The sequence below is a fragment of the Nuphar pumila genome, chromosome 17, assembly GCF_984573655.1.
Source record: "Nuphar pumila chromosome 17, dmNupPumi1.hap1.1, whole genome shotgun sequence".
Taxonomy (NCBI): Eukaryota; Viridiplantae; Streptophyta; class Magnoliopsida; order Nymphaeales; family Nymphaeaceae; genus Nuphar; species Nuphar pumila.
Genome location: NC_143265.1, coordinates 12840896 through 12985074, shown reverse-complemented (window position 1 = coordinate 12985074; position 144179 = coordinate 12840896). Strand labels below are relative to the sequence as shown.

General features: G+C 36.5%; 3 protein-coding genes across 5 annotated transcripts in view; 1 reads left to right on the top strand and 2 right to left on the bottom strand.

Moving 5' to 3' along the window:
- The window catches only part of LOC149811668 (trans-Golgi network-localized SYP41-interacting protein 1-like), a 10754-nt gene extending 7398 nt beyond the window's left edge, over positions 1-3356 (bottom strand). The window contains exons 1-3 of one of the 2 annotated variants that reach the window (XM_089993828.1): positions 3221-3356; positions 2205-3010; positions 1-2108 (exon numbers count right to left, since the gene is read on the bottom strand). The exon at positions 1-2108 is cut by the window's left edge and continues 1072 nt beyond it. In XM_089993828.1, the coding sequence (XP_089849954.1) occupies positions 1-2108; positions 2205-2966 (2870 nt within the window). In that variant the 5' untranslated portion in view covers positions 2967-3010; positions 3221-3356. Of the gene's footprint in view, positions 2109-2204 lie in introns of both variants that reach the window. The other variant, XM_089993829.1, reaches the window with a different exon arrangement.
- Positions 3357-48119: 44763 nt separating this feature from the next.
- LOC149811667 (OVARIAN TUMOR DOMAIN-containing deubiquitinating enzyme 1-like) lies at positions 48120-114007 on the bottom strand. Of its 2 annotated transcripts, none has more exons than XM_089992790.1 (10): positions 113889-114007; positions 112532-112728; positions 107329-107394; positions 78435-78518; positions 78174-78296; positions 77956-78008; positions 77501-77550; positions 77327-77427; positions 48653-48916; positions 48120-48367 (listed from the first exon to the last, which is right to left on the bottom strand). In XM_089992790.1, the coding sequence occupies exons 2-9, from the start codon at positions 112694-112696 to the stop codon at positions 48671-48673; spliced, it is 888 nt and encodes a 295-aa protein (XP_089848916.1). In that variant the 5' UTR covers positions 112697-112728; positions 113889-114007; the 3' UTR covers positions 48120-48367; positions 48653-48670. The 2 variants fall into 2 exon arrangements, with proteins under 2 accessions (XP_089848916.1, XP_089848917.1); XM_089992791.1 differs by having other exon boundaries at positions 112532-112714.
- Positions 114008-133320: 19313 nt separating this feature from the next.
- LOC149811666 (uncharacterized) overlaps positions 133321-144179 on the top strand; it is a 12048-nt gene continuing 1189 nt past the window's right edge. The window contains exons 1-4 of the mRNA XM_089993917.1: positions 133321-133788; positions 135314-135399; positions 135731-136036; positions 137917-138000. Of these exons, the coding sequence (XP_089850043.1) occupies positions 133333-133788; positions 135314-135399; positions 135731-136036; positions 137917-138000 (932 nt within the window). The 5' untranslated portion in view covers positions 133321-133332. The remainder of the gene's footprint in view (positions 133789-135313; positions 135400-135730; positions 136037-137916; positions 138001-144179) is intronic.

Sequence of the window (144179 nt, the reverse complement as noted above, 5' to 3'; positions counted from 1 at the left end):
ATACGTTCCTCTTCTTTTGAAGACATTTCCACCAACAGCTTTTTGCATTCTTCAAGCTCTTGGATTTTATCACCAGCCATATCAATTTCTTTCTGCAGCACGTCTCTCTCAATTCTCAGAGCTGCCACCTCTTCTGCCAGTTTCTGAGCCTCGTTCATTAGATCGGTAATCTCTGACAAATGTTGTTTTTCTTTTGAAAATGCTTCATCGAACATCTTTTTGCATCCATCCAGCTCTTGATCCTTGGCATCTAATGAGCTTTTCAATCTCTGCAGTTCCTCACTCACATTAGAAGAGTCACGGATTTTATCTGTAATCTTCCCAAAGCATCTTTCAAGTATGCCTGAATCCGGCAACTGCTCAGGGAGCTCTTCATGATTCATCGTCTCACCAGCAACCTCAAGCAATCTTCTGATCAGTTCATCTTTCTCAGACGACATCAAATCAGTTTTTTCAATAATTACCTTATGCTTAGACATAAGGCTGTTAAATTCCTCCTGAAGATAATCCTTCGTATTCTTTTCTGCCAGAAGGTTCGCATGGAGGTCATCAACCTCCTTTTGAACTTCCGACAACTCGGACTTGTATCTTTCCACAGCTGACTGGCTTTCACTCATTTTATTTTGCAACTGCAGAGTCTCCTCCCTAGCCTGCAACAGTGATTTCCCCAGCCACTCCACATGAGACACAAATTCCATCGATGATACAGATTGGGGCAAGTCGAAGTACGATAAGGTGCCCTTCAGTTTCTCAAAAATGTTGTCCTTTTCCAACAAGAGATCCTCCAAAACACCTTTCTGGTTGGCAAGCCATTGTAACTTTACTGTGATATCCTCAGATTGAACGTCCTCAGCTATAACGACATGAGACAAGATCTCTTCGGTTTTCTGAAGGAATGAAGTCTTCAGTGACAATGATTGCTGAAGCGAGTTCACTAAATCCTGACTTCTGGACAGCTCTTTTTCCATCATAGCAGCATTCTCCTTGTGCGCAGCTTCTGCCATCTCTAGTACATCAGATTTCTCTCGAATTTGAGACAAGAATTTCTCCAGTTCATTTGATTTCTCCATTAACGACTGCTTTAGCGAATCGCGCTGTTGAACCAAGGATTTGCCTTTAGTCACTGCCATACTGAGCTTTTCTTTTATAGACTGATACTTCTTTTCCGACTGCTCAAGGTCTGCCCCAGCTTTCATCCTTTCTGCATTCAAGGCTTCTAGGTCCTCTTTAGCTTTGTCCAACTGCTCAAGCAGTTTCCTATTTTCTTCTTCAAGCACAGCTCTCTGTGCAATCACCTCATTCAGCTCAGATTCTTTTCCTCTGAACTTCAGCAGTTGTTTGTGAGCTAGATCAACGATTACACTGGCATCTTCCTCGTCCGGCATTGTGGTCTCGGGATCAATTTCAATCAAGCATCTTCCAAGATCCTCAACTAGGTGAAGTAGCTGTTCATGCTTTTGGATAAGTGTCATGGCATCTTTCTGGACAAGAGCCACTCTCTCTTCAACAGAAGTAACCGATTCATATTCGCTATGAGTTATTTTCACGAGAGAATCTAACAACCCATGGCAGAAGGTATCAAGATACGATTCCCAGTCGATGCGAGCGTCGGCTACAGCTCTTGCTGAAGCTTCTTGCTCAGCCAAGTTTTGCTGCATGGAACCCATGTAAGAGATGGCAACATCATGTGCTATCGATTCTTGGATTACTTGTTCCCTAAGCCCTTCGCGCTCCTTCTCGAGCTCAAGATTAGAATCCACTGCTTCGCTTTGTTTCCTGTATAACTCATTCCATTTTCCATTGAGATCTTCGATCTCTTGGTCCTTTGTAAACAGAACAGCATGAAGCTCCCGAATCGTGCCATCGGATTGCAATCTTTCGCTCAAAGCATTCTTCGTGTGCGAAATAAACTTTGAACAATCTTCAAACATCAGGTGCACAGGCGTGTCGGAGATGGAAGCCGCTGGTAATCCGTCCCTTTCTTCTGCTTCGCGAAGCCGATTCACCAGTCCATCGTTGTCCTCGTGAAGCCCAAGTTGCTGCTCGCTTAGCATTCCCAGCTGGTGATGAAGATCTGAAAGTTCTTTGAAGAATCTTTCCCTTTCTTCCTGAACTCAAAATTCAGCATAGCTAATTATCGGGACCAATAAAAAAGAAATGTCGAAAATGAAAAACCCTTTGACATGGTACAGAAGATAACTCACCTGCCACGATGGGGAGCAAGCAATGTTCAAGGAGGCCTTGCATTCTTCAAGCTCGTTCCTCATCTGCTCTCTCTCGGCCATCGTCCTCTCGAGCTCGTCCCGCACTCTAACCAATTGATCCCTCATATCCTGCACCTGCTGCTCCATCTCCATCCCAAACGCCACATCTTTAGTGTTGCCACTAGAATCCTCACCCTGATAAAGGCTGTCATCGATCGACTGAACCTCGCCACGATCGACAACCACAATCGATTCCTCGAGGCGTTCGTTCCTCACTTCAACAGGAACCCACTGATCCGTTGCATCGACGAAGGCTTCTTCCTTGCTAGCATCATCCGCCAGTCCCCCATCAACAACCGGAGGAGCACCACTGGCATCATCCACACCAGAATTTTGCAATGATCCAATCATTACCTTCTCGCCGCCATCGACTTCTTCTCCGCTACCCGAACCAAACTCCGATTGTGCAACGCCCGAATCGCCCGTCGATCCCGAATCAACGCCATGACTAGATCCATCCCCAACACCACCCGAAACCCGATCTTCAATCTCACCATCGTCCTCCCGCCTGGCGCCAACACCGGCACTAGAAGCAGCAGCAGATGGAAGCGAATCCGCGACCTCTACGACGACGCCTCGATCCGAATCGCCGCCGCCCGCCGCGCCACATTGGGCATCAGGGCCTTCGTTCGAATCAGCAACATCCTTCGCCTCGCCGGTTTGTTCTTCGTCACGGGGCGCACCATCTTCCCCGTCGGACATATCTGCGCAACACCTCTCGTTCTCCTTCTACTCCTCCATTTCGCCTTCCATTCCGAACAGCAAAAAAGTGCACCAATTGAATTCAGTAGCAGAAGCAAAGATGGTCGTATCTCGTTCCATTCAATCCGATCATGAGAATTGCCCGTTTCATTGATCAATTCAGACGAAGAACAAGCCAAGATCAAAGGAAGCACAATTCAGATATCCAAAAGGAAACGATGGCAATACGTGAGTGTGGTCAATTGTAAACATACCTTGATCCTTCCCTCTCTCTCTCTATCAACTACTCAAGCGAGGAATTTGTGAACTCTGGATGGATGGGCTGCGGATTGCTTGCCTTATTGGGCAACCACAACAACAACCAGCACGTAAGAGAGGTGCATTCCCATCGAGGGTCGTTGGTGCGAACTACTGAGAGCAAGCCTTCTATTCGTTTGGGGTCAATGGGTACCGGTGCGTTTTGTAAAGTGGTCATAAATATCGTCCATATTTTGAAAATGCTACCATTTTAATGCGATATTTTCGCTAGTTGTTATTTTGCAGTTAAAACTGCAATATTTTCAAAATACCATTTCTTGTGAAAATGCTGTGATTTTAGAGCTACATTAAAGTTGAAAATGAATTTTCCAACTGTTTTTTACACACAAATATTTTTGGAAAAACGCAAGATTTTAAAAATATTCGGAGATTCTCATGAGAAAATATTTGTGAGTACACTAAACGGTTCGGATCGGATGTAATCAAATACCATATTCAACTAATCGGTTGTTAATCAGTTGTTGGCTAAACGGATTCGAATTTGGATTCAGATTTGAATGGTGAAAGCCTTGTACCAGATTGGGTTTTTTAGATGTAAATAGATTTGGATATTTGTCGGATTTGGTTGCACAAAATCAAAACCATATCCGCATCTGGTTATTATCGAACATGGTTTTGGCTTACCGAATGCAACTAAACAGAATCAAATTCGGTCTGATATCGGATAAAATCCGATTCATGTATATCCTTATGTACACTCCTTTGCTTGCAACTCGGCAGCCTAAGGGTGCAAATATGAGTTGGATCATCTTGATCCAAATTAGAACCAGAATTTTGTACATAAGATCTGGATCTTGGTCTGAATAAGATTCAACGGTGTGGGGTTAAATATGGGACAGAATACTGGATCCAATTAAAGAAAAACAAAACAAGCTTTTTACATGTAAATATGAATCAAGACATCAAATATCTTAAAATTTTATATTAAAAAATAAAGTGTCTGATCCGAAGCACTGGTCTAACCAAACCCCATCTATTTGCCGCCTTACTTGCAACTAGGCATCGACCATAGTTACCAAAATGTGAAATGGATACGGGAAAGCATAGTGACAAATATCGCAAGATTTATTAAAACGGTAATTTCTCGTGATATTTTCAAAATATTATGAGATTTATGAAAAAAACATAAATACCGTGATTTAAACATGATATTTACCATGAACAACAGTGTGTTTTTATTTTTAAATAAGTTTTATTAATATTTTCTTATAAAAAATATTTTTAAAATTTTTAAAATTTAATTTTTTTATTTCTGAGGTTTTGCCAAAAATGTGATATTTATGAAAATTTTCAAATTCTCACAAGTGTTTAAAAAATGATATTTTTTGCCGTTTTTAACTTTTGTCACTAGGATGGTAAGCGATGCATGAAGCGGAAGCAGAGAAGAGAAAAAATAAATGCAAAAGAAACTAGTGAGAAGTGAAGAGAAGGAAGCGAGGGGGGAAGCTAAAGATAAATAAATAATAACATGAAAACCAAAAAAAAACAAGGAAGAAGCGAGGAGGAAGCGAATAAGATTAATCAGCTGTACTGCTGACTTTGGTGATGGAAGGTGGGAACCTAAGTGTCCATAATTCACACCAATTGTAGAAACTGTTAGGGAAAATTATAAAATTTAAAGTATTGTCAGAAAAAACAGGAAAGAAGACCCCATCAATGGTAAGTTAAGGTATACATTGCTGTGGAACAAAATAAAAGATGCATGGGATAGTTGTTTACTGCTGGTTTTATTTTTGTTTGTTGCCCAAATTAAACAAGATTGTAGGAATAGTTTATGCACTAGTACATGAACTGCGGGGCTAGTACATAAAAAATGCCTTTCTATATGGCACACCCCCACGCAGTTAAAATTGCTCAACTGCGCTTAGCTCACCAAGAAGCCTTCTGGTTTGTCCTTGCATAGGGATGGCAGTGGACCAGGGGAAAGCAGGGGCCTGCCCCGCCTCGCCCCATTTGAACCGGGGATGAAGGCTACGAAACAGGGATGAAGGCGGGGACGAAGGTTAAAATTCATCCCCATTCGGGGATGAAGGTGGGGATGGACTTACACTTTTCCCCGCCCCGCCCCGTCTCTGCCATGATCCCTGCCTAGCCTCGCCCCGCCCTATCCCCAGTCCTTTTAAAGGATGGCAATAGACTACGGAGAAACGGGGCCCCGCCTCGTCCTTGTTTGAACCGGGGATGGAGGACATGAAACGGGGATGAACGCAGGGGTGGAGGTTAAAATACATCCCCGTAAGGGGATGGAGGTTTTAATCTTGAGACGGGGCGGGGGTGGAGACCCTGTCCCCGGCCCCGGTCCATTGCCATCCCTAATGCAGCTCTCAACGTTCTACAGCTTGAATGACTTAAGCAGGCCCACCTAACCAAGTGTTTGAAGCCTTTGTGAGAAATTATTGAAAACTTTGTCAGCTGAATTTGAGAATTTGACAGGAAGCCTTCACGTTGATGGTTAGCCATGTATGTATATTTTGATGGGTAAACATGCACAGCATCAAAAGTGGTGGTGAACTCTGCAATAGTACATCCTTCTAATCACTTTGTGGCAAAATCAGTCCCTTGTTCAAGTAGAAAGTTGCATTCAACTCATATTTGGATCACAGATCTCTCCTATACACCAAATTTTAGGAACCATGACCTGCATCTTTCAACAATGCCTGCAAGGGCTTCACCTTCTTGGCTAGGGGCGAGAATGACAGTTTAGAATCCACAGGGGACGTGCCCTACCACAGTGTCGAAGCTGGGTGTACATCTCAGTCACCAGGAAAGAACTCTTAAGGGTTTTACCCCATCTTGTCAGAATCGGTTTTCGGGGAATCTGCCGATTCCGATTCCCGATTCTGAACTGAATCCGCCAATTTTCAACTCAGATGACACGTGTCACAAAAATACTAAAATAACATTAAATGTTTTTTAAACTATTTTTAAAAATTATTTAAAAATAAGCTGAATAAGCTTTGTTTTGTATTGATTTTGAGCCGATACGATACGAGTAGGTCGATTCACAACAATACTTACAACATTGGTTTTACCAACGGAAGGCTTGCCAATGTCCGGTAGGTGATCTGTGGCCTTAGCTTAACCTCAAATTGAAAACAAGAATTAAAAAAAAAAAAAAGGAAAAAAGAAGTCCTACTGTACATACATCTGCTCACGACTGCAATGCCAGGAAATCCAATATCTTCCTATCCGAATGATTGGGTACATGACAGAAATTAGAAGTGTCATCTTCCAATCTTGTCTGCGATATTATAGCTAGTTCTGGTGATAAATCTCGGGGCTAAAAAATGTAAATATATATAAAAATAACAAAAATAAGTTATAAAATATTATGTTTAGACAATAAAAATGCATATATAATAAATAAAATAAGTAAAATGTAAAAGAAAGAAGAAAAACATATTTAATTAAGATATAGAAAATAAATAAAACAGTGAAAATAATAGATAATATTGTGATATAATTCAATTAGCGATATTTTCAAAATATCATGATATTTTGTCTTTAATATTGTTTGCTGAAAATACAGTCGTAATATCGTGATATTTTGAAAATATCACCGATATATGTGACTGTGGTTAGAAATTATCTTAAAACAAAAGGAAACTACAATTTCTAAATAAAGTGGTCTGTCTACAGCCTTAATTAGCTTGTCTACAGAAAGGATAAATCAGCAATGCATTATCTCAACAAATGACCATTAAAAATTATATACATTAAGATCATTATCCAAATAAAAATAAGAGCAAGAAACAAGCAACTCTAACAAATAGCAACAGTAGAAACAAGAGGGCATGTCAAATACAAAACCACAGTTAGGTTTATGAAAGAAGCACATGGTGCTTGTTGGAATGAAAAAGAAAAGGCCTTGCATACCCAAAAGGATCACTTACAACCAGGAAAGCCACATTCATTTCAGAAGCCAAAATGATTTGCTTCTCATATAGTTCTTCCTATAAAGCCAAAAAAAAAAATCACTTCAAATAAATCCTTCTACCCTAACATAAACTAGCAAATATGGTATACAACAACCAAAAAGTCACTTGAGTCCTGAGGTTAAAAAAAGTCAACAGTGAATTATTTTCTTGGTCCGGCACCTATAGTAAAAAGAGATAAATTTAGTGAAAAAACTCTGATAGCAACGGTCCAATATGCTTCAACGGTTGGTAGTTTGCAATACGCACAGACCTACACCCGACTAGATATCACATTTGTTGTGAGAATGCTCAGTCTAATCCAGGCATTGCGCACTGAAAGACAATAAAGAATGTCATGCACTATTTGCAAGGAATGAAGGATTATATGTTGACCTACAGAAAGGTTGGCCACCTAGAGGTCATTGAAGACTCTGATTCAGACTTTAGAAGATGTCTTAATAGTAGAAAGTTCAATACTAGATACATCTTTCTACTGACTAGTGGTATCGTTTTATGGAGAAGCGAAAAGCAGTCTATAATTGATGCTCATACCATGAAGGTGGAATTCATTGCATTATGCAAGACTTTATTTCAGGTTATTTGGATAAAAAACTTTATTATGGGTCTTGGGATTATGGAATCTATTGAGAGACTAGTAAAGATCTTTTATAATAATGAAGTTATTGTGTCATTCGCGAATAACAATAAGAGGTCAACCTCGTGTCAACACATAGAGTTAAAGTACTTTGTTGTTAAATAAAGTACTGAGAATCATTTAGTGTGTATTGATACAATCGGTACGAATGAAATGACTGTAGATCCTCTTACTAAAGGGCTAGCACTGAAATGATATTTTCAACATGTAAAAGGGATGGGTTTGTTTGATTCCTTCTAATGTATCATAATACATTATGGTTATATGTGATCACATTTGTGAAGCTAAATTAATTATCTACAGCTTTATGTATTGTTGATTTTGTATAAAGGATTTCTCATTTGAATAGAAAGAATAACACAATAATAATATTAAATGAACAATAGAATGGGTTAGAGACCAACCTATTCATAAAAACAATATTAACATGCTAAAGAACTGAAAATGAATTATATTGTAGTGCATGAAAATATGACATTTCATAAAGAGATGTTCATCTCTATGACTCGTATGATTCATTCTCCTGATACAGGATAGCATATAAACCACATAAAAATTGAATCGAGATAACAGTAAAATCTTGATAAAGCGATTTTCCATGTCAATGGGTCAAGTGGGACAATGTTAAAATATGAATCGTATTCAACCAGATGTAACCCAGTTTTACATGGGTACATCATGGGATAGCATAACTCATGGGAATTATAAGGCAGTTATTGCAACTTCCCATGCAGGGTCACCACTGATTATGGTAACCTCCCACTACAACCTTTTATTAGAAGTGTATAAAGAGGCATAGTCGCTTGATGAGTGCAACCAAGGTATTCTCTTTATCTCATTTGGGTTCAGGGTCCTACTCACCATTGACTTGACAGTTTGGGTTCATCGTAAGCATTGATATATTGAGGAGAACGTTGTGCACCTACACCAATGCTCTTTTCATCCATGGCATCTACCGATAAGTGTTTTTTGCTTTTAACATCTTGATTCCTATTTTAAAAATACCAACAGATGAGGCTTATCCTCACTCATCATGAGGGACCAAATAAGAGTGATAAAGAGAGTGGGAGGAGAGTCACTAGAGCATCACCGTCGGGAGGGGCCACCATTGGTAGGTAACGCCACTCACTTGTCCTCTTCCTTTTTCTTGTTTTAGGAGTGCGGCAGCCATGGCTACTGGCATTGTTGCAGAGTGAGTGAGAGAGAGAGAGAGGGGAAGCTCACAACCTCTATCGACGACTTTTGTTGGAATGGTGAAGGTCAAGGAAGGGAACGTGCTCTTTCGCCTTAACCACCACCTCTCTTGAGTCAACAAACCGACTCGGTCTGGCCCAGACTGAGTCATGTCTGTCAGGGCATAGATGAGATGGTTTGGGTGAGACCCAAACCAATCGAGAAGAGAAAAAAAGGGGTCTTGATCGATCAAACCGGTCTGAATTGAACCAAACTTATCTGATCTCATCGAACCGGTCTGGGTGTGAACCCAGATATGGTAATACAGAGCGTCCAGATATTAGCGAGGAGCAGAAGACCCTCGACCCCATGTCAAAATTGCTCATTTTGGGTCCATTTTGGGTTGAGGGGTATTTTGGTCACTTTATGAATTTAATTTTTTGAGAATTTTGCTTAATTCATCTCAAAAAATATATTTTGTCTTGTGGTTCTATTTTTATGATCTTTTAAATTACCCTTGTATTTATTTATTTATTTTTAGGTGTTGGATTCTACGGATCCAGATAGTTTTGGTATCCTGTAGGATTTATTTTGTAGCACTAGAGGTTGTAAGAGGTAATATGGGTAGAATTTTGAATTTTGTTTCAGCAATGGATCTGGGTCAAGGTTTGTTTGGGGTCTTAGTGTAAAGATCCAATCCATCCAAAAAAGAAAGCACCTCATTGGTGCAAATGGAGGAGGCTCCTCGTTGGGCCAAAGTGTGGTGGATCTCTTTTCCAAGAGAGGCATTCCTGAGGTGGATCTTATTGGGCCTTGTGGAGGTGGACTTGAAACCTTCAAGGTGGCTAATAGGAAAGCACCTCCCTCTTTAACCCTAAAAAAACAAAGAAATTAAAAATTTAGCTTTTCATTGGCCACCAAAGAGATGGCCTCCCACATGGCCAATAAGAGTCATTGCAACATTTCTTCCTTTAAAAGAACTCAGAAAAAAAGTAAATGGGGCTTTTTATTATTCTTGAATTTTTTTTTTAGAAAATAACGAGAAGAAAAAATGGAGATGATGGAAAGATTAAAAAAAAAGTAGGTTTGGGAAGAAGGAGAACCCAAAGAAAATCATGAACCTGCAAATTTTTTAAGAACTTGTGGATCTTGGTGAGCTTGAGAAGCTCGTGGTGGACATGTTATGAATAAATTGGAAACGTCCAAGTTGAGATACCTAGGACGTCCCTATTGTGGTATGAATCCACCCATTATTGATCACGGTTCCCCTTCATTGTTGTACCTTTCTGCTAAACCTAAAGTCATTGTGTTGTTGTCGATGGTCTGATCGTGAGCTTGAGTGAACTTGGAGCTCCATGGAGTTCACAGGGCCACCAACTTGTGGCTGGCTAACTTCCAGATACACTCTCTTCGACTGTTCTCATGATTTTCACTATTGCATGCTTAAATAAATTTGTGAAACTTGAAATCGTTGTCGTGAAATTTCTGTTTTACTAAACTTGTTAGCATATTCTGAATCAACATCCTTGTTTGAGTTTAAGTTTGTGAAACAATATTTTCTTGAGCCAGCCATAGTGTTCAAGTATAACGTGCACTGGGAATAGATTTAAGGTATTGATGCTTTCTGTTAGGAGGAACTAAAATGAATCCTTGTTAACTTAATGTCATTTTTTGTTTTAGCTATTGCCCGCAAAATTCGTCACTGCATCTGTTGGAAAGTTTTTATTTTAGTTCTTTGGCCTCTCTATTGTTTAGAAAATAGTGTAAAACTGAATCATGTTTTCTTTTATTGAATGTGCAACTGATCTAGCATGCTAGGGACTGATTAGAGCATCTGAACTTCACTTGAGTATTTGTTAAAATTGGAACCATTAAATACTGATATAAATGCACACATTTGATGCCCTAAACAATGTCCCAATTTGAGCAATTTCATGTGTTTGTTGTTGTATTACATGAGCTGAAATTGTTGTAACGCTTAGTCAAAACTGGACTGCCTCTTGGCCTGGTCATTTACCGCTAAATTATTTTGCTCTAATTTATTGTTTTTGAGCATTGTTGTAATAATGAGCGACTGATCAAAATTTTGAGCATGGAATTTGTGTATGTATGCAAGTAATATTTGTTTTCGCTATTGTCCCCGTGGTACAACCTTATTGAACACTATTTTTCTTGAAGGGTTGGTGTTGGATGGCCAATGCTGGAACAAGTCCAGTGTCAACCTGTCCAGACCCATCAGTCGACACGTTGAACTACGGGTCTCCAATATGTTTTCTTTCCTTAAATTTTAATTCCAAACTGAAAAAGGTGCTAGACTTACCTATATTTTTTCTTTGTGAAACACCTAGCTTCAGTCTCGATAGTGGCTATTTATTGTCATTGCATTCTTTGTGGCTGCATTCGCATTAGTGTGAGTGGCGACATTGTTCATCATTGAGAACCAGTTACATGGTTCGTACTAATATATATAGGCATGAAATAAATAAATTAATATATAAATACCTCATCCATAGTTTGAACTTAGCGTAGGTATGTAGTTTCTTATTTTCTAAAATCTAAAAAATATAAGACTTCAAAAAAAGTTTTCAAAATTTATTTTCTCATTTTGGTTTAATCACTTTTGCATCGTAGACATGGCATGTGCTTGTATGCACGAGAATACTTTAGTTTGGTTGTGTCTCCATCATTTTGGTATCAGAGCCTCGTATTTGGATTTTTTTTCCAGATCCTAGAATATCCTTGGGTTCATTTTCGCCATGTCTGGGTGATTGAGTTATTGTGGTCGAGGTGTGCCTAACCTCAAAAACGAAAACTGAAACCTTAGGTATGAGAATCATGACTTGCAAAATCGAGTCGTGGAATTGAACCTGAAAATTTGTGACACCTTGATAAAAAAGGGAGCATCGATCCAAGCATGGTGTGTATGGATCTTAAGGATCTTATAGTCGGTATGACTTCAATCGTAAGTCAATTCTGTATCTACATTCATATCCTGGTTGAATTTTGGATCCGCTTAGAAGATCCAAATGAGAGTCTAGCTTTCTATATTCGAAGTCAAGTTATGTGAATCCTTCGCATAAGGGAGCGAGACAGGGTACTCATTTGACCTTCTCATCTTTTAGTCTAGGGTTAGGTTTGATGATGCCTCGTATGCAAGTTATGTGGTTGAACAAAACATCAATTTTTATGACTTGAAACCTCAAAAAATTGAAGAGGTCATAGGAAAAAATGAAAATGTAAAAATTGGTTCAAATCTCAAGGATGAGTTTCAGTGCAAAGAGGTCGATCCTACATTTAAAATTTTTGCGAAGGAACCCGTAGAGGAACCTTTTTATGAATTCTTTGGTGATCCAATATTCGACAAGGTCAATGAGGAAGATGAAGAGGAACCCTCACCTAAATTTGAGAATGTTCCTATGCGTGAAATCATTGGCAAACCTATCTTCGATGAAGATAAGGTGTTCGAAGAGTTGTCCCAAATTTCTTCGCTTTCTGAAATAGAATATCATAAAGAACTTTCTCGTGTCAATTTTGACAACTTTATGTTCGTTGAGGATCATGAAGATTGTCTATCCTTATGCGAGGACAAACTGACCTTTGACAATCTAATATTAGACAATGTCGATGAGGAAGACCAAGAAGATTTCCTACCTATTTTTGAGGAGATCTTATTAGTTGATGCGGTTTGCAAGGAACCTATGCACGAAGTTGAGGATCCATCTATCTTTTATGATTGTGAGGATATGGAGGATCACCAAGAAAATCATTTTGTCGAGTATTAGGAGTTGTGAAAGAAATTTTTTATGTTGAGCCTTTAGAGCGTACAATTATCCATTTTGTTCCTAAATGTGAGTTGAAAATATTAGATATTTTGGGTGTGAAAGTCCCATTTTTTTTTTGGTTTCATTAGGACTTAGTTGCTCTAGGACATACATTGAGCGTTTAATTTGAAACTAAGAAAATTGCATATAGTTTTTTTGAATTATTAATCCTTGGAATGTGTTTCAATTCTAGTTTTGAAAAAAAAAATGCATCTTTTAGAGAACTTAGAAAGAAATCCATCTTGTGTGTAAAATTCTAAATAGAAAAATTTTACATGTTGATGTTCAAAATTTTTCTGAAATTGTGATTGCTTTGCTTGAAGAAAAATTTGTTAAGTACTCTGTTTTAGATGCATTTTTAACTAAAGACAACTTGTAGAACATGTAAATTTTGAATTTTGTGAAGCTTTACATTGGAGAAATCTGGTAATCTCCCAACTTGATAACCTTATTTTTCTGAATATGCACTAGCCTTACTGTTTTATATCTCTTGACATTATAAGTTGCAAACATATTTATTCTCGTGCATATCTAATTTTGTTTCCATTGCATAGTTCATATCTTATTTCTGAAGACAAATTATGCATTGAGTTTATTTTAAATTTTTGTAGGGATTATGGAGCTTTGCTTGAGAAGAACAAGGTTTCAAGGATGAAACCTTTCGACCCATGAGGGGATGATGTAGAGTATTCAGATATTTGCAAAGAGCAGAAGATCCGTGACCCCATGTCAAAATTGCCCATTTCTTGTCTATTTAGGTTGAGGGGTATTTTGATCACTTTATGTATTTAATTTTCAGAGAATTTTGCTTAATTCATCTCATAAAATATATTTTGTCTTGTGGTTCTATTTTTGTGATCTTTGAAATTATCCTTGTATTTTTTATTTTATTTTATTTTATTTTATTTATTTATTTATTTATTAGGTGTTGGATTCTACGGATCTGGATAGTTTTGGCGTCCTGTAGAATTTATTTTGTGGCACTAGAGGGTGTAAGGGGTAATATGGGTAAAATTTTGAATTTTGTTTCATCAATTGATATGGGTCAAGATTCGTTTGGGGTCTTAGTGTAGAGATCCAATCCATTTAAAAAAGAAAGCACCTCATTGATGCAAATAGAGGATGCTCTTCATTGGGCCAAGGTGTGGTGGGTCTCTTACCCAAGAGAGGCCTTCCTGAGGTTGCTCCTATTGGGCCTTGTGGAGGTGGACTTGAAACCTCCAAGGTGGCTAATAGGAGGGCACCTCCCTCTTTGACCCTAAAAAAACAAAGAAATTCAAAATTTGGCTTATTGACCGCCAAGGAGGTGGCCTCCCACATGGCCTATGAGAGCCATTGCAGTCTTTCCTCCTTTAAAAGTACTCAAAAAAATGTGAAGGGGGGCCATTTGTTATTTTTGAAAAAAAAAACATTCTGGAAAAGAATGAGAAGAAAAAATGAAGAGGATGGAAAGATTGAAAAAAAAAGAGTTTGGGAAGAAAGAGAACCCAAAGAAAATCGTAAACTTGCAATTTTTTTGAGAACTTGTGGATCTTGGTGAGCTTGAGAAGCTCGTGGTGAACATGTTGTGAACAAATTGGAAACGTCCAAGCTGAGATACCTGGGACGTCTCTGTTGTGGTTTGAATCCACCCATTGTTGATCATGGTTCCCCTTCATTGTTGTCTTTGTTGTACCTTGTTGTTGAACCTAAAGTCATTGCGTTGTTGTCGATGGTTTGATCATGAACTTGAGTGAACTTGGAGCTCCATGGAGTTCACAGGGCCACCAACTTGTGGCTGGCTAACTTCTAGATACACTCTCTTCGATTGTTCTCATGATTTTCACTGTTGCATGCTTAAATAAATTTGTGAAACTTGAAATCGTTGTCATGAAATTTCTGTTTTACTAAACTTGTTAGCATATTCTGAATCAACATCCTTGTTTGAGTTTAAGTTTGTGAAACAATATTTTCTTGAGCCATCCATAATGTTCAAGTATAACGTGTGTTGGGATTAGATTTATGGTATTGACGCTTTCTATTAGGAGGAACTGAAACAAATCCTTATTAGCTTAACGTCATTTTCGGTTTTAACTATTGTTCGCAAAATCCGTCACTGCATCTATTGGAAAGTTTTGATTTTAGTTCTTTGGCCTCTATATTGTTTAGAAAATAGTGTAAAATTGAATCATGTTTTCTTTTGTTGAATGCGCAACTAATCTAGCACGCTAGGGACTGATTAGAGCATCCAAACTTCGCTTGAGTATTTGCTAAATCAGACCCATTAAATGCTTGTGCAAATGCACGCATTTGATGCCTTAAATAACGTCCCAATTTGAGCAATTTTGTGTGTTTGTTGTTGTATTACATGAGCTGAAATTATTGTAACGCTTAGTTAGGACAAGACTCCCTCTTGGCCTGGTCATTTACGACTGAATTGTTTTGATCTAATTTGCTCTTTGTGATCGTTGTTGTAATAATGAGTGGCTTATCAGAATTTCAAGTGTGAAATTTGTGTATGTGTGCAAGTAATATCTGATAATTGATCATTGTTGTTCCCATGGTACATCCTTATCGAACGTTGTCCTTCTTGGAGGGTTGGTGTTGGATGGCCTATGCTAGAACCAGTCTAGTGTCAACATGTCCAGACCAATCAGTCGACACACTAAACTACGAGTCTCCAATCTATTTTTTTCCCTAAATTTTAATTCCAGATTGTGAAGGGTGCTAGATTGGCTTGTATTTTCTGTTTGTGAAACACCTAGCATCAATCCCGATAGTGGTTGTTTGTTGTCATTGCATTCCTTGTGGCTGCATTTGCATTAGCTTGAGTGGCGACATTGTTCGTCATTAAGAACCAATTACATGGTTTATTCTGATATATATAGGCATGAAATAAACAAATAAATAAATATATAAATATATATATATATACATCATCCATAATTTGAACTTAGCATAGGTAGTTTCTTATTTTCTAAAATCTAAAAAAAAGACTTCAAAAATAGTTTTCAAAATTATTTTCTCATTTTGGTTTAATCGCTTTCGCATCGTGCACGTGGTGTGTACTCGTGTTCACGAGACCAACTCTAGTTTAGTTGTGTCTCCATCATCGGGTCAGGTCTGACTAAGACCTACTCGATCCGCATCAGTCCAGATCGAGTCTGATCAATGAGTCTCGAACTTGACTCGGTCGACCAAACTGGTTCTGAGCGAACCAGACCGAGTCATTCGAGTCGGGTCTAATAGGGTCTCAGTTTCCTATTTAAGTCTGGATTGAACTGAACCAGTTTGGGTTTGGATCTAGTTCGATTCAGTTGATCTGGACCGATCGAAGTTGAACTAGATCCAGATAGAACTGGGTTTGGATTTGGATAGATCAATCTTTGATCCATATCAGAACTGAATCTGGATCTAATCTATCCCTGACTGAGACAAAACTGAACCCACTTCAAACAGTTTGGGTATGGTCCAGTTACACCAAATTAGATATGGATGCACACATGTTAGTAAGCATATCCATTATGAATTCCAGAGAGTTCAATTGAGTTTGAACCCAAACGCAGTTGAGTTTGGACTAGATTTAGTAAACCTAGTATTCTAAACTCAGATCGAACATGGTTGACCTGGGCTGAGTCAGGTCAAATCATAAAGAGTTGAAATAACCAAATTACCCTTGTGTGTAACTTAATATCCAATTAAGTAAAATGGGCATAACTTCACACCCCAAACTCAAAATTGAGTGAGGTTTAGTGCGTTGGATTCGTATCACAGAGAAAAATCTGCTTGTTTTATGATTCTGACCAAACCAAAGCATAGAAATTGAGGTTTGACATAACACTGCGGGAAGGGTATTTTGATAATATATAAATAATGTTTGTTTATTAATATAAACATGCTTGTGTAGTGATCAGTCTCTATTATTAGAAACACGTGAGACCCGACTACGACTAGAGTGCAATGTTCGTATTCGAGATAAGAGATGTTATAAGTAACTTTAGTTGTGAATAAATCATGTTTGTGTTGCATGTTATCATTATCTCTCGTAAGTCAGCATGTTTTAAAATGTGCTTAATTACCTAGCATATATTTTTTTAGTGTGAGCATGATACACATAGAATGACCTTACATAAGTTAGTTGTAGTGAGAAGAATGTATGCTTGTGCCGGTTGTGCTATGACATGCATGCTAGAAAGAAAGAATGTCTTTTGACAACATATCTATATTATGCTCTTAGATGCATTATGATGAGATTTGTGATTAGCCTTTGAGTCTCTTGAGTTTAGATATATATATATATATATATATATATATATATATATATATATATATATATATATATATATTTAAAATTAAATTAAGATTAGCATACTTAACTCCTTAAATCTCGAAAGTGGCAACCTGTGTAAAGGGCTACCTAATTCACAACTGGAGTGAAACCACCATAAAGAGTGAGCCGTCAGTAATTTAATAATGTGGAGATACTATCTTGTTGCATGCTTAGTATGATAAAAGTGTGAATCCTAAAAAGATTTTGAAATTAAGAATGAGATATGTTGTGATGATTTCACGATGGCACTCGTGAGAGAATGAGTGAAACCCGAGATTGAGAATATGGTTCATGATAATAAACTTAAGATATGACCCAAGGTTTTAAATTCATATAATATTTGAGACTATGTACAATCATAGATGGTAGAAAGTCATTTATGGATAGGAGGTAGTATGAACCATGCCGAGCCTGAGCCTAACCTCGACTTCCTAGCCAGCTATCAGTGGGGTCTCTTTTTTATTTTCATTGCAGTGCATGATGATCTGGAGATCATTGAGAGCATATGGTTAATAGTATGACCAATAATGTAGAATTGAGGTGTTTTATATGGGTTGCTACACCCAGAGATGACTATGACCAGTATAGTCAACCTAGCATTATAGTTAGCTATGAGTGAGTGTTAGTTGATGAGATTTAGAGAGTTAAGAGAAAATTTTAAAAGATGCAAAACTTGTATGGTGTGTCAAAAACTAAACTTGAACTAGGGCTTATAGTCCACTACAGTTATAAGTTAGAGTATTTTATTGCTTATAAATATTCTTTACTGAGTTGTAGACTCACTTCCTTAATAATTATAACTATAAGTTTTAGGTACACTAGCAGAGGTAAGCTATTTCGATCAAGCATGAGAGACTACTGTTAGTTTCTTTGTCATTGAATATTTGTATAATATTTATTTCTTTTTATTATGAATGATGAACCTTGGTAAAGAATTTGAGTTTATTAAAAAAAAAATAGCCATGCTTCCTCTGTGTGAATTCTGTATGTTTTTTCTTTGAAAAGTAATATCAACCTAACCCGAATACTAGAAATCCCAGATTGCGATGTATTAAAAAAGGTGCAATGGGCGTGACATTAAGCTTCCATACCATTAATGGGTTCCACCGATTCACAAGCAAGGATATGCCCGCCAACTTGCACGGGGCTGCCTTCATGAGAAAAAGCTTGTGTCAAGGAGTAAAATTTAACCCTTTGATATGAGGCCACAACGGCACCAACCCCTCAGAAAATGAAATCATACTCCATACATTTTTGTCGGTCCCTTCTTGCAAAGTCAACTATCATCGCCCATTGCCAGGTTTTAACCATGCCTCCATAGCTAGCTTTCGAAACGATGATCTTATTCAGCTCCTTGATGACCTTCACATTAGGAATATCAGTATTAACCATACCTGGTTTCTCCTCGGTCCTTACAACTTTCATCCCAAGTATGTTGGGATGAGCTGATTGATCCTCCCTTCCCATTGAGTTCTGGCCCCCATGAGGATCAACTGTATCCGGATGACCTCCATTGAAGGCCCCTTCACCCTCACGAGTCTCTGTTTCCTCTTAATTGCTTTCACAGTTTCATTACTATATATATATGAGAGAGAGAGAAGGGGTAGCTGCCTAACACCCCAGGAGCCTACACAAAATGCACTAGATCCAACGACCAGCAAAAAGGTATTTAAAACCCCATTTCACCCTGGTTCACACTCTCTCTCTCCCCTTGCTTTCCCTCTCTCTCTCTTTCTACTTCCCTGCAACCCTCGTCGGAGGCCTCACCACTGCCAGAGCGCCAGAGCTCTATCTTCTCTCTCTCTCATGTGAGGCTCGCCAAACAACGAAAACCACTCTGATATAGTCAATGCACTGGTATGTATTAGTTTTGATAGATTTGCGTCGATGTTTATAATGAGCTTTCAGGAGCTATATTTCTATTAATACATGCATAAACTTGTGCATCTTTTCAAGAGTTAACAGGGAGAAGGATTTGATGATGTTTGTTGGTTTTATGGGTCATATATGAAAGATTTGATGGTTCTATTGTCTTGGGTTCTTGACATCACTCATGCTTTTATCATGGGGCCATACTTTTTTAAATGTATAATTTGTTTCTAAAAGCTATAAAATTAGATCATTTATAAAAACTCTTTTTGGGGTGTCTTTTTGAAACTTTTATTAAAGATTAGTGGTTTTATTTTTTCAGCCTAAATTTGTGCTTCATTAATGGAAAATGAATAATCAGTTCTTTAATGTGTTTTTTCTGTTGGGAAGAAGGTTCAAATTTGTTGTTGCATTAGTAACATAAAATCTGTAGGCCAGTTTTGTTGCAGTCTGGCTGCTTTCGTTGGAAGCTATCCCATCTTAGTTGTAACGCAGCAGTGTTTTTCGTAAATATACTAATTTGATCACTTTTGATACAGCAGGCTCTAGGCTTATGGTCTTTTGTTAGCTAAATCCTAATCACTTGTGGAGATGCTTTATGTAATACTGATGCAGTAGGAATAGAACTGGCGGTGTATGCAGTGGCATAATGGGATGCTTGGATGTATGGTTCTCAATGCATGGTGTAACGTGGTTGATGACAATGAGGTGTGCTATAGCCAAGCCACTTTAGAGTCTGCCACTTATAGACAATGCCTTTCTGTATGAGAAACTCTAATTTTGTGCCAGTGTAAAGGGATATACATACCATATCATGTGTGTCGCCTGCGTTGTATGTATCAGTTGTTAAAGTTGTCTCTAACTGAACAATGGTTCTCTAGTACTATTTTAACTTCTATGTGTTGTCTTAGTTTCTCTAGTATTGTTTTAACTTCCATCATGTGTGGATTCAATGAATGTTGCAGCCAATTCAAATGCACCCCAAGCAAGTCAGCAAAAGAAATGGAAGAAAGCATCAGTTTAGTTGATCGTAGTGCCAACATCTACAATTCCAACAGCAAGCCAAGAGTAGCAAACCAGCTAAGTGCTAAAACAAGATGCATTTGTGGGTGCAGAAGAGATTGACATTCTCCTAAAACAAACACGAGCAATGCGCCTGTTTCCTAATGAAGTGACAAGAAAGATCAAACTTTGTGGCCATATGTAAATGCTAACTGGGGGGAAGACATCTTTTTAGGGTTTATTAAAGCAGATTCACACCACCTTTTGCATTTGGAAACCAAGTTCCTTATTCTTTCTTAATTTGGTTCTAGCATGCTATTAATAGCTAATACTTATGCATTTTTCTCTCAAAAATACTTGTACACATTGGCAACACCCATCAATCTACAATGTTGCAGGATCCTTTAGAATAGGAAATGTCCCTACATAAACTTGTATGAAGGCCTTTATATTCAATGTATAATTAACACCCTCAGTGGCATGTCTGGTTCCACTAATGGGTGTATAAAGCAGCTATTGTTGGAGTAAGATAACTTGATAAGTGAAAATTCTGCTAGTGTTGGATTTGGGTTCAAATTACACAGGGTCATGTCTCCAATTGGTTATTAGCATAAGACAAAGGAAGAAAATAAAAAGTTTGGTTGAAAACCTTAAGGATATAAGATTTCTAAGAGAAGCCAAGGACATCCTTAGTTCTATCATGATGGATCTCAATTCCAAAAACATATGTGACCTCACCCATGTCCTTCATGTCAAAATGAGAAGAAAGAAAATCTTTTGTCTCATGTAGTATGCTCAAATCATTAGTTGCAAAACGAATATCAGCAACATATAAAACCATAATTATGAACTTACTCCCACTACCCTTAAGGTATATGCACTGATCAACAATGTTTTCAGTGAATCCAAAGTTTAAAATTACATGGTTGAACTTTTTATACTATAGGTGAGAGGCTTGTTTAAGTCCATAAATTGATTTCTTCAATTTGAGAACTAAATGATTTGAATCATCTACACTAAAACCAAGAGATTGTTGCATATATACCTCCTCTTCCAGATCCCTATTTAAGAAAATAATTTTTACATCTATTTGATGTAGCTTTAAATCAAAATGAGCTACAAAGGTCATGATTATCCTCAATGATTCTTTAAAGGCATAGTGTGTCACAAGTCATTCACTAGCAACATAATCTGGAATGACTAATACAGTTTCTTATGGGACTAAATGAAAGCTATAGTGCCATAAAGAGTCAACTGCTATTAATGACATCATTGCCAAACATATCAAAAGCCTTTGCATTGGTAGTGCAAGAATAAAGTCAAGGTGACCTTAGGGTCACGACTAACCAAGAATCAATGGCAGATATTGCAAATGGATCCAATACCCAGACCAATATGGATCTAAGCAAGAATCGACAAAATCACATCCATCCAAAATGTGATCATTGTAGAAATTAATTGGGCCATGTAAAGGCAAAATACTTTTATCTTCATAGGTTTCCTAATCGATATAGTGGACCTTTCAGTGCCCGTCAATGGAATCAAGCTATCGCTAACTTTGTATCTTCTGAAAGCAACAAACCTTGCCCTGTTCAAATCTCTCGATGAATTACCCAGAAACAACTCGATCAAATAGTTGTTGCGATAAATTTAGGTAATTCTAAACCAGCACTTGTGGTCAATCTAATAGTTTATCTCAATACGTCTTTCATTGGTTCCATATCATCCAAAAATTGGATCATAGACACTGGTGCAACAAACCACATTACAAATTCCTTATCAACCTTAATCCTTCCAGCACCCACCGTCTTTCCTCCCATTGGATTACCAAACGGATCTTCTACTCATGCGACTCACGTGGGTAGTGTCTGATTGGCACAAAACTTACTTCTTTCAAGCATTCTTTTTGTTCCAGACTTCAAATTTAATCTCATCTTTGTGAGTAAATTAATTTGTGATATGAAATGTGATATTTTTTTTATGATAATCATTGTGTTTTTCAGGACCATCTCTTGAAGAAGAAGATTGGTGTGGGTAAGTGACATGGTGGACTCTATGTGTTTGAGATCAGTGACAACTTTTCTTTGAGTAGTTCATCTTTTAACTCTAATATTTGGCACTTGAGACTTGGACATCTTTCCAATTCCATATTGCAAACTCTTATAGATTTTAAGAAATTACATGGTTGTATTCCCCACAATCATTGCAATATTTGTCATATGGCTAAGCAAACCTGCCTTCCTTTTCCTAGCGGGTCGATTTATTCGTCAAAGCCTTCTTAACTTATCCATTGCAATATATGGGGCGGATACCAAGCTACCTCTTTATCCGAAGCACAATATTTTTTTTACCATAGTGGATGACTATTCTAGAACCACATGCATTCATCTTATGCGGCATAAATCAAAAACCATAGTCGAGATAAAAAAAAATCGCTAGTTGAAAATCAATTCAATAACAAAATTACTGGTTTCAAATCTGACAATGGAAATGAGTTTTTTTCAAGTGACATGTAAAGGCTTTCTTAGGAAAGAGTGGTTGACCGTGTTGCGACCCTTTAACAAAACAAAATGGTTGAACGCAAGCATAGAGACTTACTCAATGTTGCGAGAATTTTGAGATTTCAAGCCTCTTTGCCCTTTAAAGTTTGGGGAGAATGCATCCTTATAGCTGCGTATATCATTAATCTCATTTCCTCCAAACTTTTAATAGGCACAACACCATATGAGTTACTATATGAGAAGAATCATGTTTATGATCACTTTTGTGCTTTTAGATGTCTGTTATGCTCATAACATACATCATTCTCATAAATTTGATAATCGAGCATGCAAAGGAGTTTTCATAGGATGTCCATATGGTCAAGTCGGTTATCGCGTGTATGATCTTGAAGCAAAGAAAAATTTTGTTAGTCGAGATTTAAAATTTTATGAAAATGTGTTTTTTTTTTCAATATCGTAACACCCTGGATAAAGTAGAAGGATGAGTTCTACCCATATCTATATTCGAGCATCAACCTTATGATAATCAAGAACTCATTGGTGTTCAATGCAATGAGATCAATAATTCTAGTCCTCATAATCCAAATCATAAACCTTACAACCATGGAATCCTTGAACCTCCTCAAGTTCATATCCGAAGATCTAAAAGAGTTCGTCAACCATTACAGCATCTCAAAGACTATAGTGGTTACACGGTTGCCTCCATAGTACAATCAACTGACATGAGAAAAAAGGTTCACAGGATGGATCATGAACTATCCCAAGTCCTAGGTTATGAACATTTTTCAAAACAACATCATTTTTTTCTAAGTGTCATTTCCCAACATTCAAAACCCAAAACTTTCTCTTATGCTATGAAGCAACAATGTTGGCATAAACTTCAGAGATTAGGGCATTGAAAGAAAACCATACTTGGTCAATAGTGGACCTACCTATAGATAAACATCCCATTGGTTGCATCAAACATCACTCTGTTGGATCCACTAAAAGGTATAAAGCTCACCTCATAACAAAGGGCTACACTCAGATTGAAGGGATTGATTATAACGAGACATTAGCTCTAGTTGCAAAATTAGTAATTGTATGTTTCTTAATAGCCATTGCAGCAATAAAGAATTGGCATTGATGTCAACAACACATTCATTCATGGAGACTTGGATGAAGAGGTGTATATGGACTTACTACCAAAGTTTTTTGTTCAGGAGGAGCGTAAAGTTTGTAAGTTGCACAAGTCATAATACGGTCTTAAAAAATCTTCTAGAAATTGGTTTGTCAAGTTGTTCACTCATTTCCTTCAAGAAGAATTCTCACAATCTAAAGCTGATTATTCATCTTTTTAGAAGCTACTCATGGGATACACATTTTTGTTCTCATTTACGTGGACAACATTATCATTACAGGAGATGACATTACGTACATCGAGCAACTCAAGTCCCATATCAATCAATAATTCTGATTAAAGGATCTTGGATGACTCAGATATTTCTTTCGAATTGAAATTGCAAGATCCAAAAATGGTATTTTCTTATCCCAACAAAAATATGCACTTGATATTTTACAGGATATAGGCTACCTTCGGGTCAAGCCAAGACAGTCCCATGGAACCACATATCAAACTCAATAATGAAGATGGAGCATTGTTGGAGGATCCAGGATCATATCGGCTTCTCGTAGGTCGCCTATTGTATTTGATCATAACCTGACCCTACATCATTTTCGCGGTCAACATTCTCAACCAGTTTAGTAGCAATCTATGATGGCCTCGTATGGATGTTGCCATGCGAGTCCTTGATTATATTAAGAGTTCTTCAAGTCAAGAAATTTGGATGTCATCTATCAGCAAGATCCAAGTTGTTGGTTACTGTGATTCAAATTGGGCTTCTTGCTCAATGAGTCGTAGATCCACATCCAGGTATTGCATCATGATTGGGGACAACCCTGCTTTTTGGAAAACAAAAAAACAATCTATAGTGTCCCGATCATCGGCCAAAGCCGATTATCGATCCATGACTCTAGCATGTTGTGAACTCACATGGATCAAATATCTATAGCTAGATTTTAGAATTGATCATTCTTAACCCATGACATTGTATTGTGACAACCAAACAGAACTTCATATTGCTGCCAATCTAGGCTATCACGAGCGTACTAAGCATATCGAGATTGACTATCATTTCATGCAAGAGAAAATTCAAAGCTATCAATTCAAACACAATTTATTCCTATGCATTCTCAATATGCAGATCTTTTCACCAAGATGCTTGGCACCGAGCACTTTTCTCGTCTCAAGACCAAGTTGGGTATGCTCCAACTTGAGGAGTAAAAGACGTAAAAACGTGTACATAATCAAGGGATATGCTGACGATTTGGTTTGATCAAAAAATCAAGGTATCCGCTGAATACCAACGAAATGGGAGCTGTATCTTTGACAACGGTGCAAACTAACGAAAAATATCAAATGAGTCTTAGACAACAGTGCAAATAAAAAAAAAATGAGATCAGCGACTTTCACGTTTTTTTTCTTCTGCTAATTAGTGTTTGTAATATAAATATGCATCTTCTTTCCTTCTTAGATGATTAATAAAATAATAGAGAACAAGATCTCTATTCTCCACGTTCTCGTTTTCTTTCATGGAAGGTGACTTTTCAAGTTTCAGGAATGAACAGATCAAAGGTTTCTTGGTCTGTCCTTTTCTTCTTCGTTGCTTCATCAAAGTTTGTGTGTGGTTGTTTGATAAATAGGAAGGGAAAGCTGACCATACCACACACATCCATCAGCGATTGTGGGAATGAATGCAAGAAGGCATTAACCTCACGAGGTTATATGGTTCCTTGGTCGATGCAGTCCTTGAGAGTCCTGGTAAGGGCCAGTAGGTTTGCTGGTTAATAAGCTTGTCTTCCTCCTTGTTATTAGGATTCCAAGACCTGAGCCGAGCAGATAAATGTTGAAGAGATGCTGAGTTGCTGTTTCTGCGGTTCAAGTGGTTGATTCCCCATGTTAGATGATAGGATCCCTTTCATGTCTTACCACCTGTCCTTTCCTTGAACTTTGCTTCCATGGCCTGCGATTCTACACGTACTTCACACAAATCTCTGAACCATATGGCAGCAGATTGACTTTTGCAAATGCACCTGGCTTTCATTAATTTTCTTCATCAACAAGCTTGAACGTCTCCTCTCCATACCCTTATACTATAATAAATTTCTTTAATATCAAGAAAATTGGACATAAATTTTACTCCAAACTATGTGAAGCCACATTGATCATCAAAAAACGAATGGAAATGATGACACTGCAAATGCGCCTAGCTTCAATTTTCATCAATCAGCTTGGATATGTCTCCTCCCCATACCTTTATCCTATCTTCGGCAATTGAAGCCTGCAAAAGTGAAGCAATCCAACAGACATGGTGTCAATCGTGTACTTCAAGATAGGGCTGCGAATGAGTAAGATATAATTGGATATCCTATCCAAATTTGACACATTATTTCCATATTTGGATCCTTACAATAAGAACCAAACGTGCAATATTATGATCAAATTCAGATTTGCTGCATACGCATTTCTTTTGGACTCGGATGGAATTTGGATCAGTATTTTTGGTCGGATGTAATTCGGACCTGGATGAAAATCCAATCTGATTTCATTTTTTTAATGTAAAAGCTTTGTTTAATTAGATTTTACTAAATCCAATATTACCACATATTTTTGGATCCTGATTCAACCATACTATATATATATATATGTGTGTGTGTGTGTGTGTGTGTGTTCACAATATCGGTCTCGTCTATATCTACCAAGACAATTTCTCGCACTAATATAGGTTTACTTGATAAATCTTGAGAAAAGCAAAATCTAACCATCGATCATGTTTAGCATATTCAAATATGATGTTTTATATCATTTTTAAACCACCCTTATTTTCATGAATAGTGAGCCACTGTCTCAAAAAATAGAATCTGTGTACCACCATACGGTATCATTGTACAAAACCACCATATATTTTCCCATGTATATACATATTGGAAAAGTGGTAAAAGCTGTAAACCTTCATTATTTACTTCTCAAGAGAGGTTGCGCAAATAGCTTATGCATCGTTTCAGAAGAACAGCATAGTCTGTCATCCAACTTAATAAAAAACTGAAGCAACAGCCTAATTCTTTTCAAACAGGAAACAAATTCGGGTAATATTAATACATTAGGCACTCTAATTCGATGGGGATATGACACAATTAAATCAAAATGCACGTGCATGATAAATTAAAATTGTGGATGAGAGAGAGAGAGAGAGAGTACAATGACACCGATATCTAATTTATATCCCATGAGCAAACCAAGTGGAATGCCAAAGATGTAATAGCATCCGACATTGACATAAGCCACAGCAGCTTGCCAACCTGCTCCAATTGCCACACCTGTTGAAGCAGTATAGATGAAAATTTTGATAAATACTCTAATGATGATGATGGTGATGAGACAGAGCATTTGTCATCTTAAAATTTAACTAATTAAAGGAAGAAAATTATTTAATATTTAAGAAAATTATCGAAGTACGTTAATTAAAAGTTTCAAATATATCTAAAATGATGTTGGGATGACAAAAGATCTCACAAGTGTATCCATTTTCTTCTTGAATAAAAAGTGCCCTTTCTTGTCATTGTTGGTGAGTACCTAAATGCTGAAAATAGGCCTGCCATCCTTACCAACAAGTTTTTTTTATAACATATTATCAACAATATTTTTTTTGGAAAGAAAAATATTCATTAGATTAGATAAACAAGTTTATTAGTTTGCTGAAGTTCAAGGGTTCAGGAGGCTTAGCATGAATTAAAAGCACACATTTTTCTTGGTTAAGAAGCAGATCATATAGATCTGTGAAGGTATACAGGACCGGATTATTAGTGACGAAAGTCACAAAACTTTTGTACTCAAGAGGAAGATCATTTAGAGTTATTTAAAACAATTCTTTATCTTCTATGATATGATTGGCGGCAGCAAGAGAGTTGGCTAAAAACTTTATGCAGTCTACATAGGACAGTATATCCATACTCTCTTTCTTAATAAAAGTCAGATATTTCTTCAGAAGCATGAGTCTCAAAGGAGATTGAGATCCATGTGCTTTTTTCAGAACAGGCCAAGCTTCACGGGTCGCTTTTATTCTCAGTATTTGACTGAGAACAACTTCAGAAATAATAGCTTTGATCTAGCTGAGAGTCAACTGATCAAAGAGAATACAAATAGGATAATTCGGATTCTCTATCTTACCTGTTAAGACAAGGAAGTTGTACACGATAATTCAAGTATGATATTTTGATAATGAACAACTGAAACAACTGGATTTCAGTTATGGCAATAAAGAAAGAAGAAAAGAATTGAAGAAGTTTACAAGTTCTATATTAAAGAATTGATTAAAGAATTGATTAAAGATTTCGTGCAAGTGTAAATCTCTTTAAATTCTTAGATTCTTGTAAGAGCCTTACTTTGATTACATATCTCACTTGCATTACACCTAAAAAAACTTAGAAAAACTTTTCTGAAAAGAACTCTTTGCAAAAATCATTTTAGAAAGCCCTTTACTTATATTTTTAGTTTTATCAGTCGACCAATAGTCTTATCAATCAATCGATTTTCTCGCACCTTTTTCAAAGCCAAATATTTATTTTCTTATCAGTCGACTAATCTACTCTTAGTCGACCTACCTGAATGTTTGATTTCTGAAAATTTTAACAAAAGTCGACTAAAATCTTTTTTCAGTCTATTGATGATTTTCATCAGTTGACTAACTTTTCTTTAGTCGACTAATTTTCAAAATCCTGAATTCAAATCTTTTCAGCTAGATACAATAGTCGATTGATTTAACAATCAATCTGCTAATATTTGATATCAGTCGACTGATAATTTTTTTAGTCGACTAATATAGTCATCTTTTTTAACTTTTCACAAGTTGTGTTCTTTCATTTTTCAAACGTTTTGACTGTTCAAAACTGTCAGTTTGACACCCCTTCGTACCACCGTCTGAAATTCTTCAGCTATAAATAAGAGTGAGATCTACACTCAAAATCAATGAATTGAAACATCGAATTCTGTATTTTTCACTCCTATTCTTTCAAACATTCATTTTCTCACTCACTAAGTCTTTTCACTCAAGTTCTTTACTCTAATTTCTTTTGTGAATCAGTGAAATCGTGAGTTGAGTATTTTTGAAGCCTTAGAAGCCTCTGCAAACCTATTTCATTTCCTTTGCATTCATAAAAAAGGCTCATAGGTTGATTATAAGTTGTTTATTTTAATTTTTTATAAAAGGACAGAGTCTCCTTGGTTTAAAAGAGAAGTTTGCTTTCAGCAGGGTTGTTCTTGAAAGTGAGACCGATTTTGGTCTGTTTGATCTTGTGGTGACACAAGTTTGATAATGGAATTCTCAAGCGGCTTTTGCTTGGGGACTGGATGTAGGTCTGTAGGATCAAACCATAATAAAATCTTTGTGTTTTTTGTTTGTGATTGCTTTACAAAATTCAAAATCTTTCAAATTCCAAAGACAAAGTTTAAAAGCACTATTCACCCCTCCCCCCTCTAGTGTTGGTTGCATCGATCCTACAGTACTTTTATTTTGTATCAGAGCAAGGTTTGCTATCTTTTGATTTTACCATCATCTAGAATGGCAACAACATCGTCTTCTCAGCACAAAGAAGGATGCTTCTCAGTTCGTCCTCCTCTCTTTGACAGAATAAACTATGGATATTGAAAAGTAAGAATGACAATATTCCTACAATCCATGGATCTTGAAATTTGAAGGGTTATTTCTGAAAAGTATCAAGCATCATCAACAGATTTCACCATATGTACCGATAATGCAAAAAAAAATGCTTCACTCAACGCCAAGGCTATGAATGCTCTATATTGTGTCATTGACAAGGTAGAGTTCAATTGAATATCTCAATGTTCCTCTGCAAAAGAAATTTGGCATACTCTTCTTATGACTCATGAAGGTACGTCAAAGGTCAAGAAATCTAAAATTACTTTTTTAATTCATAAATTTAAATTATTTAAAATGAAGCAAAATAAGTCAATTTTTGAAATGATAACAAGAATGACTGACATTAGAAATACACTCAAATCCCTTGAGAAAGATTATTCACAAGTGGATTTGGTTAGAAAAGTCTTGAGGTGTTTAACTCCAGAATGGGAGAAAAAGACCACAGCAATAGAAGCCAATAATTTGAACACCATTTCTCTTGAAGACTTGGTTGGTAATTTGATGGCATATGAAGTTCAACTTCAAGATAGACAAGAAGAAGAACCAAAGAAGAAATCTCTTGCATTCAAGGTCACTTCAGATTCTAAAGATTCTGATGAGAATAAAGATATTGCCCTTATCACTAGACAATTCAAAAGATTCATCAAAAAGGAGAGATTTCAAAGAAAGGTGAAGAAAACTGAACCATCAAATTTTGATGAAATTAAGTGTTTCAACTGCAAAAAGGCTAAACATATCAAAAGATATTGTTCTCTTCTTAAAGTCAAGCCTAAGTACCAATTCAAGAAGAAAAAGGCATTTCAAGCAAATTAGGATGAAAGTGACACTTCTTCCGATGAAGAATCAAATGAAAAAGTTGCCAACATGTGCTTTGTAGCACAAGAAGAATCGATAAGTTAATTTGATTATGATGAGTTATTAGAAGCTTTTAATGAATTATATGTTAAATTTAAGAGTCTAAGTTCTAAAAATAAAGAGTTGAAAATAGAAAATTTGACTCTTGACTCTAAGAACAAAGTGTTACTTCAAGAGATGGAAGATCTCAAGAAGGAAAACTTTTCTCAAGCATCTAAGATAAAAGAAATTGGCATTAGAATCAATGCTTTACAAGAAGAGATATCTAGTTTGAAAGAAAAATTAAATGATCTTCAATCTATAATGACTAAGTTCACTAATGGTCAAGAAAATCTAGAAAAAAATCTTGGTTCTCAAAGATGCTTGGTTAACAAAACTGGATTGGGATATAGTTTCTTTGATACTCAAAATAGACCAAACTAGGTGGTAAAGAATCATCAAAGTCAAAACTCAAAATCATTGGTTCAAAGAACTAAGTTTTCTAGTCATGCATATCATAGTAGAAACATACCTCATCATGGTACTTTCAATGCATATAAGTCTAGACATGTTTATCCATTTTATCTCATGCTTCTTTCTACAATTCTAGAAACGCTAAAACATTTTATAATAGAAAGAGTGATTATTTTCAAAGAAAACCAATATCCAAATGGATTTGGGTTTCTAAGACTAACTCTTATAGATCCGAAAATAAAAAAGGGCCAAATGTTTTGTCTTCCAATTTTGTTGTAGGTACACAAAATAAGGAGCAACGGGATCTTGGACAGCGGTTGTTCCAAACATATGACTAGAAGGCCGGAGTTATTTTTCATCCTTCAAAGTAAGGATGGAAGAACCGTCACCTTTGGTGACAATAGAAAGGAAAAAGTAATCGGTATTGGTAATATTGGTAATCCAAAATTTTCCTTGATAGAAAATATTTTTTTAGTACATGGATTAATGCATAATTTATTATCTATTAGTCAATTATGTGACAAAGGTTTTCTTGTTTCTTTTCAACATAATTTATGTTTGATTTCTGATTCATGTTCTAAAAAGATCATCTTTAAAGGAAAGAGAAGGAACAATGTGTATGAACTTTATCTTGATGAGTTACTCACCCTAAATGAAAAATGTTTTATTGTTTCGAATAAAATTCAATGGTTATGACACAAGCAACTTAGACATGTTAACTTCAAATTAATTTCTAAGTTATCCAAGAATGATCTTGTTAGAGGCCTACCTAGAATATCATATAAAACAAAACACTTATATGATGCTTGTCAAATGGGTAAACAAATCAAGAGTTCTTTCAAAGCAAAAGATATAATTTCAACAAAGCGTCCTCTCAAACTTTTACATTTAGATTTTTTTGGATTGTCAAGAATTCAAAGTTTGAATGGTAGTAAATATGCTTTTGTCTTAGTAGATGATTATTCTCGTTTTACTTGGGTGATTTTTCTGAAAAAACAAAAATGATGCTTTTCTAAATTTTCTAAACTCTATAAAAGAATTAGAAATGAAAAATCTACCTCTATTATTATTATTCGTAGTGATCATGGAGAAAAATTTGAAAATGAATCTTTTCTAAAGTTCTGTAATTTATATGGAATATCTCACAACTTTGCTTTTCTAGAGCGGCTCCCCAAAATAGAGTTGTTGAAAGAAAGAATAGAACATTAAAAGAATATGCTAGAACTATGCTTCAAGATCAAAATTTACCAAAATACTTTGGGGCTGAAGTAGTAAATACAACATGTTATATTTTAAACCGTGTTCTTATTTGACTATTTTTACGTAAAACCTGTTTTGAATTGTATTATGATCGTATACAATAGATAATCTTGACAAGTTTGATTCAAAATCAGACGAAGCAATATTTCTTGGATATTCTTCTAGAAGCAAAGTTTACCGTGTTTTTAATAAAAAAACTTCTTACATTGAAGAGTCTTTACATATTGTATTTGATGAGAATTGTGAGCAGGTTGTACTTCTAAGTGAAGGAGAAGAAGTCATACCTCAAGGAGAACCTTTGATAAAAAGCACTTTACAAGAAAACATTTCTCAAAACCTTCCACCCGTTTGGAAAAAACTTTGTAATCATCTACATGAGCAGCTTATTGGAGAAATAAAGAATGGTGTCCAAAATAGAAGCCAGTTGGAAGAATATATTATAAATATTGCTTTCATATCAAAATTAGAACCAAAGAATATCAATGAAGCTTGTGATGATAAATTTTGGCTTTTGGCCATGTCTGAAGAACTTAACCAGTTCACTTAAAATGATGTATGGATCTAGTTGATAGACCAAAGGATCATCCGGTAATTGGAATAAGATGGCTCTTCTGAAACAAGTTGGATGAGAACGGCGAAGTCATTCGAAACAAAGCAAGGCTAGTAGCACAAGGCTATAACCAAGAGGAAGGCATAGATTTTGATGAAACATTTGCTCAAGTGGCTTAATTGGAGTCAATTTGAATGATGCTTGCCTTTGCTAGCTACAGAAATTTTAAGTTATACCAAATTGATGTTAAGAGTGCATTTTTGAATGAATACATCAATGAAGAAGTTTATATAGAACAACCTCCAGGCTTTGAAGATGGAAAATATTCAGAAAGAGTCTACAAATTAAAAAGAGCTTTGCACAGACTCAAATAAGTACCAAGAGCATGGTAAGAGAGACTACAAAGTTTTCTAAAACTATCTGGTTTTTCCATCAGTCGGATAGACTCAACTCTATTTATTAAAAATCTAAATTCAGATATTTTTATTGTGCAAATTTATGTTGATGATATAATATTTGGTTCTACTAATGATTCTCTTTGCAAAGATTTTGCTAAAGCTATGTAGGAAGAGTTTGAAATGAGCTTAATGGGCGAACCAAACTACTTCCTTGGACCTCAAATAAAGCAAACTAAAGAAGGAATCTTCATCAACCAAGCTAAGTATACAAAAGAACTTCTTAAAAGATTTGGCATGGACTCTTCTAAATCAAGAAGAAATTCTATGAGCATAACTACCTCTCTTGACAAAGATAAAAATGGTAAAATTGTAGATACTAAGCTCTACAGAGGTATGATAGGATCTTTATTGTATTTAACTGCTTATCGACTTGATATAATGTTTAGTGTATGTATGTGTGCTAGATTTCAAGCTAATCCAAAGAAATCATACTTAATTGTTGTAAAACAAATTCTTCGATACTTAAAAGATACTTCAGACTTTGAATTGTTTTACCCGAAGTCATCTTCCTTCGATTTAGTTTCATATAGTGATGCATATTTTGCTGGAAGCAAATCTGATCGCAAGAGTACTAGTGGAACTTGTCACTTCTTAGGATATTCTTTGGTCTCTTGGTTTAGTAAAAAGCAAAATTCGATATCACTCTCAACAACTGAAGCAAAATATATAGCAGCTAGTTTAACATATACACAAGTACTATAGATGAAGCAAACCTTAAGAGATTTTGGTTTGAATTACTCCACAACAACTATTTATTGTGATAACACTAGTGCTATAAATCTTTCAAAAAATCATGTTCAACACTCACTAACTAAGCATATTGAAGTGAGACATCATTTTTTACGAGATCATATTTTAAAATGTGATATTTCTTTGAATTTTATACCCACAAATGCACAACATGCCAACATTTTTACTAAACCACTCAAAAATAAAGATTTTATGAGAATTAGAAGAGAACTTAGTATTTGCTCATTATTAGACTTATAATGTTTGTTTGTTTTAATTTTTGTTTTACTTGAAAATTTTTAAGAATAACATTTTTCTTGAACTTTGATTGCTATGATAACATTTTTGGTTTGTAATATTTTTGAACTTGTATCTGCATATATTTTTTTGATACTATGACTCCACCTACTCCTTTTGATCATGACAAAGGGGGAGAACAATATGTATATAAACAATGTGTGATATGTAGAACAATATGCATGCGTGATATATGTTATTTGATATGCTAACTTTTTATGTTTTGACAACATATTGATAGGGGGAGTAAATTATTTTATATGTTTATCAATGATCTATTTGTGACTACTTTGGCATCATAAAAAAGGGCGAGATTGTCAAGACAAGGAAGTTGTACACAATAATTCAAGTACGATATTTTGATGATGAACAACTGGATTTCAGCTATAGCAATAAAGAAAGAATAAAAAATTTGAAGAAGTTTATAAGTTCTACATTGAAGAATTGATTGAAGATTTCGTGTAGGGGTAAATCTCTTTAAATTCTTAGATTCTTATAAGAGCCTTACTTTGATTGCATATCTCACTTGCATTACACCTAAAAATACTTAGGAAAAGTTTTCTAAAGCTAACTCTTTGCAAAAATCATTTTAGAAAGCCCTTTACCAATATTTTTAGTTTTATCAGTCGACCAATTTTCTTGCACCTTTTTCAAAGCCAAATGTTTATTTCCTGATCAGTCGACTAATCTACTCTTAGTCGATCGACCCGAATGTCTGATTTCTAAAAATTTTAACAGAAGTCGACTGAAAGCTTTTTCAGACTACTGATGATTTTCATCAGTCGACTAATTTTTCTTTAGTCGACTAATTTTCAAAATCCTGAATTCAAATCTTTTCAGCTAGACACAATAGTTGACTGATTTAACAATCAATCTGCTAATATTTGATATCAGTCGACTGATAACTTTTTAGTCAACTAATATAGCCATTTTTCTAAACTTTTCACAAAAGTTCTTTCATTTTTCAAATATTTTGACTGCTCAAAACTATCAGTTTGACACCCCTTCGTACCATCAACGTCTGAAATTCTTCAACTATAAATAAGAGTGAGATCTACAATCAAAATAAATGAATTGAAACATCGAATTCTATGTTTTTCACTCTTATTCTTTCAAGCATTTGTTTTCTCACTCACTAAGTCTTTTCACTCAAGTTCTTTACTCTAATTTCTTTTGTGAGTTAGTGAAATCTGTTTTGACAATGAAGCCATACATGATACTTCAAGTACAAGGTTTTGATGATGAGCAAGTGAATCAACTGCATTTCAGCTAAGGCAATGAAGAAATATGACAAGAATTGAAGAATTTGATGAAGAATTGTTGAAGACTACTGTGCAAATGTTAAATTCATTAAAAGTCTTAGATTCTTGTAAGAGCCTTACTTAAAGTGCATATTTAGGTTGCATTTCACCTAAAAAATCTTTAGAAAAACTTTTCTAAAAGAACCCTTCATGAAAATCTTTTTAGAAAACTCTTTTTTTAATTTTTTGTGTTTATTAGTCGACCAATAGACTCACCAGTCGACTAATCATTTCACGCCAAATTTTCTAAACAAAATGTCATTTTTGTCAAATTAGTCGACCGAAGGTTTTATTAGTCGACTGGACAGAATGTCTGTTTTCTGAAAATTTAGTAGCAGTCGACTAATGACTTTATCAATCGACTGAACAGAACATGTATTTTCAGAAAAAAATCAGCAACAGTCGACTGAAAGGTTTTTCAGTCTACTGATGATATTATCAGTCAACTAATTTTTCTCTAGTCGACTAAGTTTCAAAATTTTAGATTTTCAAACGGCTCGATAAACAGATCAGTCGACCGACGATAACTGTCAGTCTACTAATAGCTAATTATTAGTCGACTAACTACTGTTCCGGTGGACTAATTTTGCCATTTTTCCTGAAACTTTAAAAGGCGTGTCTTTTCATTTTTCAAACGTTTTGATCATTCAAAATGGACGATTTTGACACTCTTTCATACCCTCAACGTATGAAAACTTTCAACTATAAATATGAGTGCATTTTACACTCAAAAGCACTGCAATTCAATCAATTTGAATCAATTACTCTTTGCTTTTCACTCATATTCATTTTCTCACTCACGTGATATTTTTCACTTCAGTTTTTCACTCAAATCCCTTTGAAAGATAGTGAATTCGTGAGTAGAGTATTCCAACAACTTCAAAAGCCAATTGCATCTTATTTGCATTCATAAGAAGAGCTCGTAGGTTGTATTGTAAGTTGTTACTTGTTTCAATTTTCTGTAAAAAGAAGGACTCCTTGGTTTAAAGGAGTTGTTAGCTTTCAGTAGGTGTGTTATTGAAAGTGGGACCGAATTTGGTCTGTATGATCTTGTAGTTACACAAGGTTGATAGTGGAAATCTCAAGCGGGTTTTTCTTGGGGACTGGATGTAGGTCGGGAAAGACCAAACCATGATAAATTATTGTGTTCTTTATGTGTGATTGCTTTGCAGAATTCAAAATCTTTCAAATTTCAAAGACGAAGTTTAAAAGCACTATTCACCCCCCCCCCTCCCCTCTAGTGTTGGTTGCATTGATCCTACAGTACTTTCATTACCTCCATTTGTCACGGTAATAAAGGGATCTGATAGAGGAGAGGAGTCATCAACAAACTTGAGGAGATCCTCGCTAATCATAACTTATTCAAGTTGATATCTCCATAATAAATAGTTCTTTCAATTTAGTTTTATCGAGGTAAGGCTAGAGATAGCATTCCACTAAGTCATAAAAGAGGAAAAGGATGATGAAGAGGCCATTGACAACTAGTTGGAGCTTAAAGGCTCTGATACCATGAAAGAACTTCAAAGAGGGTGAAAAAGCTCACATTTTGACTCTCTTATCCACTGAAAGGCCAAGCATTATATTTATAATCATAAAAAAGTTTTACAGCATAACAGAGTTTGAGTTTTACAAGGTTTGTAATACATTATTCTAGAACACCTATGAATTATTGTTTTTGATCATTCTACAAAAAATGATAACTCTTATTCTATAAAAAATGATAATGTCGGTTTCATGAGACTCCTGATTAAATAGCTGCATTTGAGTTATCTTGAACACCTTTTAATGTTTTAAGACTCAGAATTCGTGCAAGCTTTATCCTTATCAAATTGTGTTGAAGCCAATATTTACCCGAACCAGCTTCATACTCGACTTGAACGACGCATGAATTAAACTGACCCAAACTTGAACCTGTTTTGTACCCAAACTTCTTTATAATGTTTCTTTCATCTATAAATTCAGGAATGCTTTAGAAAAAACATTTTTAGAAGGCTTTCAATTTGCAAGTGCTTGTAGTACATATTGTTAATAATTAATCTTTTCAAAGAATAATATTCAGGCCCAATAAAAATGGGTTCATATAAACTTGACCTATCTTATGCTTGAATTTGAATCAATATGGGCTCCGTTCAAGCTTGTGTTTTAAACCTAATCAAAATGAGTCCTTTGACCTTTGTTTAGGGAAAAAAGAAATAAACAAAGATGAGAGAAATCACCTATCCATTTGGGGGAGATGGGATCAGGTCAGAGTGAACTCTGATGGTATTACTGTCAGAGCTCCTTTAGATGTCGTTGATCTCAACATGAACGACATCCAAACCTTTATGAATGAGATGCCCATCACTTGGATGGGTCCTACTTTTTCTTGATGTGTTCATGTTTCGGATGAACAACATCTGAATTGTTTAAAATGAACGGTTCACATTAAGCCTTATTCACTGATGGGTGTCACTAACTTTTAAGATAAATGGCATCAAAGGCGGGTTTGACGATGTTGTCATCAGATGTGCCTCTGACCTGATCCTCTCTCCAGTTGAAGAGTCATAGAAACAGACGGTCCCATTGATTGGGCTTCATATTTTTCCTAAGTTTGTTCTATATGAAAACGTGAACCATTTTTATATTTAGTTTTCACGTGGGAAAGTGGACCAGCTATGTCTCCACAGGCAACAACACTTTCATATGAAAAAATTAAAATGTGTTAAAAAAAATATGTGGGCCTATATATGTTGAACCACACATTGTAAGATTGTCTTAGGTTCAGGCCTAGTTTATGTGATCTAATCCTGATGAGCCCTATGGTATCTCATATGGTATGGAACACTATGTGGAGAAATCTGCCCTGTCTACAATTGTATAATGGGTTGAATTGGAGACAGACTCCTAATTGGATACATATTGGGTTATAATCCCCAAACCTTATATAATGACCCTCCCTCTTCAGGCTCCCCATTATCAGAAAGAGAATTCAATCCCTCTCTCATTAGGTTTTAGAAAAAGGAAAATGGCCAAATATACCTATCAATGATCAACTGGAGTGCTTATGAATTCAGGTACGCTTCTGTATTAAGTTCTATTTCAGTTTTGATTTCAACGAGTTAACGAGAACATGTATTTGATCCTTCTCTTTTAGTTTTTGGTGGATTTTTAATCCAATAATTGGTATTAGAGCTTTCTTGTTCCCATTGAATCGTTAATATATATTTTCTTTTGCCATTATATGTTCTTTGTTGAGTCATCGCAATCCCATCGGATTTGATCTTTTTTTCTTTTTCGACTATCGGCATTAGGGGCTAATAAAAAAAATTTGTTTGTTGCAGCAGACAATGTCGTTAGAGGACTGATGGGACCGACGTTCGGTGACTTGTTGGACTCCGTCTGGCCCTCTTGCCAATTCGATAAGGCATAGAGCCCCCCAACCCCCATCATCTTTTTCGTCAGGGCGCTGGCAGAGGAGGGTCGATCAGCCCTCCTTGCATCGTTCAGTTGTGCCCAGACAAAGGGATGGTTAATTTGGCCTTCCCACTCTGGATCCAGACGATGGAGGGGGCCGATCGGCCCCCTTTCGGTTTCGATTATGGTTATAGCAAGGCTCGTTCGGCCCTTCTATCTTTCAGGCATCCTGGCCGAGGGTGTCGGCAAGTCTTTCGACTGCTCACCCATATCGGACGTTGGATGGCGTTCGATGACAGTGGCTGGAGCTTTAGGTTTACCCCAGCCATTGGTGGGTGACCAGATCAGTTTTTGGAACCCAGCAGGTGAGGCATTAGGTTTGCCCCACTCGTCGATCAGTGATCCGGCGCTGGATGGTTTGGGGTCGGTGACCATCCAGTGGGACATCCATCCTTCACCATTATGATTTCAGCCATCTGGACAACGGAAGGTCGATTTCATCCATTTGGGCAGCGCACGGCCGATTCTAGCCATCTGGGCAACGTAAGATCAATTCCAGCCATCTTGGCTGCAAAAGGCCAAATTCGGCCATCTCGACAGTGCAAGGCCAATTTTGGCCATTTGGGCAGCGCACAATTGATTCCAACTGTCTGGGTGGTGCAAGGCTGATCCGGCCCTCTGGGTAGTGCTAGGCCAGAACTGCATAAAGAACCGAATTGGTTCAGTCTTTGTTAGGTCAAGGGGATTGAACTGGTCTGGTTAAAAGTCTGACCCGTGCTGGGTCGCATTGACCCAACCCACGAGTTAGGCCTGGTTCATCCTGAGCCGATGGCCAACGCCATTTGAATATTATATGTTTGGGTATGACCCGTGCCTGGTCAAACCTGTTGTGACCCTTGCATATGCTTTGCAATAAAAAAATTTAATTTTGAAAATTTATTAAGGGTTGTATTATTCAAGGCTTTGGATGTGTATCATGGATCACTATCATGGGTCGATCTTAAGTTACTTTTCGGCTCATGTGCTTTATCGTGCTTGCTTTAATTCTTGTATATGCATCTCTTGACATATTTGAACGTTGGTATTATTCTTAACTTTGGGTCCAATATTCTAAATTGAATTGATTGAAATAATATGTTGCCAAAGTAACCTATGTTGCATAGATCAATTTAATTTAGAATATTGTGATGGCTATATGTTTGTGGTTCATGTGAATAGTGATCGGCCCAAAAGAAGATCACTATTTGGCGGAACCCAAATATATACTTTCAATAATAAATATGGGAGAATTATTCAGTTTTCTATGTGAATAACGAGTCGGTCCAAATAAATGCTCATTGTTTGACAGGACTAATCATCCATGTTTTGATTACTGTATTGAGAGTACCACTTACAAGTTGACACTTTTATCCAAAGATTAAGTGTTAATGTCGTGTTGGGTATCTTATAATGGGGTTCACCATTGTTTAAATATATTGTTTTATGTTATTGCATATGAAAATGTGTTAATTGTAAGCTTATTTGTTATTTATTCAGTTAATACCTTTGCTTCTACGATATCTGCAAACATTAATTTCATCCCTATTTTAAGCGGTTCTAATTTCAATAATTTTAAAGAAAATGTTATGATTATACTTGGATGTATAGATTTGGATCTTGCACTATGAGAAGATCAATCATCTGCTCTTACGGATAGGAGTTTGGTTGATGATAAAAAGAACTCCAAGCGGTGGGATCGATCTAATCGCATGAGTCTTATGATCATGAAACGTGCAATTTCTAAATCCTTATCCTTCAGAGGCACCATGTCTGAAGAGGTGAATGCCAAACATTTTCTTAAAAAAAATTGAAAAATGTTTTATGAAAAACGAAAAGGTTGAGACAAGTATTTTTTCTTTGAGTCTTGTCTCAATGAGGTATAAGGGGAAAGAAAATATTATAGAGTACATTATAAAGATGTCCCATCTTGCTTCAAAACTCAAGGCACTAAAGTTAGAGTTGTTTGAGGATTTACTCATGCACTTGGTTTTGACATCTCTTCCTACACAGTAGAGTCAATTTAAGGTCGCCAGAAAAAAAAGTGAGTTCATTTCTCACTGTGTACAAGAAGATGATAGAATGAAGCAAGAGAGGACAGAAAGTGTTTATTTGACAGTAACCTCTAAAGATAGGTTTAAGAAAAAGAAAAAGGCTAAGGAGGTTGTAGTTGACCCTCAATCACACAAGAAATGAAAAAAATATAAGGACCCAAAGTCTAGTTGTTTCTTTTGCAAAGGGAAGGGTCACATGAAGAAAGATTGTACCAAGTATCATGTCTGGCGTGAAAAAAAATATATGCTCCTTACTTTAGTTTGTTTTAAAGTTAATTTGACTTCTATGGCCGAACACACTTGGTGGATGGATTCTGGTGCTACCACTCATATAAATGTATCTATGCAGGTTTGCTTAAGTTGTCCGTCGCAAAATTGATGTTGAAAGATTCATCTATGTAGGCGATGGCAAAATAGTTGAGGTCGAGGCAATAGGGACATTTAGGTTGTTGTTAAAGATTTAAAATTATTTGAATTTTAAAGAAACGTTTATTGTATTATATTTTAGGCAAAATTTAGTTTTTATTTTTATTTTGGACAAATATAATTATTCTTGTTTATTTGAAAATAATAAATCTAAATTATTTCTTGATTCAAATCTTATTGAGATTGGTTCTTTATCTGTGGTCTATAACCTTTATTTGTTTGATATTATTGCATCATTCAATGAAACCTTGCATTTAAGTTCTCGTGATACAAAACAAAAATTAACAAATGAGAATTCTGCATTATTATAGCATAAGCACTTAGGTCATATCTCTAAACAGATAATTGAAAGGCTTGTGTCAAGTGAGATTCTTGATTTTAGTGACCTTTAGGTTTGTATTGAGTGTATAAAAGAAAAACAAATAAACATAAAGAAATTGGGTGTCGAAAGGAGAATAGACATCTTAGAACTAATCTATACAGATATTTGTGGACCCTTCCCTATGGCTTCTTGGACTGGTCAACAATATTTTATTATCGTTTATAGATGACTATTCTCGTTATGGATACTTGTATCTAATTCATAAAAAGTCTCATTCTCTGAATGTGTTCAAATTATTTAAGGCGAAAGTTGAAAACCAACTTGGCAAAAAAATTAAGGCCATCAGATCTGATCGTGGTGGTAAGTACTATGGTATATATCACAGATCCAGTGAACAATGTCCAGGGCCCTTTGCTAAATTTTTAGAAGAATGTGGGATTGTCCCTTAGTATACCATGTCAAACACTCTTAGCATGAATGGTGTAGCTGAGAGACGAAACAAGACTCTTAAGGATATGGTAAGGAGTATGATTTTTCATTTTACTTTACCAGAGTCTCTCTGAGGAAAAGCATTAAAGACTATAACCCATATTTTGAATAGGGTATCCTCTAAAGCAGTAACCAAGACCCCATATGAATTGTGGATAGGCAAAAGACCTAGTATGAAACATTTTTATATTTGGGGATATCCAACATAGACTAGGGCATACAAGCCATATGAAAAGAAACTAGATTTCAGAACGATTAGCTGTTATTTTGTTGGGTATTCTGAAAGATCCAGGGGCTATAAGTTTTATGACTCTATGAATAAGTTTTTTTTTAAACAGGAAACGCTTATTTTTTTTAGAGTGTTGAGTTTGGGGGAGTGATAAAGTAAAAGACATTGCTTTTGAAGAATAGTCTCTTTCTCTTCCTACAGTTGTGGTTGACAATGATCTTATTTTTATTCTTGATATTATCCTCACAAATCCGAATCAAGACAATGCTTTAGATCTCCCTGTCCAAAATCAAATTTTTACTCCTGAAGTTCAAACTCAACAACCTCAAAAAACACATCAAGAAATAGTGTCATTAAGAAAATCCATTAGAGAGAGAAGAATGATAATTTCAGATGATTATATTATTTTTCTACAAGAATATGACGGTGATACTAGCTTAAGAGACGATGATCTTATTAACTTTCATCAAACCACACAAAGTTCTAACTCTCAAAAGTAGATTGAAGCAATGCATAGAGAGATTAAATTCATGAGAGACAATAACATGTGGGATCTTGTCCCATTGCCCAAAGGTGTGAAACCCATTGGTTGTAAATGGATATTTAAAACCAAAAGAAATTCAAATGATAATGTGAAAAGATATAAAGTTTGTCTTGTTGCAAAAAAATTTACTCAAAGGAAAGGCATTGACTATATAGAGACTTTCTCTTTGGTTTCTTCAAAAGACTCATTTAGGATTATGATGGCACTTGTGGCTCATTATGATTTAGAGTTGCATCAGATGGATGTTAAGATTGTATTTCTTAATGAGGACATTGATGAGATAATATACATAGTCCAACCAGAATATTTTATCTAAGGAGATGTCAAGAAAGTGGTTTGTAGATTAAAGAAATCCATCTATGGACTTAAGCAAGCTTTTCGTCAATAGTATCATAAATTTCATCAAGTTATCCTCTCATTTGGTTTTGAGATGAATGTAGTTGATGAATGTATATACCATAAGTTTAGTGAGAGTAAATTTAGTTTCCTGATTTTGTATGTGGATGACATATTACTTGCCAGTAATGATATAGGCATATTGCACGAAACCAAGAGATTTCTAACAAAAAAAATTGAAATGAAATATCTTGAAGATGCCTCTTTTGTATTAGGGATCCAAATACATCGAGATCGTTCTTCGAGTATTCTTGGATTATCATAAAAGAACTATATCGAAAGGATTCTGGAAATGTATGACATGAATGATTGCAAACCAGAAGATACTCTTGTTACTAAAAGAGACAAATTTAGTCTCGCTCAGTGCCCCAAACACCAGTCTGAAATTAAGGTTATGGAACAGATCTCCTATGCATCTGCTGTGGAGAGTCTTATGTATGCTTAAGTATGCACGTGTTTGGACTTAGTGTATATTATTGGAATGTTAGGCAGATATCTCAGTAACCCAGGTATGGATTATTGAAAAACAGCCAAACAGGTTATGCGGTATTTGTAGAGAACAAAAGGTTTCATGCTCACATACAAGAAGTCAGATCAGCTGGAGATTATTGGGTACTCTGATTCTAACTTTGCAGGATGTCAAGACAATCGAAGATACACGTCAGGTTATATTTTTATGTTGGTTGAGGGAGCTATTTCCTGCAGGAGTGCCAAGCAGACACTCAATTCTTTCACTATGGCAACAGAATTCATAGCCTGTTACGAGGCATCCAACCATGGGATATGGCTACGTAATTTTATCACAGGGCTGCGGATTTTGAAAAATATTGAAAGACCGCTGAAGTTATTTTGTGACAATAATTCAGCAGTGTTATATTCCAACAATAATAGGAGCTCATCGAAGTCAAAGCATGTTGACATTAAGTTCCTTATTGTTAAAGAAAAAGTGTAGAATGGTCAGATATCAATAGAACATATTGGCACAAACTCTATGATTGCAGATCTGCTTACTAAAGGCTTACCATCTAAGGTTTTCACGAGCATACTACTCGCATGGGTGTTTTATCATTTTATGATATGCTAGTTTTGTGAGAGTTTGTATTTGGATGTTCTATGATATAATAAAGTTCCTTTTAGCACTTTGGTATAAAGTTTCAATTCATTCTGTACTCATTATGTTATGATCTCACTAAAGTTTTCATGTAGGACCAGTTGGAAATAGGCATGTTTGATCACATTGCATGTAATTTTCATTCTTCACATCCATACTTGATTTATGTCATTTGGTTATGTCAATACATGTGATCATTGATGGATCCAATTACGTTGTTTGTAATGAAGACTACTTTAGTCCTATGTTGACATAATCAATAGACCAGATTGGTAGAGATATCAATTGATAAGACAACATTTTTGAGCTCATAAGGTTATAATGTGTGATTATACGATTACGTATGTGGCCCAAGTGAGAGATTATTGGAAAAATCGTGTGGGCTTACATACGTTAAACCACACATTGTAAGACTGTCTTAGGTTCATGCTCAATTTATGTGATCTAATTCATATGGGCCCTATGGTATCTCATATGGTATAGAACACTATATGGAGAAACTTGCTTTGTCTACAATACTATAATGGGCTGAATTGAAGACAGACTCTTAATTGGATACATATTAGGTTACGGTCCCCAAACCTTATATAATGGTTCTCCCTCTTTAGGCTCCTCATTATCAGAAAGAGAATTCAATCCCTCTCTCATTAAGTTTTAGAGAAAGAAAATGGGTCAAATATACAGGTTCTAGAAAATCATACCTGTCAACAATCAACCGGAGTGCATATGGATTCAGGTACATTTTTGCATTAAGTTCTATTTTAGTTTTGATTTCAACAGTTTAACGAGAACATGTATCTGATCCTTTTCTTCTAGTTTTTTGATGGATTTTTAAATCCAACAAAATGTTCTTATGAAACGGAACACCTAAGTGAGAATTGCAGATGATTGATATCGCAGATTATTTTTTTCGTTTTGCTCACAGATAACTTTTTTTTTTTGCCAAGCAAAGCAAAAACCCTCTATCACCAAAACACACATTGGCAGGCACCTGATTGGTACAACCCTTGAGATACCCCTTTCCCACTAAGAAGTATACCCAACTTCAACTTTGCAGCCAGGAGATGATGCCCTGGGTTTTGAACCTGTGACTTCCCATAAATTTGATGAAGTTCACACTTGACCCCTACCAAATGAATAGAGAGAGACCTACTAAGAGCCTATTCATTTTTTCGGAGACACAATTCACATCTTTGGTAATATCTAAATTTCCCATGAAGACATTTCATTTTCAGCTTCCCAGGTGGGGAGTGTTAAATAGGGCGTGCAAAAGTACACTAAGCAAATAATAAATGGAGCCTCTACACCAAAAAACACTGCTCTACCTTGACCAGTCTGCATCATGAAATATGTCAAAATGCCACTGTAAAGCTTCAATGGACTTTGCATGTTAAAGATTAGACTAGCCTTGAAGCTTGTTCCATCAGCTTTGAACCAAACAAATCATCCAAAGACTAAAAATCCTTACGGAATTAACGTGGAAACTATGGTTTCAAAGTTCTATTGTTGCAAAAAATAATGATAAAATATAATATTTGATCCACAGTAAAAAGTCAGATAAGATCATGATAGAGTGAAAATATTATAATTCATTGGAAAAAAATAACAGAAAATGATAGTATTGTATGGCAAATAAGACATATTTTTTTAAAAATCCTATAATTTTTTATATTCTCTTTATATCCAAAATTATAAATATCTAAATTTAAAAAGACTTTTTTATCCTATGCACATGTGATTTCCTAAATATATATGAATTTTCTCTCAAATATGTGACGTATTCTAAAAAATAGTCTATGTTCTAAGGTCTGTATCTCTTTGATATGGTGTCAAAAACCTACATTTTTATAATCGTTGAAAAGCTGAGACATAGACCTATAACTTTTTTGTTTTGAGTTAAAACCGAAAACCCCTCTAAGGCTCTCTTTTTTTAGATTCAAAATCGAAATAGAAGCATACTCTGTAGGCTGTAATAGGCACAATTACACTTTATATGTTTGTTCTATGTAATTTTTATCTACATACTCTAAAAATTAAGAAAAATAGAAAAATGATAGAGATAGATCAGGACGTTAGCCTTCCAATGCTATCAAGATCACCTTGATCTAATGAACGGTTTAGGATAAATGTTATCTGAAAGATAGACTTCGATTGTTTCAGTCTGCAGAGCATGCTTCTATTTTGGTTTTGGAGTCCAAAATGACAACCCTAGAAAGGTTTTCAACTCTGACTCAAAATAGAAAAGTTATAAAACTATGTCTCAACTTTTCAATTATTATAAAAACATAGGTGTTTGACGTCAGATAATAGAGATTGTCTTGCATATATTTTCTGTGATTTGCTCTTAAATAAGTGATTTTCTCCTATGTATGCAATTTTTGCATATATTTTTTATAATTTTATCTTAAATATATGTGATTTCTTCCTATATATGTGATTTTCTTCTAAATATATGTGATTTTGTTCTATATAGATTTTTCTCCTAAACATGTGATTTTTCACCTATAAATATGATTTTTTCCTAAATATATATGATTTTTCTCCTATATATATAATTTTCTCTTAAGATGATCCATTTATGATACGTGAATGTAATCAAATATATGTAATTTACTCCTAAATATATGCAGAGTTGCTCCTATATATGCAATTTTTTATTCATGAAAATCATATATATTTAAAAAATTCACATGTTTAAGAGAAAATCACATATAAAAGAGAAAAATAACATATATTTAAAAAAAAATCACATATATAAGAGAAAAATCACATATATTCAAGAAAAAATTACATGTTTAGAAGAAAAATTGTATGTATAAGAGAAAATCGCATATATTTAAGAAAAAATCATAGAAATATATGCAAAAATCACATATATAAGATAAAATCATATATATAAGAAGAAATTGCATATATTTAAGAAGAATTCACATAAAATATATGCAAAAATTGTATATATATTTTCTACAAAACAGTTTCTATTCTCAAGTTTGTATCTTTCTGTTCATATATCAAAAACTTACATTTTAACGGTCATTGAAAAGTTGAGACATAGGCCTATAAATTTTTTGTTTTGAGTAAGAGTTAAAAACCCCTCTAAGGTTTCCATCTTTAAACTCTAAAACTGGAATAGAAGCATGCTCTACGGATCCAAACAACCGAACAATTTATCTTTCAAATAATGTTTCTCCTCAACTATTCATCAGATTAAAGTAATTTTGGTGGCATTGAAAAGCGAATGTCATAATTTATCTCTATCCTTTTTTCTGTTTTTTTATTTTCAGCATATATGACTAAAAAATAGCATAGAACGGACAAAAAAAATACAACTATAGTCTATTTAGTATGCATCTATTTCGACTTTGGAGCTCAAAAACAGAAACCCTAAATGGGTTTTCGACTCTAACTCAAAACAAGAAAGTTATAAGCCTATGTTTCAGCTTTTCAACAACTATAAAAACATAAAGTTTTGACGTTGAATCGGAAAGATACAGATCTAATAGCAAAGACTGTTTTGCAAAAAAATAGTTATATATTTGAAAGAAAATTCATATATATTTAAGAAATCATGTGCGAATAATAAAAAGGTCTTTTTAAATCTGGATATTTACGATTTTGGACATAAGGAGAATATAAAAAATTATAGATTTTTTAGAGAAATGTGTCAAATTACTTGTACAGTGCTGTCATTTCTGAAAAAAAACACATAACCCTTCAATTTATCTGCAACACAATCCATTGGCAAAAGGAGCATATAACCTGTGTTTTATCTGTAACTAATGTGGAAGAACCCCATTATGCACTTTCCTCTTGCTTTTAACAAATTTATATTCCATTAGAGTATTAATTTTCCAGTTTTAAGTTTACCTGAGATTTCTCTACAGTTCAAGAAAAATTATTAGAAAAAGGTTACTGGAAATTCATGGCTCATACTTTCTTGATCGACTTGTCTTAATGCTATATAGATGGTTAATACAAACCGTTGGTTTTCATGATAAGCAGGCCAATGGAAGTTAGAGCACATTTTAAGTAACAGTTCCAAACACGCTCTGAATAACATCCATAAATGCCCATTGATATATGAAAAGTTCATAAAAGATTGTACTTCACATCAAAGCAAAGAAGACAAGTTCATAAAGCATTCACGTTCTTCTACTGTTTTTGGCCTCTTGATTTCCCTGCAAGACGTCACAAGATTCTGAATCAGTAAAACTGAAAATCAGGAAGAATAAATGGGATGTCTACAGCATCCACACAACTTACCAATATCACATCCAATACTAGACTTCAAATGGACTTAAAACCAATGGACCAATCAAATAGGCAGGACAGTCGTCAACATACCATTTAATCATAGCTAGTATATTGGTATAGCTTAGTGTGTATCAGCAGATAGTCAAGTGATGACCATGCTGAAAGGTGTATCGAGTCTGTGAGGTAGAAACAAGAAGGCGGGCGCTTACCAGTTTGTGCGGCAGAATTCACTTGTTGTAAAGAATGTCATAGTGACCTGGTCGGTAAAGCATCGTGACTATTGGCTCAGTACCCACCTGTGAACTAACACCTGAGGGGATAAAGTCATGGTGATTTACAGTAAGATTGCCAGAATCACAAGAGCTACGGTCAAGATAGACAACACGGATTGGTACACCCAATATATCTGACAATGCAATGATGTGGACATGGTCACTCTCCTCCCCCATAGGCTCCACCGATGTCTTGCAGAACTGATGCCAGAATTTAAGTGGATAAAGTAAGGCAGTCAGAAAGAGAAGAGTAAAGCACAACAGTGACCACCAGAAAGCCAAGAAGATACGTTCTTATGTGTACCCAACAGCTGATAATATATATATATATATATATGAGAGAATATATGGTGGTACGGTACTACCATAATACAGTGGTACCAATCTTATAGCCGTTGGATTCTCAATAATCCAATGGTTATTTTTGCTTCACATAAGGTTGACCAACGATGGACAACTTCATGAAAGTTTGGAAGGTGAGCTGACTCCCAAGAAAATATGAGAACCGCTCACTCCAAGCTGACTGCATTTATCCATTTTCATTTAAGAGGATGTTATCTTCTTTCATTCCCAAGAAGGTAACTGAGAAGGGCTCCTGTCACAAAACTAAGGAAAGAGAACCCATTCAAGCATTTTCTTTCTAGTCCTAGCAAAGGTTGAAGCTAGGTGCTGGTGCAATGACCTTTTTCTAACCCATCCTCACCAAATATTTTGAAACTCAGATAAGACATCAACCATAACGAGATATTTAAGAATCTTTTTAAGATAAATTCTGTTTTTTCATTTTAGAATTAAGTTAGTTATTTTTCTGTTTGAATAAATCATTCCAGCTTTGGCATTTCAGAATTTACTCAAAATAATATTGCTTGACACCTAACAACATGTTTTAGAGTGGCATCCAAAATGAATGAAGAAAAAGCAGGGAGCCGGATGTAGTCGCTAAATGTTTGGGTCTTTTTTTGTTAAGTAGATCAGGCACAATTTTTGCACCTTCACAGATGTTCTGTACTTTCTGATGCAAAACCAACAGATATGGTGCGAGTAAGTCCAAAGTCCAAACCTCTACTTGTTGATTCATTTAGGTCTTCGAGATGATAGTCCAAATTTACAATTCTACTTCTCTGGGACGATAGGAACTGACTCGTTAACTTCTCAGAAGTCAGAACCACATCAACTAATATCATGGTATTGAAAACAGGCTAATGACAAGCAACTATGCAAATTTCCATCTGGTTTGCCCGATATAAACGTCAACCAAACAAGACGCTTACCATTTCTTATCTCAATATATATGACCTACAAATAACACAAAATTGGAAAAATTAACTTGAAGTCTGCAAGAATTTAATATAGGAAAATCTCAGTACAGAATTGGAGATTGCTGAATGGATGGATTACCTTTTGACTCCCTAAATTGCTAAAATATGTTTTCACTCAATTCCTCCCATTTTTTTTTTTGCATTTTTGCCAAATAAAACTCGTCAAGATAATTAAAAAAGAAAATAAACCACATGATAACAGAATCAAAGCTAATGACTTTATCAGACTTTGTACTTGTATATCACCCCCATTTGAAGCCTTCAAAATCAGAGAGCAAAATTGAAATTATAAATGACCCAAAAGTCATTATATTTTCACTAAAAACTTGCTAGGAGATACATCTCGATGAATCAACTTAGTTTTCACTCTATGCAACAGGAGAGGATCTCAACAGCATGAGGAATCTGCATCTACTCTACGACCCAATGGCCGAGATGAGCATCCGACTCGGATGGCCTGATTGAGGACCTGTATTAGACCCCGCTTCCCTCGTGGTAGCCATGGTTAGCTGGGTAGGTAGCGTTGTGAGAAGCGGATGCCCTACACCACCATGCTCGATAAGGCGATGCTCTGGTTGGACACGCAGCTCCAGACCGAGCGTTTTACATCTTGTTGCCGATCTTGCACCTTAACTAACCCACCCGTTCTCTCAACAAAGAACAATAAAAAACAGCCGGCTTGGACTGAACCGTTCCCCATATTTTCTTGTGAATTGGCTCACCTTCCAATCTTCCATAAAGTTGTCCACTTTTAAAAACAACTTTATGTGAAGCAAAAATAGCCATTGGATTATAGAGAATCCAACAGCTATAAGATTGGTACCACCGTATAATGGTGGTAATGTACCACCACCATATATTCTCCCTATATATATAATGTTTGCTACAATCGATTGTATTTACAATCAACTTAGCAAACAGAATCTTTTTTTTCTCACAACTAACACAATAGATGTGATCTACATGTTTTTATTAGTGGGAACCAACTTGTGTAGCCGAAATCCGACCTGTATACAGGTTTTTCTGGCAATGATTTTTTCCAACTCATAAAAACATGTTTTTTCGTCAAAAACATGATCCAAGGATCAATTCCTACTAAATCAAGCATGTTGAACACATCTATGAGGTCAGATTAATGCCTAGTTTGGATGATGGGGGGCAAAACCAGATTTTGCATCAAAATCTGGTTTTCAGGTTTTCGGTCAAAAACCAAAAAATAAAAAATAAAAAAATTAAGGCCTGCCATTTCCTAACCAGCCACCAGCCAGGAAATGGCCTGACCGGTGTAAATTCAAAACAAAAAAAAAGGGAATGGCTGGCCAGGTCAAAAAAATGTAAAAAGAGAGAGAGAGAGAGTGGCTGGCCGGCCATTTTCCTACCAGCCACCATCAATGCTGAAAAATGGAAAAGAAATCCAGTTTTCTGGCTGGTGACCGGCCGAAAATGGTCATACTCATACTAGGTGTGTAGGGAGGTGGGGGGAGGGGAGAGATAGTTGAGGGCGTTGGGGGAGGCTCCCGATAAACCAGGTTGCAAACCTGAGGGGGGGTCCTTTTTTCAGTTAACTACGTTTTGCCAAAACCTAGTTTTCAAAACAGGTTTTGGTGTCACCCAAACGCATCAAAACCTAGTTTTTGGGCACAAAACCCAGTTTACACTCAAAAACCAGTGGTCATCAAAACGGTACCCAAGTCAAAACAACTCACATAATGATATTCCAACTCGATTGTAGATACAATTGATTGTAATGTGTTTTGGATCATATGATTATAGCATACATGTATGTTTTTTAAGACCTTTAAAAATAAATAGCTCACAATATATCAAAATTTCATGACTTAAAAAATCCTACTTATATGTCCAAAAAACATGATCCAAAGCATGACTCATATCAAATAAAAATGTTGAGTACATCTATAAGGTTTAATTGAAAAGATACAACATATTACTCCGGAGCACTGTAACATCTCTCTCTCTCTCTCTCTCTTTAAAATGTAAACAGCACATATATAATAATATTATTATTATATATTTTTGTATTTATACTTTAATTTTTTTGCAATTTTTCTTTTTGTTTTTGGTATCTAGTTCTATTAGAACTAGATACATCTAGTTTGGACAAGTTCCAATTGGAACTTGACCAACTTTCTAGCTGTTGGAACTAGTCCAACGGCTAGAATTCTAGCTGTTGGAAGTTCCAACAGCTAGAAAGGGAGAGCTCCTTATGAGCTCTCCTTAATACTCTTGTATAAATAGGGGTGCATCCCCTTGTGTAAATCATTCCTCTAAATGCTTTTTAAGCATTCTGCTCTCATAAATAAAGTGTTATTTATTTTTATGTTTTTCCATTTATACCCTTTTATGGGTCTTGTCTAAAGTATCTTTTAGCTACTTCCTTTTGAGTAGATTCAAGTGCATTCGTGGAGTCTACCATTTCATTACATGGTATCAAAGCTACGGAACTCTTAGATTTTGAAAAACTTCCGCCTCGATTTCCATGCCTCGTGTAAAAGTGTGTTATTACCTTGTTCTTACAAAAAGTGTTTCGTCACTTGCAAAGGAGGGTTTCATCACTTGCCAAAAGAGTGTTTTATCACTCTTCTATCGACTACAAGAGGATCCATTTGGAGAAAAGGACTTGAGCAACAACATTGTATTGTATCCCTTTCTTCCTTTTTCTCTATTTTCTTTTTTTTTTCTCCTTACTATCTTCTTCACACCCTTGTAAATGATGGATGACCATGATAAGGTCACAATCATACTCATGAAGTTGAATGATACTAATTATGTGATGTGGGCTTCAATTATGAAGCACCACATATGGGGAAAAGGCTTATGGGGAATAGTGGATGGTTCCGATTCAGAACCTAAACTATCTCTCACCAAAAAAGAGGGTGATAAGGAAGTCCCTCTAACGGAAGAGGAGAAGACTAAGGCTCTAGCCTCTTATGAAAAGAAATGGAAAGAGTGGAGAGTGGGGTATGCAAAGATAATGTCATGGCTTATTAATAGCATAGACATTAAAAAATGTTTTAGCCTCGCTAAATTTGAACATGCCGATAAGGCATGGGAATACCTCAAAAATATGTATTTCCTTAAAGATATTGCCCATGTGTGCAATCTTCAATAAAAAGTTCAAACATTAACTCAAAATGACAAAACTATTCGTGAATATTATAATGAGGTGTTCGAACTTTAGGAAGAGTTGGCTATTCTAAAGCCAAAATGGCATTACGTCGAAGATAACGAGCTTCGTCAAAAACAACTCGATATGGAACACTTTTACCAATTTGTGAATGGATTAAGGCCGAAATTTGAATCCACCAAATCGGCTCTACTTCATCATGGTAAAATCTCCACTATTGTGGATAATATTGAAGAACTAACTATGGAGGAAAATCATCTTAGAAAAAGTACTTCAAAAGTTGATGATGATTCAGTTCTAGTTATGTCTAGACCAGGAAATCATACTCACACTTATAGACCACCTCATTTTGAGAGACAGAGTGGTGAGTTTGACAAAAGAAAAGATATTTGTCACCACTGTCATGAACCGGGCACTATAGGCCTCAATGTCCAAAGCTAAAAAGGAGAGACGAAAAGAGGGTAGCATCTATTGAAACCGAGCCAAAAGATCAAGATGCACCTATTTCTATGGCTCAACTGATAGAGATTCTTCAACCTCTTATCAAAGGGGTATCCTCTTCGACTGAAGCCTCAACTGGAGTGACAGTTGCATCTGTATCTGGTCTAGGTAACTTCTCTTGGCTCTTAGATTCTGGTGCTTCATTTCATATGACCTCAAATGCTAAATGTTTATCCGAATGTCTTAAAAATAACTCAAGTATATCAAAAGTCTTTAAAGCAGATGGAACACCTCTTGAAATAAAAGGAATAGGATGTTTTGAAAGTTTTCAAAAATCCAAAACTTTTTGTATTCTAGAAGTTAGATATATCCCAAAATTAAATTTGAACCGTTTATCTGTTTCACAAATTTCTGATTATGGATGTAATATATCATTCTCTTCTGATGGTTGCTGGATACAGGATCGCCAGTCAGGGAAGCTAATTGGAGAAGGTCATAGAGAAGGAGGACTATATTACATAAACTTTTTGGAACTACCAAAGAATGTATTTTGTTTAAATGTTCAGAAATTAGAAACAGAATTATGGCACAAAAGACTTGGCCATCCTTATATGTCAAAAATCCAATACTTCCCAAGTTTGGGAAAATTTTGTAAATATGAAAATTTTGCTTGTAAAGACTGCATTCTTAATAAAATGAAAAGATTACCTTTTTCTAGTAGAACCTTTGTCTCTACAAAACCTCTTGAGTTAATACGTCCAGACGTTTGGGGACCCGTACCAGTTATCTCTAAAGGTGGTTATGCGTATTATGTCATCTTTGTTAATGACTTTTCTAGACACACTTGGATTTATTTTCTTAAACATAAATCAGAAGTTTTTGGTCACTTTCAAATATTTCATAAAATGGTCTTGCGAAACGCAAGCATCGCCACATTATAGAAACCACTCGGACTTTGCTAATTGCAAGTCAAGTTCTAAAAGGTTTTTGGGCTGAAGCAGCTCTAAATGCCACCTATCTCATTAATAAAATGCCATCTTCATTAAAAAATATATCTCCAATTGAAAAACTTTATGATTTAGCTCCAAACTACTCTAGATTAAGAGTTTTTCGTTGCAAATGTTTTGTATTTACAAACAAAAATGATAAATTCTCCCCTCGTGCAATTCCATGTGCCTTTTTAGGATATGCTGAAAATCAAAAAGGCTATAGGTGCTATGATCTTCAAAATGACAAATTATATGTATCAAGAAATGTATCTTTTCTAGAAAAAGAAAGTTCTTTTAAAAGTGAAAAATCCAAAGATATTAATATTCCTTTTTAATCGATTTAACTTCAAAATTCAATGAAGAGGATTTTGAATATAACTTTGACAATGATCAAAGTCCTATTATTTTTTAAAATGATAGCGAAGACCAAACCAGTAGGGATGTTGGTCTGCAATATTCAAGACGAAGAGTTGGAGAGCAACACCCACCATGTGCATTAGAAAGGTTTTCTGAAGTTCTCCCTCGTAGGACTTCTAGAATTTCTCGACCTCCCAAAAAATTTGTCTCTTACGAATCTTTTTCACCCTCGTATAGGGCAGCCCTTGCATTAATTCAATCCTATGTTGAACCTTCCTCCTATTCTGAAGCCAAAAACTATGAAGAATGGGTTGAAACTATGAAAATAGAATTGGATGCATTAGAGAAGGCCAACACTTGGTCCATTCAAGACCTTCCTCTCGGGAAGAAACCTATAGACTGTAGACGGGTCTATAAAGTCAAAACCAAAAGTGATGGGACTCTAGAAAGATATAAGGCACGACTCGTAGCCAAAGGTTATGTTCAAGAGTATGGCATTGACTACAAAGAAACCTTTGCCCTTGTAGCCCGTATGACCACTGTTAGAACTTTAATTGCTTTGGCTTCTATCAAAAAATGGCATATATTTCAAATGGATATCAAAAATGTTTTCTTAAATGAGAGTCTTGTTGAAAAATCTACATAGAAGCTCCGCTTGGTATTAGTATTCCTAAGGGTAAAAACACTTCGTCTTGAGAAGGCCCTTTATGGCCTCAAACAGACACCAAAAGTCTGGTATGACAGATTTAGTCATGTTATGACTGATATTGGATTTCATTCTTGTTTGACTGGTATTGCCTTGTTTAGTAAGCAATCTGATGCAGGTATCATCATCCTTCTTTTTTATGTGGATGATATAATCATCACTGGAGATGACAAACAGGGAGTTACCAATATCAAAACTCTTCTTAAAACTCATTTTGAAATGTCTGATTTAGGATTATTGAGATACTTTTTAGGAATAGAAGTTGCTTATTCCCGTCGTGGGTATTTGATATCTCAATCTAAATTTGCTTTTGATATTGTTTCCAAGCCTAGCATTACAAATGATAAGAATGTGGACACTCCAGAAGTGGTCAATGTTAAAATGAAAATTGATGATGGAGAGTGTCTTGATGATCCCACTCCGTTCAGACAACTTGTTGGAGCACTTTCCTATATCTCCATCACTCGGCCAGACATAGCACATGTTGTACACACAGCTAGCCAGTTTCAACATGCCCCAACTTTTGTTCACATAAAAGCAGTTTTACGTATTATTAGATATTTAAAGAGTTTTCTCTCGCGAGGACTCTTCTTGTATGCATCGTCATCATTAGATTTAATTGCTTATACCGATGTTGACTGGAGAGGTGATCCTAATAATAGGCACTCAACCACTGGTTTCTGTGTATTTTTAGGTGAATCTCTAATATCATGGAGGTACAAGAAGCAGCAGAAGGTTTCTCTTTCCTCCACTGAAGCTGAATATAGAGTCATGGCAACCACCATAATGGAAGTTGTTTGGCTCAGGCGACTGCTCGCTGATATGGGAGCTGAAGCAACACAGGCCTCACAAATGTGTTGTAACAACAAGAGTGCAATCTACATCGCAAGCAACTAAACTTTCCATGAGCGCACCAAACACATTGAGATGGATTGTCACTATGTCAGAGAGGAGTACTTGCATGGAACCATTGATCTGTCATATATGACGTCAGAATACCAATTAGCAGACTTCTTCACCAAGCCTCCCGCGGCTCTTAGATTTCACTTCCTCTTAGACAAACTTTCGCTTATTGTATTGTAAGTTTGAGGGGGAGTGTTAAAATGTAAACAACACATATATAATAATATTATTATTATTATATTATTATTATTATATATTTTTGTATTTATACTTTTTAATTTTTTATAATTTTTCTTCTTGTTTTTGGTATCTAGTTCAATTAGAACTAGATACATTTAGTTTGGTCAAGTTCCAGTTGGAACTTGACCAACTTTCTAGCTGTTGGAACTAGTCCAACGGCTAGAATTCTAGCTGTTGGAAGTTCCAACAGCTAGAAAGGGAGAGCTCCTTATGAGCTCTCCTTAATACTCTTGTATAAATAGGGGTGCATCCCCTTGTGTAAATCATTCCTCTAAATGCTTTTTAAGCATTTTGCTCTCATAAATAAAGTGTTATTTATTTTTATGCTTTTCCATTTATACCCTTGTATGGGTCTTGTCTAAAGTATCTTTTAGATACTTCCTTTTGAGTAGATTCAAGTGCATTCGTGGATGATAAAATTGTCTTTGATTTGGCAGACTTTGTCTCGAAAAACGAGAAGAAATGGAAGGAGAGAGATGAGAGCACGTTCTTTTTCTGGGAATCGACAGCCACTATCGTTCTCTATGGCTGCACTAAAGCATCATTAATATAAATAGGTTTTACAATACTTTTACAAGGACAAAACTGTTATGTGTTAGTAATCTATATTACATTACAAGACAACATACACGTGAAGCATATGGATCCTCTACTGGATTCATACCTGATCCATATTTTAATACCCTCCCTCAAGTTGTGCATGGGAGTGAACCATGTGAAACTTGTCCTTCAGATACCAGAAACGGTTACTTGTGAGACCGTTTGTGAACATATCAACGACTTGGTCTTCTGAAGACACATAAACCGGTTCAATCTCTCTGTCTACTACCTTTTGTCTGCTAAAATGTTGGTCAATCTCAATATGCTTGGTCCGACTGTGATGAACAAGATTGAACGCAATTTGTATAGCACTTCTATTATCACACATGAGAGTTGAACTTGAGATACTCTCTCCCATCTCTGTAAGATGCCTAATCCAGGTCACTTCTGCTGTGGTAGCTGCCATAAACCTATATTCTGCCTTTGTGATAGATCTGGCCACAGCTTTCTGTTTTTTGCTACTCCATGAGATAAGATTGCTTCCAATGAAAACACAGTATCCTGAAACAGACCTCCTTTCATCTGGGTCCCCTACCCAGTTTGCATCTGTATAGGCCAATATGTCATGTTTCGGTGTTACCCATGAAGATTGTACATATGTGAGTCCATCACCCACCGTGCCCTTTAGATAACGAAGAATACGTTTGACGGCATCCATATGACCAGTCTTTGGTTCATGCATGAACTAAGATACTTGATTTGCAGAATATACAATGTCTGGTCTAGTAAAGGTAAGGTATTGTAGCATGCCCACTAAACAGCGATACTTGCTTGCATCAGGATATAACTCACCATCACAAATATTGAATTTTTGATTGACAACACTGGGTGTAGGCACAGGTTTGCAATTTGTCATTCCTGCTTTGGCCAGAAGATCAAGAGTGTATTTTGTCAGAAATATCGACCTGCAAGAGTTAAAAGTGAGATAAAGAGAGAGGAGAGAGAGGAGAGAAGAGAGGAGTCGGCGGCAATAGGGTTTTTCCCTCTTTTACTTATTATTTATAAGTGTTGTACAGGGTATAACATAACACAAGTAATAAAAATAAATTACAAACATGCCACCGCCCACGCATCCCAAGATGGATCCTTGGAATGTGGTGCGGGTCATGGATCCATGATCCAAAACTAACAGCTTCCCTCAAGTTGAGTATGGTCTTTGATCATGCTCAACTTGTCTTTGAGTGCCCAAAACTGATGAGTTGATAATCCCTTGGTAAAGATGTCAGCAACTTGCATATCTGACCGAACATATGCAGGTTCAATTTCTTTTTCTTCCACCTTTTGCCTAACAAAGTGTTGATCGATCTCGATATGCTTCGTGCGACAATGAAGGATGGGATTGAAGGCAATATTGATAGCACTCTGATTATCGCAAAGAAGGATAGAGGACGAGATCGGTTCTTGTAATTCTTGCAGTAGATGTCGTACCCATGTAACATCGGTTGTTCCTGCTGCCATTGCACGATACTCCCCTTCAGTACTAGATCGCGCCACTGCCTTTTGCTTCTTGCTACTCCATGTTACAATATTATTGCCTATAAGAATGCAATACCCTGAAACTGATCTGCTACATATAAGTTGTGTCCTTGGTGTACATCAAGCCATCTCCAATCGTACCCTTTAAATACCGAAGGATCCTTTTTACCCCTTCCATATGTACATCTGTAGGAGCATGCATAAACTGTGAAGCCTGATTGACAGAGTATGCTATGTCGGGCCTAGTGAATGTTAAGTATTGTAACATCCCTACAACTCGACGATACAAAGTAAGATCATGATAAGTAGTGCCTTCTTTAGCACTTAGCTTATGATTTAGAAGGCAAGGTGTGCTAATTGGTTTACAATTCTCCATCCCTGTAGCAAGTAAAATATCAATGGTGTACTTATGTTGGCTCAATGTAATAGTCTCATGTCGACTATCAACTTCCACACCCAAAAAATATAGCAAGGGACCCAAGTCTTTCATCTTGAATTTAGCCATCAGCATAGACTTAACCCAAGATATGTGAACCTCATCACTCCCGGTAATAATGATGTCATCAACATATATAAGCACCCAAACAATAGCTGAATCACTTTTGAATATGAACAATGAATGATCTAGAACACTTTTAGTGAACCCATGATGCTCGATCTCCTTGGAAAAACTCTCGAACCAAGATCGAGAAGCTTGTTTCAAGCCATAAAGAGAGCGTCGAAGTTTACATACCCAATTGGATGAATCATGCATACTATAACCAGGTGGCTGCTCCATGTAAACTTCTTCCTTTAGTTCACCATGCAGAAAAGCATTTTTAACATCAAGTTGACTGAGTGATCATCCATGTTGTAACGCCAATGCAATGATAATCCTGACGGTGCCCAATTTTACTACTGGGCTGAACGTTTCATCGTAGTCCTGCCCATACTGTTGTGTGAAGCCTCGTGCGACCAGACGAGCCTTATAGCGCTCAACACTGCCATCCGGTTTGTGCTTGATCTTGTACACCCATTTGGATCCTACAACATTCTTGTTATCTGGCCTTGGTACAATTTCCCATGTATTGCATTCATGCAATGCTTCAATTTCCTCATTCATCGCCTCTACCCAGACACGGGAATGTACAGCCTCATGAAAAGAGGAAGGTTTTGTTTCTTTGGACACTCTGGTTAGAAATGTTTGAAAATCCAAAGAGAAATTGTTATAACTTACCCAGCGATCTATAGGATGTCTAACCCGAGTGGAACGTCGTAGAGGAGTCTCATCATTGACTGGATGAGCTCTACGAGAATAAACAAGACCAGAAAAACGTGAGGATGTTGTTGTAGGAGGAATGTCTTTCATATGCGGTTCCACATCGAAAGTATAGGGTTCATTGTCTGTCAATAAAGATGAATCCTCATAAGGCAACGAGTCATATAAAAGTGAGTCACTGAGCCAAGGATCATAATTGTCCTGTGTATCTGTGGAAGACGAACCCAGAGTGTCAAAATTTTCATCATCAAAAACAACATTTCTAGATACCCGAATTTTGCCTGTATGAGGATCATAACACATGTATCCCTTATAGTCATTTGCATACCCAAGAAACTTGCACTATACAGCTTTGTCTTGAAACTTATTTCTCAATGAATGATCAATGTGAACATAACATACACAACCAAAAGGATGTAGTTCTTCAAATGATGGATGACAATTATAAAGAACAAAATACGGATAATTATCTTCAAGGATGGTCATGGGCAACCTGTTGATAACGTAAACAGTTGTATGGAAAGCCTCGGTCCAAAGAGAGAAGGGAATACCCACAGTGTGCATCATGCTCAAGCCTGTCTCAACAATATGCCTGTTTTTTCTCTCAGCTACTCCATTTTGTTGAGGGGTATGAGGGCAAGAAATGTTACGTGTAATGTCATGCTCCTTCAAATATTCACTAAAATCATGGGATATGTATTCTCCCCCCCCCCATCACACTGGAAATATACAATATTGGTATTGAATTGGTTTTGGACTAGTGCATGGAACTGTTTGAACAACTTGAAAACTTCATGTTTGTTTTTCATGAAGTAAATCCAACTAAATCGAGTGTAAGAATCAAGAAAGAGTACATAGTATCGAGATCCAGAAAGAGAGGCAGTGGGCGCAGGACCCCAAACATCTGAGCATATAATCTCAAAAGGCTTTGTTGCTCTTTTATTGATACTATGAAAAGGAAGTACATGACTTTTGCATAAATGACAACTTGGACATTTTGACTCTAAACTGACTGCGGGTATTAGACCTTTAGCAGACAACTTGTCAAGAAAAACTTGACTACAATGACCCAAACGAAGATGCCATAAGTCTGGCTTATTAAGTTTCAAGACTCTAGATGAAGAACTATGATCTGTGGATCGACTCAAAAAGGTTGGAAAGGAAGGAGCTGAAGAAGCTGAAGAAGCCACGGCTACGGAAGATGACGTCTTCAAAGGCACATGAGATTCTTCAAAGACGTACATGTTCTCGCGCCGTTCACCTTTAGCGAGCGTCTTCTTGGTGTGAAGATCCTTAAGATAAACAGAAGAAGGAGTAAATTCAACGGAAGAATTTGTTTCATCAACTAATTTAGACACAGATAGAATATTCTTTTGAATAGCAGGTGTGAGTAAGACATTTGACAAGGGTAATTGAGATTCAGGCAAAGTAAGGGAGACATTTCCAGTGTGAGAGATGGGGTGGTGAGATCCATCTCCTATGACTATAGTGCCATTTCCAGTGTAAGGAGTCAAGTGAGAAAAATTACTTGCATCAGAAGTAACATGTGTTGTTGCCCCTGAATCAATATACCATATACCTTCATCATTTTGGCGCAAGTTCATCTGATTGAAAGTAGTCATAAGGATATTTTGTACGTCCTGTGGAAGAACCTGTCCCTGAGGAGTGCGTGCAAATGTCTGAGTTGCCCTCTGACCTGGCCTATTATCTGGCCTCCCTATTTTGTTGTGGTTCTGAGGATTGTACCAGCAATTTGCTTTAACATGTCCCCGCTTATTGCATAGAAAACAAGTAGAAACATGTCCCCCTCGTGGTACACTGCCTGAGCCAAGGCCTCCTCCACCTGGTGTAGGTAGTAATCCTCCTTTGTTTATAGTTGTTCCATTGGGACGAGGAGGAGTAAATAAGGCTCCTGTTTGAATAGGCGTATGTGCCATCATCACAGGATGAGCATCATCTGACGCGTGTTCCTGATTTAAACTGACCTCATATTGCAAAAGCTTAGATTGAAGATCATCAAAACATGGAAGAACTTAGACAACCTGGAGTGTTGTGCAAAACATGCGATATTCAGGTCCAAGGCTACCTAATACCTGTTGTACCATGTCCTTATCTGATACAGGACTTCCAATGGCAGCTAACTGATCTGTAATAACCCTGACATCCCCTGTGAACTCTGTAATAGATTTGTTTCCTTTTCGCATGAATTGGAATTGCCACTTGAGTTGCAAAGCCCGAGATTCGGAAACCTGAGAAAAGGAATGAGCTAGTTCATTCCACAACTCGGCAGCAAATTGATCATCAGAAATAGTTTGTAAAACACGATCAGAAAGTGTGGAAGTTATGTAAGCAACTAATGTCTGATCTCGTTGTACCCATATGTCATAAGCAGGATTGGTGGTTCGAAGTTGACTCACCTTCTCATCTTCACCTGTTATTTCTTACATGATATGTGTAGGTGGGGCGGGTGATCGCCCATCTAGATGCCCATAAAGACCATGACTGCGAATAAAAGGCACAATCTGACGTTTCCAAAGTAAGTAGTTATCATGAGATAACTTGTGGGTCATGAGGTGGATAAGAAAACTAGGGTTCAGCTTGGAATCCACGGATTATATGAAGAATGAGAAGTCAAACTGTTCTAACAGTGTATTGAAGGAAAAACAGCAATGTTGTGTGATGAAAACAATATCAGCACACACGTTACACAGAAAAATAGTGATTATAGTGAGCAAATATTGAATGTCGACTGTTCTAACAGTATATTGAAGGGAAAATAGTAATGTTGTGTGCTGAAAATAATATCAGCACACACGTTACACAGAGAAAAGAAACAGCAATGCTGTGTGCTGAAAAACAATATCAGCACACACGTTACACAGATGAATATTAACGTGTGAACCAGAAAAAGAAAGAATCAGAATATTTTGGGGAGAAAAACAAAAACTCGACAGACTGAAACAGGATGTTAGGACGTGCATACCAGAAATATTGAGAATGAGAAGAATCAAAAAGGAAAACTATAATGACGTGAAATCTGATTAAGAAAATCAATAATAAAGAAATCTGATTAAGGAAAACAAGACAGAAATAAAGCCTACGTCCTTTAGAAGCACGTGTTGGTCCTTATGGGCCTTCTAGATGATTGATTTACGTGCCTGTTCTCTGATACCATGTCAGAAATATCGACCTGCAAGAGTTAAAAGTGAGATAAAGAGAGAGGAGAGAGAGAAGAGAAGAGAGGAGTCGGCGGCAATAGGGTTTTTCCCTCTTTTACTTATTATTTATATGTGTTGTACAGGGTATAACATAACACAAGTAATAAAATAAATTACAAACATGCCACCGCCCACGCATCCCAAGATGGATCCTTGGAATGTGGTGCAGGTCATGGATCCATGATCCAAAACTAACATATTTGTGTGGAGTTAATGACATTTTTTCATCTTGTCTGTCCACCTCTACACCAAGAAAATATCTCAGTTCTCCAAGATCTTTCATCTTGAATCGCATACTTAGTAAAGCTTTAATACGTTGAATATGGTCTGGAGCATTACCAGTGATCACTATATCATCAACATATATAAGAGGACCATAATGGTTTCATCCTTGTATATGAATAGGGATTGATCTAGTTGGGAACGAATGAAACTGTGGTTCTGAATCTCTAAGGAGAAGCTTTCAAACCATGACCTGGAAGGCTTGCTTTAAACCATACAGTGCTCTGGTTAATTTGCATACATATTCTTTTGGGTCTCCCTCTGTATAACCTTGAGGTTGCTCCATGTAGACCTCTTCTTTTAAATCCCCATGAAGAAATGCATTCTTAACATCAAACTGACTAAGGGTCCACCCATGTTCAATAGCCAGGCCAAGGATAATACGAATGGCTCCCATTTTCACTACTGGGCTGAAGGTCTCATCATAATCTTGACCATATTCTTGAGTGAAAGCTTTGGCAACAAGACGTGCCTTGTATCGTTCAATGCTACCATCCGGTTTATACTTAATCTTATACACCCACTTTGAGCCAACAACATTTTTATCTGAGGAATGACCAACTATCTCCCATGTTTGACACTCATGAAGTGCCTCGATCTCCTCATTCATCGCTCCAATCCATTTGTTGGATTGAACAGCTTGGCAAAACCCAAGTGGTTCCTCGTGTTTTTCAATCTTGGATAGAAAGATCTGAAAATCCATAGAGAAGTTATCATAACTCACCCATTTTTCAATAGGGTGTCTTATCCTGCCTGATCTTCTTGGTGCTTCTCTGTTATTGGACAATGCCACGTGTTCTCCAACAGGTGCATCTGTTTGCTCTCTGGGTCTCCTGGTATAGACATTTCCTTTGTATCTCAGACATTTTGTTTCTGATACCTTATCTGAAGTCATCGCATCATGTATGCTTTTAAGAGCCAAAGTGGTATGTTCCGCGGCATGTGAAATAAGTTCAGCACTGAGCCATGGATCATACCAATTATCAGCTGCGTCACCATGTTCACGATTGTGGTTTGCTTTATTTTCCAGAAAACTATTTTCATCAAAAACAACGTTCCTGAAAATTCTGATCTTCTTATTGGCAGGGTCATAGCACCTGTACCCCTTGTGTTCATCGGCATAACCTACAAATTGGCATATAAAGGCTTTGTCCTGAAATTTAGTCCTCGTGGATTTGTCGATATATACATAACATGTGCATCCAAAAACTTGTAACTCATCACAATCAGGATGTGTACCAAAGAGAACATAATAGGGAGACTGATTTTCAAGGATAGGCATAGGAAGACGATTTATTACATGAGTGGCAGTGTGAAAAGCTTTTATCCAAAGACTAATGGGCAAGTTACTCTCATGCATCATACTCATTGCACTTTCCACAATATGTCTGTCTTTACGTTCAGCAATTTCATTTTGTTGTGGAGTGTACGGGCAAGAAACTCTACGATGCATCCCATTATCTTGAAGAAAATCTAAAAAATCTTTGGAGGAATACTCACCACCTTCATCACATTGGAAAATTTGAATATTTTGAGAGAATTGATTTTTAACATAGGCATGAAAGTGACGGAAAATGAGAAAAAACTCTGATTTGTGTTTCATAAAGAATATCTAGGTAAACCGAGAGAAACTGTCAATAAAAGATACATAATATTTACTTCCAAAAGAGGAAGGATTGGGGGTTGGGCTCCAAACATCTGAACATATTATCTCAAAGGGCATGGATGCTCTTTTATTTCTTTTATTTTATCCTTCAATGAAGGTGAAACAGACTCTGAAAGAAAACCATTGGATACTAACTTTTCAATAAAGACTTGACTACAATGACCAAGACGAGAATGCCAGAGATCTGACTTATTACATTTGGATGTACTTAGGACGCTTTTAGAGACGAGATCAGACTTGGGCTTCAGGACACTGGAGGCTGGATCTTCATTGAAGACATACATGTCTCCACGTCGCTCTCCTTTAGTGAACATCTCCTTCGTTTGAAGATCCTTGACAAAGACAAAAGTAAGAGTAAATTCCACAGATGAATTGGTAGAATCAACAAGCTTAGAAACAGAGACTGTATTTTTCTTTATATTTGGTGCATGAACAACATCAGATAAAGAAATAGATGACTCAGACAAAGGAATGAGGATATTGCCTATGTTTGAAATAGGGTGGTGAGTCCCATCTCCAGTTATAATATTAGATTTACCAAAATAGAGAGTCAAAGTAGAAAACTTACCTGCATTGCCAGTGACATGGATTGCTGCCCTAGAGTCAACATACCATATCCCATCATCATCTTGTTTCAGATTCAAGTTGGCCATCGCAAATAGTAGAAGATCCTTAGCATCATCACTGACCTGAAATGTACCTGCAGTTCCTGATGTAGCAACATTCTTACTGTTTTGCGTTTTATTCCGGTTTTGTGGGTTGAACCAGCAATTGGCTTTGATGTGACCTCATTTGTTACACTGATAGCATGTGGGAACATTCTTTGAAAAACTGACAGTGGAATTTGGTGTAGGTAGTAACCCACGTCCTCCTCGTGCACGATCAACTATCATCCCTGTGGCAAGAACCTCATGCGTAGATGATTGTCTTGCTCAAGCTTCAGACATGCTTTTCAGAGTCATCTCGTATTGAAAGAGTTTGGCACGTAATTCCTCAAAACTGAGCAACGTAGGCAAGCATAATAAATACGTAACAAGAACATGATATTCTGATCTCAGGGCATTCAGTGTCTGTTGCACCATGGCTAATTAATCCGTGATGCTTTTGACTTGATTTAAGAATTCAATAATGCTCATTGCCCCCTTTTTTAACATCTGAAATTCGCGTTTAAGAAACAACACTTTAGCCTCTAATATCTGAGAGTAGGTCTGAGCTAAAGCCTCCCACAAAACTTTAGATGTGCAATCATCAGGAATGGACATCAAGACTTCTTGTGACAATGTGGAAGTGATGTATGCGATGAGGGTCTGATCGCGCTTCATCCAAGTAACAAATGCAGGGTTGCGAATAATATTTGGCAATCCTTCATCCTCTTTGGCTTCGGTTGTGATAAATTCTGGAGGCATTGGAGTGGAGCCATCCAAGTGGCCTGAAAGATCTTGACTTCGAATAAAAAGGGCAATTTGCCTTTTCCAAGTCAGATAGTTGTTGGTGGTTAGCTTTTCTGAAACTAGTTGCCCCTGAAAATTGGAAGAGAGACCCGAATTGGCTGAAGTATCCATTTGTAGACTTGTTGACAGGAATTGAAACGAAAGACACTAGTGGCTGAAACTGGTCTGTTTTATCATAAATTGACACGGTTGACAGAAGTCTGCACAGAAAAAAGAATGTTACGACAAGAGAAAAATATTTTGAGTGTAAAAAAAAATAGACAAAAAATGATTGGGAGACGAAAAGTTAAAGTGAACGAGAAACAAGCGTGACATGCAGATTTTAGACCAGCAGTAACGTGAGTCTGGTCTTTCGCAGGAAAGAATGAAACCAGATCAGTAACGTGATATTCAGAAATGGAGGAAATTTAAGGGCGAGAAACAGACATGGTAGAAAATTTTAGGGCAGGCGTGACAGGCAAATTCCAAATCAGCAGTAACGTGAGTCCGGTCTTTCGCAGGAAAGAATGGAACCAGATTCACACATACAGGAACTCGGCTTTATGAAATTAGAAGGGAACTCAACCTTTGCATGAAAGGAAGGAGGCAACAAAAGGAGACGGCAGCATATCTGAATATGTTTCAGATCTGCGACAGAGGAGCTCAGCAAGTGAAAAAAAAAGGAGGAAGTAGAAGAAGAAAACAGATGCTGACGTTAAACGAAAAGGAATCTTTTGACAGAATGAAAGTAACGTGACCTGTCAACCTTTCACGTTGATGGAGCAAGTCTTGACAACTCTTTACGCCCAGAACCTGTGTTGATTTGATACCATGATAAAATTGCCTTTGATTTGGCAAACTTTGTCCCGAAAACCGAGAAGAAATGGAAGGAGAGAGATGAGAGCAGGTTCTTTTTCTGGGAATCGGCAGCCACTATTGTTCTCTATGGCTGCACTAAAGCATCATTAATATAAATAAGTTTTACAATACTTTTACAAGGACAAAACTGCCCTGTGTTAGTAATCTATATTACATTACAAGACAACATACACGTGAAGCATATGGATCCTCTACTGGATCCATACCCGATCCATATTCTAATAGTGGAGCCTACCATTTCATTACATCTCTCTCTCTCTCTCTCTCTCTCTCTCTCTCTCTCTCTCTCTCTCTCTCTCTCTCTCTCTCTGTGTGTATGTGTGTATATATATATATATGTATATATATATATATGTATATATATATATGTATATATATATATATGTATATGTGTGTGTGTGAGTAATGCGCTCGTTCTGCCCCCATTAGGCCCATTAAAAAATTAGTTTTTGGTATTTTTCTCACATCTAACACCATAGATGTGATCTATAGGTTTTGTTTAGTGGGTCGTAATCTGACCTATATACAAGTGTTTCTGGTAATCCAAAATCAATGGTTATGAAGGCATCAACTTTTCCCAGCTCATAAAAATACATTTTTTGTCGAAAAAGCATGATCCAAGAGTCTATTCCCACTAAATCGACCATGTTAAACACATTTAACGATTCAGATCTATCATAAAACACTTCAAACTATGGGGGGCAGAACGAGATAAGAGGGCCTAATATGTTTAGTTCTCTCTCTCTCTCTCTCTCTCTCTCTCTATATATATATATATATATATATATATATATATATATATATACAACAACTACGCCTTCATCCCAAAACAATTGGGGTCGGCGATATGAACCAACAAAGAAAATCATTCTGGGTCTTCCACAAGAATCCTTCTCCTCCAATCATTTCTATCCAATGCCATGTCCTCGGTGAGGTTCAAAGCATTCATATCCTTTCCTATCGTCTCCATCCAAGCCTTCCTAGGCCTACCCCGACCTCTTTTAACTAATATATTTTCCCATTTCTCCATCCTTCTAACTAGAGCATCATTAGACCTTCGTCGAATATGTCCAAACCACCGTAAACAATTCTCTCTCATCTTATTTTCAATGGGTGCAACGCCTACCTTCTTACGTATTTCCTCGTTCTGAATCTTATTTTTTATTGTATTTCCACACATCCAAGTCTCTCTCTCTCTCTCTCTTTCTCTCTCTCTCTCTCTCTCTCTCTCTCTCTCTCTCTCTCTCTATATATATATATATAGGGTCACTAGAATATGAAAATTAGAAATATGAGAACTATGAACTATGTGTTTCCAACACTTTTTTTGCAAATCCAACCATGTAGATATGTTCACCATGGTAAATTTGATAGGAATCAACTGTTGGATCGTGTATTTTTTATTAAAAAAAAATACATTTTTGGATATTTGAATATTTATGAAGATTATAAGTCCTTGATTTTAAAGCCTTAAAAAATCTTGTTTATGCATCATAATCTGATAATTCAAAGAGCCGGTCCTTATAAAACTAAGCATATAGATCACATTTGTATGGTTAGATTTAAGAGAAGAGAACAAAAAATCCATAGAAATTAACGGTTCAGAGGGTAGTTCTCATATTTCGAGTTCTCGTAATATATATATATATATATATATATATATATATATATATATATATATATATATATGTCGCGCGTGCGTGCGTGCGTGCGTGCGTGCGTGTGTGTGTGTGCACTACAATCAATTATACTTTCAATCAACTTAGCAATGCCCTTTTCTTTTGTAGGTAAATCTAACTCCATAGATGTGCAATCGACATGTGATATTTGGTAGGAATTGAAAGTTTTCCTTTACGATGAAAGCTTTTCTTCACGCTGCACCTGCGATGAGAAAGAGAATAGAGAGAGAGGGAGCACGCTGCACCTGCGATGAGAAAGAGAATAGAGAGAGAGAGAGGGAGAGAGAGCAGTTACGGCTGTCACGATTTCAGTAATGAAATCGTGACCTAAACTTAGATATTTAAGTTACATTACAGTATGGGTCCGGGTCTGGTGTATCCAGACCCGATAAACGAAAAACAAAAGTTACATGGTTACGTTACATGTTACATGGATTGGGTACATGGATCGGGTCAGATCCTATGTACCTTTTTCACCCCCCCTCAAGTTGATTATGGTTTTGAACCATGAACAACTTGCTTTTAAGCATCCAAAAGCGGTCCTTGGTTAACCCTTTGGTAAATATGTCTGCAACCTGTCTTTCAGTGCTGACAAACTCAGGCTCAATCTCTTTTTCTTCAACCTTCTGTCTTACAAAGTGTTGGTCGATCTCAATGTGCTTGGCACGACTGTGATGTACTGGATTGAAAGACATGTTGATTGCACTTTGATTGTCACAGAGCAAGGTAGTGTGGGAGATCTTTTCTCCTACTTCAGTAAGAAGATGCCTGATCCATGTGACTTCGGCAGTGGCAGCAGCCATGGATCTATATTCAGCCTCAGTGCTTGATCTAGCGATAGCTTTTTGTTTTCTACTGCTCCAAGAGACTAAATTTCTTCCAATGAAGGCACAATATCCTGATGTAGATCTTCGTTCGTCAGGATCCCCTGCCCAGTCTGCATCACAATATACAGTAATTTGGTGCTCGTCTTGGCCATATGACTGTGGTAAATATATCAATCCATCTCCAATAGTGCCTTTCAGATATCGAAGGATCCTCTTGACTGCTTCCATATGTCCAGTACGTGGCGCATGCATAAATTGAGACACTTGATTGACTGAATAAACAATATCAGGTCTAGTGAATGTGAGGTATTGTAACATTCCTATTATGCTACGATACCTGGTGGGGTCATCACACAGATCTCCATCATGAGCGCTAAGTTTTTGGTGAAGTACACTCGGAGTTCCTAGAGGTTTGCAGTCTTTCATGCCTGCCTTGCTGAGAACGTCAACGGTGTACTTGTGTTGAGTGAGTGTCAAGCCATGAGCCTGGTTATCAACTTCTACACCAAGAAAATAGCGTAGAATTCCAAGATCTTTCATTTTGAACCTTTGACCTAATAAGTCTTTTATTTCTTGGATGTGGTCCGCAGAGTTTCCTGTGATGATAATATCATCGACATAAATTAATAATAGAGTGGTCACAGGCGGGCTTTTAAAAATAAATAATGAGTGGTCTAGCATGGAACGTGAAAATCCATGTTTCTGAATCTCCAACGAGAAGCTATCAAACCAAGAGCGAGATGCTTGCTTCAGGCCGTAGATGGCTCTTTTTAGCTTGCATACATGGGTTTTACAATTTTGTTCTTGATATCCAGGGGGTTGTTCCATGTATACTTCTTCCTTCAAATTCCCATGTAAGAATGCATTTTTTACATCAAGCTGACTCAAATTCCATCCATGTTCAACAGCCAGGGAGATGATGATTCGAATCGTTCCCATTCTTACAACCGGACTAAAAGTCTCATCATAGTCTTGCCCAGCTTCTTGAGTGAATCCTTTTGCTACAAGTCTTGCCTTATATCGTTCAATTGTTCCATCTGGCTTGTACTTGATTTTGTAGACCCATTTGCATCCGACAACATTTTTATCAGGTGGTCTGGGAACAACTTCCCATGTTCCACATTCATGCAAGGCTTGCATTTCATCATTCATGGCTTCTACCCATTTCATAGAAGCGGCTGCCTGATAATACATGATGGGCTCTTCGTCCTTATTGATGGCAGTTAAAAACAGTTGAAGATCCAAGGAGAAGTTGTTATAACTGACCCACCTGTCAATAGGATGTCGTATGCGGTTTGATTTTCTGGCTGCAAGAGTATGAGAAGGCACAGGATTGGCAACTGAGACATGATCTGAATGGCTTGATGTTGTCGGCCTCTGTCTAGAATAGACAATACCTTTGTATTTGCCCGGTATTTGTATTTCTTCTGCATTCTGTGACTCCGACGTCCCAGTGTTCTCAAACACCTCTCCTTCTTGTTGCACACAGTCTGAGGAACATGCTTCATTGGAACCAGCAAAAAGTTCTGAGCTCAGCCAAGGATAATAAATTTCAGTTGGCATATTCGTTGTGTCAGCTCTGTGATCAAAATTTTGTTCATCAAAGACAACGTTTCTTGAGGTTCTGATGCGTTCGTTGGTGGGATCATAACACCTATATCCTTTGTAGTCATCTGCATATCCCACAAATCTGCACTTTTGGGCCTTGTCTTGAAACTTGTTTCTCAGGGACTGATCGATATGTACATAGCAGACACAACCAAAAACACGCAGATCATAATAACTAGGATGAGTTCCAAAAAGGCAGTGATAAGGAGACTTATTTTCCAGAACAACCATAGGCAGTCTATTTATCACATGCACGGCAGAATGAAAAGCTTCTGTCCATAAGTTGATGGGAAGATTGCTGTCATGGAGCATACTCATGGCACTTTCAACGATATGCCTGTGTTTTCGTTCAGCAATTCCATTTTGTTGAGGGGTGTGAGGACAGGACACCCTTCTTCCTATACCGTTATTTTGAAGAAAAGCAATAAAATCACGGGATGAGAATTCCCCACCTCCATCACATTGGAAAAATTGAACGGACTCAGAAAATTGATTTTTGACAAGGGAAAGAAAATTTTGAAACAAAGAGAAGACTTCCGACTTATTTTTTATGAAATATATCCAAGTGTATCGAGAATAGTTATCGACAAATATTAGATAGTATTTGCTTCCAGATCCAGAGGCAATTGGAGCGGGTCCCCATACATCAGAACAGATTATCTCAAAAGGTTTTGAAGCTCTCTTATTAATGGAATGAAAAGGCAATACATGACTCTTGCAGGAAAGACAACTGGAACATTTGTGACTTTTCTCATCCCTATTGAGACTTTCTTTTGGAATGAGATTATTAGATACAAGTTTCTCAATAAAATGACTCCCACAATGTGCTAACCGACTATGCCATAAGAATGGCTTATTACATTCAGAAATACTAAAAACATTAGCAGAAGAGGATGAACACGACTCTAATGAGGGCTTTGAATTCAGGTGAACTGGACGAACAGCATGACAAGGAGCTTCTTCAAAGACATACATATTGCCTCGTCTCTTTCCTTCAGCGAATGTTTCCCTCGTGCGTAGGTCCTTGACCTGCACAGAGAAGGGAGTGAATTCAACTGAAGCATTATTATCATCAATAAGTTTGGAAACAGAGACAATATTTTTCTTAATGTCAGGAGCATGAAGAACGTCTGAAAGAGTAAGAGTGGAATATGACATGGGAATGACAGTTTTTCCGACATGAGAAACAGGATGGTGGGATCCATCTCCAGTGACAATCTTACTTTTTCCAAAATAAGGAATGGGATTAGAAATCTTACCTGCATCACCTGTCACATGAGTCGCTGCTCCTGAGTCGACAAACCAAGTACCTTCATCACTCTGCTTCAATTTCAATTCTGACAAGGCAGATATTAGCAGATCTTTAATCTCTACACTATTTGATACCTTCCTTTTGTTTTCTGTTTGTGGACCCTTTCCTTTATTCTCTGGATTATGCCAACAATTCGCCTTGATATGCCCCTTTTTGTTACAAAGGAAGCAAGTAGGAATGGTTCTTGATCCCTGCGCATGAGCTGACGTATTTGGAGTGGGAAGCAGACCACGCCCTCCGTGTCCACTGCGCCATTGTCCTCCTCGTCCTCTACCATAAGTCACTCCTGTGGCAAAAACTTCTTGGGAATTTGTGTGAATGTGAGATTCCTCAGAGAACCCTTTCAGAGTCATCTCATACTGAATCAATTTTGCTCGCAACTCATCAAAGGTAGGAAGGGCAGGGAGACACAATAGTGAAGTGACGATCATATTGTAGTCGGATCCCAATCCACTCAGAGTCTGTTGCACCATATCACTGTCACTCACCGCGCATCCTATAACTGCAAGTTGGTCTGTGATAGTCTTCATCTTGTTTAGATATTCCATGATGGTCATGGAATCTTTTCTCAGCATTTGAAATTCTCTCTTGAGAAAAACCATTCGTGCCTGCGAAACTTGTGAATATGTTTGAACCAATTTTTCCCAAAGTTGCAAAGCAGTACAATTGTCGGGAATTGCAACAAGGACCTCTTGGGACAAGGTGGAAGTGATATATGCAACCACCGACTGATCTTTCCTTTCCCAGTTGAGGTACTCTACATTCTTGACATACACAATTGAACTTACTCCTTTGTCATCTTTTTCTTCTCTCGTAACAAATTCGAGTGGAGCGAGAGTGGTTCCATCAAGGTGACCTAAGAGACCTTGACTCCTTATAAAAGGAATGATTTGTCTCTTCCAAATCAAGAAGTTTGAGGTAGTTAACTTTTCAGAAACGAGTTGAGTGAGAAAACTTGAAGAAAGATTGGATGAAGAGGAATGAAGATCCATGAAGAAGAGTTTTAACAAGAAAAAGAACCCCTTTTTGTGTTACCAGAGTACCCACAGAATGCTCAGTCTGCAGCCAGAAAGATTTGCCTTTTTTTTTTTTACGACGACTGAGAAACTCGAAAATTGGTGACCAGAGGCTGTCAAAAGAAATGCAGACTGTATTCCAAGAAATTCAATGTGAATCCCATTGTATTTTTTTTTTTTAAGGTCGGATATTTAAGCAATGAAAAGAAATTCAGACTGTAATTTTAACGTGGAAGTAATGAGGAACGAAAGAAAAAGAAGAGAAACAAAATCCAGACTGTATTTTCAATGTGAATCCCACTGGTAACAGTCAAAAGGAATATAATACGAGAAAGGGGTTCTGAGAGTCGACTCAAAGAAGTTATCACACAAACAGCAGGCTGGACATCAAAGGGATTTAGAATCCCAGATTTGATGTCGCAGGTCTGTGCCGAAAGCACGATCAGACTGCGGATCCAGCCCAGTAGAAGAAGAAAAGACTGAAGAGATTTCACGTGATTCCCTTACGTGAACAGCTTAGGGATTCACGTGAGGTGTGAATCCACTAAACAGGAGAAGAAAAGACTGAAGAGAAACAGAAAAAAAAGGAAAAAAAAAACGAGAGATAGAAAGGGAAAACGATAGATAGAAATTGGGGATGGAGGTAGAGAAAAAAAATCTGAAGAAGAAAGGAAGATGGGAGATGAACGACCTCAAACCTTTGATTTGTCGCACCTTTGGAATTCCCTTCGACCCCTAGATGGATCTAATGCTTTGATACCATGAAAGTTTTCCTTTACGATGAAAGCTTTTCTTCACGCTGCACCTGCGATGAGAAAGAGAATAGAGAGAGAGAGAGGGAGAGAGAGCAGTTACGGCTGTCACGATTTCAGTAATGAAATCGTGACCGAAACTTAGATATTTAAGTTACATTACAGTATGGGTCCGGGTCTGGTGTATCCAGACCCGATAAACGAAAAACAAAAGTTACATGGTTACGTTACATGTTACATGGATTGGGTACATGGATCGGGTCAGATCCTATGTACCTTTTTCAGGAATTGGCCTTTGGATCGCCAGAATTTGACGTGTACAGGTTCTTCCAGCTATGCAAAAAACAACAATTGCAAATGCACCAGTTTTCTTGACTCATAAAAACATGTTTTTTCATCGAAAAAACACAATCCAAGGGTCAATTCCCACTAAATTGACCACGCTGAACACACCTACAAGGTTAGATTGAGTTAAAACAACTTGCATTGTGACATCCCAGCTAGATTGTAGGTACATTCGAGTGTAGCACGCATATATATATATATATATAGGCTACAACTGCGAAACGAGGCTACACTACACATGTTACGCCAAGTGTGATACGCAAGCTGTAACTGCGAGTGATGGTTCTTCTACACGAGTCATTCCTTTATACAGGCTTGCCTCTTTTCCAGGCTAGCTCGCAAAGCCTAGACCAGAGTTGCCAGTTGAGGAAGCGGGAGCGGGAAGCGATACGGGAAGCGGAAGCGAGGCACTTCTAAAATTTTAGGAAGCGGGAAGCGCGGGACGACTTAGGAGCGAACCGGGAAGCGTCTCGGAAGCGACCTAGGAAGCGTCTCGGAAGCGATATAGGAAGCGAACCGGAAGTGACCTAAGAAGCGAAAAAGGAAGCGACATAGGATTCAAATGAGAAGGGAAAGGGAATCGATTTTGGGATATGATTCCCAATTTTTATTGTTTTTTTTTATTTTATGTTGATTGCCAGATCGTATACATGAATTTAGTGTTCATCATTTTAAAATTGGCTGAGCATTGGAGATTCGAGATATTGTATTTGTTGTTAATGTCCCTGCACACAAATAAAACACCAAGAAAAAATATGCAGAATATATCTAAAACTCGGCACGATAACACCAATAAAATATCATACAACTAGCTTCATATGAATATGAAATATGAATACTCAACTATAGGCACCAAAAGTAAGCGAGAACTAACAATAAGTTCACATCCAAACTGAGTATATCACATCCATACTACCACAAATATCATACATGATATCCAAGCCATCAATACAATGGGATGAACTTACCTCACAATGCTGATAAGCGCATCAAGCCAAATCCAGGTTACCGCCTCTAGTACCACTTCATCAGCATCACGAGAACTCAGCCAAACATGAATAATATCAACCCAAATCACATATGTCTGATGGTATACATCAAAACGACCAAAATACAATCCATCCGAGACCCAAACACTCACCGATTGGATTACATTAAACAAAAAAACAAATCTGGACATAAGAAACCTCAATATCCAAAAATCGATAGAAAATCAACCACTCAACTGATTGTCGGACGTCGCCGAAGAAGGTCGTCGGAGAATGTCGCTGGAAAAGGTTGCTAAATCGGCTGAGCAAGAGAGGGAGGAGGAGAGGCGTGAAAAAAAAACCTAAGCCCTTTCGAGTTTTTATTTCACGATTTTTTAAAATTTCCCATTTTACCCTTAATGAAAAAAATCTTTCTTTTAAAAAAAGGGTTAAATGGTAAAATGCGCACCCCTCTAATGGGGTACGCCTACCCCTCTAATGGGGTACGCGTACCCCTCTAATGGGGTACGTGTACCCTTTTAATGGGGTACTCGTCCCCCTTTAATGGGGTACGCGTACCCCATTAAAGGGGGACGCGCTTCCTGTCATAAGCATGCGCTTCCCCGCGCGTTTCGGAAGCGCCGCGTTTCGCGCTTCCGAAGCGCGTATCGGGGAAGAGGGCTTCCCCGATAGTAGGGGCGCTTCCGGTAACTCTGGCCTAGACTCCCATGGCTCACTTGGAAAATGCTCGTACGTTGCTAACCTCCTATTCTCCTCCAATCTCCAAGCTCTTATATATATATATATATAGAGAGAGAGAGAGAGAGGTCAATTCTAAGTGAAAAATGTAGAATCCATTCTACTTTAAACAAGAAACAAATTGTTGATAATTGTCCAACTCATACTCTGCAACCCAGCATATTTCAAAGGCATAACTTTGTTTTTCCATTGAATAATAAATACCAATATATGGGGTTCATATGGATAATCGTGGAAAAGATAACATGTTTCCAAAATATGCAAAAAAAGTAGCACACAATTGATTTACTGGAAAAAAGAAATGTTCATGTTTGTAATATCCTAATATTTTAACCTGAAAAATTGCATGTTTAAGAAAGACAGCTGACAAATGAAACAGCATTATTGCATCTCTTTTCTAATTAAAACAGAGAGAAACAGATCATTCCAAACACACCTGATCCACTGTACCATTGGTTAAACCCATCACAAAAGGCTCAAAAAACTCGCAACGTTGACGTATTTCACCCGATGTGACAAATCTGAAGAACATCACAACTAACCAAGAAACTCCGTCACATAAATCACCCTTCAAATGATGTCTATAACTGGAGTATCTGTTTTGTCTTACCATATTCAGAAACATGAGGGTCACGGCTCCTCTTTACAAGCTCATCATGGCTGTATTCAAGGTAATTGTCAGAGTTAGACAGGAAACAAATTGTATGATAAGAAGGCAATAATCTCATTAAGCATACATTTTATACAGTTATATTTATATAAACAAGGATCAAGTACTCTGAAAAAATGTTCAAGACCAGGTGCTTGGGTTAGATCAAACTTAGTTTGGTAAAAGATAGTGTAACTGGACCATGACCTATACTCAGTCATGCCAATGATGAACCCACACGCTTGCACCATTAGTGTGTGCTAATTCATTGGCTTCATTCTTTATAATCTTGAAAAGAAACAAATACCATTGAAATACACTCTGGAAAAAGGGCAGTTAAACATCCAACCTGTTTTGTTTCCACAATGTAGCATAGATTGACGCATGGAAGCAAATAAAGGAAATGAGCAAAATACCTTATGGAGGTCTCTTTTCCTGCAATAACACTATCCAGCTGCTCAATGAAAAGCTAATAAAATAAAACATAATAAAAAGATAGTTATGATCTCAAATGGAAATATGGCATTAAACTGAGGAAAATAACCATTAAAGACAATGCACATCCGTGAAAGAGATTAAGAAGAAAAACAGTAGTTTGCCATTATTTTTACTTCAACAAATAGAAAAACAATACCTCAAAGAAATCCTCAAAGGTAAACTCTGTGTACCCTAACCCCAGCAGAGTCTTCTTACATTGCTCAATTTTCTTTTTAACACGGTCAACCTCATTGATGTCTTGTGTTTCCAAAATATGCTCCTAATCCGTAACCTCAACATTTCTTGTTAGCTGATAACAAAGCATCATCCCCACTACCCTCCCGCATATTAGACGGAAAAGGAGAACTAAATCATAAATAACTGAGACATGATGAGAAACTTCAGGGATCACCATTACCAGATATGAGAACATAAAGCATCGATAGAAGCAATTTCCATCTCCTCTTGTCCGTCTAATTGCAGCATATTTCTCACCAAGCAACTAGAACATGTAAGCTTGTTCAGAATGCAGATTTAAGATAGAGATAAATGTAGGAGCACACATACAAAAGCATATATATATAGAGAGAGAGAGAGAAGGGGATGGCCCACCCTTTGTCCTCGCTTTCAAAATCTGCTTTTTGGCAAATCTGATCATATGGATAAGATTGGTTGAAAACATATGAATAGACTCTTGGATCAAACTTTTTTGATGTGTAAATAGGATTTTACAAGGTTCCAAAAATCAACGGTTCAAAAATTTATAAAATTTTCTATGTTATAAAATATTACCTACAAATAAAAAAACTTTGATCCAAGAGTCTGTTGATATGTTTTCAACCATGGAGATCACATCAATAAGGTCAGATTTGCTAAAAAAACTATTTAAGATTGATTTTGAAAGAGAGGACAAGGATGTCAGGAAACACAAAAAAGAAAGGATAATGTCACAAAGTGACTAGGAAATGCAAAGCACACAAGCAATAGGCCACTAAAGGACAAGAATACAACAAGCCACAAAGTGACAACAAACATAAAATAAGAAAGAGAGCTAAAAAAATAGGACTTTTATATAGAAAAGCTTCAAGAAGCTTGAGAATTACATGGGGCAAAGCCCCTTATTTATACACAAAGGGGACCCAAGGAGGGGCTCCCCATAGAGTCGTTGGAGCCCCTCCAATGGTCATATTTATGATCGTTGGAGGGGTCCAATGTCTCTATGGTGGACCCCTCCTATGATGTAATAAAGAAAAAGAAAAATCATATTCTAAATGACTATTTTACCCCTAGTGGGTATTACGATATATATATATATATAGGAATGATTAATACAATTTAACACCCACCCACCCCTCAAACACACGGTGAGAACACTAAGAGTTTGCTGAGGAGAAAATAGAAGTGAGGCGGTGGCAAGGCTTTGGTGAAAAAGTTCGCTAGTTGATACTCTGAAGTAACATAGGGTAGTTGAATGGTACCCCATAAAAATTCATCGCGAACATAGTGGCAATTTCCTAGAAGGTGTGGTTGCTAGCCATGTAAATAACACTCTTGTTGTCGCAACTAAGCTTCAAAGTAGAAAGAAGGACGCCCATATCTTTGAGCAAACTTATCAAGCAGATAAGTTCAGTGGTAGTGGTAGCCATCACTCTGTACTCAGCCTCTGTAGAAGAAAGATAGACTTTTTGTTGCTTCTTATATCTCCAAGAAATTAATGACTCCAATAACCTGTTGTGAAAATACGATCATCGGAGTTACCCCCAATCAGAGTCAGTATAAGCAAGTAAATTAGGAGATGAAGAGGAGGATAAGACTAGTCTTTTTGTTATGATGCCCTTTAAATATCTGATAATTCTCATCAGTGTTGCCATGTGAATTAAAGTAAGAGCAGTCTGAAATTGGCTTGCACTGTGAACAACATGAGTAATATCTTGCCTGGTAATAGACAAATATGTTAGTGAACCAATCAACTGATGATAAGGAGTGGGATCTGCTAAAAGAGTTTCATCATTAGCTCTCATCTTGGCGTTGATTACTTTTGGAGTTTCCACTTTTTTTTCGTCAGTTAATTCAGACCGAGCAATAATGTCTGATGCAAGCTTAATCTAAGATAAAACATACCCCCTAGGGGAATATGCAACTTCAATCCTTAAAAAATACCTTAGAAAACCAAGGTCAAACATATCAAAATTTTCTTTGAGAATATTTTTAATAAGTTCAATGACTTTTTTATCATTCACAGTGATGATCGTATCAACATATAACAATAAAATAGTTATGTGATCTTTTGTACTCTTAATAAATAAAGCAGTATTAGTATAACAAGAAGAAAAACCATTAGTAAGAACAACTTTGCTAAAAAGATCATACCAAACTTTTGGAGCTTGTTTGACACCATAAAGAGCTTTGTTAAGTTTGAGAATGTTTCCTTTACCAATTTCAAGACCCGACGAAGGATCAATAAACACTTTTTCGCAAAGATTTTTATTTAAAAAAAACATTTTTAACATCAAATTGATAGATAGGCCATTTTTTAATAGATGCTAAAGTGATCAAGGTTCGTACACTAGTCATCCTAGCTACCGGGACAAAAGTTTCCTCATAATCAATTATATATTCTTGGGCGTATCCTTTAGCAACTAACTTAGCTTTGTATATTTCTAATATTTCATCGCTCTTAGTTTTGACCTTATACCAAAGTTACCGGAAACGTGCATGCACTAGGGGAAGTGTGCTTCCCCGAGACGCGTTTCGGAAGCGCGAAATGTGGCGCTTCCGAAACGCGTGGGGAAGTGCATGCATAATTTAGGAAGCACGTCCCCCTTTCAAGGGGGACACATTTTTTAAAATGTCCAGTTTGCCCTTCTAAAAAAAGAATTTTAACACGTGAAAAACAAAAAAATTAAAAAAATTGTTTTTTTAATAAGGGCAAAATGGACATTTTAAAAAAACATGAAAATAAAAAAACGAAACTTAGGGTCTCTCTCTCTCTCTCTCTCTCTCTCTCTCTCTCTCTCTCTCTCTCTCTCTCTCTCTCTCTCTCTCTCTCTCTCTCTCGTTTTCGACCATCGGCGACCTCCTCCATTGACGTTCGACAACCGGCAACCTCCTCCACCGATGTCCAACGATGTCTCTATTCAGGTACGCTCTCTTCTCTCTCCTCTCACCCACTGACGTCAACCGACCGTCGGCAGGGAGCCCCCCTTGCTGCCTGACGACAGAGAGTGGGGTGGGTTTTGAATTTTGACCCTCTTGGTCATCAAAACACGTTGCTTTCGACCAATCTAAGAGGTCATCCATGGTGGATCATTGAACACAACCCTGTATCCTGCATTCGAATATAGTTTTCGTGCACCCATGTCATCCTCATACGCTCGAAGGACCAGATAGTCAAACTTTAGAGTGTGGCGATCAAGTCACAGGCTTTGAGCATCACTATTGCAGCCTTTCTTCTTCTGTTCAGTTTCAGTTTGCATTTTCAGTGGCAATGAAGGCTTGATGGAGCTCGGTGAAACAAAAGAAATTGTGGGTGTGGAGGAAACAAGCAATTACCTGAACTTTGTGAGCACTGCTATGCCTGAAACATAGAGATATTCATCTGCACCTTGGAGGAACCGAAGAACAGCTTCATCTAGTAAAATTGTGACATCCACCCGACCACAAAGCCTAGAATGTGATTCCTCCTATGAATTGGGTTTGCTGATTGTTTCAGCAATCAAACATGCATACCTATAATCAAGGGATAGCTTTTCAAGGGGTCATTTTAGCTATGTTCGCCAAGAAACTGAAACAATAGTGTTGGTTGCTAGCAGTATGTGAGACTATAGGAAGCAATAAGGCTCAGTTTGGGAACCATATTTGAGATGGAGATGGGCGTGGAGGAGATTCGATGAATCCCCTACCAGACTGTTGTTTGGTACGCTGGATTTTTTTTTATATTTACACGAAGAAACCACCCCAGGATCAGAGAGGATCAGAGACCTAACTGTTAAAATGTAGCTCTTAAAAATCATTATTGTAAATATAAATGTATACATTTATATACATAGAGATATATTTACATATAATATATTATATGTACATATATCTCTATATATATAAATATATATATTTATATATTTTTACCCGAAAGGGTATTTTTGTCTTTTCCTGTTTTGCGCATATTCACCTTTAGAATATGCTGTAAATTTCTTTTTGTTTTTTATTTTTGTAATTCTTTTTTTCTTTTTTATTTTTGTAATTCTTTTTTTCTTTTTTCTTTTTTCTTTTTTGTTATTTTTAATGTGCATTGGGGGTCCCCCAATAGAGTCGTTGGGGGCTCCCAACGACTCCTTTGGGAGCCCCCCCTTTGCACCTCCTTGCATTTGTATAAATAGGGGTGTTCCCCCCTTGTATTCAAAAAGCTTGAGAGTCTCAAGCATTTCCTCCTTTATGAAACACATGCATTATTGCATGTTTATTATTTTTACGCTTTTTGCGTATTGTGTTCAAGTGTTGTGAGAGTGCCTTCGTGCACTTCTTTTTTAAGTATTTATGCTTGTATGCGTATTGTCTTTTCGTAGACAATTTCACATGGTATCAGAGCTCGGTTGGTGATCAAGGATCGTGGGATTCTTTCTTTTTCGAGTACCTCGAAAACCGTGCCTTCGGATTCTTTGAAGTTGAAGTGGTGGATCTTGCTTCTCAAATATTTTAGAAGGATCTTGTGCAAGCTAGAAGTTGAAACATTGTGTTGGTACGCCTCCTTCTCCTTTTCTTTACTCCTTAATGGGTGAAAAAGAGTCTCACTTCGCCCTTGGCTTCAAGTTGAATGGGTCCAACTACCATATTTGGGCCGGGAACATGGAGGCTCACATAAAAGTTAAAGGATTATGGGGTTATGTGCAAGGCACTATTCCGGAACCGGAACCCAAAATAACCGTGATGGACGGAAATGAAATCAAGGTTCTTGAGGGAGAGGAAAGAATCAAAGCTCTTGAAGAATACTCCAAGAAGCACGACGAATGGGAAATGAAGAACTTCAAGATTCTTTATTGGTTCTTCGCATCCGTCGAAACCAAGATTAATGCCAACATTATCAAGTTCAAGAAAGCATCGGAAGCTTGGCATTATCTCGAGAAAATGTATACATCAAGAGACCTATCGCATAAGTATTACCTTCAAAAGAAGGCCCTCTCCCTTACTCAAGGTGAAATGTCCATTAGGGAATATTATGCCGACCTCTCCTCCATTTGGGATGAGCTTTCCATGCTTGAACCAAAATGGAGTGGAGAGGCAATTGAACTCCGCCACAAGCAACTTGAAGAAGATCGGTTCTTCAATTTTTTGAATGGGTTAAGACCGGAATTTGAGCAAATAAGGTCATCTCTTCTATCTTCATTTACTCCTCCATCTCTTGAAGATGTTCTCACCAAATTAAGTGGTGAGGAAACTCGTATGAGTTTATGTAAAACAAGGATCAAATGTTCTTGTGGTTCCTTGTAATCATGAAGAAAACAATGAGGTCAATGCCGTATCAAGACCCGGAAATAATGTAAAGACCTATCGTCCTCCTCATTTCAAATTTCAAAATCAAGGAGGAGATGGTGGACAAAGAGGAAAGAGGGACTATAGCAAGACTATTTGTCACTTTTGTAAGGAACCGGGGCATATCAAGCCCGTATGTCCCAAATGGAAGAGGCTTCTCGCTATGGCCACCACCGGTGTACCACAAAAGGAAGAGGCATCATCAAGTGGGTCACTCTCGTTGAATCAAATAGTGGAAGCCCTTCAACCTCTTCTCAAGGGAGCTACATTCGGTGCCGCCGTGTCTACCTCTTCCATTCCAGGTAAAGTCTCTTGGCTTTTGGACTCAGGTGCATCTTTTCATATGTCCCCAAACATGTTTTCACTTTCCGATTTTTCAAAAAATGTTTCTCCATCCTTTGTTTCCACTGCGGATGGAACCTCCCTTGAAATTAAAGGAATAGGTAATTTTGAAACTCAAGGTTTTTTCATTCCAAAAATTAGATTTATACCTAAACTTAACTTAAACCTTCTCTCTGTTTCTCAACTCTCGGACCATGGATGCGATATTAAATTTTCATGTGACAAATGTTTAATACAGGATCGCCGGTCCGGGAAATTGATTGGGGAAGGCTTTAGAAAATGAGACTTATACTATATGGAATCTCTCCAAGTTCCAAAATCATTTTGTAATGTTGCCCGGAACAAAGATATAAACATATGGCACAAAAGACTTGGTCATCCTAATGTCACCAAGTTATCTTATTTACATTTTGCAAAGGATCTATGTAAAAGTTCATTTTCCTGTAATGATTGTATTCTCGGAAAAATGCAAAGTTTACCGTTTAAGCAAAGAACTATGTTCTCATCTAAAAACTTCGAAATTGTTCATTCCGATGTTTGGGGACCCGCACCTGTTGTTTCAAAAGGAGGCTTCTCTTACTATGTTATTTTTGTGGATGATTTCTCCAGGTATTCATGGATCTACTTCCTAAAATACAAACATGAAGTTTTTACATGTTTTAAAACTTTCCACTCAATGATCAAGAATCAATTCAATAGTAATATAAAGATTTTTAGAAGTGATTCTGGAGGAGAATATCTCTCCAACCAATTTAAAACCTATCTTGAGGATCACAGAATTATTCATCAAAGGTCTTGTCCTAAAACTCCTCAACAGAATGGATTGGCCGAAAGAAAACATAGGCACATCATTGAGACCACTAGGACCCTACTTATTTCTCAAAATATTCCTAAGAACTTTTGGGCTGAAGCAGCCCTCGCTTCTGTTTATCTGATAAATCGCTTACCATCTAGGATATTAGGAAAAATATCCCCTTTTGAGATCTTATATAAACTTGAACCTGATTATAATAGGTTACGTGTTTTTGGGTGTAAATGTTTTATACTTACGGATAAAAATGATAAGCTCTCTCCCAAAGCTATCCCCTGCGCCTTTCTTGGGTATTCCGAAACTCAAAAAGGGTTTCGTTGCTATGATCTTCGAGATGATAAGTTATATGTTTCTAGAAATGTAACGTTTTTAGAAAATGAGAGTGGATTTGAAAAAAAATGTTTCTCAACAAGAAAATTTTGATTACTCATTCCTTTTTTATTTATTGGCTAGTAATGAGGATATATCTAGTGATGATGATGTATCATCAAATCACGATGAGGAAAATGATGGTGATGTCGAAGAACATAACCCTCTCAATGATCAAGAAAACAGGATTTCAAGTGATCCGATAACCTACTCCCGTAGAAACCAAGACACCTTTAGAAGTGCCATTGACCAATATAGTGAGCTTGTACCTACTCTTGATCCCCGAAGATCTGAGAGAAATAGGAGACCGCCAACTCGTTTTGTCTCTTTTGATTCCTTTTCACCCCGGTATAGGGCTTGTCTTAGTGCCATTCACTCTTATTTTGAGCCAAGGAATTTTGAAGAAGCTAAAAAATGTATAGAATGGCAAGAAGCCATGCAAAAAGAACTTAGTGCTCTCAAAAGGGCTGAAACTTGGGATTTCCAAACTCTACCCATAGGAAAGAAAACTATAGGCTGTCGATGGGTTTTTAAAGTTAAAACTAAAAGCGACGGATCCCTGGAAAGGTATAAAGCTCGCTTAGTTGCAAAAGGGTATGGGCAAGAGTATGGAATTGATTATGAAGAAACTTTTGCTCCTGTAGCCCGAATGGTTACGGTTAGATGTCTCATTACTATTGCATCTATTAAAAATTGGAATATTTTTCAAATGGATGTGAAAAATGCTTTTTTAAATGGTGACCTTAACGAAGAGGTGTATATGAAAGCCCCACCAGTCATGAAGATTCCTAAAGATAAAGTTCTTCGTCTTCGAAAGGCTCTTTATGGTTTGAAACAGGCCCCCAAAGCCTGGTATGACAGATTTACCAGTGTAATGCTGGAAAATGGTTTCTCCTCCTGTTATACTGATACTGCTTTATTTACTAGAAAATCTAAAGCAGGGATTGTAATATTGTTACTATATGTTGATGACATGTTAATTACAGGTGATGATGTTCAAGGAGTCAAGGGTATTAAGTCCGTCTTGACTTCAAAATTTGAGATGTCAGACTTAGGTTTTCTGACATATTTTCTTGGAATTGAGGTTGCCTATTCGCAACGTGGTTATTTTTTATCTCAGTCTAAACTTGCTTGTGAGATTATTGACAGATCAGGAATTTCTGATGACAAAATATGCGAAACTCCTGAAGTTGTGGGAGCTAAAATGAAGATTGACGATGGTGTTCCTCTAACCGATCCTACTCCCTACAGGCAGTTGGTAGGTTCTTTAATGTATCTTAGCATTACTCGACCCGATCTGTCACATGCTATACACATCGCCAGTCAGTTTCAGCATGCTCCTACAACCGTTCATATGAGCGTTGTGTTTCGCATCATCAGATACTTGAAGGGAACGGTAAATAAGGGAGTATTCTTATCCTCCTCTTCTGAATTAAAATTGCTTGCTTATACTGACTCAGATTGGGGAGGTGACCCTAGTAACCGTCACTCCACCACTGGCTTTTGTATTTTCTTAGGAGAATCTTTGATCTCGTGGCGATGTAAAAAGCAACAGAAGGTCTCCTTATCATCCACTGAAGCCGAATACAGAGCCATGGCATCTACCACCATGGAAATAATATGGATTCGACGTCTTTTGAAAGATATGGGAGTAGTTGTCAAAGAACCAACAAAGCTATGCTGTGACAATAAGAGTGCAATCTACATTGCCAAAAACCACACCTTTCACGAGCGAACAAAGCATATAGAGACGGATTGTCATTATGTCCGAGAGGAATACTTGAAGAAGGTCATTGATCTACCATATGTGACATCTGAGTATCAACTTGCTGACTTCTTCACAAAAGCTCTATGTTCGCCCAGATTTCATTTCCTTCTTGACAAACTTGCGATTATCACACCGTAAGTTTGAGGGGGGGTGTTAAAATGTAGCTCTTAAAAATCATTATTGTAAATATAAATATATACATTTATATACATAGAGATATATTTACATATAATATATTATATGTACATATATCTCTATATATATAAATATATATATTTATATATTTTTACCTGAAAGGGTATTTTTGCTTTTTCCTGTTTTGCGCATATTCACCTTTAGAATATGCTGTAAATTTCTTTTTGTTTTTTATTTTTGTAATTCTTTTTTTCTTTTTTATTTTTGTTATTTTTAATGTGCATTGGGGGTCCCCCAATAGAGTCGTTGGGGGCTCCCAACGACTCCTTTGGGAGCCCCCCCTTTGCACCTCCTTGCATTTGTATAAATAGGGGTGTTCCCCCTTGTATTCAAAAAGCTTGAGAGTCTCAAGCATTTCCTCCTTTATGAAACACATGCATTATTGCATGTTTATTATTTTTACGCTTTTTGCGCATTGTGTTCAAGTGTTGTGAGAGTGCCTTCGTGCACTTCTTTTTTAAGTATTTATGCTTGTATGCGTATTGTCTTTTCGTAGACAATTTCACACTAATTGCACTGGCTTTGCCTGCCGTACTTATGGTCAGTGTCCTAGCATCATAAAACTTTTTGGGCTTACCCCTTGCCATCCCAAACCTGCCGACCAAAGTTATCGTCATCACAAAAGAAGATTTTTTTATGTTAATATGTTTATCACATGACCAAGGAGGGGCTTCACGAAAGAAGATTTTTTTATGTTAATATGTTTATCACATGATCAAGGAGGGGCTTCGCGTTTAATAGTTTTGTCTCCATCATTTGTTGTTAATAATAGATTTTTTCAAGTGTTTTAGACTGATTCTTATACTTTTATGATGTAAGTATATTTGCTTGTTCTTTGCTTTACTAATGACCATCAACAATTATGATGACGATGATGATTATTTTTGCAATTTGGAGCATGAATCGTCTAGTGGTGTTGGGAATGACAATGCAAGAAAGGGCAAGGGGTCTTCTGATTGTCCATATCAGTTTAAGGACAGAAAAAAAAATTTGTTTTGATGAAGAAGAATATGACTTGGATGACTATTATTCTAAAGATGACCAAAATGATGAACCACCTAGTATGCATAAAACAATTGTCTTATGGTGTCATGTATTGAAACAAAAGAAGAGTGGGCAAGGAAAGCAAGGTGAAACCCAGGTTTTTATATGCAGGCACTGCAAAAATATTTATCATTGGTCATATACTCGAGTTTTTGCACATCTCATGGGATCTCCAAAGGAACAAAGTGTTGGGATTGCCTTTTGTCCTGTAGTTGGAAAAAATGCAGAATTTGCAAGAAAAATTAAGAAGCAAGTTCGACGAGTGAAGGTTTCATCAAGTGCATTTCAGTTGAGAAGATCAAGAATTGATAAACCGAAGAAGCCTAATAGTATGACTACATCGTCTAGTGGAAGTTGAAACACAGTTGATATTCGTGATACCTTTAAAAAGGTAGAAAGAGATTGTATAGATCATAAAATTATCAGATTTTTGTGTGCAAATGGCATACCTTTCAATGTGCTTCGATCATTATATTGGGAAGAGATGATATCTGCAGTTAGTAAAGTGCCTGGATATAAACCCCCATTATATGAAAAAGCGCGAACAACGTTGCTTGACAGTGAGAAAGAGTGTGTTCATAGGGAGTTAAATGAATTTCGAGAAAAGTTTAAGGAGTTTGGAGTTTCCATTGTCTCAGGCGGTTGAACAAATATCAAAAACAAACACTTGATAAATATCCTTGCATTAAACTTTTTTTACTTGATGTTCTTATATGCAAACGATTTTTCTAATGTGCAACAGTCAGCTGCAAACATTGCCGAGTTTTTGAAGACGGGATTTAAACTTGTAGGGCCTTCTAATGTAGTGCAAGTGATTACAGACAATGCAGCAAATTACAAGTTAGCAGGTGAAGAATTAAAACAAACGTATAACTATATTTTTTGGTCACCTTGTGTTGTGCACACACTTAATTTGATTTTTAAGGATTTAGCACGAGTTTCATTGGTTGGGAGAAACATTTGCAGAGTAAAGAAATTGTGAAGTATATCACAAATCATTCAAAAGCACTAGCAATCTTTAAAAACAATGAAAAAATAGAGCTAATAAAGATTGCAAAAACAAGGTTTGCTTCACATTATACTACTTTGAAGTATTTGCTTGATGTGAGGGAGAGCTTGAAGCTCACAGTAATTTCAGATAGATGGAGCGAGTGAAAGCATTCATGCACGGATGAAACTATAAAAAAAAATGTTGTTACAACAAAAACAATTGTTCTTGATGAAGAATATTGGGATTTTGTATGTTTAACATTATTGATTACAAAACCCATATATAAGATGATTAAATTTTGTGATCAGGAAGGCCCTATAATTGGTGAAGTGTATGAAGGCATAGACAACGTGTTGGAAGAAATCAAAGACAATCTAAAAGGACAACCAGATTTGTATGAAAAGATTCATAAGATTGTCTCAAATAGATGGGATAGAATGAATGTGTCGCTCCATAGTCTAGCCCACATGCTTACTACAAAATATTACGAGTAAGAGTATCTCAAGATCCCAACAACAGGAGGGGTCAAACGAGTTTCTACTGGTAAAAATTTTATTTTATCTATTTAATAAAGTTTAAAGTTTAATGATTTAATTATTTTATTATTTCATTTACATTTTTTTGTTATAGTTATTAAACATTTTTTTTTAGAAAAGGATAGTGATATCTTAGACGGTGCAATGCTCGCACCTGAAGTCATATCTGCTGAAAATGAAGAGCTCTTTACACTTTATAGGTCACAAATTGTAGCTTTTGCATCAAGAAGTGAAAGATTTAGCCGAAATGCAGCAATAATAGATGCATTGAATCCTACAATGTCAGTGCTTAATTGGTGACATTTTTATAGTGGTGATACACCTGAGTTGAGAGCATTAGCCATTAAGGTTTTATCTCAACCTATTAGCACATCTTCTGCAGAAATAATGTGGAGCACCTATAGTTATATTCACAATGTTAAAAGAAATAGGCTCAATGAAGATCGTGTTGATACCTTGGTGTATATTCATTTCAATCTTCGATTGATTGACAGGTATAATTAAATTGTGTTGTACTTTTGTTTTGGTATTTTTTTTCTCTTTTTCTATTGTTGATTGTTTATTAGCATTCATATTTTATATTCTTGTTATAAAAATGTGCAACAATCGCTACAAAGAAAAACCTAGTTGAAAATGGGATATCAATCCAGAACTTTCTATTATAGAAGAAAATACGTTGAGATTAGAGGACATGTGTTGGAGAGATTTGGATGATAGTGCACAACAATCAAGCACTATTTTCAAATTCACACCCAAAGATGCACAACCAAGAGCTTCATTACCTTCAATAATCATACGTACAAATGAAGTTGAATCGGATACAAATCAATCCAACGGAGCTAGTAGAACTGCAGATATACAAGAGCGACCATCAATTTCTCAAGGCCGGATTGATCGTTTCTTTAGCAGGAGACCTAGGCAAGGTCAGGTATGTTGATCTTGTGTTTTTTATTTTTATTTTATATATATATATATATATATATATATATATGTATTTTTTATCTTTTAAAATAAGGTTTTTGAACATTTTCATTTTTAACATATTCATTATAGGAAATGAAGGAAGGTACAGAAGGCATGGTCGTGGAGGACAAGAAGCATGTGATGATGCAGAAAGTTATCGATCTATTGCTGACTTGAAGGGGAAGAGAAAAATGACAGCTTAATGAACTCTTAAATTCTTAATTATTCTTTTAATGATGTAGTTGGAGTAGTTCAACTTATAAACTTTTATGTTACTTTTTTTGTCATGGTCTTATAATATTTTGTTGATTTGATATGTACTTTTATTTTGAACCTTATATGATGAAGTTAAGTAGTAGATTATGTTAATTTTAAGTTTATAGTTTAGAACTTTATAGCTTAAAAATTTAACCATATCTCTATGTAATATTTGAGTTTATTGATTTCTTATTTTTTATGTTGCAGAAATCACAAGATTTACAACAATGAAGTCATTTGATTCTTTCATTGAAAAATGCACGTTTTTTAATCAAATTTATTAGTTTTCTTAATGCATTATTTAGTGTTTGCATGCATTTGTTAAATGGTTGCAACAGAAATGTGAATTATGATCTTCTCTTGATTTATTGTTTTTAAATGTCTGAAAGTTATAAATGATGCATTTGTTAGATAATTGCAACTTATATTATTGTCTTAGATACATGTTTTATTTTGTCAATGATGACATAAATCTTATTTTTTGATAAAATAAAAATATATAATTACATCTTTGCTTCTTTTTTTATTCTTATTCGCTTCTCATTCGAATCCTATGTTGCTTCCTTCTTCGCTTCTTAGGTTGCTTTCGGTTCGCTTCCTAGATCGTTTCCAAGACGTTCTCGTTTCCCTCCTAAGTCGTTCCGAGCTTCCTGCTTCCTAAAATTTTAAAAGTGCCTCGCTTCCCGCTCTGCTTCCCACTCCGACTTCCTCGACTGGCAACTCTGCCTTATACACCCATCTACGTCCAATAGCCTTTTTTCCTAATGGTTGCCTTAGGATGGTCCAAGTGTTTGCCTTATTAAGAGCTTCTAGTGCTAGTCTCATAACATCAATCCAATGTAAACGTTGTTTTGCCTCTTTAAAATTCAAAAGCTCATGATAGGAATGTATCATCATTAGACAAGTTCTAAATGTTGGAGACAAAGAGTCATATGACACGAATTTTTGAGAAGGTTTACTATTCCTAGAAGATAGCCTAAGTTGGGTTTCCTTAACTTGATCGTCTAAGGAGATGTCTTGAGAGTATCTATCGAAAGCACTTTGATGTTCATTCCCCTCATGCCGAGTATACACATGAATATCATTAGAATCCTCATTGTAAGAATCAACAATGGTATGTGACAAATCATTATTTTGATGTGAATTGTCATTACAAGTATGATCACAAATTAAATCACTTTTATGCTTAGTTCTAGGTAATAAGTCAAATAGAAAAGAGTAATCAAATTCTTCTTTAGGTTTTTAAATTTCAAAACCATTTTGTTCTTCAAGGTTACGATTCTTGAGACAAAGTTTATTGTTTTATACATCATAACACCTATAACCTTTTTTATTTTCACCATAGCCAATACAAGCGCATTCAAGAGCTTTTGGTGATAATTTATCTTGTCCTTGGAAAAGAACAAAGCACTTACAACCAAATACTCGTAATCTTTTAAAATCCGGATATATTTTGAGCAATTTCTCAAAAGGAGAAACATTTTTTAAAGAAGAGGAAGGCATATGATTTATAAGATAAGTTGTTGTAAGAATAGCTTCGGCCCAAAAAAATTTAGGACATTTTTTAGAAACAAGAATCTTTGTTTGCTGATGATATTGTTGTGATTGATGAGTCTAGAGCTGGAGTTAATGCTAAGTTAGAATTATGGAGACAGACATTGGAAGCAAGAGGTTTTAAGTTGAGTAAGAGTAAGACAGAATATATGGAATGTCAGTTTAGTAAACAACGAAGTAGTGATGGGAGTGTAGTGAAGCTTGGTGAGCAAGAAATACCGGTGGATGACTGTTTCAAATATTTGGGATCTATCATTCAAAAGTATGGAGAAATTGATGGAGATGTAAATCATAGGATAAAGGTTGTGTGGATGAAATGGAAAAGTGCAACTGGAGTGTTGTGCGATCGTAGAATGTCATTGCGGTTGAAGGGAAAGTTTTATAGGACGACAATTAGGTCCGCTTTACTATATGGTACGGAATGTTGGTCTACCAAGAGACATCATATTCAAAAAATGAGTGTAGCTGAGATGCGTATGCTTAGATGGATGTGTGGAAATACAATAAAAGATAAGATTTGAAACGAGGAGATACGTAAGAAGGTAGGCGTTACATCCATTGAAAATAAGATGAGAGAGAATCGTTTACGGTGGTTTGGACATATTCGGCGAAGGCCTAATGATGCTCCAGTTAGAAGGATGGAGAAATGGAAAAATATATTTGTTAAAAGAGGTAGGGGTAGGCCTAAGAAGACTTGGATGGAGATGATAGAAAAGAATATGAAGGCTTTGAACCTCACCGAGGACATGGCATTGGATAGAAATGATTGGAGGAGAAGGATTCATGTGGAAGACCCAGAATGATTTTCTTTTTTGGTTCATATCGCCGACCCTAATTGTTTTGGGATGAAGGCGTAGTTGTTGTTGTTGTAAGAAGAGTCTTTGTTGTTTCAATGAGATGCCTATGTTTCCTCTCGGCAAAACCATTTTGTTGAGGAATTTTTGAACAAGATCTTTGATGTATAATGTTGTTTAGTTTAAAATAGTCTTGAAATTCTTTTGACATGTATTCTCCTCTGGAATCGGATCTAAAAATCACTATGTTGTTTTGAAAATTATTTTGAATAAGAACGTGAAATTCTTTAAAATTGGAGAAGACGTCGGATTTGTTTTTAATAAAATACACCCATGTGTATCTAGTAAAATCATCAATAAAGACAACATAATAGGAATAATCTCCTTTACACATAACAGGTGTCGGTCCCCATACATCGGAATGCACTAGTTCAAGTGGTCTTTTAAAAACAAAATTACTATGTGAATACGAAAGCGAATGCATTTTCCCAAGGATACAATCATTGCAAGTAAATGTTTTTTCATTACAAAATTTTTCCAAAAGTGAAAAAATATACAACTTGAAAATACTAGGATCACCGAGCCTTTTGTGCCAAGTCTCAATATCTTTAGATTGAACATGATTACAAAAAGATTTGGATGGCAACAACAAAAAATCCATGTAATATAGATCTCCTCTTCTATGGCCTTGCTCAATCCGCTTCTCGAACCAAAGATCTTGCATATAGCAATAGGTTGGTGAAAAAGAGATACTACATCCAAAATCGGTGATTTGAGAGACCGAAAAACAACTTAAATTGAGTTTTGGAATGATTCTAATTTTTGCAACATAAAATTTTTTTTTTTACCATAAGCTTTTTCAAGATTTTTCATTCCTTCAACATTTAATGATGTTCCAGCGACCGTGGAAACAAAGAATTTAAAAGTATTGAGACTTGGTTTGAATAAAAGAAATGCATTCGGAGTCATACGAAAAGAGACATCTGAATCAAGAATCCATGAGGACATACCTGGAATTAATGAGATAGCGGCACCGGAGGTGGAAGGTATGGAAGAATTGATTCTTATGAATTGTTGGAGAGTTTTGGTAAGTTGTGCAATAGAGTCTTTTATATCTCCATCTCTTTTTTATTCTTCGCTTAAATTGCTTGAACACTCTCCAACGGAAGCTACCTTTCTTTTGAGCTTAGGACAATCCAGTCGAAAGTCGCCTTTATTGGACACTCGCTTGAATTGCTTGGTTTTGACCCAATTTATTACAATGATGACAAACAAATTTGCTTTCACCGCCATTGTTATTTTTCAAAAAATGAGGCAGTTTATATGTCCTCGTATTGTTTTCGAGTATTGATAACGCATGGACCTCATCAATATCTTTCTTTAAAGCCAAGCGAGCGTCTTCTTGACATAGGTTGGCTAAAATTTCACTAAGAGGTAGAAGCCCTATGAAGAAGGAACTCTTTTAATTGATCAAATTCGGGACGAAACTCGTGAATAAATTGAAAAAAACCCTCTTTCCATTTGCTCTTGCCTCATAGCAATAGCACTTCCTTCCCATTGTGGTTCGAGAAGGGCAAATTCATCCCATAATAAGGATAGAGCACTATAGTAGTCTCTAATGCTCTTGTCTCCTTGCTTAGTTTCTCTTATTTTTTCTTGCAAAAAGAAATGTCTCGCAAGGTCTTTTTGAATGTACATACCTTTCATAAAAAACCAAAGCTTCATTTGATTTCTTGAATTTTGCAAGATTGACGCATATTTTGAGCTCGACATTGTTCATGAACCATGCCAATATCTTGGCATGCTCGCTTTCCCAATCTTTCATTTTAATTTGGTATTCTTGAATAGTTTTGGCCTTCTTTTCTTCATTCAAGGCATTTCCTTCATTTCCCTCTTTCTTTGTAAGCTTTAATTGTGGTTCCGAAATGGTTCCACATACATTAACCCTAAAGTCTTTTACCTTTGAGATTGTTTTCCATGGCGGCCGCCCACATCCTATAATTTATTCCATTCAATTTGAATAAAAGATCAATCTTTGAGTCTTTGTCGACCATATTGGAGGAGTTTAATGAAGAGCAATAAAAAGAGTGATACTTAAAAAAAACATACTCAAACGTGACGAAGAGTATGCCAATGGTACTTTGGCAACCAAGGCTTTGATACCATGTCAGGAAACACAAAAGAGAAAGGATAATGTCACAAAGTGACTAGGAAATGCACAGCACACAAGCAATAGGCCACTAATGGCAAGAATATAACAAGCCACAAAGTGGCAAAAACATAAAATAAGAAAGAGAACTAAAAAATATAAGAACTTTTATAAAGAAAAGCTTCAAGAAGCTTGAGAATTACATGGGGCAAAGCCCCTTATTTGTACACAAAGGAGACCCAAGGAAGGTCTCCCCATAGAGTCGTCCAACGTCTCTATGGTGGATCCCTCCTATGATGTAATAAAGAAAAAGAAAAAAGAAAAAGAAAGAAAAAAGAAAAGCATATTCTAAATGAATATGTGTTATAAGGGAAATGACTATTTTACCCCTAGTGGGTATTACAATATATAGATAGATAGATAGACATGTAGACATATATTTAATATATATGTATATGTGTCTCGCTATATATATATCTAGATATATATATAGGAATGATTAATACAATCTAACAAAGGGGTAGACAATCCCCCTTCTCACATATATATATATATATATATGTGTGTGTGTGTGTGTGTGTGTGTGTGTGAAGGGGGATGGTCCACCCACTAAATGTAAACTAGAATATGTAAACCAGCAAAATATGTAAACTGGTATGCACCAAAATTTTCATAGGTTTTTTCTATTTTTTCTAAAATTTTACCATACAGATGCGATCTAGATGCTTGGTTTTATAGAAACACACTCTTAGATCATTTGATTACGATGTATAAGAAGAATCTTTTAAGGCTTGAAAATCAACGATTCAGAATTTTCACAAATATTCAAGCATACAAAATCACATTTCTTGATTTGATTACAATGATTCAATAGTCAATTCCAAACAAATGAACCACACCAAATGCATCTGTAGGGTTAGATTTGCAAAAAAAACCTATGAAAATCTTGGTTTATACTAGTTTACATATTTTGTTGGTTTACATATTTTAGTTTCCCTATATATATATATATATATATATATATATATATATATATATATATATATATATATATATATATATATATATATATATATAATGGTTAATATTGGCTACTAATGAGCTAGAAATCATAGGTGCAAGTTCATCGACTCAATCTAACCACATAGTTGTATTTAGCATGGTTTGTTTGCTAAGGATCAAGCTTTGGATTGTGCTTTTCTAATGTAAAAATGTGATCTTTTGAGTAACGAAATTTTGGCACACTGCGGTCCATTGATTTTTGGACCCTTTTAAAAACCTAATTACTTGTCATAATCACATGATTCAAAATAAATTTCTTACTAAACAAACCATGTAGATCACATCCATAACATTTGACCCACAAAAAATTGAAAATTTACGAAGAAAAAGTGATTTCTATTCATTAATTCTATACCTTCATTAGTAGCCAATATTTACCCATATATATATATAGAGAGAGAGAGAAACCTGTAATAGTGGACGCTTCTCCGCCATTGATCCAGCGCAAATCAGCGGCTACACTTTTTTTTTACATGTATGAGGGAATTAGAGACGGTCGTTAATTCTTCTTTTTACGCCTAGAGCATTAGCGGCGATCGCAACCGCCGCTAACACTTCAGATTTCACAAAATCGAATGGACCAAGTGCGTCTGACTGTTGTTCAACGAGAAGCCCATCTGTCTATATATATCAGTAGAATATGAGAATTAGAAATATGAGAACTACCATGTGAACTGGGCATTTTTAACCAGTGTTGTATCGTACGATACATATTGTTACTATTACCAATTTTGATACGATACACACTTGTATCGTGATAAGAGCATGTATTGTATATGTATCTTCTGTATAGTATGATAAAGACTTGTATCCTATTATATCGTATGATACAGGGTGTATCGCATGATACACCTTCGACACACTTTAAAAAGGGTCAAATCATATTTTTTACTTTTGGGGTTTTAAAGACTTCTTGAGGGTCAACTTCCTCATTTGTGTAGAGGCGGTTAGAGGGAAACCCATACGCCCAAGAGTCGTGAGAGCAATTTGGAGGTCAATTTATGTGCAAGGAAAAGGGCTTTTGCAGTTTGCTCAAGAGTGAATTTTCACCCTTTTTCACTCAAGTGGGTTAAAGTAAAAAATCTCTATTATTTGCTTCTTATTAAATTTTTTTGGAGAAAGATGACATCAAATAACCCAGCATAGCAATAGGGCACTCAAGTAACGAGTAGAAACTAATTGAAAATCGAGTGCAAGTTTTACTATAATATTTTTTCTGGTGGTATTTATTAGAATATGGAATATGGACTGGATATGGATCTAATAAAGGATCCCTATCCATTCACGAGTTTTGTTTTGTATTCTAATGTAACATGTGTTACTAATACAGGGCACTTTTGTCCTTGTAAAAAAATTATTGTAACCCTATTAAGACTAATGAAGCATTACTGCAGCCATCAAGTTAACAGTGGCTGCCGATTTCTGAAAGCTCTCTCCTTTCCCCTTACTCTTTCTCATACTTTCAATAGAACACATCAGTTCATAAGCAAATTTATCATGGTATCAGAGGAGCGGATCTTCTTGGCGTGAAAGGCTTTGCTCAGTCCACGTGAAAATCGACTTCTCCTTGCCGTCAACAAGCAGCGGAACTTTTGGGTGTGACAGGCTTGCTCAGTCGACGTGAAAGTCGACTTCTCCTTGCTATCAACAGGTCTCGTTCTTCTTCCTTCTTCTTTATCCTATTTTATTTCTGTCGTCATCATCACCTGTTGCCTTCTACTTATTCTTTTATCTTCGTCTGTTGTGGATTTTTGTCACAGATCTAAAATATTTTTAGTTCTGCTATCTGTTTTTAACAAGATCTGAAATAAAATTCAGATCTATTGACGCTCCCTTACCTTCATACATACTCTTATCGCAAATCTGGAAATATTTCAGATCTGCTATGTATTTTCGACAGGTCTGAAATAAAATTCAGATCTGCTGTCGTTAAAATTTGCATCATACTTTAGTCCATATTACATTTCAGCATCTTGTTTCCTTCTACTTCTTTTATTTTCACTTGCTGAACCTCTCTGTCGCAGATCTGAAACATACTCAGATCTGCTGTCGTTCCCCTTTTTTGTTGCCTCTTTCCTTTCATGCAAAGGTCGAGTTCTCTTCTAATTTCATAAACCCGAGTCCCTGTCTGTGTGAATCCGGTTCCATTCTTTCCTGCGAAAGACCAGATTCACATTACTGCTCATCTGGATTTTGCATGTCACGCCTACCCTAAAATATTCTTTCGTTTTTGTTTCTCGCCCTAAAATTTCCTTTGTTTCTGAACACCACGTTATTGAACTGGTTTCATTCTCTCTTGCGAAAGACCAGATCCACGTTACTGCTGTCCCAACATATTCTATCACGCCGGTCACGCCTGTCCCAACATACTCTGTCAACTGTGTCAGTTTATGATAAAACAGGCCAGCATCAACCATTAGTATCTTTCGTTTCAATTCTTGTCAACAAATCTACAAATGGATACATCAGCCAACTCGGGTCTCTCTTCCAGTTTCCTGGGGCAATTAGTTTCAGAAAAGCTAACTACCAACAACTATTTGACTTGGAAAAGAAAGATTGCCCCTTTTATTCGGAGTCAAGATCTTTCAGGCCACTTGGATGGATCCACTCCAATGCCTCTAGAATTTATCACAACTGAAGTCAAAGAGGATGGAGGATTACCGAATATTATTCGCAACCATGCATTTGTTACTTGGATGAAGGGCGATCAGGCCCTCATCGCATACATCACTTCCACATTGTCACAAGAAGTCTTGATTTTCATTCCTGATGATTGCACATCTAAGGCTTTATGGGAGGCTTTAGCTCAGACCTACTCTCATATATCAGAGGCTAAAGTATTGTTTCTTAAACGCGAATTTCAGATGTTAAAAAAAGGTGCAATAAGCATTATTGAATTCTTAAATCAAGTCAAAAGCATCACAGATCAATTAACCATGGTTGGGTATCCAGTCTCAGATAAAGAAAAGGTGCAGCAGACACTGAATGCCCTAGGATCAGAATATCATGTTCTTGTTACATTCTTATTATGCTTGCCTACGTTGCTCAGTTTTGAGGAATTACGTGTCAAACTCTTTCAATACGAGATGACACTGAAAAGCATGTCTAAAGCTTCAACAGGACAATCATCTACGCATGAGGTCCTTGCCACAGGGGTGATAGCTGATCGTGCAGGAGGAGGACGTGGCAGAGGCAAGGGAAATCCAATCCAGGGTGGACGTAGGTTACTACCTACACCAAATTCCAGTCAGTTTTTCAAAGAATGTTCCCACATGCTATCAGTGTAACAAACGAAGTCACATCAAAGTCAACTGCTGGTTCAACCCACAAAATCGGAATAGAATGCAAAACACTAGAAATGTTGGTACATCAGGAACTGCAGGTACATTTCGGGTCAGTGATGATGTTAAGGATCTTCTACTATCTGCGATGGCCAACTTGAATCTGAAGCAGAATGATGATGGAATATGGTATGTTGACTCTGGGGCAGCAACCCATGTCACTGGCAATGCAGGTAAGTTCTCTACTTTGACTCCTTATTTTGGTAAATCTAATATTGTAACCAGAGATGGGACTCACCACCCTATTTCAAATATAGGCAACGTCCTCATTCCTTTGTCTGAGTCATCTATCCCTTTATCTGATGTTGTTCATGCACCGAATATAAAGAAAAATATTGTCTATGTTTCTAAGCTTGTTGATTCTACCAATTCATCTGTGGAATTTACTCTTACTTTTGTCTTTGTCAAGGATCTTCAAACGAAGGAGATGTTCGCTAAAGGAGAGCGACGTGGAGACATGTATGTCTTCAATGAAGATCCAGCCTCCAGTGTCCTGAAGCCCAAGTCTGATCTCGTCTCTAAAAGCGTCCTAAGTACATCCAAATGTAATAAGTCAGATCTCTAGCATTCTCGTCTTGGTCATTGTAGTCAAGTCTTTATTGAAAAGTTAGTATCCAACGATTTTCTTTCAGAGTCTGTTTCACCTTCATTGAAGGATAAAATATGTCCCAGTTGTCAGGTCTGCAAAAGTCATGTACTCCCTTTTCATCAAATAAATAAAAGAGCATCTATGCCCTTTGAGATAATATGTTCAGATGTTTGGGGCTCAGTCCCCCAATCCTTCCTTTTCTGGAAGTAAATATTATGTATCTTTTATTGACAGTTTCTCTCGTTTTACCTAGATATTCTTTATGAAACACAAATCAGAGGTTTTTCTCATTTTCCGTCACTTTCATGCCTATGTTAAAAATCAATTCTCTCAAAATATTCAAATTTTCCAATGTGAAGGAGGTGGTGAGTATTCCTCCAAAGAATTTTTAGATTTTCTCCAAGATAATGAGATGCATTGTAGAGTTTCTTGCCCGTACACTCCACAACAAAATAGAATTGTTGAACGTAAACATAGACATATTGTGGAAAGTGCAATGAGTATGATGCATGGGAGTAACTTACCCATTAGTCTTTGGACTGAAGCTTTTCACACTGCCACTCATGTGATAAATCGGCTTCCTATGCCTATTCTTGAAAATCAATCTCCCTATTATGTTCTCTTTGGTGCACGTCCCGATTATGATGAGTTACGAGTTTTTGGATGCACATGTTATGTACATATTGACAAATCCATGTGGACTAAATTTCAGGACAAAGCCTCTATATGCCAATTTGTAGGTTATGCAGATGAACACAAGGGTTACAGGTGCTATGATCCTGCCAATAAGAAGATTAGAATTTTCAGAAATGTTGTTTTTGATGAAAATAGTTTTCTGGGAAAAGAAGCAGACGTCAATCGTGAACATATTGGTGCAGTTGCTAATTGGTATGATCCATAGCTTAGTGCTGAACTTATTTCACATGCTGCCGAGCATACTATTTTGACCCCTGAAAGCATATATGGTGAGACAGTTTCAGATGATACATCACAAACAGAATGTCTGAGATACAAAGGTAATGTATATACCAGGAGACCCAGAGAGCAAACAAATGTACCTATTGAAGAACACATTGCATTGTCTAATAACAGAGAAGCACCAAGAAGATCAGGCAGGATAAGGCATCCTATTGAAAAGTGGGTTAGTTATGACAACTTTTCTATGGACTTTCAGATTTTTCTATCCAAGATTGAAAAACACGATGAACCACTTGGTTTTCATCAAGTTATCCAATCCAGCAAATGGATTGAAGCGATGAATGAGGAGATCGAGGCACTTCATGAGTGTCAAACATGGGAGATAGTTGGCCGTCCTCCAGATAAAAATGTTGTTGGTTCCAAATGGGTTTATAAAATTAAATATAAACCGAATGGTAGCATTGAACAGTACAAGGCGCGTCTTGTAGCCAAGGGTTTCACTCAAGAATATAGTCAGGATTATGATGAGACATTCAACCCAGTGGTGAAAATGGGAACTATTCGCATTATACTTGACCTGACAATTGAACATAGCTGGATCCTTAGTCAGCTTGATATTAAGAATGCATTCCTTTATGGGGACTTAAAGGAAGAGGTCTACATGGAGCAGCCTCAAGGTTATGCAGAGGGAGACCCAAAAGAATATGTATGCAAATTAACCAAAGCTTTGTATGGTCTGAAGCAAGCTTCTAGGTCATGGTTTGAAAGTTTCTCCTTAGAAATTCAGAAACATGGTTTCTTTCGTTCCCAACTTGACCATTCTCTGTTTATATACAGGAATAGTACTACTATGGTTTTCTTACTCATATATGTTGATGATATTGTGATCATTGGTAATGCTCCAGACCACATTCAACGAATTAAAGTTTTATTGAGTATGCGGTTCAAAATGAAAGACCTTGGGGAACTGAGATATTTTCTTGGTGTAGAGGTGGACAGACAAGATGAAAAAATGGCATTAACTCAACACAAATACACTCTTGATCTTATGGCTAAAGCAGGAATGACAGATTGCAAACCTCTACCCACACCCAGTGTTGTCAACCAAAAGCTCAGTATTTGTGATGGTGAGTTATATCCAGATGCAGTCAAGTATCGCAGTTTAGTGTGTATGCTACAATATCTTACTTTTACTAGACCTGACATTGTATATTATGTTAATCAAGTATCTCAGTTCATGCATGAACTAAAGACTGGTCACATGGATGTTGTAAAACGCATCCTTCGCTGTCTAAAAGGAACGGTGGGTGATGGACTCACATATATTCAATCTTCATGGAAGTCACCAAAACATGACAAAATGGCCTATACAAATGCAGACTGGGCAGGGGATCCAGATGAGAGGAGGTCTGTTTCAGGATACTATGTTTTCATTGGGAGAAATTTTGTCTCATGGAGTAGCAGAAAACATAAGGTTGTGGCAAGATCTAGCACAGAGGCAGAGTATAGATCTATGGCAGCTGCCACAGCAGAAGTAACCTGGATTAGGCATCTACTTACAGAGATGGGAGAGGATATCTCAAATTCGACACTTATGTATGATAATAGAAGTGCTATACAAATTGCATTCAATCCTATTCATCACAGTCGGACTAAGCATATTGAGATTGATCAACATTTCATCAGACAAAAGATAGCACACAAAGAGATTGAACCAGTTTATGTGCCTTCAAAAGACCAAGTTGCCGATATATTTACAAAAGGTCTTACAAGTCACCGTTTCTGGTATCTAAATAACAAGTTGCACATGGTTCACTCCCATGCAAAACTTGAGGGAGGGTATTAGAATATAGAATATGGACTGGATATGGATCTTATAAAGGATCCATATCCATTCACGAGTTTTGTTTTGTATTCTAATATAACATGTGTTACTAATACAGGACACTTTTGTCCTTGTAAAAAAATTATTATAACCCTATTAAGACTAATGAAGCATTACTGCAGCCATCAAGTTATCAGTGGCTGCCGATTTCTGAAAGCTCTCTCCTTTCCCCTTACTCTTTCTCATACTTTCAGTAGAACACGTCAGTTCATAAGCAAATTTATCAGTATCTTCTAGTTGAAGCATCATTTGGTCAAGACACATCACAATGTTGCCCCATGTACATCAAAGAATTTGCTAAAGGCCGTGAAATAGCAATGCCACCAGTTGCTTATCACTTTGAGAGAAAAAAAGCAAGAGAAGGAGATGAATAAAAAGAAAATGGGGTATATGCGGCCATGCAATGATTATGATGTAGATGATGTGCTCCCTACTCTTGATCAGAAGTAAGAAGCTCTGCAACAATGGGAAAAGGTGTGGTTGGTGCTAGCAGTAGTGGTATGAATAGAAAGAGAAGAGGAAGAAGAAGTTCTTCTAGAGGAGGTAGAGTTTGAGGCTCTATTAAGAGTTTTTTTTCTTAGGATTGTCCCTTAGTCGCAAACCGACATTTGCACTGTTATGACCCCAAAACATTTAGTCGAGCAAGCAAATGTCACAGTTGGAAGATAGCTTTATGATGTTTGCATTTCTTTCAATGCAACAAATTTATTTCATTTTCAAGTCATAGCAGATGTCATAACGAGTATCGAGCCTGAATATAAAATGCCTTTATATCATGATAAGAGAAAAAAAATCTAGATGTAAATAAAGTAAAGGCATATTATGATAAGACGAGGCAGTCATGAAAGGAAACTGGGTATAGCATCGTGACAGATGGGTGGACTGACAGAAAGACAAAGACCTTGATAATTTTCTGGTATATTGTTCAAAATGAACTATGTTTTTGAAATCTATAGATTCATCTGATATGCTAAAGACAGTGGATGTGTGGCTCAGAGTGTTTGATTTGTAAAAGAGGTGAAGCCTGAAAATATAGTTCAATTTACCACTAATAATGTTGCAAATTGTAAGGCAGCATGTAAAGAATTGGCAAAAAATTATGAGACATTCTTTTGGACCTCATATGTTGCCCACTACATAGGCCTCATGCTTCAGGATATCGGTTGCATGGATGAAATAAATCATGCAGTTGAATGCTGCCAAGAAATTATAATTTTTTTTTACAATCATGCATGGATTTTGAGTTTGATGAGAAAGTACACCAATGGTGTTGAGTTGATTTGTAATTTGCTACGAACTTTTTGACGGTGAAAAGTCTAGAAAAGAATATAACTACACTCAAAAAAATGTTTTCATTAGATAAGTGGAATGCATATCCCAATGCAACAAAAAGAAATCCATGAGAAATTGTGGATATTGTATTTAGAAGTGAATTTTGGGACTCTTGTGCAAAGTTGTTGAAAGTACTTAGATTAGTTGATAGTGAAGACAGACCCGCTATGGGGTTTTCTCTATGAAGCCATGTATAGGGCAAAAGAGGTCATTAGAGATAATTTGAATGGAAAGAAAAAAATCTACAAACTATATAGCTCATCATTGATCATAGGTGGACTAGGCAACTTCATCAACCTCTGCGTGTTGGAGCATGCTATTTGAATCCTGCAATTAGGTACTCCATTGGATTTAAATTGGACAAGTGAACAAGGGAATTTTGGATTGCATCGAAAGTTTGATACCTGATCATTGCATCCAAGATAAAATTCACGAAGAAATGAAGATATATGACAATGCAATGTATGATATAGAGAGACCTGCAACAGTACGGAACCATTCCATGATGTGTCGAGGTAATTTATTTAGTCTATTTCAAATTTATTTTGTTATTTATTTATGATGTTTTGTGTCTATTGTTGTTTTCTCATTTTTTTTTGTATTTTTAGACATATGGTGTACTAGATTTGGGAGTGATATTCCAAATTTAAGAGTTTTTGTCATTCGCATTCTTAGACAAATATGTAGTGCAAGTGTATATAAAAGAAACTAGAACATCTTTAAGCAAATCCATACAAAAAGAAGAAATAAATTAGAGCATAAAAGGCTCAATGACCAAGTTTACAATCACTACAGCTTGCGACTAAGGCAAAAATATATAAAATTATCAAGTTTATTTGTCATTTTCATGTGTTTATTTAAAGTTCTTTAATGTCATACAAAACCCAACTAATTTTTATTTTTTCGTGTCATCTTTTTAAGCAAATTGAGAAGGTATCATTAAGGAGGAATAAGGAGATATTTGATCTCATCAATCTAGAATATTTTGATGTGATGGATGCATAGGTTCAAGAAGAACCAATTATTTGAAGAGCCTACATATATTGGAGAGGATGTGAATATGAATGATGAACAAGAAAGAGGAGGAGAAGCAAAAGAAGGTAATGATGATGATGATTATTGAAATCAAATACATTTTCTTTTGTTTATATTTTAGAAAAACTTGGTTATATAAAAGTGAAGTATTCACAAACTTGGTTATTTTGTTTTTGTTTTTGTTTTTGTTTTTTTTTTGTTTTTGTTTTTGTTTTTGTTTTTGTTTTTGTTTTTGTTTTATGAAACTATGAGTCTTGTGGCATGTTCTTGATTGCATGATATTTCACATTTTGCATTGTTTTTGTGAGATATGCATGCATTAGTATGTTTATTATTTGATCTTTGATGATGTTTTGTCATAAATGCATGATATGTGATTCTATGGTTATCTTGTGCAATTCATCATTGTTTCATGTAAGGTTGTAAGTAGTGTATCCTTACCCGCATCGGTCGGGCCCAAAGTTAGATAGTAGCGTAGCGTATCGTAAAAAAAACAATATTTTTAAATAAAAAAAAATCAAAAATTTTCAAAAAAAAATAATAAAAATCTAAAAATCATGACACATGAAACAATGATGAATTGCATAAGAGGACTTTTTTACCCTTGTACAAGCAAATTTTCTTCAGATACGCAAACTTCCTCCCAAATATGAGAATATGTGAATTTCCTCCCAAATAAGACACTATACGAATTTTCTCCCAAATATGCAAATTTTCTCTTAAATATGTGATTTTCCTCCCAAATATTTGTGAACCTCCTAAATGTGCTAACCTCCGTAAAAAATTGCATATTCTCATGTTTGATAAGAAGTTGGCATATTTGAGAGAAAATTTGCATAGAAAATTCGCATATTTAGGAAGAAATTCGCATATTCTCATATTTGGGAGAAAAATCGCATATATGGAGAAAATTCGCATATTTGGGAGGAAAATTGCATTTTTGTCATATAGTACGATCATTTTTCGTTTAAAGTGCACCATCATGTATCGTACAATATACCCTATATTGTATGGTACAATATAGAGTTGTATCGTATGGTACGATAAGGATATGATACACACTCGTATAGTGATATGAGTGTGTATCATATCGAGTTAGGCCATAGCTACAATACGTATTGTACCATACCATATCGTACAATATGGTATGAAACTTACAACATTGGTTTCATGTGTTATGAATTTTCGGATTTTTTCTGATTTTTGGAATTTTTTTTATTAAAAATATGATTTTTTACGATGCGATACAATACGTATCCTATTTTGGTCCTGACTGATATGGGCTACAATATGCTTTTAACAGCCTTTTCCAACACTTTTTTTGCAAATCTAACCATGTAGATGTGTTCGGCATGGTGAAACTCGTAGGAATCAACTATTGGATCATATGTATTTACAATGAAAAAATGTAATTTTGGATGCTTGAATATTTATGAAGATTATGAGTCCTTGATTTTAAAGCCTTAAAAAATCTTGTTGATGCATCATAATAGGATAATTCAGGAGCTGGTCCTTATAAAGCCAAACATGTAAATTACATCCATAGGGTTAGATGTAAGAAAAAAGAACAAAAAACCCATGAAAATAGCAGTTCACATAGTAGTTCTCATATTCTAGTGACTATATATATATATATATATAGAGAGAGAGAGAGAGTCCAATGATGTGAATTATTCACACCAGGCTACATATCTCCAGGAGAAACTGATCCACAATCAACCTCAAAAGACATCACCCATGCTTAACCCCATGGTTAAGGAAATTCTTTTTCTCAGGGATAAATTTACCAATTTTTTATGATGTCAACAGCACTAGGATCTCTGCTGTAGGTTTCAGACATGATATTATACCTTGATCTTGGCCTGTAGGACAGGGCTGCCAAATTCGTACTCTGCGGCTAAAGCTGAGATTGGTTCCTGCATGAGCAACATTCATCTCCTTAAATGCTTATTTTTGCATCACCTAAAATCATTTACATAAATATAGTAAACATTAAGCATTGGTTAGACATTGTCAACATTAACATCATTGAGGACAAATAATCATAGGCTTACAAGTGATCATAATCAATAGTAACAAAACAAATAAAAAAAAGAAACTTACTGAAAAAACAGGTTACTGAATCAAGAATTTAAATGTGAAATTTGGAGAAAATATATTAAAAAATGAGGACAAAAATAAAGGTAAAGAGCAACATTCAAAACTGAATTATTTGCATTGGAAATTGTTCTAACCATCAACACTCTTTGGATGGTTAAAATTTTTATTGGAAAAAAGGATATTAGCAGCAGAAAAAATTTTCATAGGATGATGTTCACGCTAATGTCACCTGATCTTGGCTGGGGAGCGTCAGGCTCACTGAGGTCTATTCCCAGCTTCACTATCAAAAGGGGGAAAAAAGGCAAAAAAAATTGTAAAAGTCCAAATCAAATTTTGATCTCTAGCAAGCAGTCAAAATTCATTTGGAACAAGCAATTTCCTCGTGTTCTTTTCTTAAAAAAAACATTAATAAAACCAACTCAAGTATTAATTCAACAACAATCCATATTTGGGTAATCTTTCTTTGTTTATCATAATGCTTTTTAGAGTATGAGAACATAAACAAGTATACAACTTAAATTATTTAAATAACTGAGCCATTTCGATTCATTTTAATATATTTAACAATTCAACCGATTCAATTAATTAGAAGATTCTACTGAATAGAATTCAATTATCTAATATAATATAATATAAGAAATACAGTATAAAAAAAGACACTGGAATGGGTTGTTGAACTAACAACTTTTCAATGTCTCATGAACAATATTCCAATTTCAGGTGGACCGATGCAATAGCAATTACACGGAGGAAGACCTTATTTGCTTTCTTTTATTTGGTTTATTATTAATGATGCACAAATAAAATCAAAGAAAATGGCATTGTACACCCTAGAAAACAAGATTTTCTGTACATTTTCCTCTTCTCAAAGATTCTCGTCAATGTCAATCAGAACCAGAGTTACCAGTCGAGGAAGCGGGAGCGAGAAGCGATACGGGAAGTGAGGCACTTTCAAAAATTTAGGAAGCGGGGAAGCGTGGGACCACTTAGAAGAAAATTCTGAACCGTCTCGGAAGCGACCTAGGAAGCGAACCGGAAGCGACCTAGGAAGCGAACCGGAAGCGAGGGAGAAGCGAAAAAAATGGAAAAAATGGGGAAGCGTGGGGAAAGCGCGCTTCCCCTCACGCTTCGGAAGCGCGACGTTTCGCGCTTCCGAAGCACGCTTCGGGGAAGTGCGCTTCCCCTTTTACCTAGGCGCTTCTAGTAACTCTGATCAGAACTCCTAGGCTCATTTACACCATGTTTAGCCACTTTTACTATCTAAAGCTTTATTTGATGAATAGGGTTTTAAAGAATAGGGGATTGAACAATTTTGGGTTTACATGCCTCACTTCCCTCAAATTCTCCACCAAGGATTTTGGCATAAAAAAATAATGTTAACTAATTTTGATTAGCAAAGGTGTTGTGTTGAGTTTAGATAAACCCGCCCTCTATCAAATGTAAGATTTCTTCATCTTGCTAGATATATGCCAAAAAGTGGACCCAAGTTGAACAAAAGTTAAATCAATTAAAATATGTCACATGGGTGTGGGTGTGGGTGTGGGTGTGGGTGTGGGTGTGGGTGTGGGTGTGGGTGTGGGTGTGGGTGCGGGGATGTGGCACTTCCAAAAAACCCGGGTGCGGGGGTGCGGCAAAAATATATAAAAAAAAAAATTATATATATATAGATAGATAGATAGATATATAGATAGATATATAAAGTCCAAAAGTTGGACATAAATGACCCTGGTTGCATTGACTGCACCCAGGGTCAGGTTGACCGCATCGGGTCCATGCACCCAGGGTCAGGTTGACCGCATCGGGTGCGGGTGCGGGTGCGGCACCTAGTTGGAGAATCCCTGTGACATATATTAAAAAAAAATCTTGGCAAAAAAAAAAATTAGTCCGAAAAATTGGACCAAAATGACCCCGGGTGTGTTGACCGCACCCAAGGTCGGATTGACCGCACCCGGTGCCGCACCTGCACCCGCGTCGCGTCGACGCGGGTGCGGCACCCTGCTAGCCGAATCCCTGTGACATAGATTAAAATAGGCTAGTCAAGTTGCTTCAAGTACTCATTTCTCGTAGAATTACTAATCACAAGGAGAAGGCATATAGCATGGAAAGATCACATTAAAGCATCATTACCAGAAGCACATATGCAAAACTGGAAAGCACACATCCGAAATGGGATTCAACACAGTCCCTCGAAGTGTGGGAAACATCGCAAAACTCACTTCCAAAAGAGTGGAGGTGCACTTCCCGTGAAGAGACAAACACATTTCACAAACTCGGGGAAACATATTTCTATTGTCAAGGGAATCATGTTTCTTTAAAATGAGAACATGTTTCTCTTTGAATTTTGAATTTGTTGAAGGGCATTTTTGACATACTGTCTAGAACTAACTAATCTAGCAAGTAATGTGTAGCTTCCAGACCATTTATCTCCCTGACCGTCCTAGATCTCTTTAGAAAACATACTTGCATGTGTTTTTTGCTTAATCTAAACCCATAGATGTTATCTCTATGCTTTATTTAGTAGAAAACATATTAGTTTAGATATTTTTCATGTTTAGATGTGTTTTAAACTTCACAAAAAATCAATTATAAACACATCTATGAGTTTGGATTAAGCAAAAAACACATACAAGTATGTTTTTTAAAGGGATCTGAGGTCTGGGAGATAAATAGTCTGGAAGCTACACATTAGTAGTTTAATAGTCAAAGGTCAAGCCTAACAAAAAAGACTCATTTTCATGCAGCAAGATTGGAATGTGCCGATTACTCTTTCTATCCAAAAGTTGGAAAAATACATATCCAATTTCCATCTTGAATATAACGCATAGACTAAGACATTAGACAAGCATTCATTCCTCTCTCTCTTTGGTTCATTTCAAATTCCATTGGTATGTGCAAAAAAATAGGCCGATTTGGCAGCTTTTTGTTCCATTTCTTGTGGAGTTAAATTCTCATCGGTACACTACAGGAATGCCTCCCCGACCTCAGATTTCCATATAAAGAACACGATGAGGAAAAAGACCTTGAACTTCCATTCTAATCGACCGGATACTTTTTATATGGAATCAAAAGAGGATGTGAAGATTTCTTCTAGGAAATCCCAAACTATCAAAACTATTCTTTATTTTCTATGAAATTTGTCATAACCACTACCTACACTCCATGAAATTGTGCACCACAAAAGCTAATGAATAGACCCGTGATACTATGGAAAGACATCACGATCCCTAGTGGAAAAAAATATGATGTGTTAAGAGGATAGTTTCTTACTACCAAAGTAACTGGAAGCTCCACCCAATAATCATCCGTCAACCTAAAAAAAAGATACAGGCCCAACATAAATTACTTGTTTTTCGAGAACCCTTTTTTGTTCCATCCATATATGTCCTGATCGCCAATCTATCCAATGATAGAGTTTCAATCTATTGGAATGAATCATCCATATATATAGGTACAGGTCAAACAAAAAATTATGACAATTCTATCCCTGCAAATGGGCCTACCACCAGAGACGGACCTACATTAGGACTGGGGGGGGGGGGGCTGCCCCCCCCCCCCCGCCACAAAAAAAAAATCTGGCCCCACCCTAAGAAAAAAAATGGTTTATGTTTCGGCCCCCCCAATAAAAGTTTTTGGGTCTGTCCCTGCCTACCACCTAAGTGCATGGGCCTAGGTGATAGGCTTGTGCCTAGCCTGACTAAGCGGCCTAGTTGGAGCCTAGTCGCAGAATTGACTACATAAGTACTCATAGTATCAAACTGTCAATCCTGCCTCTGGTAATAATGACTATGCAGTCTGTTTCCCCCCATAGACCACAACTGCCTGATGGAGCCCTTCAATTGACTTCTTGAAGGTTCAAGTTTCCTTCTACTATCTGAATTTTATGTTGCCGGACATAGTATAGTTGAGCATGCCTCATCTGATGCAAATGTCTCGCTTTTATTTTTATCAGTTGAACTTTCAGACTTTGTGCTGCTACTTTGAGAAGTAACTGTGTTTGGGTAGGGTTATGAAATCCAGGAGGCAGTTCAATTGGTTGGCTGGTATATTCCCAGTGTTCTAAGGAAACTTCTTATCCAAATCATTGACAAAATTATTTCTGTCAATGGTGCTTGGATGTGCAACACCTTTTTGTTTCCTACTCTTTCAAGATATTAGATTTCTTTTCAAAAATATATAATAACTAAAAAGATACTTCCTTGTATCAAGGTTGCCCGCCCCATCCACATCTAATCAAATGTTTTTTGTTTCTTTATAAGGACTGAATCATATGCTTGGTTGGATTACTTTTGTAGTAAGAGAGACCTTGACCAAAGTGTGCTTTACATATCTCATAACCCTTTTCAGTCTTCCATGTGAGATCTAGTAGGTGCATGCAGAACTGACATACCTAGCATATAGCATATGTAATATCTGATTGAGTGATGATTAAGTATTGCAGCACACCAGTCATACTCTGGTGTCTCTTTGGGTCTTTTGTTAATTCTCCTTCATCCTTATACTTTGTGAAGACCACCACTAAATTTCCTTGAAGCTTTACTGTTTTTCCTTATTGAGTCAACATCATAATTTCAGAATCCAAATGTAATTGACATATGCAACACAGCCACATGCAATCCATCATTACTTCAATCATCACCCAACCTTGTGCAACTTATAACAGTTTTAGACCTCATTGCCATTTAGTAAAACTTTTACTTGGATGGAAAGCTGCAAGAAATGAAAAGAAAAAAAATCAAAAGAGCATTATGCATATCAAGGGACAGCCAAGGATCCTCAAAAATGAAACCAGAAAGCTTCAATATGTTTACAAGTCCTCCAAGTCCAAAAGATTATGACTAAATTGGCAGGTCAAACAAATGTCGATATCATTCAGGCTTCAAGACATCACTAACAAAGCTGGTGAATAGGCTTAAAAAACAAAAGAAAAGAGATTTTGAATTTCTTAGAACATGCCTTGTCACCAACAAATGGCATCTTAGTTGCTTCTTCTGCCTGGATTGCTGTCTGCTGTTGCATGATCTCATCATCCCTCACATTAACCCAGTCAACAGTATCAACAGGAACATTAACTTTAACATTGTACTCCATTTCTTCATCGACAGATTTCCCTTGCTGCATTTCCCTGTCTTTTTCTTCCTGGTTTGGACACCCTTGTTAGGCAGAAGGAGCAATTAGACACAGCAGATATAAAACTTATGAACACAGGTTCGAGAAATAGTCATATTGTCATAATATTCCAACAATGAGAAGAAACATAGCGAAGGGCCGTGGAGCAAAGAAGAAGGAATCAAGAACAAACATAAACCAACAAGATATCAAGTTCTGAAAAATAACACTCATTCGATTTGGAACTAGAATAAAGCACGATTAGTCCCCCCTTTCATGCGAAAGGAGAGCTCTTTCCCACAGGGGCTGAATCAAATACCCCTGCGGGAAGTCGGTGCAGGGCCCACCTTCTTTCATATGGAACGCCCTGCTTTGTATGAAAGTGGCCGAGCCCCACCTCCCTTAGTGCGAAGGCTGCTTCCCACACCCGGCCGTAACAAACGCCGGCAGAATTACAGTGATCTCAAGAAATTGGGATTTTAAAATCCATAAGTTCTGAGACGATAGTATTGGAAGGTTTCAGTTGTAAGGGTGTGAATGATGATCTACAAGAAAGTGTGATTTTTAAAGTCCATAGTTCTGAGACAATATGATCACAGGATTTCACTCGTAAGGATGTGAATGGTGGTCCAAAATGGGGGTAGCTCTACTGCCCAGAGTTTGGCAACCCTAGATTTCCACAATTGGGTATCCCTTTGGCCAGGTTATACATTAACAAGAAAAAAATAAGAGCAAACATGAGATTCCTAAAATCCCAGAATAAGTAGGAATATTATGTCTACATCTTTTAAATCGGACTGTTGACTTCATCCCCTGTTATTGAGAACTTGAAGGAAGCCTTAGGCTGTCTTTTCCACAGATGACCTTTTCTTCTGTTCCTTAATATCATGGGCTTGGATAGAGGATTGTTGGTCTCTATTCCTCACGAAGACTACGACGATGCTTACAGTAACAGAGCAACAAACTCGTACAAGGACGATGAGGAATTGGAGAAACAATCGAGCGTGGAACTCACCACAACACACAAGAACCGACGGATTTAAGTTCCATCCCTACGAGACTCGGGGGATCGCATCATCCCAAAAATTCAGCATGTGTCGGTGCCATAGATCGTAAAAGTACACGCCAAGAAACAAATTACACACGAGAACATTATCCAAAGAAACTCAAGAAACCCTAAAATAGAGAAGAGAGAGAGAGAGACCAGATCTCCGGCGGAGAAACGTCCTCACAGGTGAATGCCGCTGGCTGAACCGGTGGAAGTAGCCGGCCGGAAATGGAGGCCGCCGACAGGGAGCGAGAGAGGTACAAGTGAATGAGAGGGTGCAGTGGGGGCCCGCGATGAAAAAAAGGTTTTTCAGAAGAGAGAGAAATATCTTACCAGAAAACGGGAAAGGTTTCATTTGGAGACGAATATGTTGCTTGATATTACAAAAACTGCGTATGGGTTTTTTAAATAACATTTTAATGCCTGTTTTTTTTAATAAAACTCTTAAATTCGGAACTGAAGTTTTTTCTTTTTAGGATAGGCGAAGAAAAGACCTCCAATCACTAGCTGCAAATGGCGATCTTCTTGTTTGATAAAAGGCCTAAAATTCTTTGTACTCATCAAGGAACATCCTCTGTGAACGCTTAAAATGCATAAAACATTAACTTTTTTTTAACTTTGTTTTAAAAAAGTTGGTTTTGTTTATGTTATCGCGAATAGTGTCGATAATAACCTCAAGTAATCATGTTGAGGCTAGGAATGGCAGTGGACTCGGGGAAATAGGGCATGCACACACACCCCACACCCCATTTAGACCGAGGATGGAAGACATGAAATGAGAATGGAAGTTAAAATCAAAAGGGGATGGAGTCGACGTGGGGTCCCGTCATGTGTCTCGCATTGTTTATACCAAGAATAAAAGACATGAAACGATAATAGAGGTGAGGATGGAGGTTGAAATCAAAACCTGTGCATTGATGGAAGCGGGGATGGAGGGTAGGATTTTGAGGAGCAGGGGTGGAGACCTTGTCCTCTGCCCGGGTCCCTTGCTGAGGCCTTTATTTGGAGATTTATTTAAGAGGTGATCATAAAATGTCTTTCACAAAACAAATTCAGTTTAATAAAAAAAATTGAACTGTGCAATGTCCCCATCGTTCCGTACGCAAGTTTTTATTGACTTTGTTGTACGAAGGCTGACCCTATGTTTATGCCCTTCACTTTAGACCAATTCAGTGCCACCACCCTTACCCTACCTTATTTTGAAGGGATGTAAACGGTTCTGATTTGGATTGAATATAATGGATACCAGATTCAGCTAATTGGATGTGGGCTAAACGGATTAAATTCGGATCAAGACCTGGATAATAAAAGTTCATACCATATTTGGTTTTTTTAGATGCAATCGTATTCCAGTACCCATCAAATCTAAATATCTGTCAGATTCGTAGCAAAAAATTAAAATCATATCTATATCCGATTATAATCCAATTTTGTTTTGGCCTAACCGAACCCTACTAAATGGAATAGGATTTGGTCAGATATTGGGTTAAATCCGTTCTATTGACATCCGTATTTTTTAGATGCTCATATTTGGGTCCTAGTCTAGATTGATCAAGCTAGCTTACTTAGGATCAAGTTTAGGTCCAGCTTTGAGGTTGGACTTTTAATGGTAAGAACTGCACCCAGTTTTCTTTTTCATCTTTCTTTCTTTCTTTTTTTCTTGGATTGCAGAAGAAAAATATCTGGATCATTAGCTCCGTTCATTTGCTTATTTTAGTTGGGGGACCAGTGGAGACAAGCTTATTAAAGATAATAGCTAAACTTAGCAGAAGTATATTCGTATTACCACAAGGGATCTGCTCACTTGGTAGGATGCGATATCACCATTTGGAAGGTAAACCTCAAGAGTGTCACCAACCCAAAGCTTGCCAATGAGCAATTGGTAATGATAAGGGCATAAAACACACACACACATATGTTTTTTTGACATAAAAGTAGTATTTTTTAAGTCATGAAATTTTGATACATTGTGAGCCATTGATTTTTAAGTCTTAAAAAACATACATATATGCTATAATCACATGATCCAAAACTTGTTTTCTACTAAATAATGCTTACAGATCATATCTATAGCGACTGATCAAGTAAAAAAGTTCAAGAAATTTGACAATCTAAAGCTTCTATTAGATGAGAGTAGGTAGTCCGGAAACCCTATCATTACCAATATATATATATATATATATAGATATATATATATAAGGGGTTGATATTGGCTACTAATGAAGGTACAAAACTAATGAGCTACAAATCATAGGTGCAAGTTGTATCGACTCAATCTAACCTCATAGATGTCTTCGGCATGGTTTGTTTACTAAGGATCAAGCCTTGGATCATGTTTTTTATGTAAAGATGTGATCTTTTGAGTTAGAAAAATTTGATACATTGTGGGCCATTGGTTTTGAGATCTCTTTAAAAACCTAATTAATTATCATAATCACATGATTCAAAACAAGTTTCCTACTAAACAAACTATGTGGATCACATTTGATCTACAAAAAATTGCAATTTTTTGAAAAAAAAACTGATTTCTACTCATTAGTTTTGTACCTTCATTAGTAGCCAATATTAACCCCCTATATATATATATATTGGTAATGATAGGGTTTCCGGACTACCTACTCTCACCTAATAGAAGCTTTAGATTGTCAAAATTCTTGAACTTTTTTACTTGATCAGACACTATAGATATGATATGTAAGCATTATTTAGTAGAAAACAAGTTTTGGATATAGCATATATGTATGTTTTTTAAGACTTAAAAATCAATAGCTCACAATGTATAAAAATTTCATGACTTAAAAAATACTACTTTTATGTCAAAAAAACATGATCCAAAGCATGATTCCTATCAAATAAACTAGGTTGAGTACATTTTTAAGGTTTAATTGAGAATATACAATCTACAATCTGCAACCATGATTTCTAGTGTGTGGGAGTAGGTACTCCTGGAGCACAGTAGCATTACTCTATATTGTTAACGATAGGGTACTTCCTGGAGTACCTACTCCCCAACTAATAGAGGTGTTAGATTGTCAAATTTCTTAAACTTTTTTACTTTATCCGACACTATAGATATGATCTGCCCATTAAATGATCCACCCTAGGGGTGGCAATTTCTAACACGACCCGCCAACCCGCCTCTTAGGCGGGTTCGGGTTGGGCTTAAGCCAACCCGTTTAATAAACGGGTCGACCCGCGTAACCCGTTTATTAAACAGGTCGGGTTCGGGTTGGGGGTATGCCAACCCGCCAACCCGGCTGACCCGTTTAATAAACGGGTTAGGCGGGTGGGTCAACCCGCCATCCCGACCCGCCAACCCGCCAACCCGTCTGCCCGACCCGTCAACCTGCCAACCCGACCCGTCAACCCGACCCGCCAACCTGCCTACCTGCCAACCCGATCAGTCAACCCGCCAACCCGACCCGCGAACCTGAAAACCCGTTTACCCGACCCAACCCATTTATTAAATGGGTCGGCGGGTCGTGTCGGGTTACCCGTTTATTAAACGGGTCGGGTTCGTGTTTGCCACAGCCGACCCGTCTAATAAACGGGTCGGGTTCGGGTTGAGGTATGCTGACACGCCAACCCGCCAACCCGACCCGATTGCCACCCCTTGCCCCCCTTCAAAATCTATATATTACGTATATTTTTTAACAAATCTAACCATATGGATGTGATCTTCATGGTTGAAAACATATGAATAGACTATTTGATTAAAACCCTTGAGGCCACCCCTACCCACTAGAGAGTACACCAAACTTTGACCTTGTGACAAGGATCCGCCCTTGTGGGTTTCGAACTTGTAACATCCTGTCAACTTAGTGATGTTTACAAGTTGCTACTACTTGATGAGGTGAAGCCTTTGTGGGCTTTGCATGGCCCGTTTTACTAAGTTCTTAAATGATTTTTCAACAGCACAATGTATAGGTTTATCTCTTGAAGGACTTGTATTTACAAGATAAAGAAAATAAAGAGAAACTACACCATTTTGACTAATTCATAAGTCAAACTGAGAGAGTTATGGAGCCGAGTTTTCATACATGAATGGACTTTCATTTTTTGCTTCAAATGAGCTCACGAATATCTCTTGAAAGCTATCAAAATGAAAAGGAAAAAAGCTGATTAAAGATTTTAATATATATGCATTTATTTGTAAAAGAAGATTAGCAATGAAATTACATGCACACCAATGTAATGATAATAAAACTATGAGCCCATATCGTATATTGGTGAAAAAAAGTATTTTTTGAGAATTAACCATTGTTATTGGAAGTCAGTTTGAAGCATTAAAAGTAGAAATGACACACATATATATAGAGTAGAGGTAGGTGCTTGTGACAGGTGATTGATGGTTTTTTTTAAGTTTTTTTTTTTTGTTTTTTTTAAAATTCTAAGCATACAGATGTGATCTATGTACATGATTTTATAGGGATCAGCTCTTGAAGTGTTCCATTCCAACACACGGGTGGGTTTTTATAAGGTTCAAAAAATCAGCGGTCCAAAATTTTTTTGTATAATTTTTAGGCTCTAAATATCAAATTTTCATCAAAAACACATGATCTAGGGGTGGATTCCTCATAAATTGACCATTTCCAACACATTTATCTGGTCGGAACTGCAAAAAAATACCGAAAGATCTGAAAAACTCATCAAGCAAGTATCACAAGCACCTAGGCTCTCTCTCTCTCTCTCTCTCTCTCTATATATATATATATGTGTGTGTGTGCGCGTGCGTGTGTGTGCCATTTCTACCTTTAATGTTTCAAGAAGACTTCCAATAACAATGGTTAATTCTCAAAAAAACTTTTTTCACCAAGATACGATATGGGCTATACCATCCAATATACAATATATATATACATAGGCGGAGCTGGGGGGGCAGAACTGTGCTGTAGACCAGGTCCAGTTAATTTTTGTTTTAAACCCCAGCCTTGATTCCATATGAAATAGATTTTTATTAATAATTGTAGCCATTTTTTATTTTATCTAAGAAAAAAATTTGGGGGACCCTGCCACCGAACCCCAAACTATCACACCAAATTTTTTTCTTTTGCTACACCCCCACCCCCTCATATATATATATATATATATATATATATATATATATATATATATATATATATATATATATATATATATATATATATATAAAAAGAGAGAGAGAGAGAGAGGAGAGCAAATCAGGTTTTATTATATACAACTTTTATTTTTATCGGCAATTTGGGGCTAAGCAGACCACAGAGTTTTGAACTTGCAATAACTCAACACATGGTGACGTGCACTGACAGCCCCTACCAAACAAGCGGAGCCCCCAGCCATAAAGAGAGAGAGAGAGAGAGAGGTTCTATACCATGATATCACAGGGTGGTACGCACTCTTTTGTATGAGTTTAGCCACAATATATTTACATGGTTTGTTTACTATGTTACCAGGTTTTATCATGTCTGGTACACAACACACTTTCATTTTTTAGATCGTCAAAAACCAATGATTCACAATCCATGGAGATAACGTAGTTTAAAAATGGTATAAAAACATCCTGTTAGAGTCAATTTTATCACATACATAATAATATAGTAATATGACATGTTAAAGATGGCTCAAAGGTCAAATTTTGCTTTTAGAGATTAGATCTATGTAAATCAAGTATGTACAATATATATAAGGGCGCTTCTATTGTGGTATTGTACACACTTGATTTACAAATATTTAAGCTTCAAAAGAAAAATCTGACGATTAGATGTTTTATTTACTATGATTATGTGTTAAAGTTGATTCAAACATGATGTTTTACACCAACTTTAAACCACCATTATCTTCACGAATTGCGAGCATTTGATTTTCACCATCTCAAAAATAGAATAGTATGGTTTATTAGATATCATAAAACCTTCAAACATAATAAATAAACGATGCTAACACATTTGTATGGTTAGATTTAACATTTGGTGGCTAGATTCATACAAAAAAGAATGTACCACTGTATGGTATCATGGTACAGAATCACCATATATATATATATATATATATATATATAGAGAGAGAGAGAGAGAGAGAGAGAGATGAAAACCTACAAAATAAAATATGCTAAATGGGTCAAAAATGGATTGTCCAGTGTTCTTTTGCAATTATGACCTCACATATGTGTTTAGCATGGTTGATTTACATAAAATCAACACTTAGATTATACATTTTGTAAAAAGGATTTTAAGAACATCGAAATAGTTAGATCCAAACACCTTATCAACTGACATGATCTTTAAAAAAAGCATTTTCAAAAAAATGCCAAGTAGTGACGTAATAGATGAGGAAACTTTTCCAGGACCACGTCCATACCCATATTATATCACTTAGAGAAAGTTTGTACTGCATTTTATTATTTTAGAAAAAGAAAAATGTGATGAGTTGGAGACAATTGTTTTTCACAAAAAGATAGTACATTCATTTTATGGTATCATAAGTTTTGGTTTGACATTAAATTTCTTTCATTCTTTTTCTATTTTATCCTTCCAAGGTACAACAAAGAGAGTAAATATTTTTATAATTAAAAAAAAATCAATTTTATTATTTTATAAACAGGCTCCACAATACCCATGGTATTTGAATTTGAGTGTAACACCTGTATTTTTTGAAGAAAATATTAATAATAATATTATTTTTAAAATAAAATAAAAAATTTATGTAAAATTAATAATGGTATGAGTCCATAGGTGGCCCGTCCAATCCTATGTGGCATTTCAAAATAAAAATTTAGAATATGATACCAAAATACAAGTAAGAACATTAAAATAAAAAGCTAGTTATTAGGTGCAATTAAAAGTTTTTTTTTTTAACTTCTAAGAGGAGGACAATTTTCTAGAAGACTCTTTAGGGGTGGTGTCACCTCTAGAGAGTCCTAAATGGAGTTGAGAGTTGAATTAAGAAGACAATAAGCTATTTAACAAAAATTTAAAACTCTATTATTGACTAGTCAACTTGTTTATATAGTTGGCAACAAAGAATGAACAAAAAAATTAGCATTCTATTTTAATCCTTAGATCAAAAGGCTGAAATTATTTTCAGCCTTTGATCTAAAGGGCAATGCTTATATAGAGAGGAGGGTTGCACTCCCCCCCATTATTGTCATATTTTTTTTAGCCCTCTTTCTCTCTCCCCCAAAAACCTATCTATCTTATTCTTCTTTCCAACACTTCAATGTTGGGTCTTCTCAACGTGGTCCAGTATAGGAGGCATTTACGCACATTGAGGAAGCTTGGAAGGTCTTGAGTGAGGTCTTCGTTGGTATAAAATGACCGGTTTGCATGAGGAGATCCATCTATTCTCTCATAATCGATTTTCGTCATTAAGATAGGGAGTTCTATACTCTACACGTAAATCGGGATTCATGGGTATCAATACTTTCTATTTTTTATGAGTACAGACCTTAGATCATGCCTCCTACATGTGGGTTTGATTTAGAATTGTCGGATCATGTATTAGGAAGGGGTTTTCGAAAGAAAAACCCCAAGCAAAATTATTTTTCATGAAACTGATTTCTTTAGAAAATAAAATTGTAAAAACAGTAAAAGATCCATGGTAGCTGATTGTTTTTTTTTTTAATATTTTGATTTGGGTTGGTAGATTATAATAATATTAATGCTCTATAAAAAATTTATGAATTTCTATGATCAATTTTTTTGAGAAAATATGTGTTTTTTAATTCAGGTTATTGAGAAAATATTTCATTTTCATTTTTCGGCCTCACACCCGACTGGTAAATTATTCGTATCTCCCTCATGTGAAGAAGTTTTAACGGGCGGTTTGTTGCGTTGGAAAACTAACAAAATTTTGCATAAATTTTGGGCTTTGTTCATAAATTGAGAATGAATTTGTAATAGTCAAAATAGAAAAGTATAGGTCTACACCAAAATATTTATATCTCTCTTGTTTGGAGAAGTTTTAACAAACAATTTGGGGCATTGGAAAACTGATAAATTTTTCTATGGTTTGAAAAAATTTTAGGTCCATCCAAAACACAAAAAAAAATACAGCCTTTGTAACGGTTGGACAAAGTTGGATTTTTCTCATAATCTAAGAGTTTGTTCAAGAAACGACTCTTAATATAGGGTTTATGATCGTTCTTCTTAAAGAAAGATGATCTGAGCATCTAGAGTAGAGTATTTTGTGTTTAGCATGATTAAACATTATGTTATTGTGTAAATAATTCATGTTCCATGATTGTTTATGGTTTGTTCTTAACGAAAATCTTATTGGAGTTATTTCTCGGTAGTTTTATGATGCTTCAATGATGTCTGTTAATGTTTTAGCAAGCTAAGCTTGGACATGTGCAAATCTTTATTTGATGATGATGAAAATATGTTTAGACTATAAAAAAATTTATGATTTAGATAGACCTTTATCTTGAGTTTGCTCTGTCTTGATGAATCTTGCATGAACTTGAATCTTGCTATCCGTGTCCTCATTTTTATTCTTGACCTGATTTAGAAATAAGTTGATATCTCTTTGATAATGAGTTCAATAAATTCAAATAAAAATACTTGAGTGTTCTACACATCCAGGGCTTGAACTTGAAATTTTAATTTGTTTCGTTTGGGTTCATATTGAGGCAGAAACATTCCTTGCAATGGAGCATAAATTTTTTGCTCTCTCTGCAGGACTGTTCTGACTCACAATTTTGGGGACCTTAAAGACCTAATCAAGACTGACCAAAATAAATCAAGAAAAATCTAGATGAATCCTAACATATAAAAGATGGTCTTGTAAAAAGGGTTTTATGAAAAAATTTATCTAGAAGTCTAGAAAAATTTTCTAATTCAGAAAATTATTTCTGCAGAAAATAGGGACTGTCGTATATTTGTCCTGAACAAGGTTTAGTTCCAGAATTTTTCTGATTTATTTATAAAAAAAAAATTAGTTCTATTTCTTGGGTTGTTTTTCTGAAACAAATGTGTATTTGCAAAAAAATGTGATTCATATTTTGTAAATTTTGGTAAATTTTTTCAAAATTGGGCTGACAGAACCTCAAAACTGCGAATTACAATATGCTATTGAAATTGTTGCTATACATGCAAAAATATGAAAGCTTATCATGATAGTTATTTATATGTGCACATGCTTACTGAGCAAGATATATACATGGATGATTTAATGTCTATTCAAACTTGCAAATCGAGGTCCTAAAGTGACTGAATTAGCTTTCATAAATTTGGTTATGGTATTGCATGAAAAATACTAATGCAAATAAATAAAACTATAACACTAAATCATTGGCTTATTAAGAGAGGGTAAGCGGTATATATTGGCTTCATGGATATTGTTTTCGTAAAGGCACACACATATAAGATGGGTATTCTAGGATTTTATTGAAAAAAATGTATTTGGGTTTCGACAATCAGCCATCCTAAGATCTATTGATTCATTATGATATTTTTATCTTCATTTTTTCAATTTATCATGATATTGTGAAATTTTTATCAATTTGAATGAATAAACTTTTAAAAGTATGATAAAATTAGAATATCGCAAGATTCAGTGGATATAGTACACATGCACATGGTAAGACTTCCAACTCTTGCGCGCAGGCATTCATTTTGAAGTCAATAGCCATGGTCATTAAGAAAAACATGAAAGAAAGTCATAAAGATGAAAAAATGAATTGCCAGAATGCATGTTGAACATATTTGGCATGTCAATGCCATATATAGCTCAAAATCATATATGTCAGCATCTTATTCAATGAACCCCACATAACCCAAGACATCATGGACATGGAGATCTTGAAAAGAAGTCATTTACGGATATGGATTCAGTCCAGACCCGTATCCATATAAAGGTTGTGTTATGTTGTAATTATAATTGTTCATTAAAGGGTATTTCTGTACTCTAATTTTATAATCTCTTCATATACGTATTACTGAATAGATCAGTCACGTAAGATAGAAATCAGTCATGACCTTCTGCAGCCCCTTTTCTCTATCACTTGCTTTCTTCCTTGTGCAAGTAAATATAGGGTTCACCTTCTAACATGGTATTAGAGCAGTGTTGAAGCTGGGCGTAGGATTGCCTCTCCAAAAGGATTGTCTAGAAGTGATCATAAGTTCTAAGCTCAGAAATCTGTGAGTTTTCAATCTGCATCTTCTGTAAATCCAAAACTACATTTTCTTCCAATCTGTGTTTTCTTTTCTCAACCCAGATCTTCCTTTTAAATGTGTTCATTCCTTTTTTCTTTAAAACCAGCGCCTTCTTCCTTTCTTTTAAATCTACATCTTTTCTGAATTCGTATCAGTGTCATTTCTTGCATCCTTTTGTGTTCTTTAAATCTGTGTTTCGACCTATAAGTTTCTTTTGTTATTTAATCAACGTTTTTCTATTTTTCAATCACCCACTTCTGAAACTCCTTTCTTTAAAATCAAGAACGTCTCGCCACGTTGAAATATTGATTCTTATCTCTTTCTTATGTTGCCAATAATCTTTGCTCGTTTAAAAATGGATCATCGACATGACCCTCTGTTGTTAATCTGGTTTATTTAAAATATTTCTACTTTATATTTATTAAAATCTTTTGGAGACTAGTTATATTCATTCAACAAGGAAGCTTTATCGATCTGGAACCGATTCAGCTTTGACACCATCAGACCTGTCATGTTCGCTGGCCATGACAGGATATAATTTTCTTGGTTAAACTTCTGCAAAAAAAAAGAGCAGAATATTAAAAGTGGCTAATATTTTCAATCGACTGAATCTGGTCCAGAAATTCTTTCTTTCCTTTTAACACCAATTCCCTGTATTTTTCTCAATGGATTCCTCATTCTCATAAACAACTATTTCTTCTAATTTCCTTAGTCAACTTGTCTCTAAAAAGTTAAACAATACCAATATCTTGACTTGGAAAAGACAGATTGTTCATTTTATAAGGAGTCAAGATCTCTCTGGACATTTGGATGGGTCAATTCCAACCCCTCTAGAGTTTATCTCGTAGGAAAAGGAAGATGATAAAGGGGCATCTTCTATTGTACTTCTAAAAAATCTGGATTACATCGCTTGGATGAAGAGAGACTAAGCATTGGTGGTATACATCACCTCTATATTGTCGCAAGAGGTTCTTATGGTCATTCCTGATGATTGTTTAGCTAGAGAGTTGTGGGACAAGTTACTTAATACATATTCACAAATATTTGAAGCCAAAGTTGTGTTTCTTAAGCAAGAATTTCAGATGTTGAGAAAAGATTTCATGTCTATCATGGAATACTTAAATAGAATAAAGAGCATCACGAATCAATTGACTATCGTAGGATGTGTGGTTAATGATAAAGATAAAGTACAACAAACTCTAAGCGGGCCGGAGCCAGACTATCATGTTCTAACAACGCCTTTATTGTGTCTCCCAGAGCTTATGAAGTTTGAAGGTCCATGTGCAAAATTGTTGCAATATGAGATGAGTCTGAAGGGTTTCCCTGAAGAAAAGTATGTGCCATCTCGGACTCAAGAAGTTCTTGCTAGAGGGCTGACTTATGGCAGAGGAAGAGGAGGTGGAGCATTTGAGGCAGGAGTGGACATGGAAGACATGGCTTTGGGGGTCGTGAGTTACTTCCAACGCTCAATGTTTCTTCCAATCAGCAAGGTTAAAGGCCTATTCCTACCTACTTTTTATGTAACAAAAGGAAACATATTAAAATAAATTGTTGGTTCAATCCCCAAAATAAAGGAAAATCTTTACAGCCAGAAGCTAAGAAAGACACAAAAAACTCAAAGGTTTGGGGAGAAGTAAATGAGTTACTATTGACAATATTGGCAGGACTGAATATGAAGCAAAATGATAAAGGCACTTGGTATGTTGACTCAGGGGCAGCAACCCATGTTTCAGGTGATACGGGTAAACTCCTAAACCTTATTTCTTATGTTGGTAGAAATAGTATAGTCACAGAAGATGGAACTTACCACTCCATCTCACACATTGAAAATGTTGTTATACTCATGTCTAAGTCCTCCCTCAAACTTTCAGATGTTTTTCGTGAACCAAATATTCAGAAAAATATTGTTTCCGTCTCAAAATTTGTTGATGATATTAATGTCTCAGTTGAATTTACCCTCTCTTTTGTTTATGTCAAGGATCTTCGCACGAGGAAGACATTCGCTGAGGAAAAATGATGAGGCAATAGGTACATTTTTCAAGAAGATCCCTCCTCCACGGTTCATTCCACTTGTTCATCCTTGAAGCTCCATCAACATCTATCATTAGTTTCTTCTGAGTGCGTATTCGCTATTTCTGAATGTAATAAGCCAATTATTTGGCATAGTCGATTGGGTCATCGTGATCATCATTTTATTGAAAAACTTGTCTCAAATAATTTGATTCCTAAGTCTAGTCCGGGATCAGAAGCAAATGAAATCAAATGTTCAAGTTGTCATTTATGTAAGAGTCATGGTTTACCCTTCAATTCAATCAATAAAAGAACTTCAAAGCCTTTTGAAATCATATGTTCTGATGTCTGGGGCCCTGCCCCAATTGCTTTTGGTTCGAGAAGTAGATATTACCTTATCTTTGTTGACAACTATTCACGTTATATCTTCATGAAGCATAAATCAGAAGTCTTTGGATTATTTTGAAAGTTCTATTCCTTCATCAAAAACCATTTCTCTCAAAACATTTTACATTTGTAATGCGATGGAGGGGAAGAGTTCTCCTCTAGTGATTTTATTGAATTTCTCCAGCATAATAGAATAAGGAGAATAGTGTCTTGCCCCCACACACCTCAACAAAATGAAATTGCTGAGAGAAAGCATCGACATATTATTGAGAGTGCAATGAGCATGATGCATGATAGTAATCTCCCTATTACCTTATGAACAAAGGCTTTTCACTCCACAGTGCATGACATAAACTGCCTGCCTATGGCACTGTTGGAAAACAGATCACCATACTTTACACTTTTTGGCATTCATCCTGATTACCATGAATGATGTGTTTTGTATATGTTTGTTATGTGCACGTTGACTACTCATTGAGGCATAAGTTTTAAGACAAAGCTTTGAAGTGTAGATTTGTGGGGTATGCAGATGACTATAAGGGGTACATGTGCTATGATCATTCGAGTAAACGCATCAAAGTGTCAAGAAACGTTATTTTTTATGAGACGAACTTTGATAATCAACCAACTAACCCCTCCAGCTCAGGATCCAATGTTGAGGTGTATTATCAGCTAAGCTCCGAACTCTTTTCCAACATTGATAATGAATGCCCTTCGGACTGCAGTCAGAAGGAAACATGTGAGGAGTCAGAAGATGTTTCACAATCAGAAGAGGTTGCTGCACAACCCTTGGAAGCAGGAAGGTATAAGGGTGTCATCTACACTCAACGTGAAAAGGAACTTCCACCCGTTGTTACTTTCAGTCCGGACCTTAATGTGCCTCCTACTTTCTCACAGACGTTGGCTGTGATGAGGTCTACTCGGGCTCGACACTCACTTGACAAATGGGTTAGCTACAAAAAAATTTCACTAGATTTTCAATTGTTTTTTACAGCCATAAACAAAGAAGATGAGCCTCTCACATTTTATCAAGCTGCCAACTCAAATAAGTGGATTGAAGCAATGAACGAAGAAATAAAAGCCCTACATGATTGTGGTACTTGGGAGGTTGTTCTTAGACCACCCAATAGAAATGTAGTTGGATCGAAATGGGTGTACAAGATCAAATATAAACCTGATGGGAGTATTGAAAGGTACAAAGCTAGACTTGTTGCCAAAGGATTAACACAAGAGCAAGGGCAAGATTTTGATGAAACTTTTAATCCTGTTGTGAAAATGGAAACCATTCGAATTGTGTTGGGTCTAGCTGTTGAACATGGATGAACATTAAGTCAGCTAGATGTTAAAAATGCATTCCTGCATGGAGATCTAAAGGAGGAAGTTTATATGGAGCAGCCTGCAGGATATACATAACAAGATGCTAATCAATACATGTGTAGATTAAAAAGAGCGATATATGGTTTAAAGCAGGCATCTCGTTCTTGGTTCGAGAGTTTTTTGCTTAAAATACAAAGACATGGCTTCTCTAGGTCACTTCTTGATCATTCTTTATTCATCTACAAGACACAGAGTGTGACCATTGATATATGTAGACGACATCATCATTACAGGAGACTGCAAAATTAATATTGAAAAAGTAAAGAAATTGTTGAATCGGAGATTTAAAATGAAGGATATGAGAGATTTATGATATTTCCTTGGGGTGAAAGTCGACAAGACATGTAATATTCTTACCTCACTCAACACAAGTACACAATGGATATTCTTAGTAGAGCGGGTATGATGAATTGCAAACCCTTGGCAACCCCAAGTGTCATACATCAAAAACTGAGCTCTAAAGAGGGAGACTTATATGAAGATCCTACTAGATATCACAACATAGTAAGTATGATAGAATATCTAACATTCACTCGACCTGACATAGTGTATTCAGTCAATCATGTATCTCAATTTATGCATGAACCTCGTACATCACATATGGAGGCAATTAAGAGAATACTGAGATATCTAAAAGGCAATGTCGGTGATGGACTTGTGTACAAAAAAGGTGGGTTGAATCAAGGTGCACATGAGATCATTGTTTATGTTGATGCTGACTGAGCAGAGGATCCAGATGAACGTCGATCAGTATCTGGTTATTGCAGTTTTCTTGGGTCAAACCTAGTTTCTTGGAGCAGTAGAAAGCAGAAAGCCATAGCTAAATTGAGCACAGAGGCCGAATACAGATCGATGGTTGCCGCAACTGCAGAGGCTACATGGATAAGACATCTCCTCACAGAGATAAGACAATTGATTGCTCGATCGCTCTTACTATATGACAACCAAAGTGCCATCAACATGTCATTCAATCCTATTTATCAGAGTTGGGCAAAACACATTGAGATAGACCAACATTTTATAAGGCAAAAGGTTGAAGAAAAAGAAATTGAGCCCAATTTTGTCTGAACAGAAGAGCAAGTTGCTGACATATTTACAAAAGGATTAACAAATAACATATTTTGGATGTTAAAAGACAAGTTGTTCATGATCCAAGATCATGTACAACTTGAGGGAGGGTGAAAATAAGTCATTTACAGTTCTGGATTCAGTCCAGACCCATATCCATATAAAAGACATGTTATGTTGTAATTATAATTGTTCATTAAAAGGTATTTCTGTACCCTACTTTTGTAATCTCTTCATATACGTATTACTGAATAGACCAGTCATGTAAGATAGAAATCAGCCGTGACCTTTTGTAGCCCATTTTCTCTATCACTTTCTTTCTTCCTTGCGGAGGTAAATCTGGGGTTCACCTTCTAACACACATCTCTCTCTCTCTCCCGCATCCACACATTTCCACACATTTATGAAATGAAACAAGATGTGCATAATTTTAATACCAATGAAGGGCTACACAAGTGCACACTCACGATATCATCACTAAGGATTATTAGCAATCTTACAAAAGACAAAAAAACACAAAGAACACTATGAGAATAAGAGACTTTTGTATTTCATTATTGCTTTTAAAAATGTATATAAAAAGGTTATAAAATGCTCTATTTATAGAGCTTGAACATACACACAACCAAAGAGGAGAGGAGGCTGCCCAACTAGTCATAGGACTGCCTCCATTGGTCAGAAATATAAGCATTGGGAGCAGTCCAACGACTAGTTGGACTACTTCTCAACAGTCCTTTACAATATTTTTTTTTTAAAAAACGGCCTAACTAAAATACTATAAGGTCTCTAGTGATATATATATATATATATATGCACACATAGAAAGTATTTTAACACTCCCCCTCAAACTAATGGTGAGATCACCGAAATATTGTTAAGAAGAAACAAAAAACGTGATAGAGGAAGGACTTTGGTAAAGAAATTTGCAATCTGAAACTTAGACTAAACATATGGTAAAACAATCATCCCTTTCAAGTATTCTTCTCGAATATAATGACAATCCATCTTGATATATTTTGTTTGTTCATGAAATGCATGATTGCATGCTATATATATGACACTTGTTATCATAATATAAATTCAAAGGTTCTGAAACATCAACACCATACATGAGAGTAATGATCTCATCTACACGATCTCGGTTATTATAGCTCTCGCTCTATATTCAACTTTCGTGGATGATAGACACTTTGTGTTGCCTTTTATACCTCTAAGAAATAAGAGAATCACCTACAAATACATAAAAACTCTAGTTGAGTGATGATTATTGTGATCTCCTCCCTAGTCAGAATCAATATAAGCAATAAGATTTAAAGATGATAAGAATAAACAAAAGAGTTATGCGGACCGTCGACGTCGAGAGCTCACATTCAAGGTTGGAGATTTCATTTTTGTGCAGGTTTCTCCTACCAAGAATGTGTTCAGATTTGACAAGAAAGGAAAACTCGGTCCTAGATTTGTAAAACCGTTCAAGGTTATGAAAAAAGTAGGCGCAACAACATATAGAGTAGAGTTACCACCCCAATATATGAAGATTTATGACGTGTTCTATGTGTCAATGTTAAGAAAATATGTACTTGATCCATCACACATAATTCATTATTTGGACTGTAAGAAAAAAATACTAAGGTCGAACACCGTTCTCTTAGCGAAGGTGTGCTGGCAACACCATGAAATTGATGAGTTTATATGGTAGCCTAAAGCCAGCACGAAGGATAAATACCTTTACCTATTCGAGTATTTTTTCATCAAAATAACACATGATCATTCTTGAAGATATGTATTTTCTGGTAACTAAAACGCAGGGTCTTTTTGTACCTATTTGCTTTGTAAAATGACTTTGGCAATCAGACCTACTCAGGGAACACAAGTCAATCAACATATCAAATGACTTGTTACTTCAATTGTTAAGTGTCTTTAAATGAAGTAGCCTAATGATGAAAGAGAGTTTTGAGAACTTCTTACATCTTGGATAAAGTTCACACCAAGACAAGTTTCATAATTTGTCAAACAAACTCTCTTCGTTATGATTGTTTGTTGCACCCGGCATAGTAGAAGATTGGCCGAAGTTAAAAGACACGTGTCTTCATATAAACGACATCTAATCATTTATCCACATCATCATCAACGTCCATAGCACTCCTAATCACATCATCGTTTTCAGCATGCTCATACCAAACTCTTGGTGCTTCTGTTTCACCCTGATAGATCCAATTTGTGTACTCTTAATAAAACCCATGAGGTACAATATATTTTTGCAATTCATTCTTGGACACTTGGTCCTACCATGCCTATCTATGAGATTACAGACTACATTACAAAATGCTCGAACTCCATCTATGTATTCAAGCCCGAGCTCTTATTATTCGTGTAACCCCTAACTAGTACACAAGTAACAAACAAATGAATGAAGTTACTAGTTTCTAGCTTTAAGGCAAGGAAAGAACATGTTTTTAACTTTTTTGATTCAATAATTCAACTTATACTCTTTCACTAAAGACTCCATTGTGAAGGCATTTTAACCATTTGATTTTTTTAAACAAACATCAATTTAAACATTTTAGTGGCAAGCGTATCTTTGAAATAAAAATGTGAAAGTGGACGGCTAAATGTAATGAACAAAACAATGGATGGTTTTTTGTAAATAGTTGATAAGTTTGTCCCATCTAAATTATTAAAAATTGAATGATTACCTCATTAGTTTGAAACGTGGTTGTACAAATTTTTTTTTTTTTGCAGAAATCAACTCAGCCTTCATGTTAACTTTTTGTCAAGCTTTTGTGAAAATAATTCAAATCTCACATCATTCCAGCCTTTTCTTCCCTTTTGCACCAACACGTGAAATATGATGTTTTTTTAGTCATATGTGCACATTTCTCTCGTGGATCCACTGTCTTATGACACTCATGGCTTGGCTTGTGTTTGGTTTTGTAAAGAGCTCATTTGGACTGGTGAAATAAGCTACGTAATTTGTATACGAACAATGAATTTTCAACTCGAGCGGCTTGGCTTGTGTATGCATGTTAATTACTAATAACTATATTTAACATATATTCAATATCATTGGTTGAAATGCTTGGCTTGCAAGCAATAATTTTAAAATTCAAATTCTATTGTCTAGGTCCTTAACATACTTATTTTGTAAACAAGTCAATTTGAGTTTAGTTTTTTAAGATGTTCATAGTCCAAGTGTTATTATTTTTCAAATTTTAAAAGGGCACTTTCTTTCAAAACAAGTAAGCTTGAGCTTGACTTGTTTAAATCGGGCTTGCCACAAGCTCGAGCTCAGCTCATCTTGAATATAAAGATGGGCCTACTTTCAACACCATTTAGGGCACTTTTGAAAGAGAAAAACTCTCATAGGATTTTTTTTTTTGTCTAAGAGAGTTTTTGATACTAGAAGTTTTTCAAAAGAAAGTTTTCCGCTTGTTTGTGTAGCATGAGAAAAGCAGAGTGAAAAAATGAGAGAGGAACAGGAGAATGGTGGGTGGTGGGGAGTTAGCTTGACAAGAGAATTTATTTTTATACTCTCTACCACCCATCTCACCACATTTCACTACCATCACCACCACCTTCTTCCTCCCTTCTCTCTCACTCTCATTTTTTCACATTTTTTCATTCTATTTTTTTCATGCTATCAATCAAATGAAAAACTTTTTATTTGAAAAACTTGTTTTTTTTTCTCTGAGAGTTTTTCTCTTCAAAGAAGCGAGAAAGATGTAGGAAAAGTGATGCAAAATGAAAAATCTGTACATATTTTTTGACCCTTCCAAACGAGATAAACTTTCTCGTTAGAAAAATATATTTTTTGATAAAAAACACTCTCTAAGAGAGGTAAAAGAATATTTTTTACAAGATAAACTTTATTTTTACACTCTCCCTCACCCATTTCACCATCACCACCACCACCACCCTTTTTCTCCCCTCTCATTTTTTTACTATGTATTTTTCATGCACTTTTGGAAGAAAGAAAAACTCTCTTAGGAAAAAAAAGTCTTGCCTATGAGAGTTTTTGATATGAGCTTGTTTGTGCAGTACGATGAAAACAGAGTGGAAAAATATGAAAAAACTAGAGAGTACCAATAAACAGAGTGGAAAAATATGAAAAAAATGAGAGAGAGGAAGAGATGGTTTGGTGAGATGTGCGGTGGAGATTGTAAAATAAAATTTTCTCTTGGTAGAAAACATTCCTTCCACACCTCTTCAGGAAGGAAATGTTCTTTTTATCAAAAAGTGTACTTTTTAAAAAACTGTCTTCACTAAAAAGTCTCTTGTTTGTGGTATTTTGTAATCTTATGTGATATTTTGTAAATAACTGATAACTTTATCTTTTTTCTACAAATTATTTTTCCTTTACCTCATGCGTGACAAGCCAATAGCGACAAGTCAACGCATGAGAAAAATTATTTTTCCACAACTCTCGAAACATAAGGGGCGTTTCAGTACTTTCCTCTAATCGTCCCCCACGCCATCGAATTAAAAGAAAGAAGAAAGAGTAAGAGCGTATAGTGTTTTGCTTTGAAACTTTTGAGACAATTCCCGATCTGATTCGACGATTAAAATAAATTTCTGTTTTGCCCTTTGTTCCGGAGACTTGGAAGTTAGGACCTAGTAGGAGGTGGGAGGGGATGAGATTTTATTGCGCCCAGCCGTTTCTGCCCCTCTCTCTCCACCGACTCGTCCTCGCGCCTTCCCGCCGCTGCTGCATCCGAACCCTAGCCGCCGCCATGTTCGACGAGCCTCAGGCGTCGTCCTCCCCCTTCTCCGCCAGCCCCAACCTCACCAGGCCCGACCTCCTCGATCCCTCCGCCGGAGACTACGCCGCCCCCCAGATCGGTGGCAGCGCCCCGGGGCCCGACGGCGTCCTCACCGATCCCAGCAACGACGCCGAGTTCGGGTTCCACCGGCCGGACATGAACAAGAGCCCCCTCGTCGGCACCGTCGACCTGTACGAGCGCCACGTCTTCCTCTGCTACAAGACCGCCGAGAGCTGGCCCCCCCGCATCGAGGCCTCCGAGTTCGATCGCTTGCCTCGCCTCTTCGCCGCCGCTCTCAAGGCGCGCAGCGGGAGCATGCCTCGCAAGGTCGGTGGTTCCTTCTTCCTGACGGACTGCTGAATCTCTTGCTCTCCCTGTGCTTCTCTTTCTGTATTCTCGCGGTTTCTGAGTGATTCTTGGGCTCCAAGATCCGATCATTTGGAGGTCGAATGTTGAATCTTTTGCTCTATGTGCATCTGTTTAGTGTTTCCGCAGTTTCTGTAGTGTTTTTTGAATTCCCGGTTCGATCATTTGGAGGTGGACTGTTGATTTTTTTGCGTTTTGTGCTCTTCTCTCGTGTTTCCGCGGTTTCAGACGGAGGTCGACTGTTGAATCTTTTGCTCTTTGTGCACTTCTTTCGTGTTTCCGCGGTTTCAGTCGGAGGTCGACTGTTGAATTTTTTGTTCTATGCGCACTTCTTTAGTGTTTTCACGGTTTCAGTCGGAGATCGATTGTTGAATCTTTTGCTCTATGCGAGCTTCTTTCGTGTTACCACTGTTTCATTCGGAGATAGATTGTTGAACCTTTTACTCTGTGTGCACTTCTTTCGTGTTTCCGCGGTTTCATCCGGAGATCAACTCTTGAATCTTTCGCTCTTTGTGCACTTCTTTCGTCTTTCTGCCGTTTCACTCGGTGTTCGACTGTTGAATCTTTTTCTCTGTGCACTTCTTTCGTGTTTCCTTAGGGTGAACGAGTGTTGCATCTTTTGGTATATGTGCATTTCTTTCCTGTGCGGTTTCTGTGTGATTCTTGAGCTATCAATCCGATCATTTGGAGGATTTGAAACAAATAGGACATTTCAGATCTCAATATTTTTTCGAGCAGTTGAGTGATCTAGAAATTAGGAGTTGGGAATTGTGATCGATGCTCTTGCCTTTCCTGTAGAACAGGTAGGAAGACAGGAATGGATTGGAAGTCAGAATTTAGGGAATTAGCGGCCGAGAAACTACCACTATATCTTCTGCTTAAATTCTTGAATCATAAATTGGGGAGAAAATCAGGGGGATCTAGAGGTGAGGTTGTTCTAAAGGAATGAGTCTTTGATTTTTCTGATTCGTTTCAGGAAGAAACAATTTACTATCTAACGCATTTTTAAGATTTTATTTTATCTGGCCCTTTGCACCTGTAGTGTTTCATCATGTTTTCATAAGTTGCTTTTAATGGATTAGAATTAATATTGTCATCTTCATCATTGTCTTTCTCAATGTCGTTATTGCTAATACCGATCTACTGTCTTGCAAATGAATACTTCTGCTTTCTTCGTAAGTCGGGGAATTCTAGTATTGATTGTTTGGAATATATTTTAAAGCGAGGAAGAAAGTTTGCTTCGCTTATTGGCTTCTCCATTTTACTCACTTTAGGATGCTCCTGTTTGAAATCAGATATCTTTTTCTGTTTTTTTGGTATCTTTCTCACATTTCCTTGACTTTGACCTAGAAGTGCAACTAGATTCTTTATCAATTTAAGATAATGAACCAGGGATTTCCAATATGATGAAGCAACTGATGGTGTGATGTACTTTTATGTTTGGGTTGTGATATCATTCTACTTATATTAGTTGTTTTCTTACCAGACTCGACTGACAATATGCGAGGGGCGGGATGGAACTGAAACTTCGAATGGGGATGTTTTAATTTTCCCTGATATGATCCGATACAGGTTAATGACATGAGCTAGACCTTTCTATGTGTTTATTTTCTTTATTTCCTGTCTCAGTCTTCCTGTTCAGCAAAAAGCTCTGTGGAGTTCTGCTTCCTTAACATATTGCTAGCTAGTCATAACTCATAAGTCAAAGTACCTGCTCAGCAGAGTAGATCCGTGGAATAACATGATCACTTTGTTTTGGTCATTTTTCCCTGTTACTGCTTGCTGATGTGGCAAAAAAGGATGCCATACAAGCTTCTGTAACACTAGTGGTTCTGGTTATGTTGATTTAATAGATGTCATGTTTATTCACTGACTTGTCTGCAAAAACAAAAAAAAATTGCAGGGGATTGACTCATTTTGATGTGGATTCTTTTGTCGAAGATGCGCTTGTGAAAGATACCGACTGGATCTCTGGAACCCCTGAAACATTGATGGGATCATATGTGTTTGTATGTGCCCATGGTAGCCGTGATCGGAGATGTGGCGTTTGTGGGCCACCTCTTATTAAGAAGTTCAAGGATGAAATTGAAGCACATGGGCTGAAAGGTCAAATTTCTGTTAGTCCATGTTCACACATTGGTGGGCATAAGTATGCTGGGAATGTGATCATTTTTGGAGCAAGCATTGGAGGAGCAGTCACTGGTCATTGGTATGATCTGTAGTTTTTAGCCTTCATTAACGTGCTAGGCAACTTTGACCCAATGCTCAGATGGTTTCTGCTCAAGCCTGTAGCTTTTCTTTTTATCCATCTTTTTGATGAAATTCACCTCCTCTTTATCCAGCGGGGTTTTTATCCTCTTTTGTTGCTATCTAGATGCTTGGATTCTAAAGACCACTTCTATAGACCTGCAGTAACCTATTTCCTGCTACTCTAAATTGATTTGACTTGCTTGAGTTCACTGTGTGTTTCCTCCATCATTTGGAAGCATCATTTCCAGAGAGGCTTCCTCAAGCTATGAATTGTTTGGAAATATACACTTTCAGGATGTTCTTGCTATGATTCCCTATCATAACTGAATGCAGTTCCAGGTTTCTCTTGCTTTCTTAAATTACCACCTTAGCTTCTTAAAGTAAAAGTTTTCTCTACCCTTATGAAATGACCTGCATTCATGGTCAGGGTGTTTCCTAAGATTTTCATTACACAAATATCTTTCTAACAAGAACCTTCTGGCCTGTGGCACTCAAATTTTGCTCTTTTATTCTTCTCTAAAAACCTTGCCATTTCACATTGCTGATTCGTTCGCTCTATATAATTGCCATGTGAATTGCTGGATATCACACCTTTGTGTCTCTTTAGCCTCTTAGCTTTCTTTCTTGTCTTATGGATAGGCAGTTGACAGATCCTCATTTGCCTTCACTCTCCATTCCATAGTTATGAAAAGCTTCTTAGGACCTCATAATCACATTTCCTTTGCTTTAGAAGTGTGAAAACTACGCGCTTTAGAAGCTTTATGGGAAACATGGTTGCAGAGAATGGAAAGCTTGTTTTCCCCAATACAAGAATTGGACTTTTGTGATAATTGTATTTTTGTTGCTAGAGGAATTGTAGTTTTCTTTTAAAAATCATGTTTTTTCTATAAAACATACAACTGTGTGGTTGTTTTTCTGTTAGAAGGCTGGAAAAATATATTTAATCTATGTTATACGGATGCTTCACCTAGGCTGAAGTGTCGGTGTTGGACACTTCCTGACACCGACACTCCTAGACACTTCACCGCCACACCGTTTTTCAAATTAGGAGTGTCAAAAAATTTAGACGCCCATGTTGAGTGTACGACACTTTCAAAGGTGTCTCGACACGCCGTGTCCAGTGTTGGCTATCTTAGACGCGGGTGTCCAGCTTTGTGGACACTTGTTAAACAAGGAAGTGTTGAGTATTTTAGGTTTGCATAATTCTTTAAATCTCTCTCTCATATATATATATATATATATATATATATAACCATGTCCAAGTGTCTAGTTTTTTGAGACCTGCTGTGCCTGACACTTCTTCCCATGTCCGACACCGACACCTGTGTCAATGTCCAAGTAATACAGCATTTAACTAAAATATACATGTCAATTGCTGTTTTTATGTTGTTTCTTGCTTGCTTCATGCATCAAGGCATCTCTTAAAACTCACGTTTTGCTGCTTGCTGCTTCTCTCAGCCACTTCCTGCTCTAGTAAATATACTTCATTCACCTTCCTTGTGATGTCAAATGAACACTAAAATTAGAATTGGTCGGCCTTACCATGATTTTAGAATGGTAAGCTGGATTTGAAACTTCAAAAGGAAACTTGATTTGTATCTGGAGCATGTTCATATCTGTGATTTAACACTTATTTGATTTTTTAATTTCTGGAGCATGTTCATATCTGTGATTTTTGTATGCACCAATGTTTTTTTATTTTTGTTTTTGCACTTCTTTTACATGCAAATTTACTTTTTTGGTGGCATCAAGTTACCTGAATTTTAATTTTCATTTTTTCCTTAAAGAATGGTGTGGTTGGTGATAGAATACCTTTATGTTATTCTTTTCTTATTCCAGGTATGGGTATGTCACCCCTGATGATGTTTCTCTACTTCTAAACCAACACATTGGCAAGGGAGAGATTGTTGATCGACTGTGGAGGTTTGTGCTTTAGATAAATTTTGTATGCATGTGTCCAGAATAGATTGTGGTTTGTGTAGGAAGTCTTGAAAACTAGAGGATACAGTACATAACAGAACAATGATTGAACAGTATTAGTGATTTGTACAATGTTGTGATACACTAGAAAAGTACAATAGATTGCTAGTTTTGGACGTGCATGAATTATGGTAAACTTTAAATCCATGCAGTTTTGTCTCAAGATAAATTACTCAAACTACACCTTAATCTACTTACAATTATTTTCTTCTACCATCATATGCATCTTCTTGGTTGCTCCAAAATGCAATTTTATGTTGTTATATGTACGCCTTACCACGGATCCATATGTAACTTCTCAAAATGGGGGTTTAGTAACTTGATGAGGGAATACACACTTCCTTTCATTATAGTTCTTATTCCCTGGTAATTTGCATTTACTACATTAGAAACTAATATGTGTTTAATTATTATGGAAAACATTGACTATGATTTGAAGCCTTCCTGGTTATGATCTGCACTCTCTCTAAAGAAATTTGCTTACAGTGTAAAAGATAGTGGACTTGCTTGTTTAGGGGTATGTTTGGGCTGCAAATGTTATATCTTTAGGCTATGTTTGGGAGACTTGCATTGATATGGAAACACCATTTCTATGTGTTGCCAAAATATGGTTTTGCCAAACTCAGGTGTTGAGGATGAAGTTGCCAAAAGCATCCTCTTGTGATTGGTGTTGAAATGTGGTGTTGGGGCTGTCAACTCCATTATGAATACAGTGTTTTGGCAACATCACTGCTCCCAAACAGAAGAGAGCATGAGAGCACTGGGGGAAACCAGAACACACCTTAGATTCAAGGCTCTCAACAGAGCCTTAATGATTTTGTGAAAAAAGGAAAATTTATGATTCGACTTGGCCTGACTATGCTGGGTCAACTTGATGCATGCGTGTTTCACATGCATTTGTACACACTTGTATTCTGTTATAAACAGAAAAACAAGAACTATATATGTAATTGCATATGTAACTGCATATGTTCATATTGAAAGAAATGAATAAAGTATACACAGATACATGTATCAATTATTCTTATATTTATGTGCATGTTAAGTATATATTTTTATTTGATGTATGAAAGGACACACACAAACATACACACAAAACTGTGTGACCTAGTAATGATTCTGTCATGCCAACTTGGTAACTCGGTTGAGTTGACTTCGGAATCTGTTAAGTTAACCTAGTGACCTATGTAACACAGACTCTTCAAACATGGTAATCCACCCACATCACACCCACACCAATATGGGTGCGACACTTGGACACAGCTTCTTTTGTGTCAGGTTAAGTCAACCACACCGAGGTCCATTTATCTCCAAAAATAGATTCAGTTAACCCTAACCAAGTCCAGTTTTATCTATATTATATATATAAATACATAAATGCACATACACACATGTATATATATATATATATATATATATATATATATATCATAGTCACCTTTATCGTTAAAGGCTATGTCACATGGGTGCGGGTGCGGGTGCGACACGGGTGCTGCGCAATTTTAAAATTTTTGGACACGGGGACTCGGCTATATATATATATTTAAATATATATATAATTATATATATAACAATAAATTAATAAGATAGCACTGGGAACGATCAAAGTAATAAGATAACACTGGCCATGTGACTGTGCACACAGTCTGTGACTGTGCACACAGTCTGGCCATATATATATATATATTAAAAAAATATATAAAAAATTGATTTTTTTTAGTTTTTTTCCCTAAAAAATGGATGAATATAGACTCGGTCAAAGTTGACTGAGTCTATAAAGTGGACAGACTCAACACAGGTGCGTTGACTGAGTTCGACACCTGTCGACTGAGTCTGCCCCGTTTTCGAAGCCGCACCCGTGTCGGGGCATGTCGACGTGGGTGCGTCGACCCCCTAGCCGAGTCCGTGTGACATAGGTTAAAGGTAATTTCTCGGAGAGATTTTCAAAAGTTGACAAATCTCGGGAGTTTCAAAAATTGAAAAAATTTAAATGACAGCAAAAAAGCTAAGAAAATAATAAGTTTTGCATTATTTCTTTTTCAAAAATATAAATAAACATGTTTTAAAGGTTTTAAAATATAAAACAAAAAAGAAAAAAGAAAATGCGAACTTAAAATTAATTTTTTTCTCAAAAAATATTGTGATATTTTGTTTCTGCTGATATTTTGAAAATATCGCGATATATTCCCGATATTATCGGCTACCTTGAAATAACCAATAATATCGCAATATTTTCAAAATATCAGCGATATCGGTTTAAGTGATAATATATATACCACAGCCTCACACCCAAGTTTTTTGAAATTGCCTTGTTTAACCCTCTACACTCGTATCTGCAGTTGCACCCGCACCTATGTGACATAGCTAGTGTCTCAATGAGTCAATCCAACCTTAGGCAAGTTGCCTTGGATGAGTTTTTGGTCGACTTGTCAGGATTTTAAATTATGCAAGCTAGGCTCTTATACCATCTGATACAAATGGTCCTTCATTACTTAGGCTAGAGAATGAGAACTTAACAAAAATTCTGGATGGGCGTGGTTTTTTCTCAAAACTTGTCATCAAAGATAGAGCATGATCATTGGGTTGTTTTATTTTTGGTTGCATTCTTCTTTTCAATTTGGGTTCCAATCTTCCCTCTACTGGATGTAGATGCGTTCATGCTCATGATCTTCAGTAACAAGTAACAACCAACAACCAACAAATGGGTACTTTGTTTAGTCTCTCATTAACAAAGTTATTGATCTTAGTAAACTCAAGATTGTGTTTTTTCTAAGCAAAGCATCATCTGTGAAAATCGGTATAACCTTGTATGTACATGAGTGTATCTCTACAAGTGAAATGTACATAAATTTGAAATACATATTAGAAAAATATATAATAGATGTGTGCATGTATGCTCATATATGTCTGTTTGTATGTGGCGTGAAATACCTAGAAACAGTAACAAATTTAGATGTGTTAGATAATATTTTAGTGGATAATTTTCTTTGACTTCATGATTTTGGCATAAACACATGCATAAATGTGTGTGTGTGTGTGGTATGTACATATATCTACATGTATACATGAATATAGTGTTGGCAAAATGGCTCTTGGTTCATGATTCAATGATCCGACCCAACCGGGTCTTGATCTGACCCAAGTTGATTAAGGTCAGATGAGGGTTCTATATGTAGACCCATTTAAGCTTCAGGTTGGCTATGGGTTTATACAGTATTGATTAGGGCTATGGATGTTCAGAACAAACCATACCAAGATGTTTATTTCAGCTCATTTAGGTTTCAACCGAATCAAGCTTAGGCTTCTTAGCACAGGCTTGGCTCACCACCAGTGTGACAAATATCGAGAGAAATTGCCTGAAAGTTTAAAATGGCAATTTCTTGCGAGATTTTCAAAATATCGCGAGATTTATGAAAAAAACATAAATACTGCGATTTAAACACGATATTTACGTTTTAAACAGCTATTTATCACAAAAATTCATGTATTTTTATTTTTAAATAATTTTTATTAATAATTTCTTATAAAAATAATTTTTATATTTTTAATTTATTTTTTTATTGCCAAGATTTTGCCGAAAAAATGTGAGATTTATGATTTTTTTTAATTTCTCGCGAGTTTTTGAAAAACGAGAAATTGCCGATAAAAACGTTTGTCACTATGCTCACCACGAGCTTGAGGTGAGATCAATCTTGCTTTCTTAACTATAAAAATATAATTTGAAGGATGAAAACAGAATCGAACCTCAAAATTATTGCAAGTTATACGTCTCAAACCATCTACTCTATAATGTCTTAGGTGGGAATAATTGTTCTATATATATGTATATGGAAAAATGTTTTGTACACTTGAGTGTATAAGAATGGTGAAACACTAGCATTTTCTGGCCACATTACACCATGAGATTGGCTGCAACTGTCAGGGTCACACCAGCCAGCATGGATGATGCTATCCTGATGGTTTCTGGCCAATCTGACACCAGAAGGATGCAAGTCAAGGAGTGGATTGTTTCAGGTCAACTTTGGTCCAAAATTGTCTTAACTACAGTAGTAAAGGGCATTTATGAGACTAAACATTTTATGGCCAATTATGGGCTGTGATAAGACCGAATACCAGTTTCTGGCAACACAATGGCTGGAAAATGGTAGATTATATAAGGCTGCCTATACACATGAGTGAACAGAGTAGTAATGATACGGTGCTCCCGGAGCACCTACTCCCTTTTATTAGCCGTTGGATCTTTTGAGATCCAACGGCTGTGATGCATGCAGACATGCAGCTACCTTAAATGGTACCTGCATGCTTTCCAAATTCCAAACAGCTACTTTAAATGGCTCTCTCTGTCTCACAAATAGATGCATATGTGGATCTTAAATGTCTCTCTCTCGTTCTTTCTCTCACACACTACATGGATGATGGCATGTGAGCACATGCATCCATGTCCACATATGCCTTTTGGTTTTCCAACTCTTTCTCTCTCCCTCTACTGCTGGATGAGAGCTCCATTCATCTCTCTCTCGTTTTTCTGTGCATCATTGCCACAACCTAACTCAGTTTCAGGAAACCGGGTGAGTCACGACTTGTGTCATGCTGTTCAATGGTTAAATAAGACTTGCCGAGTTGGTGTGACTGATTCTATTATGTGATTCTGATCCTATCATTGTTGTTGAAGAATGGGGTTCCCTAATGCAGAAAAAAATTTGGTTTTGTTTGAGCGGTCATTCTTGTCATTTGATAAGTGACAGCAAGGTCGGGTTTCAAAATATGTTCATGAGATGAGGCTTCCTCAACATGTGTGATTGTGTATCTTGCAAGAACGAGATAAAATGGATCTTGTAACCTATGAATCAGTCTTCAGAGTAGGGGCCGAGAACAAGTTAAAAATTAAAATGGATCTGTTTAGGATCATCCACTTCCATATCCATCCTAGATGGGATGCAGATGAAAATGGTTCAGTGATAGGATAGGCACATTTATCCTGACTCGTATTCATTTCCATGCTTAATCAGATGATCTATCAGTGTATGGCATATTTTGGAACATTCATTTACCTAAATTAGATCAATCCATATATGACTTATATTTTCGAGCATTCATTTGCTTAGTCTTTAAACATGTATCCATCTTCATTTCTGTTTGGCCAGTATAAATTCATAACTGGGTACTACATCGAACATACGTCCAATTGTCCATATGGATGTTGGTATGATAATCATATCCATAGAAACAAGGCCCACAACCAACTCATGTCCAATATATCCATTCCAGCAGGAGAGAGAGAGAGAGAGAGAGAGAGAGAGAGAGAGAGAGAGAGAGAGAGAGAGAGAGAGAGAGAGAGAGAGAGAGAGAGAGGCATATGTAGACATTGATGCATGTGCTCACATGCCATCATCCATGTCATGTGAGAGAGAAAGGACGAGAGAGCGATTTAAGATTTATGCATCTATTTGAGAGAGAAAGCGAGAGCCATTTAAGGTAGCTGTTTAGAATTTGGAAAGCATGCAAGTACCATTTAAGGTAGCAGCATGCATATTTAAAGTGGGAGCAGCCATATTTCTGCATGCATCAATCCAATGGCTAATAAAAGGCAATAGGTTATATATATATAATATGTTAACTGGAAATATGTGAACTGGAGTATGAACTGAGATTTTCATGGATTTTTTTTAATTTAATTTTCTTAAATTTCACCCGGTGTGATCTAGACGAAACAGACTTTTGGATTATCTGATTACGATGCATAACAAGGATCTTTTAAGGCTTGAAAATCAACAGCTCAGAATTTTCGTAAATATTCAAGCATCCAAAAATCACATTTTTTCATTGAAAATACATGTTTCAACAGCCGAATGCAGCTGCAAGGTTGGATTTGCAAAAAAAGTGCCAGAAATGCCTAGTTCACATATTTCCAGTTAACATATTCTATTGACCCTACAGATATATATTCTTTCTAATAACCCAACATGAATCAAGTTGAGCTGAGCGTCTTTTTTTTCATACTCGATTTGGTAACTTCAATGAGTTGCCTCATGCTTAGCTTGCCGAACTAGTTTTACAAGCCTGAACAAGCATTTTACAAGCTGACCTGAGGTGAGCCATGAACTACTTGGATTGTTTCCAAG

Coding starts and splice junctions, on each gene's coding strand:
- LOC149811667 (XM_089992790.1), bottom strand. CDS start 112,696: ATGCAGCAAGGGAAATCTGTCGATGAAGAAATGGAGTACAATGTTAAA. Junction 78,297..78,434: donor GCTTTATGTTCTCATATCTG/GTAATGGTGATC, acceptor GTTACGGATTAG/GAGCATATTTTGGAAACACA. Junction 77,428..77,500: donor CCCTCATGTTTCTGAATATG/GTAAGACAAAAC, acceptor TTTCTTGGTTAG/TTGTGATGTTCTTCAGATTT.